The sequence below is a fragment of the Dermacentor variabilis genome, chromosome 9 (genome assembly GCF_050947875.1).
Source record: "Dermacentor variabilis isolate Ectoservices chromosome 9, ASM5094787v1, whole genome shotgun sequence".
In the NCBI taxonomy this organism is placed as follows: domain Eukaryota; kingdom Metazoa; phylum Arthropoda; class Arachnida; order Ixodida; family Ixodidae; genus Dermacentor; species Dermacentor variabilis.
In genome coordinates this window covers 75,657,739-75,800,907 of record NC_134576.1, presented here as the reverse complement: position 1 = coordinate 75,800,907, position 143,169 = coordinate 75,657,739, and the positions used below count along the sequence as shown (strand labels likewise).

The following is a 143,169-nucleotide window of genomic DNA, read 5'->3' as shown; positions in this document are numbered from 1 at the left end:
TTGAATAGTTATTAACTTGTTTAATTAGCCCACATCTGTTGTGGTCAAAGAGTTTAGTCTTATATTTTGTTACGAGCATGCTATTTTGTCATTAGTATACTGCTTTGTCTGCCTTTGTTTGTTATAGCATAGCTTTTTAATGTAGGCTGTCAGCTTTTTTTGTCAGTTTAACCTCTGTCGCGGTGTTTAGCTGCGTTAGTGAGCTGCAAACATGTAATTTGACGTAGGTTCTGCCTCTCTCTTTGGACCCTCAGGCAGTATCATGGGGCCTATGACCGCTTCTCGCCTGTGGGACCCCGACGTCTGCGGTTGAACAAAATAAAGGTTCGACTAGACTTTTAGTTCGCCAGAATAGCAGCTTGGGCGCGTTGGTTTTCCATCCTGGTGTTAACAGCGCAAAACGTAGACGGGACGCGACACGAGAAGACGACACCACAAGCGCTGACTTTCAACAACGTTTATTTGTTTTCCTGTTGTTAACAGCGCGAAACGTATAAACGTTGTTGAAAGTCAGCGCTTGTGGTGTCGTTTTCTCGTCTCGTGTCCCGTCTACGTTTTGCGTTGTTAACACCATGATGACTAGACTTGACATTCTTGCTTTTGATGTAAAAAGGGAGGTCAGAACTGTAGCGGAGGGTCCGTTATGTTTGCACTCGTGGGTATAGCTTAGAACTGCTAAGGCAGCCCTGCGCTCCAAGTTTCGTGCCGTTGTTTTAAAGGATGTTGACGATCACGATATTGCGGACACCAATTTATAGCGAGTGTGAATGCACGCGCCTATGCCCTACAAGTTCAGAGGCCGAGCTGCACGCAGAAGCAAGAAGTCCGAATTTTCTGCATGGCTTGGAAATGTGACCAGTGTCCCGCCTCTCGAAATGGCTTGCCCTGTAGTATGGGACGGGCTGTGAAATGACGTCATTAACCATTTTACTGCATAATACTGCGTTGTTAAAAGCTACAACTTCTTGTTCAGGTACATCGAATGCTCAGGTACAAGGAACAGTACACAGCCGGCGGTTGTTAAAATTTGGAGGGAATTAAGGTTAGGAGATGTGCTTTCATTGCGGCCCGGGTTCAATAATTTTTCGCCATCTTTGCTTACATGCCTGTCACGTTACAAACGGGATAAACATAAAACGCAAGATAATTACGGGATAGTAGGGACATGTTATGAAGACGTACCTCCAAGAAAGCGGTATTTGCGCCAACACTAACATATTTTAGGTTAAGACGCTTTAAAATAAGAAGCCGAACAATCCCTGTCCCAGCATTCCCATATAGGGCCCACATCACCTTTCAAGAAACTCGCTTTATGGTGGCAGCTTTTTTTTTTTTGCTTGGGTGATATTGTAAGACACTCTGCGCGAGCCAGGCTGGCAGACAATAAAGGGTAAGCTGAACTCCGCGTCACACAAAGCAGGTAACGCCGCCGAAGCTACGCAAGTAGTGCGAGCATAACGGTATCAATCAGCGCGTTTCGCAATGCAGTTGGTTTTGTATCTGCGACGCCTTGTAAGAAGTAACTATTTCATACATTGCAACTACAACTTGGGGACGTGAGGTTACTTTGAATCAAGTATTACTTGTGCACAGTTGTGCTTCCAGTGTGCTACGTATACTGCATTTTGGTCGCGAGCGCAAGCTGTGCGTTGTGGCCGCTGTGTGGCGCTCTGCTCATTCGGTACAGTAAACAGGTTCAGATCTGTGACGATTTACATGCAATCATTACGCTGTATTTTGCGGGATCGAATTACATAACTTAGTGTTTCATCGAATTACATGACGCATACAGAATGCTTACTCTATCCCCATCATCGACGAAGTGGAAGAAAAAAAAAAAGCTGCAGAGAGAGGTTCACTGTCCTCTCCCTCTCTTGGATAAAGCAAGTGGCACACCAGGAAGTTGGTCAAGATAAAAAAAGTCATAACGCAACTGAGTGCAAGTGGGAAGTATAGTTATTAGTTCCAGTGAAACAGAAACATTGCATCTGCAGGGGAAACAACGTACACCTTTAAAATATATTCCTAAGGATCAAACTGACGAAAATACAAAGCCAATAAAAAGAAACAGTGCCAGTGGAAAATAGGTTGTTTATAGGAGCTCCGTACACAAAGTGATGAAGTATATAACGCATGCAGTCCGTACATTCTTAATTCAAAAAGAAATTAGAACCCATGATAACGGAGTACATATATAAATAATCTGAGGCAGCAATTGAAGTGGGAGGCAAGGCTTCAAGGCAACCAGTTGGCAAGCTCTCCCAAGTAACAAAGGACCTAATAAAGAAACGACAAAGAACGAAAGTTTCCAACTCAAGAGATACGATGGAATTAGCGGAGCGGTAAGACTGATAAACAAGGTGAAAATAAGTTATATTAGAAATTATAACGTGAGAAAGACTGAAGAAGTCGTAAGAAATGGATGCAGCCTGAAATCAGTGAGAAGGAAACTTGGCCCAGGACAAACTAAGATGTATGCACTAAAAGATAAGCATGGTAATATCATCAGCAACTTCGAAGGTATAGTAAAAGCAGCGGAAAAATGTTGTACTGACCTGTACAGTACCCATAAGACTCAGGACAACTTCATTCGAAACAGTAATGAACAGGATACAGAAACCCCTCCAATAACTAGCGATGAGGTCAGAAGGCCCTTGCAAGACATGAAACGAGGAAGATCGGCAGGAGAAGATAGAATAACAGTCAATTTAATCAAATATGGAGGAGACATAATGCTTAGAAAACTGACCACTCTCTATGCGAAGTGTCTATCGACTGCAAGGGTCCCAGAAAACTGGAAGAATGCAAACATTATACTAATCCACAAAAAAGGAAGACGTTAAAGAATTGAAAAACTATAGGCCCATTAGCTTACTCCCAGTATTATATAAAATATTCACGAAGATAATCCCCAATAGAATAAGGGCAACACTGCACTTTAGTCAACCAAATGAACAGGCAGGTTTCAGGAAGGGATACTCTACTATGGATCACATCCATGCCATCAATCAGGTAATCGCGAAATCCGCAGAGTATAATCAGCCTCTCTATATGGCTTTCACAGATTAAGAAAAGGCATTTGATTCAATAGAGGTACCAGCAGTCATAGAGGCATTATGTAATTAAGGAGTACAGACAGCTTACATAAATATCCCGGAAAATATTCATAGAGATTCCGCAGCTACCTTAATTCTCCACAAGTAGAAAGATACCTATAAAGAAAAGGGTCAGACATGAAGGCACAATCTTTCCAATGCTATTCACTGCGTGCTCAGAAGAATTATTCAAGCTATTAAACTGGGAAGGCTTAGGAGTAAGGATCGACAGCTAATATCTCAGCAACCTTCGGTTTGCCGATGACATTGTTCAATTCAGCGAAAATGAAGACGACTCACAACAAATGATTGAGGACCTTAACAGAGAGAGTGTAAGAGTGGTGTTGAATATTGTTACGTAGGAAGACACCGACGAAAAGCTATTTACAAGTATATTTACAAGGCTACAAGGCAATACGCTGCGCTTGGCCAAGAGGCAACAGCCCGCGCTAGCTTCTAATCGTCGTCGTCGTCTTCACACTGCTCGCCTTTCGTGATCGCACATATTGTGCCGTAGCACCACCCCCGGCGGCAAAAGCGCCGTCCCGGAGCGACTAAAGATCGGACTCGGAAGCAGTGTAGTAGGCCTTGAGCCTACTGACGTGTACGACATCACTAGATGCCAGAGGAGAGGACGAGGTTGAACCCACAGGAGCAATTTCGTAAGTCACAGGCGTCACCTGGCGCAGCACGCGGTAGGGCCCTGTGTATCGCGAAAGGAGCTTCTCGGTAAGTCCGACGTGACGAGTGGGCGACCACAGGAGCACGAGCGCCCCAGGCGAAAACTGTACGTCACGATGGCGGGCGTTGTACTGGCACTGCTGAGTGGTTAGTGAGGCCGTCAGTCGAGCACGGGCAAGCTGGCGTGCATGGTCGGCGAGGGCGATGGCGTCGCGCGCATATTCGCTTGTTGAGACCGCAGCAGGAGGAAGTGCCGTGTCTAAGGGCAAGGTAGGTTCGCGACCGTACAGTAGATAAAAGGGAGAAAATCCAGCGGTGTCGTGCCGGGAAGAATTGTACGCAAATGTTACGTAAGGAAGGGCAATGTCCCAGTCGTGGTGGTCCGTGGAAACGTACTTGGCCAGCATATCGGTAAGAGTACGGTTTAACCGCTCTGTCAGGCCATTGGTTTGAGGATGGTATGAGGTAGTCAGTTTGTGTTGAATGGAGCAGGAACGCACAATGTCAGCGATAACTTTCGAGAGAAAGTTTCGACCACGGTCAGTAAGGAGCTGTCGCGGGGCGCCATGAAGCAAGATAATGTCACGCAAGAGAAAGTCCGCGACGTCAGTGGCGCAACTGGTAGGGAGAGCCCGAGTGATAGCGTATCGGGTGGCGTAATCAGTCGCGACGGCTACCCATTTGTTCCCAGAGGATGACGTGGGAAAGGGACCGAGGAGGTCTAATCCAACACGAAAGAACGGTTCCACGGGGATGGTGATCGGCTGGAGATGACCGGCAGGTAGCACCTGAGGTGTTTTCCGACGCTGGCAGGGATCACAGGCAGCAACATAGCGTCGAACGGAGCGAGCGAGACCAGGCCAATAGAAGCGGCGGCGGACGCGGTCGTACGTGCGGGTTACCCCAAGATGTCCTGCAGTGGGTGCGTCATGCATCTCAAAGAGCACAGTCTGTCGTAGCTGTTTGGGCACGACAAGAAGAAGGTCAGAGCCGTCAGGGAGGAAGTTCCTTCGATACAGAATGCCGCCCTGGAGGACATATCGGCGAACGGATGCGTCGGTAGGTGTAGAGCGCAGACGCTCGATAAGTGCTCGCAGCGATAGGTCTCGGTACTGCTCATCGGCGATGTTAGCGAAGGCAGACACAGAGAAAATGCCGTTGGCGCTACTACTGTCGGCGTCGTCAGGCTCGTCGACCGGGTAGCGAGACAGGCAGTCAGCGTCCTTGTGTAGTCGGCCAGATTTATAGGTGACAGTATACGAATATTCTTGGAGGCGTAAGGCCCAGCGACCAAGTCTTCCTGTAGGATCTTTCAGTGAGCATAACCAGCAAAGCGCGTGATGGTCGGTGACAACGGAAAAGGATCGGCCATATAAGTATGGGCGGAATTTCGCAACCGCCCAAACTAGGGCCAGACACTCACGCTCAGTGACGGAATAGTTGCGCTCCGCGGGTGAGAGGAGCCTGCTGGCGTAAGCGATAACCCGGTCGTGGCCACGCTGGCGTGGCGCCAGTACCGCGCCAATTCCGTGACCGCTGGCATCAGTACGGACTTCGGTAGGCGCAGAAGGATCGAAATGGGCCAGAACCGGAGGCGTTGTGAGAATGTCGATTAGATGTGAGAATGCAGAGGCCTCGTTATCGCCCCACTGGAAAGGGGCGTCCTTTTTCAAAAGCTCGGTTAGTGGTCGTGCTATGGCGGCGAAATTTCTCACGAAACGGCGGAAGTACGAACAAAGGCCGATGAAGCTGCGCACATCCTTGACACACTTCGGAACAGGGAAGTGCGCAACAGCATGGATCTTGCCTGGGTCCGGTTGCACTCCGTTCGCGTCAACGAGATGTCCAAGGACGGTAATCTGGCGACGGCCGAATTGGCACTTGGATGCGTTGAGTTGCAGACCGGCTCGACGAATTCAAAACGTCCAGGACTGCTGAGAGGCGCTCGAGGTGCGTAGCGAACGTTGGGGAGAACACGATGACGTCGTCCAGGTAGCACAGGCACGTGGACCATTTGAATCCGTGAAGAAGGGAGTCCATCATGCGTTCAAAAGTGGCAGGGGCGTTACATAGACCGAACGGCATCACTTTGAATTGATAAAGACCGTCGGGTGTGACAAAAGCAGTCTTCTCGCGGTCGAGATCGTCCACGGCAATCTGCCAGTAGCCGGAGCGAAGGTCAATAAAGGAGAAATAGCGAGCACCGTGGAGGCAGTCAAGGGCGTCATCAATACGAGGTAGGGGATACACGTCCTTTTTGGTAACCCGATTAAGGTGCCGATAATCCACGCAAAAGCGCCATGAGCCATCCTTCTTTTTGACCAGTACTACAGGTGACGCCCATGGACTATATGATGGTTTAATAATGTTCTTGGCAAGCATTTTGCGAACTTCTGCGTGAATAACTTGACGCTCAGCTGGTGACACTCGATACGGGCGGCGATGAATAGGAGGGGCATCGCCGGTATTAATGCGATGTTTGACAGCTGTAGTTTGGGCCAAAGGACGACCGTTAAAGTCAAAAATATCGTGGTAGGAAAACAGAACGCGGTAGAGTTCACGAGCGTGCTCGGACGGCAAGTCGGGGGCAATCATTTTCTGGAAGTCGGCGATGGTACAATTTGCCGACTGCGATGGTAGAGGAGTATCGGATGAAGTGTCGTCAACTGCAATGGATGCTACTGAGTGATCTTCGAAGGAGCAAAGGTGGGCCAGAGACATCCCACGTGGCAGCACTTGTGTCGTCAAGCCAAAGTTGAGCACTGGCAGGCAGACGCAATTCTCCGTAACAGATAAAACTGTATGAGGTACTGTGATCCCGTGTGTAAGGAGGACGTCTTGCATAGGAGCCGCGATGTAGTGACCGTCGGGGACTGGTGGGGATGACACTAGGTCAACGTAGGTCAGTGCCGAAGGTGGCAAGCGAACGAAGTCGGCGGAACTGAGGCGACTGGGTTGAGGTTCAGCAGGATCGAGAACAGGCAGGTCAAGGCGGAGAGTACTGGCGGAACAATCGATGAGAGCAGAATGTGCGGAGAGGGAGTCTAAGCCGAGGATGATGTCGTGGGGACAGTGGGCGATGACTGTGAATAGCACGATTGTGGAGCGATCGGCGAAGGAGACGCGGGCGGTACACATACCAATAACGGGGGCTGTTCCGCCATCGGCGACACGGACAACAGGCGTCGTGGCGGGCGTGATAAGTTTCTTGAGCCGGTTACGAAGGTCAGCGCTCATTACGGACAAATGCGCCCCAGTGTCTATGAGTGCAGACACAGAAACACCGTCGACTTGCACGTCAAGAAGGTTCAGATGAGTGGGCAACGTCAGGAGAGGATTTGGCGGTGTAGGGAGCAATGCAGCGTCACCTCGAGGCGCTGCATCGTCTAGTTTTCCGGCTGGGAGCGGCGTCCGAAGGGAGTCGGCGAATAGGAGCGACGGGGCTGGGGAGAGCGAGATTGTCGTCGTTGGGGTGAAGGCGAACGAGAATAGGGGCGGCTCGTTGCAGGAGAATCAGTGGCGGCATTATCGGAGCGTGCGGCATAGGGACGAGAAGGGCCACCTGGGGAGCGAGAGTAGGCAGTGTAAGTAGACCGGATCGGGGAACTCCAGCGACTGCGACAGTGCCGAGAAATGTGCCCGATTCGATGGCAGTAGAAACAAATGGGCTTTTCGTCAGCAGTGCGCCATTCAGATGGGTTGCGGAAACGTGGTGGGTAAGAAGACGCGGGACGGGGCGGAATGGAAGAAGCCGGGCGGGTATCAGGGCGATGGGCCGAGCAGATGGTGTGAAGACCCATGTTTTCGAACTCCTGACGGACAACTGCCTGGATCAGTGAGACCTTGACTGCAGACGTGTTAGTGGGAATGGAGTCGAAGGCAGCCGGATAGGCGGCCTCGATCTCACGCCGGACGATCCTGGTAACATCAGCAGTGGTGTTGGGACGAGGAGCGTCGGCACAGGAAGATGTCGCTGGGGTGTTGGGCAGACGGGCAAACTTCTGGTCAATACGTCGGCTTTTGGCGAGTTCCAGGCGGCGGTACTCTTTTATAACAGCATCCACCGTCGCTACGTTGTTGCACACGAGCAAGTTGAAGGCGTCATCGGCAATGCCTTTGAGGATGTGGGAAACCTTGTCTGACTCAGTCATGTGGGTGTCAACTTTGCGGCATAGAGCCAAGACGTCCTGAATGTACGTGACATAGGGCTCTGTGGACGTCTGCACACGGCCGGAAAGCGCCTTCTGCGCGGCAAGTTGGTGACCGTAGGGGTTGCCGAACAAGTCTCGAAGCTGTGTCTTAAGGGAATCCCAACTGGTGAGCTCATCTTCGTGCGTGCGATACCAAACTCTAGGTGTGCCACCGAGGTAAAAGACTACGTTGGCGAGCATAATAGTAGGGTCCCACCGGTTATTGCGGCTGACGTGTTCATACAGGCTGATCTAGTCATCGACGTCTTCCCCATCTTTGCCTGAGAATACGCCAGGATCACGGGGAGCGGGGAGAGTGATGTAGGTCGTCGAAGTGGCAGCAGGTGTCGGAGCCGGCGGAGTCGGGTTGTCGTCGCCGGGAGCCATGAAGGAAGGCTCGACGTACCGTCCACTGCGAAGCTCCGTGACGAGGTACATGGAACGTCCACCTCCACCAGATATGTTACGTAGGAAGACACCGACGAAAAGCTATTTACAAGTATATTTACAAGGCTACAAGGCAATACGCTGCGCTTGGCCAAGAGGCAACAGCCCGCGCTAGCTTCTAATCGTCGTCGTCGTCTTCACACTGCTCGCCTTTCGTGATCGCACATATTGTGCCGTAGCAATATTAATATGCAGAAGACAAAGATAATGATGAATAGCCGTGCAAGGGAACAAGAGTTCAAGATCGCTAGTCAGCCTCTAGACTCTGTGAAGGAGTACGTTTACCTAGGTCAACTAATTACCGGGAACCCCTATCATGAGAAGGAAATTCATAGAAGAACAAAAATGGGTTGGATCACACACGGCAGACATTTTCATCTCCTAACTGGAAGCTTACCATTAACATTAAAAAGGAAGATGCATAATCAGTGCATTTTACCGGTGCTGACATATGGGGCAGAGACTTGGAGACTGACAAAGAAGCTTGAGAACAAGTTAAGGACCCCAAAAAGAGCGATGGAACGACGAATGCTAGCCATAATCTTGCGGGACGGAAAGAGAGTGGTTTGGATCAGAGAGCAAACGGGTATAGCCGATATTCTAAGTGACATTAAGAGGAAAAAATCGCGCTGGGTACGTCATGTAATGCGTAGGTTAGATATCCGATGGACCATTAGGGCTACAGAACGGGTACCAAGAGAAGGGAAGCGCAGTAGAGGAAGGCAGTAGACTAGGTGGGGCGATGAAATGAGGAAATTCGCGGGTGCTAGCTGGAATCGGTTGGCGCAGGATAGGGGTAATTGGAGACCGCAGGGAGAGGCCTTCGTCCTGCAGTGGACATAAAATAGGCTCACGATGATGATGATATAACTAATAAGATTAGGGCATTCCCGATTCGTACTCACAACTAAAATTATTCAGATATTTATCAGGAGTTTACCTAAATGGACACATACCTTAATTATGCTTTGCCATTTCAGGCGTCAAAAAGAAGGCGCAAAGGCCGTCAGCAGCATTGAAGCAGGCAGCGTTGTTGCTACTATATGAAGTCCACGATGGCCGCCCCGATGTTTACACCGATGGGTCGGTCATGCACTCCAGTTCAACAGCTGCAGTATTTGTCCCAGATAAATTTACAATGATAAAATTCAGAACATCGCACTTGACATCAAGGACGGCTGTTGAACTTGCAGCTCTGCGTGCAGCAACTCAATTTATCAATCGGGAAACGCCACAGAAATGGTCCATCTTCAGCGATTCCAAGGCTGCCTTCTAGAATTTGCTCTCTGCATAACGCCGTGGACCTCACCAATGACTAAATTGTCGCGGACACACAGGAAATTTACCATCAGACATTTGAGAAAGGACATGACATCGTATTCCAATGGTTGCCAAGTCATTGTGGTCTCCTTGGAAACGAGCAAGCAGTCGCAGCCGCTTGATCTTCACATGACAGGTGCGACTGTGTGGCTATCCCGCTGTCACTAGCAGACGCAGCGAGAAAGCTCTGTGCGCTTGCTCGCCAGCTTACATTGGCCCAATGAAATTTGGCAGACTTCTATAAAAACTAGCGCCTTTGATCCCTGGATCCTGATCTGAAGCTCCGCCTTCCACGTGACCATCCACGATGGCAGGTAACTCTCATGTGTCGTCTACGGCTTGGTGTAGCCTCTACTAATGCGTGCGCCTACCTCGTCGTAATGGCCACAAAGTCTAAAATGGGAAGTCTGTGGGCGCAAAGAGACAATAGCGGGCGTTTCGCGTGCTTGCGGTCGTTTCAGCGCACAAAGAAAAGTGCTCAGCACCACGCTCGACAAGGCTGACAACCGTCTTCTCACGGAAGCCAGAATTTTTGGATCCTGGTGCCAGCCGACGTCGGCCCGAACTGCTCTAAACAGAGCTAGTGGGCTTTTTAAAAGAAACGGGACTGTTCGAAAAAGAATAATCCGTGCGAACTGATGCTTTCTTCTTTTTTATGTTCTCTCGCTTTCTCATCTTTTCTGCCCTTGCCCCGTTCCCCTGTGCAGAGTAGCCAACCGGACACTTAATCTGCATAACCTCTCCGCCATTTATCTCTTGCTTATTTTTTCTCTCTCCCTATACCTTTCTTTCATGGGCTTTTACCTTTCACATGTGACGAACCACATTGGGGTGGCGAATGCGAGCAAGGAGAAAAGTCTCCCTATAGCCATCGTACCACTGCCTGTCTGTTGCCTGGCACCACGGTTCGTCCTGGCAGTTGTGACTCGACTCGGCTGAGGAGCAGCGAGGGAAGGTTTTGTTTGAGAGGAAGAGGAGGAGAAGAGAAACTGAGCGCCGTGCTGTGTGCGTCGGCGTTAGTCGGACGGCCTAACTTTGCGGAAACGCTCTCCGACGCTTTAGATAAAGACCGCCGAGAAACGCACACCCTTCCGTCTTTTTTTTTTTATTCACGAAACACGGGAGCAGTTGTGCTGACTTCAACCGTCGGGGGAGGCGTTAGTTTGATTTGTGGCTGCGCTCCCGGCGATTCCGTTGCGGAAGTTCGAGCGTTGTCAGTCGAGCTAGGCCGAAAGGTGACTTCGGCAAAGACCGCAGGACCAACGCAATGTCGGATGACGTGACACTCGTTTGAGTTGGCGTGGCAGCCGCAGTAGTGGTTGACGCGAGCAAGGCCTCGACGCCTGTATAGCTGCTTGCACGCAAGGTTGCTGCGCGACTGGCCGCTCGAGGCACTTTGCGTGCATTCGCGGGCTTCTTTCACGCTCGGAGAAACAATTTCATGTAGAGCGTATTGAACAACAGAAAGCTGTTTCGGGAGTTTTTTCATGCTGCTCTGCAATTTCTTCATTGGCACTTTTCATCCAACTATAATATTTGAGAAGTTGATTAATGAATTGCGACTTATTATGTAATTAGGTATAATGAAAAAAAAATAATCCGAGTATCTCCAAGCGATGGCATACAACGTTACATTGGTTCTGTCCAGCTACGTGGTATTCGCACATTTTTCAAACTCTGGCTAAAGTTAGCTGGCACACTCTGTATAAGCATTATAGAACCGTTGTGCCACAGTGCCACTCACTCATTTGGAGGGATTGGCCACAAAGTTGTCTATTCGGGTGCGTAGCCAATGGGACGTGCCTAGAGGCCCATGATAAACAGCCAAGGTTACCGTCTACTAGGCGAGGAGACGGTGATCAACGCCAAACGTCGGGGAAGAGACAAAAGAGAGTTTTAGCCCAGCGGGTTTACGGCCAGCGGAGCGGAGCGGGCGAGCGGAGACACGACTGCGCATGCGCACAACGCTGAGGCGGCCAGCGGTTTTACGGAGCAGCGTTTACGGCCGCTGGAAAGCACTCCCCAGCGGAGGGTACACGCAGCGCGCGAGCGTGCGTAAGCGCGCGCGGGCGTGTATGGGAAATGCAAGATGGCAGCCGCGAACATGAACGCCGGCAGTTCTGCATCGATGACGGCGACTGCGGCGCTGACCCGTACATTAGTACTCAGTATATTATTAACAAATAATGTACTAAGAACATGTAATATATCTTTATTCAACATTTCTTGCATTATAAAAGCAAGCGTAATTCAAATTCATTTCTCAGTAACTCCTATTCGGACCACTAGGTGGGGAAGCAGAGCGCCCCGCTCTCTCCGCTCGAGCGGGTGAGTGATCCGCCGGGCTAAAATTCTTTTTTCGCGAGCCGCTCCGCTGGCGCAACGGTGGAGACCGCGAGCGGAGCGAAACGTAAACCCGCTGAGCTAAAACTCTCTAATGAAAGCTTCGCTTTAATATTGTACCGCTGACGTCAGTTACCCTTTCTTTAAATGTGTCCCGCTTGATGGTGGGGTGAGCTTCGCGAAGCGACATGTACCGTCCTAATTAAGATGAAGGTTTAGCTCGAGAGCTCTTGTCTAAATAAAAGGGAAAAGAGAAACCGTTTCTCTCCGAAACCACTGTAGCTATATTGATGAGATATGTTGTACTTGAAGAAAGAAAAGCTTAAAATCTACCGACTGTCAGAAGCGGATTGTTCATTTAGACCTTCAGCTTTCTTAAGAAATTGTTAGGAATTGCAAGATTTCAAGAAACCTAGAAATTTTCCAACTCCTTAAGTACGCAATGAAATAAGATATCACAATTCTGTAAGCTGGTGTCTGCAGTAATACTTCTAAAGTGAGCAAAGATTGATGTGTTATAGGCCACGCGGGAATACAGCACTAATTCTTGCGTAGGAATTTTGCAATACCCTCGTAAAGATTGTAACAATTTCGCGTAAGCTTTAAATTATCATATCAAACTTGCCCGCTCTGTATAACAAATTATGCTTACAGAACTGCGACATCTATTTCTGATGCAGAGTTACGGATTTGTATCCTTCGTGCCTCAATTTTTCTGAATCTGACCAAATTTCGGGAATTCTCATAAAACACTTGATCTCCTAAATAAAGCAAGTGTTTCCTATCGTCGCTAGAATTTAGCTTTTTCTCTCAAATGCAATAAGCTTAACTGAAATCAGTCCTGCGGTTGTCTCAAGAAAGAATTTCTGCGTTTTACATGCAGTCAAAAAGGCGGCGTCGGAGCTAGCCCCATGCTAAAGCTTCCTCTTAGAGGCCAATTGCAATGAAAGTTTTGACCACGTGAAAGAGCCTAGTTTATGATAGCGCACATATAACGGTATCTCCATGCAAAATTTGACGCTTGAAACACGAGTGGCAGCGTCACGAAAATCTTGCGCAATAATAGCTGTTTGTGATACCGAAACAAGCTGTGGGACCGGGCTAACTGGTAATTTAGGATGTGCACAGCGCGATAGCGGGCAAAGGACAGATACCGAAGCTTAAAAAAAAAAATTACCGCTCGCCGCAAGTGACGCATAACCTAGAGCGCGCGGCTCTTCGGCATGGCCTCCGAGTAAGGCGATGCCCGCGGTGCGCAAAGTCTCGGAGGCTGCCTGCTGTGATTTGCGTCACCGCGACAGCAACCAGGCACACGCGTGGTCCACTTAGGTGCATTTTAACAGGAAAACTGCGCAATTACCAGCTCTGATGCTTTGCCAAGATCGCCTTTAGTGGTGCACGCGACTAACTTGTAAGAAAATAAGCCAGAAGAAATTTTGTTGGAGTTGGCCTTTAAGGGCCACGCGCAAAACAGAGGCTGTGGGTGGCGTGGAGTACGAGTTTATATCAAAGTGAATGAAAAACTACACAGATGGCGAGTGTCATGAAAGAAAATTACGGGAGAAAGAATGAAAACTAGAATAGGAAGCTGCTATCACAACAACAGCTGGTGCACATCTTGTGGGGACTCGCACACGTTTTTATTTTTGCAAAATGCATATTTTTCGTCTGTGTTGCCAATTAATTGGAAATGCTGCACTGTATATATTTGCTACTCCGTACCGATGTCATTGTTTCATTGATTTTTACTGATAACTTTAATTTGGAAGTGTCGTCAGTCTTCCCCATTTCTCCTTCCCCAAACACACATACACTCTGTAAAGCCATCATTTGACGATCTGTGGTATATGCGATAAAATAAATAAATAAACAGTTCAGAAAGGAAATATCGCTGGCTTTGAATAGCTCCATGTTAGCCTTATGACTCCACTGTAGAGCAGTTTTCAACCTTGGTGTTGCACAGAAGTGCGCAATTTGACGGTATCACCAATGGACGCGCAAACTGCACCGCATAGTATTACGCGGCGTAACAAGCTACTATGGCAAAAATCATATTCCAAAAGAAACGGCGTATGCGAAAATAGGAATAATAACATGCTACAAGTCGCCAAAGCGACAACATCGGCTTTCGTCAAAAAAGAAAAAAAGGTACGTCTACATGACAGGCAACTTATTACCTTGCCGAGAATACCATGCACCGCGACTTGGGAGCGACAGCGCGTCTGTCACGTGTCGCATAAGAGAGACACCCATTCTGTCACGTGACTTTGGGTCATGACTCCTCCCGCTAGGGAACCAGGGGCTACTTGAGCGGTCCCGCCATGTACTTTGCTCTCTCTCTTCTCTTCTCAATCCTTCACCATCTTCTTAATAATCGTTCAAGTTTTGCAACGCTACATCGTCATTTCTGGCCGGTCGGCTGGTCTCATAATGCCCTTGGCACACCATGGTCGGACACCTACCATTTGCTAAGGCCGTACGGCAAGCCACGAGGAAGAAGTGCCCACCCGTTGTAACAACGCACCACTTATAACTTATAATACAGAAGAAAAAAAAACTTAGATAACCAGTACCTAACGTGTGCGTTTGGAGAAAGCACATGTTTAAACATGGAACATGATAATAATAACTACTGTGTAATGTGTATCATGCTTTCTTCTGGAGCTCTTAACGTGTTCCTTGCACGTAAGTGTGGAGCTAGACAAAAATAGCAGCATATTGTTTTGCTGGGTTCCAGTATTTCATTTGTACAGGACGTGACAATGGAATTGTTTGGAAGGAAACCATTTTAAGTGATAGTGGAGGTCACGGCGCCTCTAATTGTGATCGAGATGGATGGCTGCATCAAGTTCAGCTTTGACACTAACTGCTGCGCTAATAAAATTGTGGGGTACTTCGGACTGCTGGAACAAATGGGCACTGTCACTAGGCTAGATGTCAAAGCACTATACAATACTGAAAATCTCGCAGTGTTTGAAAATTACTGTGAATATAGCCTATCTCAAAAGGGCATGTGTGCGATTAGAATATATCTTACGCCTACCTTCCTAGATATACTTGAATGCAACTCAGTCCTCTACTTCTACTTCTGCAGGTATAAATATTACGGGATTTTTTTCTTTGTTGAGACGATATATATATAGGCGTAGCTAATATTCAAAATCAGCTGCAGGCTGATACAATAATTTCGTGACAACCATCAGCGATAAAGCAAAGTGGCCTCTCTTCGGTGGAGTCCAGTTGGCATACGGAAATGCATAAAAGAGGGCAGGTGGCATAGACGATTTCTCCGGTTGGCCTGGCTGTTTGATGTGCACCATAGAGAGAGCGTTATCTCCTGTGCAAACACTCGAAGTCTGCTAGCTTCGTCGGACCGTGAAAGTGGTATAACCTCTTCCTGTGTGTCTTCCTGGTTGGCTAGGGGTGGCATTCACGAAATCTTACTCATTCCGCATTGGAATGGCCGACAACGCTCTCTGCAATGCCTGTCTTTGCGAGGAGACGCTAGAACCCATTCTGTGAGACTGTCCTGAATATAATGTTCAGCGACAGTCTCTGGCGTCCGTGCTAGCACACTTTGACAATAGAACATTCTCACTTGAAACGATTTTCACATGTCGCCAACAGAAGGCACCGCAGCTGAAGGCGACGAAGGGACTACGCATGTTTTTGAAAGAGACGGGATTGGACAAGCGGCTATGACAGTGATGTCACGTACTACGCAAGAGGGATGGACTCTAACTGAGAATGTGTGTTCTGTGTTATGTACTCTCTCTCTTTCCCTTCCCCATCTTTCATCCCCCCTATCCCACTCCCATATGTAGGATAGCAAAGCGGTTGAGCTAAACTGGTTAACATCCCTGCCTTTCGTTTTCCACTTTTTCCTTCCTTCCTTCCTTCCTTCCTTCCTTCCTTCAGTGACAACCCATCTACGATCATTGCCTACGTGTTAAGAGAGCATTTTCACAGCCCTATTACCTAGGTTACAGCCCAATAAACAAAGCAAGACGGTGGGTTAGTTTAGATTAGTCGCTTTTGCAGTGAAACGCACCACGCGCCTTTCGAGACCGATTATAACTCCCAATAAGAGAGTCGTGCACGTCACCACATCCGACCGCAGGGAGCGTGTCGGTGTCTCCGCTTGACTTAGTCGATTTTGCAGCCAAATCCCATGCGCGTATTTTGCAAACATACTAACCATCCAACGCACAAAACCGCGCATGAGCCTCGATGTCGTGACAGCACAATGGCGACGGCGCTCTTCCGCTCTACTCTCTCACGTACTCCGCACCCTATTCTCAACTCTTGGCGTGGTGCTGATGGTAGTTTCTCGCTTTCCAAGCCGCAACTCCCCGGGTTAAATCTTTGTGTAAAGGCTAGATTTGCTTAGTTATCTTTACACGACCATTGTATAGAGACTACAAAGAAAGACGAAAGTGTGGTAAGGCAGCCAGGGATACTTCTCGCATTTAGTGAAGATCTCAAACAACTCCAACATTACAAGCTGGGCCCATATTGCACGCCAGTAGGGGACTTCGCCAACGAGTCATGTCAGCTAATTAAAGTGCTCCGCATAAAGCATAATCGCGCAACTGCATTCCAAGCCCTCGACCTGTGTACACTAGATGATAGCTTAGTCGACAGCCGCAGAAAAATCACAGTGCAACGTCAGGCCTACGGCCTCAATAAAGGAACATCACGATTCTGAGACTGGATGAAAAACGTAATAAAAAGAAGATGTCGGTTCAGTTTCCTTGCCTGGACAATTCGTGTGTTTCTAGCGCCTCAAATTCTCCCTATACATAAAAGCACTCTCTATAAATTCACCTTAAAATTTTCAAAAAGTATATATTTATACACCCGAGAACAGATTTTAAGCAAATCTACATCGAAGGCGGACATTTGATATGCTGGGATAGCTGGGGAAGCGTTTAAGTCACATTCCAAAAAAATAATCGGTTGAGATAGAAAAAAAAAAGAATTGCAAGTCACCGAGTGTTATGCTTTCTTTCCTTTGTTTCTGGACACGTGGTACAAGAGCTTTTCCTTCCGCGAAAAGGACGCACCGCAGTGCACGCAGGAAAATGGACGCTCTCCCATGGGACTGCGCACGTGCCGCTTCAGGTGGCCGCTGTCGACGAACGCGTCCGAGCTCTGCTGGTACTGGTAGGGCCGCTCGCCCGTGTGACTGTGCACGTGTCGCCTGAGGCTGAAACTGTCCGCGAACGCGCCCAAACACATGTGGCCCTTGAAGGGGCGCTCACCCGTGTGCGTCCCTCAGGTGCCTGAGGTTGGAACTGTCCGCGAACGCGCCCAAACACATGTGGCCCTTGAAGGGGCGCTCACAAGTGTGCGTCCCTCAGGTGCCTGAGGTTGGAACTGTTCGCGAACGCGCCCAAACACATGTGGCCCTTGAAGGGGCGCTCACCCGTGTGACTGTGCACGTGTCGCCTGAGGCTGGAACTGCCCGCGAACGCGCCCAAACACATGTGGCCCTTGAAGGGGCGCTCACCCGTGTGCGTCCCTCAGGTGCCTGAGGTTCGAACTGTCCGCGAACGCACCCAAACACATGTGGCACTTGAAGGGGCGCTCACCCGTGTGCGTCCCTCAGGTGCCTGAGGTTGGAACTGTTCGCGAACGCGCCCAAACACATGTGGCCCTTGAAGGGGCGCTCACCCGTGTGACTGTGCACGTGTCGCCTGAGGCTGGAACTGCCCGCGAACGCGCCCAAACACATGTGGCCCTTGAAGGGGCGCTCACCCGTGTGCGTCCCTCAGGTGCCTGAGGTTGGAACTGTCCGCGAACGCGCCCAAACACATGTGGCCCTTGAAGGGGCGCTCACCCGTGTGCGTCCCTCAGGTGCCTGAGGTTGGAACTGTTCGCGAACGCGCCCAAACACATGTGGCCCTTGAAGGGGCGCTCACCCGTGTGACTGTGCACGTGTCGCCTGAGGCTGGAACTGCCCGCGAACGCGCCCAAACACATGTGGCCCTTGAAGGGGCGCTCACCCGTGTGCGTCCCTCAGGTGCCTGAGGTTGGAACTGTCCGCGAACGCACCCAAACACATGTGGCACTTGAAGGGGCGCTCACCCGTGTGCGTCCCTCAGGTGCCTGAGGTTGGAACTGTTCGCGAACGCGCCCAAACACATGTGGCCCTTGAAGGGGCGCTCACCCGTGTGACTGTGCACGTGTCGCCTGAGGCTGGAACTGCCCGCGAACGCGCCCAAACACATGTGGCCCTTGAAGGGGCGCTCACCCGTGTGCGTCCCTCAAGTGCCTGAGGTTGGAACTGCCCGCGAACGCGCCCAAACACATGTGGCCCTTGAAGGGGCGCTCACCCGTGTGCGTCCCTCAGGTGCCTGAGGTTGGAACTGTCCGCGAACGCGCCCAAACACATGTGGCCCTTGAAGGGGCGCTCACCCGTGTGACTGTGCACGTGTCGCCTGAGGCTGGAACTGCCCGCGAACGCGCCCAAACACATGTGGCCCTTGAAGGGGCGCTCACCCGTGTGCGTCCCTCAGGTGCCTGAGGTTGGAACTGTCCGCGAACGCACCCAAACACATGTGGCACTTGAAGGGGCGCTCACCCGTGTGCGTCCCTCAGGTGCCTGAGGTTGTAACTGTTCGCGAACGCGCCCAAACACATGTGGCCCTTGAAGGGGCGCTCACCCGTGTGACTGTGCACGTGTCGCCTGAGGCTGGAACTGCCCGCGAACGCGCCCAAACACATGTGGCCCTTGAAGGGGCGCTCACCCGTGTGCGTCCCTCAAGTGCCTGAGGTTGGAACTGCCCGCGAACGCGCCCAAACACATGTGGCCCTTGAAGGGGCGCTCACCCGTGTGCGTCCCTCAGGTGCCTGAGGTTGTAACTGTTCGCGAACGCGCCCAAACACATGTGGCCCTTGAAGGGGCGCTCACCCGTGTGACTGTGCACGTGTCGCCTGAGGCTGGAACTGCCCGCGAACGCGCCCAAACACATGTGGCCCTTGAAGGGGCGCTCACCCGTGTGCGTCCCTCAAGTGCCTGAGGTTGGAACTGTCCGCGAACGCACCCAAACACATGTGGCACTTGAAGGGGCGCTCACCCGTGTGCGTCCCTCAGGTGCCTGAGGTTGGAACTGTCCGCGAACGCACCCAAACACATGTGGCCCTTGAAGGGGCGCTCACCCGTGTGCGTCCCTCAGGTGCCTGAGGTTGGAACTGTCCACGAACGCACCCAAACACATGTGGCACTTGAAGGGGCGTTCACCCGTGTGTGTCCGCAGGTGCCTGAGGTTGGAACTGTTCGCGAACGCGTCCAAACACATGTGGCCCTTGAAGGGGCGCTCACCCGTGTGCGTCCCTCAGGTGCCTGAGGTTGGAACTGTCCACGAACGCGCCCAAACACATGTGGCCCTTGAAGGGGCGCTCACCCGTGTTCGTCCCTCAAGTGCCTGAGGTTGGAACTGTCCGCGAACGCACCCAAACTCATGTGGCAGTTGAAGGGGCGCTCACCCGTGTGCGTCCCTCAGGTTCCTGAGGTTGGAACTGTCCGCGAACGCGCCCAAACACATGTGGCCCTTGAAGGGGCGCTCACCCATGTGCGTCCCTCAGGTGCCTGAGGTTGGAACTGTCCGCGAACGCACCCAAACCCATGTGGCACTTGAAGGGGCGCTCACCCGTGTGCGTCCCTCAGGTGCCTCAGGTTGGAACTGTTCGCGAACGCACCCAAACATATGTGGCACTTGAAGGGGCGTTCACCCGTGTGTGTCCGCAGGTGCCTGAGGTTGGAACTGTTCGCGAACGCGCCCAAACACATGTGGCCTTTGAAAGGGCGCTCACCCGTGAGCGTCCCTCAGGTGCCTGAGGTTGGAACTGTTCGCGAACGCGCCCAAACACATGTGGCCTTTGAAAGGGCGCTCACCCGTGAGCGTCCCTCAGGTGCCTGAGGTTGGAACTGTTCGCGAACGCGCCCAAACACATGTGGCCTTTGAAAGGGCGCTCACCCGTGAGCGTCCCTCAGGTGCCTGAGGTTGGAACTGTCCGCGAACGCGCCCAAACACATGTGGACTTGAAAGGGCGCTCACACGTGTGACTGTGCACGTGTCGCCTGAGGCTGGAACTGTCCGCGAACGCGCCCAAACACATGTGGCCCTTGAAGGGGCGCTCACCCGTGTGCGTCCCTCAGGTGCCTGAGGTTGGAACTGTTCGCGAACGCACCCAAACACATGTGGCACTTGAAGGGGCGTTCACCCGTGTGCGTCCGCAGGTGCCTGAGGTTGGAACTGTTCGCGAACGCGCCCAAACACATGTGGCCCTTGAAGGGGCGCTAGCCCGTGTACGTCCGCAGGTGCCTGAGGTTGGAACTGTTCGCGAACGCGCCCAAACACATGTGGCACTTGGAGGGGCTCTCACCCGTGTACGTTCGCAGGTGCCTGAGGTTGGAGCTGTCCGCGAACGCGCCCAAACACAAGTGGCCCTTGAAGGGGCGCTCACCCGTGTACGTCCGCAGGTGCCTCGTCATGTCCTTCTTGTCGCAGGACTTGTAAGTGCACAGCCGGCACTAATGGAGCCGCCCGTGTACGGACACGAGCGAGTGATATCGCTCCAGGGACGCCGACGTCAAGGAACCTGCAAAGTCCCGGGGAACCACAAGAAGGCGACGCGACCAAGGCGTCAAACATGTGATGGAACTAAAGTGCTGCACCTGGCAACCAATAAAGGATTTTCATTCGTGTAGGCGAAAATAGGTGAAGGACAACCCAACCCACGTATTACTGTCCTGGCAACAGTGCACTGATGCAGTAGATGTCTCGCTCAAGTTCCGTCTTCCATATAAATAAATAACTGTACTTGATGCAAACTCCTGTAGCCAATACATAGATGTCTGATGTTGCATTCAGTTATGATGTTATGCTAAATAGCCAAGTTATGTTGTACACATAGTGCTGTATTACACGATCACCTAATAAACTATTAAGTTTTTTTTCTGCAGAAAGATTCATACAATGCGGTTCAACAAGTACATCAGCTGATGTTAGAATATAACACCCATGTGAAACAAGATATGAATATGAACGAAAGAAAGGAAATAAAGAAAGTGACAAACACGAAAATAACAAAAACACAGCATTTGTAGCGGTTAGTTGCCTCTATATTTGCTCGTGGAGGAGAATAATGCCACATTTCTTTGCATTAAAATTTTTTTCTTCCTATTAGTATTGTAAATATTTTCTATGATACTTTTCCATTGTTTCAGCAAAAGCAATATTAGTATAGATAGTATTGAAGCTTGCTTATCCACCAATAAGTGTTTTTGTCACTCACGCCACCACACACAAGAAAAACCTATTGAAGAGATTTCGGAAGACAGGCATAATTTCATGCTTTATATTTCATTCTCTGTAAATAGATTACAGTTGTTCTTTCTTTACTCAGACGCTTACATTTCAGTCTGCAATCAAAACTGACTGTTTTCACGATTTTAATGGAATGACAGGACAGAAAAAATTGCTATTGCTCAGGTTCCAGAGAAGAACAAGGCTGGCAATAAGTGAATAAATAGTGATAGCACCGTCACGATGGTCAATCAATCTAATATGAAACTGCAGTGTCATCTAGAAAACAAAAACAAATTGACGCTTTCCGAGAGGAATCTGGTGATCTGGATTCCTGGAAAAGACCGAGGCATACGACTTCTTGAACGCTTTGTTAGAAGAACATATGTAAAAGCACAAAGACCACTGTTAACATCAGCGAAAACACTAACACACCCACACAAGCTTTTTCTCCTTTGTGCCGAAAATGATATTCAGGCTAAGAACACAGTGCTAAACTAACCAAGATATGATCTGGTAGATCTATTACAAATAGTTATTCACTGACTCATGTCGAACTTGCTTCATAAAACTGAGACAACTTTTTAAAACAAGAAATCATCGTTGCTGTAAGCATAGTTTCTTTACACCCTGAGTTTTTGTCACTTTGGCTCCTCTTTTAAATGAATGTTCCCATACTCCTTTCAGCATTCCTTCAATGCGTCAAAGTGTGATCAGCGAGTACTGGTGCAGGGTCAGTCACTGAACATGAATTCTATTAAACACATCTCTCACACCTTAATTGAAGAAAAAATGGTCCTCAAACAGGAGTAAACTGCTGCCGTAGAGCTTATAGACTAGACATAAACACTCATAAGCGTAAGTGTCGTCCAAATTTAGTTCGGTTATGACTTTCATGATCTTCGTATTCGTAAAGGACTGAAGAACAAAGCCAAATTGCTATATTCGGATGCACCAGACTACCGTACCAGGCATTACTTTACTTTTCTGTGTATTACTTTTCCACCTAATGCTTGTTGATGGATGCTCTGCATGCATTAAAAATACGTTTTTTCTGTGGTTTGAGAATAACGTAACGCGATCCAGAATATGTCCAAATTTCTACAGGTATTTATGTCACTATGTTGGAAACAATAGGACATACCTTTAATCAAGCTAGCGTTAAGGTATGCATGTTTAAACACCAAGAGTCGATGGCGATGCACACCAGTTCACATTAATCGCAACGTGGGCACAGCATACTTCATTGGTGCTTGCCTTACCAAAACGCATGCACTATAATTCCGTTCATCACTACCCAATCATGTTCTTGTAATGGCTGGCGCACATGCAATGGTCATAGGTTGTCCAGAATACCCAAGCTGTGCTCTATAACGTTTATAATAACGGGGGGCAAACATTCAAAATTTCGAGTAGGAATCGAACAGCCACTTCTATTTCAACGCTATCCCATTCAGGAATTCGGTATTCAAATTTGTGAAATGGCCGTTTCTTTTTTTCAAATCTATAAGGAATATAAACACTCATTGCAGCATCAAGGGAGACAGAACGAGGTGGGTGAGGACAGCTCCATATGAATATGCTGCAAGAGAGCTGCGGTCGTTCCGCATAGACACTACTTTCTGAGTGAACGTACATAGCAGATAACTTCGGCTGATTAATTTCCAGTCATTCAATAAGAATGCCTCGCTTTAGCGTATATACGAATTTGTGCCAAGTTATTATTTGGACAGTCTCCCAATGTTTGCATTCAGACTTCAAAACAATGTGTGGCAGTACAGCATCGCCCTTCTCTCTTTCAATGAACAGAAAACTGCACATGAATCTGGTAACATGTCGCTCCCTTGTTTCGTTACTGGCATTGCCATGGTACCCCATGTAAGTGAAACCTGTTGTTTATTGTTTAGATCTTGAGTAGCCTGCGTTGTGCCTGGAAATGTAACGATTGACTGGATAATGACGGATGCAATTAATCAGTGCTTTAGTGCGCCATTACTGTGCTTAGCGGACTGCCGATTACGTATATAGATTGGGTTAGATAGAGCGGCTATGTAACGGCATTCACGCTACATAGTTGCCAACTGTTTTTGGATACTTCGCAAGACATAGCAATAGAGACACTACATTTACTCTCCTGAGGAGCAAAAATAGCCCAAGAGCTGTTTACAGTTCAAACAGCAAAGTCTGGAAACTGCCTTGGTGGTATGCGATCTCGCAAAGTCTATACCACCAGTTAGGATTTATACAAGCGAACCGGGACCACTTGCAGGCATGGCTGCAGTCCTTGAGGAGCCACTGTCCAGACAAGGTGACGGTGATAGCACATCCACTGTACTTTCTTTCCGGAGGAGTCTCTTGAACATTTGACGCATTAAAAAAAGAACTGCAGTTGCGCACAATATTTGTGTTGCGTCGGGTAGCTTTTATTTTGATCCGTGGACACCGATGATAGCGTAGGGTATGGGGACGTATAACGAAGTGGGCGTATTACGTTGTTGTTGTTGGCATACGCTTACCAATGCGGAACTTAGTGCTTGTGTCAGTTTTCTTCTGGAGTTCAGATAAGTGCGTGTTCCGGTAGTCTGTCTTCCCAGTAGCTAGAGGGGAATAGTGCGGGTTAATATTCTGGATAGCTGGATTGTGGATTAAACTATTTGAAATCTGAGTCCAAATCTCGGAAGTGGTCGTCAGCGTGCAAAAGATATCGCACGGTGTCACAAGAGAACCTAAAGTAAAACACCTGTACGCATTAAGCGGTGCTTCTCTCACAGTAGCATGGAAATAAGCATAAGTTTAAAGATACTATAATAAAAAAAACATGCGTAATATAATTTGTCCTGATGTCACACTGATGCCCATCCTCGCATCTTGAACTCTTTCAAGAAAGTTGATAACTATAATCTCAAAGCCGGCCAAATGTACTTCATGTTACATATGAGAGATGTGCATAACATTGTGGGGTGAATTAAGAAGCGACCAGAAACAGAACACTCCTTCTAAGATATAAGAATCTTGGAACTGCAACATTATCAGGTGTAGAAATTCCAAAGCAGATCTTGACCAGGTAGATCAGCAGATTTAGAAAGGCTGTGTCATGTGGGTTGCAGGAAAAGCTTTAGACGAAACTGAACAGTCTAGTTTAATATAACCTCAATCAAGTTTATCACTTTCAATGCATAGCTTGCCAAGTTGTCCAATCACTTTTCACAATTTTTCGAACTGGGTGGCTCTCATGATATCTGCACCCACGAGTTGGAACACGTAATCGGGCTGTGAAGAGCCATGTCACAAGGCAACATTCTGTGTGGCCTGGGCTGGAGCATTCATTGGGACGCTTAACACTTGTCAGAAAGAATAATTGCCATTCTAACGTCGCTGCCCTGTTGGGTCACCGAAAAGGAATATTTTATTCAAAACTTATGTTCGTATTCCGGCTCTTTTTGTTAGTTCAACTTGACCCGTCTCTGCAGAGATGTATTTAATTAGAGCCTGATGTACAAACCGTACTTTTTTAGTCAATATCAAATTTTAAAACTTTCATTGGACATGATATTCTGCGTGTATCAGGCTGTTGTAAAGAAACTGTGCCAATTATTAGAAGTTCTGTATTCGTCTGATAAACCAAGATAATCAGGTTACACCGATTTTGTCTGTCGTGATGTCACTTTAGCAGTTCTGTCTTTTCTTTTTCTGAATTAAGTGATTGGTACACAGTGACGGTTAGCTTGCTTGAAAGCGAAAAAAAATTGCTGCCTTCTGTTGAAGGAACGATCACAAAAAATCTTAAGTTCAGGTAAGCAATGCACATGTAAAAAATAAATGTCCTCAAGTCTACTACCACATGCATTTCTTTGTAATTTATATATTGCACAGTGTTACGAAACAACATTCAACAAATTGTTAATGTGCAGGTAGATGTTCCCAAGAAATTATGCAGCTGACAAAGCTCACTAATAAAATGCCAACCTGACGTTCTCGAACATGACCCAAGATTATGGAGCATGATAAGACGGCCTTTATTCAGAATGCGCAGACACTTCTCGTTTGGCAATCTGCCAGAGGATACACGTATATCTCACCTAAGTTGTTCATCGACTGAGTAATACTTTACTTACTGAACCTGGATGACACTTACTGAATGCGGTAACATTATCGCACATGTATCCGTGTAGTTTGAGCGCCACAGCACACTTACTCGTAACCTAAAGCTACAGACTCACCAACATACGCGAAACTACAGTACAGTGTATGACATTAAAAAATCACAGGCTTTCGCGGCCCACGCAGCACAATCATAGCGTAAGCTGCAGGAGCGCCTCCATGGGAGCTCCACCTTCGGCAGCACGCACTGGAGGGTTCTTAGCCTTGACCCGTGGTCAAGGGTAAGACACGGGTCCCTTGACCCGTGGTCGACCCGCACTCCTAGAGCATGTGCTCTAAAGTGGAAGCCTGACTTGACCCGTGGTACGATACGATGCTGCTGTTGCTGCGGATGATGATCATTTATTTGCGCTCTCTTTGAGGATGCAAATAAAAAGGTGGCTGCAAATCCTTTTTGAGAATTTGCAGCCACCTAGCCTGCTTGAGATGACCAGGTCCCGCCACATGCAACTGCTACAAGTCGGGACACTTGGTGCAGTACAATGTGACTGCAATGCAAGATTTGCACGTATCGACGCTAGGCGGCGCGCAGGTCAAGTTGTAACAAGTAGCACGATATGATGCTAATTATGATGATTTATTAAAACCCTCTTTGAAATGGACCGGTGAGAAGCAGTCACCTAACCTGCTTGATTTATTCAGGTATTCTGTACATGTTTCTAGTCCCAGCGTTTTTGTATACATCTCTTTAATCTTCTTTTTGTCTTCAAACCTTCTCTATCTACCTTGTACTGCTCCCTACGAACAGCTACATGGCGTGCCACTTGGTGTAATAATATGCAACTGCAATGCAAAGTGCGCACATATCGACGCTGCGCTGGGCGCATCTCACATCGCGTCAGAAGTGGTACGATGCGAGGCAAATGATGATGATGATGATGATGATGATGATGATGGTGATTATGATTTATTGGCCTCTCCTTCGAAACAGCGCAGTGACAAACTGTTACCCAGCCTGCTTGATTGAATAAGGTATGCCATGCATGTGTTTCATGTTATAATTTTTTATACAGCTCCTTAGTCTTTTTCTTCCTCAAAGCTTCTCTATCTACCTCGTACCACTAGGTGTGCAACTGCTACATGGCGTGCCACCTGGTGTAATATTATGCGACTGCAACGCAACGTGCGTACGTATCGACGCTACGCGGCGTGCATCTCACATCGGGTGTCTCCTCGCGCGCTAGGGCGCGTGTAAAAAGCCTTTTTACGCTACAAGCTAACATGCGCTGGCGTAGCTCAGTGGCAGAGTAGCTGACTCCCGCGCAACGGGCATGGGTTCGATCCCGGCGGAAAGGGGGGATTTTCTTTTCACATTCGTGGGGACAGCTGCGACGGAGACCGGCGGTGGCACTAACGGGCACCATCGACAACCGAAACGGGTTTACAAGATGGGCTTACAAGACACGTTAGGCAAGTTCTCATAGAAAGATCGCTCTTACACAGGCTCGATTCTAAGTGTAAGATGCGAGAATATGCGCTAATATCGCACGTAACCACCAACAATGGAGGGTTCTACATATGTATATTGGTAAGATAGCTTATGGCAAGGATAAGCACAGTACGCAAAATAGCTCGTATGTGAGCGTTTTCCTCACTGCTGCGACAGCCCCAGCGGGGTGCAGGTATGTATATATACATTAATAAATAAACAAACTGCAAAGCAAAGAGAAAATAGAATGCAGAAAGGGCCTTATGTTCCGGTCGTGTGCGCCATGCTTACATATACTGCAAACGACAAGCTTGTGCAAGTCTTCACATTTAATATATTTACCTGAATCTGGGCTAACATGCTTTCCTTGAAAAATGTACCAATATTAAGCGCGTTGGATAACACAGCGTTGATGATGTGCATCAAATATTGCACACTGCCTAGACTCGTTGACACGAACTCACAACAACGCACAATCGAGCTGCTACAGTGGTAGCAATAGTTAAAGAAGGGTCTGGTGGTAACATGGCTGCAATGGCGAAGAATCCTGATACGCAGGCTGCAGCGATGATGCCTACGGCAGCGTGCTTTTACGCAGGACGAGCCCTGCTAGGCGTTTCGACTCTGGCTGCGGCTTCGGCTGTCACCTTTGCTAACGCTGCGCAGGTCGCCGTGGAGGCCTGATGGGCATGCACTTGGGCTCTTTGAAGTCACCTCATTGCTTGGACACGTTTCTGAAGCCGCGAAATCCCTGGTTGAATCTACGTGAAGAGTGCAGTTGGCGGCTTTTACACATGCCAAAACGCTAACACCTGCAACAACTTTAGCGTTCTGCTACGTCCTTGTTGGAGAGAGCGGACACGGGACAAACCGAGTCGAGAGCAGAAGTGGAACTACTTGACCCTGGTAATGCAGTCTCTTGATTGCTTTATTTAATTTCCGGAAGTCTAACAACAATCGGACGCTGCCCGACTTTTTTGTTGATGGCAATCGCATAGATCCTGTTGCGTTTCGCCTGCGACACGTGGTTTTGCCGGCGCGACTGCGGCGGGGCGGCAGACATTTTGGCCCGATCGTCGTCGCCGCAACGCTCCCCGCCAGGTGTTTCCAGGCGCGACTGCGGCGATGCGACCGCAAAGGATCACCCTCTCATTACAGTCATTGTGCCCGACCGGCAGCGCTACGACAGTGTGCTACGACATTGTGCTACGACAGCGCTACGACAGTGTGCTACGACAGTGTGCTACGACATTGTGCTACGACATTGTACGTTCACGTGCTCGTCTATTGAGGGGTTCCTTCTTGCCCTCAACTGCGAGAGTATAAAGACAGCTGCCCCCGGACGCCAAAAGGAGGGCTCCGATTTCTTCTGTTGAGTAAAGTGCTCTCCCGTCTCTCTACTTCGGTCAACCTGACCGCCAACTCTTTGCGATGTTAAAATAAACAAGTTGTTTTGTTGTTACCAGTCGACTCATGCTTTGCCGGGACCTTCGGATGCTTCCAGTTGTACCCCAGGCCGCCAGGCCAACGCTACCCTTGGGGCTTGCGACCCAGGTACAACCACGGGCGTCAGCGCCGAGTTCCCAACAGATCGTACCAGCGGTGCGATTCAAAACATCTGGTGGCAGCGGTGGGATCGCCTCCGACTTCAAACAACTGTCTGCCAGCGGTGAGATCGCGACAACGGAGGCCAGCAGCGAAGAGATGCAGTTGACTGTATGCTGAGCAGCTCAACGACGATCCGGGAGCAGTGCAACGAGCCCTGTGTGACGACTGGTTGCCTGCAGCGGAACGACTGCGCGGAATTCCTGCCTGCGAGGTTTGGTGAGTGCGGGACTTTCTTCTTCTGAGCTTTGCCAGGCTTTTGTTAGTGTCAGAAACAGAGCTGGTAATTGTGGTTGTCGTTGCTGCCGGGTTAGTTTGCGGCAAGACAATAGTAAGCAGTAGAGAAAGCAGCATTCAGAGCAGCCATGGATTTGAAGTCGTTGCGCAAACCGAAATTGTTGGAGCTTGCAAGAGAGTTGGGTCTGGATGTCTCGGACAAACTCAGAAAACCAGAACTGCTAAAGGCTATTCTTGAGTTAGAGGCTGAGGATGACGAGCTGTCGGAATGCCTTGAGACTATTGAGGAGAGGTCAAAAAGACAGGAGCGCGAACTTAAAGAGCAAAAAGAGAGACAGGAGCGCGAACTTAAAGAACAGAAAGAAAAAGAAGAGCGTGAACGTAAAGAACAGAAAGAGCGAGAGCAACAAGAGAAAAAAGAAGAGCGCGAACACGCTTTGGAAATGAAGCGTCTCGAGGTAGAGATGGAACGCGCTCGTAAGGGAAGTCAGGCACACGGTGCAGGAGAACGAGTATTGTTCAAAATGACTGACCTGATGCGGCCGTTTAAGCTTGGAGAGGACATTGGTTTGTTCCTGGTTAACTTTGAGCGAACGTGCGAGAAGCAGGGGTTCTCTCGGGAAACGTGGCCACAGCGCTTGCTCACTTTGTTACTCGGCGAGGCGGCCGACGTAGTCGCTCGCTTGGATAGAGAGGAGGCAGAGGATTTCGACAAAGTAAAATCGAGTCTGCTAAAAAAGTACCGGCTGTCTGCGGAGGCGTTCCGTCGGAAGTTTCGGGAAAATGAGAAAGGCAGAAGTGAGTCATATACAGAGTTTGCGTATAGGCTTATGTCGAACCTGCAGGAGTGGCTCAAAGAAGAGAAAGCGTTTGGTGACCACGATAAAGTTCTGCAGTGCTTCGGGCTAGAACAGTTTTATAGTCGGTTACCGGAGAACGTGCGATACTGGGTCTTGGATAGGCCAGACGTTTGTACGGTGGCTAAAGCCGCTGAGCTAGCCGAGGAGTTTGTGACGCGTCGGGCTCGCGGAGCTAAGGACGGTCAAAAGGGTGAATTTGGCTTGAAGTTTGAGAGGCCGAAGTTCACACCCATGAGATTAAAGGGGGACACGCGTAGTGAAGATGCGAGTGAAAGCAGTCCGACCAAACGTAAAGAGACGGCGGCAGCCAAACGCAGAAAGCGGTTCGAGATGAGGCGAGCGCGCGTTTGTTATACGTGCCAGAAGCCGGGTGACTTTTCGGCGCAGTGTCCGGAAACAACACCAAAAGTTGTGTTTTTTTCAATAGGCAGCCCTGACGAGAACATGAAGCTTCTCGAGCCTTACATGCGAGACCTCCTCGTGAACGGGAAAGAGTGCCGAGTGCTTCGCGATTCCGCAGCTACGATGGATGTAGTTCACCCGTCTTACGTAGAACCCCATATGTTCACGGGCGAGTGCGCATGGATCAAGCAAGCCGTGGAAGCTCATAGCGTGTGTCTACCAGTAGCAAAGGTGCTTATTGAAGGACCTTTCGGAGCGCTTGAGACGGAGGCGGCAGTGTCATCTATGCTGCCACCCCAGTACCCGTACCTATTTTCAAACAGGTCCGATCACCTCCTGCGCGAGAAGGGGCTTTTGTTTGGTGAAGCTAGTGTTCAGGCCTTAACCAGATCGAAGGTTCGGGAGCTCGCTGCAAAGGCGGTAGTTGCGGGGCCGACGTTATCAAACAACGAAAAAGGGTCAGAGGCGCAGCAAGCTGATATTCAGAGCACGCCCGAACTGAATAAACTTGAGTCTGTAACGTTAAAGGCACCAGATACTGGAGAGGAAAATCCCGATGCGGGAAAGTTAGAAGAGCTATCTACTGATTTGCTCATCGCGCCTACGTCAGACGGACTTGATAGGTTGCTAAAAGTCAGCCGGTCGGCTTTGATAGCCGAGCAAAAGAAGGATGGTAGCCTAGAAAACATACGCTGCAATGTCAAAGAAGGTATCGCCAGGAAAACTGCGCGTTTTGTGGAAAGAGGTGGAGTCCTGTACCGGAAGTATCTAGACCGCAGAGGAGTGGAGTTCGATCAGCTGATCGTGCCTCAATGCTATCGTCAAGATCTGTTGCGCTTGTCACACGGGGGTTCGTGGTCCGGACACCTAGGAGTTAAGAAAACTAAGGACCGTCTCTTGCAAGAGTACTATTGGCCAGGGTGTTTTCGGGACGCAGACCATTTCGTGAGGACATGTGACACTTGTCAGCGGGTGGGCAAACCAGGGGACAAATCAAGGGCGCCGTTGAAATTGGTACCTATCATAACGGAGCCTTTTAGACGGCTCGTTATTGATACAGTGGGACCTCTGCCGGTAACAGCCACGGGGTACAGACACATTTTGACTGTGATCTGCCCAGCGACAAAGTTCCCTGAAGCAGTGCCGCTTAAAGAACTCAGCTCAGTTGAGATAGTTAATGCACTACTGTCCATATTTGCGCGAGTTGGTTTCCCTGCGGAAATCCAATCAGATCAGGGCACAGTGTTTACTAGCGCTTTGACGACAACTTTTCTCGAAAGGTGTGGGGTAAAGCTGTTACACAGCTCAGTGTACCACCCACAGTCGAATTCCGTTGAGAAGCTCCACTCCGTCATGAAGCGCGTGTTGAGAGCATTGTGTTTTGAACATCGAACTGACTGGGAGCTGTGTCTGCCTGGGGTGATGTTTGCTTTAAGGACCGCGCCGCATGCAGCTACGGGGTTTTCGCCAGCTGAACTGGTGTACGGTCGCTCGCTTCGGTCTCCGCTTCGCATGCTTCGAGAATCATGGGAAGGCAGGGGCGACGACCCAGTCGTGGTGGAGTACGTACTTAAGCTCCTCGAACGCTTAAGAAGGGCACAGGAGTTGTCAGGTGAAGCAATGACAAAGGCCCAGCAGAGGGCCAAGGTTTATTATGATCGGACAGCCAGGGCCCGTCGTTTTGAGGTGGGCGATGAGGTCATGATATTGCGCACATCGCTAAACAACAAACTAGACGTGCAGTGGGAGGGCCCAGCACGAATTGTTCAGAAACTGTCGGACGTTAACTACGTGGTAAGTCTGCCAGGAAAGCGGAAAGCACAGCAAGTTTACCACTGTAATCTGCTCAAACCTTATAGACAAAGGGAAGCAGTGGTGTGCATGATGGTAAACGTTCCTGAAGAGCTTCCGGGACTAGGCTCAGTGACGAACAGGGAAGACACCGGTCAAGTCATTAGTGACCTTATCAGTAAAGCACCGCTGTCGCCCGAGCAGAAAACCGAACTACACCAGCTATTACAAGAGTTTCAAGGTCTGTTCTCTGAGAGGCCTGGTAGGACTTCTGTCCTTACTCATGACATAGAACTTACCTCCCCAGAGCCAGTACGATCCAAGGCGTATCGGGTGTCACCCCGCCAGAGCGATATTATGGAGGCTGAGGTAAAGAAAATGCTACAGCTCGGTGTTATTGAGGCAGGTGAGAGTGATTATACCTCCCCTTTGATTTTAGTTGAGGTACCGGGCAAGGAACCTCGTCCTTGCGTCGACTACCGCAGGCTTAATTCCATCACTAAGGATCAAATTTATCCGATCCCTAACATCGAGGAGCGCCTTGAGAAAGTTAGTAGCGCTCAGTTTATTTCCACCCTAGATCTTGTCAGGGGTTATTGGCAGGTCCCACTTACTGAAGAGGCTAGTAGGTATGCGGCGTTCATTTCACCAATGGGAACATTCCGTCCTAAAGTGTTGAGTTTTGGTTTGAAGAACGCGCCATACTGTTTTTCAAGCCTCATGGATAAAGTGTTGCGGGGACAGCAAGAATTCGCTTTACCGTATCTAGACGACGTAGCGATATTCTCCGCATCCTGGTCTGAGCATATGGCACACTTGCGGGCAGTGCTAACCCGCCTGCGCGAAGCGGGCTTGACAGTAAAGGCTCCTAAGTGCCAGTTAGCACAGGCCGAGGTTGTCTACCTCGGTCACGTGATTGGTCAGGGTCGTCGCCGCCCCTCTGAAAGAAAAGTGGCCGCTGTGCGAGACTTTCCGCAACCGCGCACCAAGACCGATATTCGGTCGTTCTTGGGTGTCGCCGGCTACTATCAGAGGTACATCCCTAGGTACTCTGATATCGCGGCTCCCCTGACGGATGCTCTAAGAAAGACAGAGCCTCAAACAGTCGTCTGGGACGAGACAAAGGAAAGAGCTTTTAGCGCCCTAAAGAGTGCCCTAACAAACCAGCCTGTGCTACGATCGCCAGACTATTCAAAAGGGTTCGTTGTTCAGTGCGATGCTAGTGAGCGAGGCATGGGCGTTGTACTGTGCCAACGGGAAAATGGAGAAGTAGAACACCCCGTCCTGTATGCTAGTCGTAAGCTGACCAGTCGTGAGCAGGCGTATAGCGCCACCGAGAAAGAGTGTGCGTGTCTCGTGTGGGCCGTTCAGAAATTGTCATGCTATCTAGCCGGCTCGAGGTTTATCATTGAGACGGATCACTGCCCTCTCCAATGGCTGCAGACCATCTCTCCCAAAAATGGCCGCCTCCTGCGCTGGAGCCTCGCTTTACAACAATATTCCTTTGAGGTGCGTTACAAAAAGGGGAGTCTCAACGGTAACGCCGATGGCTTAAGTCGAAGCCCCTAACGTGGGAATCAGCCTCAAAATTGTTGGTTACTGATGTTTTTCTTCCTGAGGCAGGATTTTTTTTAACATATTGCTTTTGTTTAGTGTTTCAAAGTGATGATATGCTTTCTAGTGCAATTTTCCAATTTGTGGACGCGTTCTGAGTGATGCTAGACTACTGTAAGGAACTAGGCAGTGGTATAAAAAGGGGAAAGAGCCTGGCAGGACTTAGTGAGGGTTGTGCCGTGCTTGCTGACTGAGCGGTTGAGTTTCAGCGTAGTTCTAACGCTTGCCGGGAACGAGAACAAAAATGTGAACTCTCCCGAAGTCACTTTGCAGTGTCCCGTGCGAACCTGAACGAGAGAACGAGGCCTTCTCTGTGCGCTGCGCTCAAGAAACGTCGAGGGACGCCCGACTTCGGTTATGAGCATCATCGAGCGACATCCCTCCGGACAGCGGATGCAGTCCCCTGTCCATCGGGATCTCCTTTCCCCGGCGGGGCGGTCTGTTGCGTTTCGCCTGCGACACGTGGTTTTGCCGGCGCGACTGCGGCGGGGCGGCAGACATTTTGGCCCGATCGTCGTCGCCGCAACGCTCCCCGCCAGGTGTTTCCAGGCGCGACTGCGGCGATGCGACCGCAAAGGATCACCCTCTCATTACAGTCATTGTGCCCGACCGGCAGCGCTACGACAGTGTGCTACGACATTGTGCTACGACAGCGCTACGACAGTGTGCTACGACAGTGTGCTACGACATTGTGCTACGACATTGTGCTACGACAGCGCTACGACATTGTACGTTCACGTGCTCGTCTATTGAGGGGTTCCTTCTTGCCCTCAACTGCGAGAGTATAAAGACAGCTGCCCCCGGACGCCAAAAGGAGGGCTCCGATTTCTTCTGTTGAGTAAAGTGCTCTCCCGTCTCTCTACTTCGGTCAACCTGACCGCCAACTCTTTGCGATGTTAAAATAAACAAGTTGTTTTGTTGTTACCAGTCGACTCATGCTTTGCCGGGACCTTCGGATGCTTCCAGTTGTACCCCAGGCCGCCAGGCCAACGCTACCCTTGGGGCTTGCGACCCAGGTACAACCACGGGCGTCAGCGCCGAGTTCCCAACAGATCGTACCAGCGGTGCGATTCAAAACAATCCACTCGGAAGGCTCTGCGACTTCCGTGCTGATTCCACTAGGTCCCATTCGTTGTGGTTCTGCCTTTACTTCGTGCTCGAATGTTCTGGGTAGACGGCGTGGATGCGACACCGTGGAAGCTGCTCCTTCCTTCAGTTGTATGGAATATATCCTAGGCAGGTTCTCGATGTCTTCAAATATATCAGGACAGTAGTCGAGTGCGTCTTGAAGCCATTGCGTTCCTGTGCACGCAGCTGTACAGTTGTTCGCTGCGGCCTAATTCTCGTGATGAAAGCCGAATTTTGCATGCATTGGCACTCAAAATCAGTTTCAGAGGCTTGCTAACGATGGGCTTATAAGGTGAACTGGTCTCCTTTAGTTAAGCGCCGGGACTTGCATTCAGCGTCGATGGGAAGCGTTCGGCCCTTATACTTAGCTACTCGTGCCGTTGTTGTCTTGAATGTAGAGTGCGATGGCCATATGCTGGTGTAATCCTTGGGCTTTCTATTTACGCAGGAGCCGGTATCCATCTTGAAGCCGACGTTTGGTTCAGTTACGCTGATTGGTTCTATCTAGTCAGAGTTTTTGCTTAATCTGTGGAGCTCTAGACCCTCCAGGAAAAAAAAAACATTGAGGAGCCATTACACTCTGCGAAAGCGGATGGCCAGCGAAGCTGTTGCACATCACGCAGGGTTATACAAGGACACATGTATTAATTTTCATCATATGGAGTTGGTACCGACGATAGCTTTGTGATTACTGTGATATACACTTATCAGTTCGGCTACAACCTTAGACAGATTCTTGGCCAAAGTTAAATCTATACATGGCTATTGTTGAGCAGTTCAGTGACTTGGATTAGTAAGACACAGAATGAGTGAACCAGTTCTTGTTTGGTTTTGAAATGTCCTCATTGAAGTATCCGACGGTGGGCACAAGGGTAATGTCATCACGACTAACGCATACAAAGTTCGTGGTGATGAACTAGACGACATCACACTTCGCTGTTCCTGGAGATATATACACAATGGATATCACAATTCCGTCTTTCACTTGTACGGCACAGACATCCCCACAGTCGGTGGCATTATCCTCTTGCAAGTGGAGGGCTTAAATTATGAGGTTTTACGTGCCAAAACCACTTTCTGATTATGAGGCAGGCCGTAGCGGGGGTCTCCTGAAATTTGGACTAACTGGCGTTCTTTAACGCTCACCTACATCTAAGTACGCGGGTGCTTTCCCATTTTACCCCCATCGAAATGCAGCCGCCGTGGCCGGGATTCAATCCCGTGACCTCGTGCTTAGCAGCCCAACACCACAGCCACTAAGCTACCACGGCGGCTGCAAGTCAAGGGTGTACGGTTGCACATAAATTTTGTCCTTTGCTATATCCAGTGTGTATATATCACCAGGCACACCCAGGTGCCATATCGAGAAGTTCATGGCCACATCCTTTGCATGGGTTAGCCGTGATGACAATACCCCTGATTATGGTTCGAGACTTCAATGTGGATATTTCCAAACCAGCCAAGAAATAGTTTGCCCAGTTTGAGCTAGAAGAGTTGGGTTTGAAGTACCGCGCTAATCCAAGTCACTCAACTACTAAACAACGGTAGCTTATACATTTAACTTTGGCCAAGTATCTAAGGTTGTAACCAAACCAATCAGTGTATATCAGAGTAATGACAAAGATATCGTCATTACCATTATATGAAAATGAATACATGTTCCCTCGTTTAACCCTGTGTAATATGTTAGAGCTTCGCCGGTCATACACCTTAACAGAGTGGAATGGCTCTTCAATTTTTTTCCACAGTGCGAACTTCTTTCTTGCGCTTTCAGCTGTGGGTTCATTTGCGGGTTCCTCAATGTTGGTGCTTGTTGTGAGCCTCTTCTGAGTTCCTTCTGCTTTTGTGTGGCTTGCACTTCAAGCTTCGGCTCTTAAGGCTCTCTTACGTGCTTTTTTTAAAAATAAATTTCCGCTACCTCACACGCAGTTATTATTTTGTCAAGGCTCAGGTCCCGTTAGCGAAAAAGTCACCCTCGTAGTGCTGTGTCTCTTATTCCTACAAAGGTGCGGTCACGAACGAGTCGGTCTTTCTTTTTTCTCCTGATAATGTCGGTTTTTGTGATGGCCTCCGAAGGGCTTTTACAAATCTGTGGAATGTGCGTTTTTTCTTTGTGCTTCATTGTGTTGACGAGCAGACGCCTGTACTGCGTTTTGTATGGCTTGTAGAGGGCGTCCAGGAGTTCTAGGAGGTAGGTAACTCGATCCGTCGGCCGCTCGCCGTCGGAGGTTGAGGGACAAATGTGGAGGCGACGCGGCGGCCGCGAGTTCCGAAAACAATGAAGAGTAGGGACTATGGCGTGGCTGCAGGCTTGGTGGCGTATTCACGCGCTTGTTCGTAGACGGTGTACGGTTCTCTCCAGTCTTCCCAGGCTCAGTGCGGGCTGACGCCTGGCTCGAAGTGCGTCGGTGGTCGCAGGAATGCGTTGGCCATAGTTGCAGGGGTGGTTCCGATTACCCGGACACCGTGTTATCTGACGTTGTTGGAGCTAGTTGGAAACGGGACGAAACGAGTCGAAAGCAGACGTGGCACGGTGTTGGCTCAGAATGTACAGACTGAGAACGCATAGATAGCAGGATAAGAGGTAGCGATAATGCTTTTGCGCGAATATGTGACATTCGGGTACCAGACAAAGCAGGCAACTTCCCTCAGCTGCTGCGATTTTTTTATCTCTTGTGAAGAGTGCAATATGTGCCATTACAACATACACGCTCCTGAAAAATGCACTCACATATACTTTATCAATACGAACTTGTTAGATAGTCAATATCAACTTACGCATCTATATAATGTACCTGGATATTCTTTCATAGTTCATAATCTTCTCTTGAAGGCGCCATTACATCAAATTTTCGAGTTTGAATTGCGCAAGCGCACGTTAAACCATATGTTTCCCACAGCGAGCTCGCAGAATTAGAGCGCATTCAGTGCGGCGAAAAATTTCTATTTGAGATTATCTGTTGTCACAGTTGAACTGCACAGAGCCTGGCATCACTTATTGGTAATGAAATGAATTGTACCTCCAGCAAAGGCTCCCTGGCGTAACGCAAATGAATCTTAAAGGCCACGCTTTTCTGTACTGCAAGCTCCCAGGGGCATTGCATGAGCCAGAAATACGTCATGGTTGCCATGCGTTTTGTTTTCACATGGGCGTCTTCGTGGTCAGCCCGAGATGTCATTCTCTTCGTTGTGCTGGTTTTTTTGTCGCACGAGTGCAAAAATTCGGGCACAATTCAACGGGGATGCCCTTGCGGCGCTGTTCGGTGCCAGAGCTTGCGGAGCGCGACGTCCGACGTGATTTAGGGCGGTTTTAAAGCAGTCAACAGAGTGGTGGCCCCACATTTGCGCATGTCTCCATGCCAAAATATCAGTCGCTTTCAGTTATATGGGTTCAAAAATCGATTTCAAATGGAATTTCGAGTTAACGTGTCTTTTGTGCGTATAACTACATTGGCCCCCTTACTCTCAGTTGCAATTATAAATTGATCACAGTTGGACGACTACGTCATGCCCCTTTTATGCGCTGTCTGCGAGAGCCATCGCAGCACGGGTCATCGAGTTATCACACTGATCGCTACTGCAATTAGCAGGCGCCCAAACGCCAGTAGATGACAGGATGCTGAAACACATGGAACACTGGCGCTTGAAAACAAGCCCTAATCTTCCAGTGTCATCTTTCACCACGCATTCAATTAAAGAATGGTGCAGTTATACAAGAAGAACACATTTCAGAGACTATCATGCAGTTTCATTAGCAGCAAATAAGTTCCAGCACTTTAAATGAAATAAAAAAAAATCACCCTTTCAACATGCATATGAATTGTTTTGGTTAAATGGCAAGCAACGAGTGCTTTACCGATATACTAGTTATAGCGCTACATAAAACGTATGCTGTAAACAGACGTCGTGCGTGATCTCGGTGTGCTGTGGAATCTGCAATGCAGCCCCGCTGTGGTATGCTGCCTGATAAATTCACATGTGTACGCTGCAGTAAACCTGAGAGAAACATGGCGTTCTGAGCAATTCATGCGAACTACGTGACATGACCACAGCTCCACGACACCTTGTTCTCCAGTCCGCACGTCTGTACATTTCGGGAGCTGCTTCGAGCTAGAGGCAACACCTACTACACCATTTCAACAGCGCATACCAGTTATACTTGGTATAACTCCACTACACATCATTGATACGGCTTCCCAAGAGTTCCGGTGCCCAGTTTCCCAGGTTATTGCCCCGGTGCGCAAATGTCAACGACTGTTATGAGGCTTGCTTACCATCTACCATAAGCCTGATACTGGACCTTTTAAGCTCGAGAAAAAAAAACTCTGCGTAAGCTATGCATTTCAGCTTGTGAACAGCTTGACAACATTACAGCTACCACAACCTGTAATGGTTGTGGTAGCTATATTACGCACTATATTAGCACAAGTCTGTGCTAATATAGTGCGTAATATTGGAGCGTTGCTGTATTAATAAATACAAAGTTATTAATAAATCATAAGTACTTGAAACAGAAAGCCGAATGGTATCAAAAGTGAACTATGCTACTGACGTGGTGATAGGTTTGCAGGAAAAACTTGAAATTTGGCGTATACACTACTGACCACTTGTTTGAATTGTGAGTTTGTTTACTTCGCTAACTTCTTATATTATGTGTATCTCAAAGAAACTTATTTCCGCAGTCAACAGCACATTTTGAACCCAACCCACATTTCGGCTGGCGTGGCTATGAAGTGGCATGTAGGCACTGTTTAAGACGTTCTCATAGGTGGTGGAATCAGACTTCTTCTAGGTAATATTACACCAAGCTCTACGGTTCAGGGAGCCGTCAACCTCTAGATACAGTTTCGAAATCACCTACTGCCATAAAAAGTCGTTGAATTGGTTGATCTCCAAAAGAACTGCGCGTACCCGACTTTTGGGGTTTCTTCCTTGTGTGACGGCACATGCGGCGCAAGCAATTTTTCCTCAGCGAAAAGGAGACACCGCAGTACGCGCAGAAAAAGGTATTTTTGCGCTGTGTGGATGCGCACATGCTGTTTGAGGGTCTAACACTGAGTGAATGCGCCCGGCGGTCGCCTGTGTGTGTGTGAACAGGTTTTGCACACACACACACACACACACACACACACACACACACACACACACACACACACACACACACACACACACACACACACACACACACACACACACACACACACACACACACACACACACACACACACACACACACACACACACACACACACACACACACACACACACACACACACACACACACACACACACACACACACACACACACACACACACACACACACACACACACACACACACATTTGCGTGGCATCTATATCTCTCTTTGAACTTTTTTCCCTTCATTAAAGCTCTGTCATTATATTGCGCTGTAACCTGTGCCTGTAACGACTCCGGTTCTATCAACCTTTTCCGCGCTTTTATTGCGATCAGTATTCTCGGGGCACTTTACGCACTTTCCAGGGGTGTCCGCCTGCCTGGCCGCGTGCCAGGAAGCGTGGACTATCTTACGTGCCTATTACTGCCGTGGAAAGACGGCAATGACGCAATACATGCCTCACACAAGTCCCTTACTCTCAATACATAAACAACAATCTTGAAGGAACTTACGAACTCCTGCTGGCAATACGTAGACGTCAGACTTTAGGCCTGCCTGTCTTCCTGCCTGCCTGATGTCTCTAACCGTTTTCCACGCAACTTGGATCACTGGGTAGCGCGTGATAAGATGTGTAAAGCATCGGGCTCCTGCGCTGCGGGAACGTATACGAAACCAGTCGCCAGCCGAACACGGGTGATGGGTGTGCGATATTGAATATTGCCGACTGCGTAGGTGTCATTCTTTTATGACCCTCTTTCATCCTCAGTTGGGTCGTTGGGTATGCGTAAGTGTGTGTGCGCCACACACTTCAATGAATTTCTTTGACGTTAAATGTACAACCGGGTATGTGCCGCTCTTCAACGGATGTTTTGACGCCTATTAGGGCAACTGGGCATGCGCACAACGTATGACAAAAATATGTCAAAATCCTTTCAAAGGTAGTCGGGGCTGGGCCGAATACAACCCGCGCGTCATATATATGAAGACAATTTTGTCTGAATGTATATTCACGCACGCGCAGACCTCGTGGAGGCGCCGCTAAATGACACAGCGCGTCCAGAGGTAAGCGTGGCATAGGAGCCTGGCTGCATACTCGGGCAATACGATGCGTCGCCACGTTGCTTCAATACTAATCGCATTATAACGTCGGCATTCATCATCCGAAACTTCTCTTTCACCAATACTCTAAACGCCTTTTGCTTATTTCCGCCGCTGGCCAGTTGATTGCTTCAGTTCCGCTTTGAATCCCGGTGCTTCTCACAATGTGGACCTTCCCTGTACGTTTCACTGGGTCTCGGTATCTTGGTGTCTCACTATAACTGTACTGTGTCGTTTCCGAACTTTTGCTGCACGAGACACGTGCCTCGTGCCATTGCTAATATTTGCTCCGGTATGCTTTTATTTTCAGGCAGCAAGCCCTGACATCACGAGGCACCGTCCTATGTGTTATCGTAGAGATGTTCCCTCCTGACTCGATGAAACTCAAACCTGGCCATCAAAAAGGATTGGCGCACTTGTGGGCAAAATACTTGAGAAGCATTGACTACCTAACCAGACTGTTACTGCCGTGACAACACTGCACTGACGCACCAAATGCCACACACGACTCCTGATCTTTCAATACATCGACAAACATTGCTTGGTGTATTTGTTGGGGTATTGGTGACATGAATAGGCTTCTGTTTAACGCCTGAAGCCACGCTACACTTCGCACATGTTTTCAGCTGTCGCACTAAAACGTAATGTAATTATTAGTATTTCTGTATTATCAAACAAGTAATTGGGGCTCCATGCATAATTACTGAGTTGACAGCTATCCATTCTTGCTATAAACGACAAAAATATTGTGGTATAGTCTTAAAAACAACTAACTAACGTCAGCACAAACACTGACAAGCAACTTTATCATCATTGTTTTGATGGCAAATCCACAGTGGATATGGTAACTTTCTAAAGTGAAAGGTCATTTCGCATACAGACAAACATCACAACATAAAACCCCCTTTCTGAAGCTGGCAGCATTTAAACATCACAAGTTGGAACGTTAGAGTCAGGCTTTATATATATATATATATATATATATATATATATATATATATATATATATATAGCTAAGCTAGAAAGCTAGAGTTTTCCCACCAATGAATGCAAGCATAGCTCATTTTCGAATATGCCAGAAAACTCAGTAAGAACTCTATTTAATAAGGTTATAAAATGCATCACACTTAACTTTGAGTCGCAGATGACGCTCAAGCAGCAGTTTCTCAGACGGTCTGCTACTGTTTTGATAGAGTGACAGCACATTAGATCATATCAGCTGATGAAGGTAGCACGAATGACTACTTGAATTAGAATAGCAAAATAATGGCACATTGGCTATTATAGCCTCATTAGGCACTGGCTTATGTCAAGAAAGTAGTTTAATTTTCAGTTTGCTATAATCCATTCAGTTTATTTCAGCAATTACGCTAAACGGGCATTTCTGGTAACAAAACCTATTCTCGCTTTCCTTGTCTGATGATGTAGCGCTCTTACGTTTCAAAAGGTAGCCTGGTGCACATATGTGCCAGCTGCGCGTACTTACACCGCTTCCGAAGGTTCAGTTCTAGCGAAGGCCATAATGTTCCCCATGATGTTAAGCTGAACGTCGATATTTCCTTTTCTAGCGCTACCAATATAATCACCGAGGAGCTCAACGCGTTAGGGACTTAGAGTCCCAATAATTATTAATATTAGAGCCGCCGTGTGTCCTATGCACAGCAAATTAGGCGTTGAGGCACTCTGCATGTGCAATATGCAGTTACCTTCACGAGTTTGCATTTATTGGTCGTTACAACGAAGCGCGGAAGGCGGCACTACGATAACAGCGTTGTTCCTTGTCGCTTAGGTCATCGGCGTAGCGGCGATCACGTCACTTTGATGACGTGGGCGGAAGGATGGCGTGGACGCTGTAGACATGGAGGGGCGTGGCCGTGTGCACGACGTGCTTGTTCCGGATTGCCGAATGACAAAACGAAAAAAACAAAAGACGTACTGCGTCGCACATCCAAAGCGGGACGTGAAGTATACTGCGACGCGCGTCAGGCGAGCCGCAACCGAAGCGATAAGGTAGCAATGCTCGCGGATCTCGAGACCTTGGACTTTGGGCGCGCGCGAAAGCGCCGCCTGTGGGCCGCGCCTGCTCGCATTGCTCCCGACAGTCCCGCGCAGGAGAGGTGCGACATTTTGAGGCTCCCCGGAGTTCGGCCCTTAGGTACGCACCCGCAGACGAAACGAACAGAATGGCGTCAACGCGCAGCTTTGCGCGAAAAGAAGCGGCGACGTTCGTCACCGTGGCGTGGATCCTCGTCGGCTCCTTGTCGTCTGCTTCGGGGCAAGGTTAGTGTCGCGGAGGTGCGAAGCGCGCAGATAAACTCATGCCCGCTTTTGACGGTAAACGCTTACAACGCGGGACACGCTTTGATCGGATCGCAGCGCTGCCATCGTGTACCGTGCAAAAAAAGGTCTTTATTCTGTACCGAAATTTCGTCCGAAATTCTCTCGGTGCGGTTCGCTCTCGTCGGGGCTTACGACAGAACACGCTGTCGCTAAGTCGCAGTTGAACTTGTTGCAGTGTCGGGAAGGTGAAATCACCCAATTGAAGCCTGCCGTTGCTGTATGTACGAGGCGTTTCTTTTTCTGCCGAACAACTTGTTTTCAAAACTTTTTGTGCGCGAACAAACAGGGACAAAGAAGAGGAGCAACACAAGGACGAGCGCTTCTTAAACAAAAATAATCGCTCGTCCTTGTGTTGCTCCTTTTCTTTGTCCCTGTTTGTTTGCGCACAAGAAGCAAAAAAAGAAAAATGAATCTGTTCCAACTAGGCCGACTCGCAGTTATGCTTCAGTTCATTTGTTTTCAAGGAAACTGTCATACGGGCCCCTGCCATTCTTGGGCAAATTCTACGTGGCTAGGTGGACATTAGCACTTAAATATCAGGACGATACCTTCGCTAATTATTAAAAATGTGCTAATTTACTCTTTAATTACTCATTTTAGGACACATGCAATTACGTAATTGCAGGTGAAGAGTAGCGAAGTCACGTCTGCTTAGCAAAAATCATAAGAATAGTAGCAATTTATCACGCATCCATCCCCAAAACCTGCCAAAAGATGCCCTGGCGCTCCAGCTAAGATCTCCCCGAACAGCTGCTGAAGTCACACTTTTGAGAAACTTTTGAGAAACTGGAACATGAACTGGAACAGTATGCTTCGTAGCACATATGGTCGCGTATGTCGGAAGTGATGCTAGTCTTAGGATTGCTGCTAAGCAGACGCGACTTCACTGCTTCACGGCTTCAGTTCCGCATTAACGTCTGCCATAAAGTTAGTAATCAAAGTTAATCAACATATTTTAGATAATAAAAAGTACAGCTTAATTTCTTTTTTCACTATCAACGTCCGCCTACACACGTAGCCTATCAGCGAGAACGGCAGGTACCTAGGTACCTAGGTACCTAGATTTCTTAAATGTTTCGCATGAAAAGAAACACCTGGTATATTCTGTACATGCACGCTAATCTGTAGTGTCAAGTTGAATTTCTTCATGCCTTTATTATATGATGTTTAAAGATAAACAACGGCAATATTCGCGCAGGCTGTTTACCTTATTTTTCGTAAAGTCCGGAGGCAGCGCAGGGGTCTCATCGTTGTCGGCGAGGAAGCCGTGCTCGCCGGCGCGTTTCGAGGAATTGCGGTGAGGTGGGGGGGCACAGCTGTGCTCCATATTTTGCGTCACATCGGGCCTAAATCATGTCAAGTGCCCACGGTCCACCTTGAAACTGTGTGGCAGTGAGTCGCCGCTCTCATTAAAGCGAATCTTTCGCTGCCTATTCCTTCGACTTCGCTGCTGCTGCCGCTGCTGCCTCGGCGAATAGCTCTTGCTGAATGCGTGGGTTATATTGAAACTAATGTCGTCATCACGCTATCGTCACCGTACCATTGTCATTAATGCGGGCTTCTAGCTACTGTCTAGAACAACTGCTTGCGAACAGACACCGGGCATGGTGCGAATCAAAGCAACCTGTCGTGGCAGGTGATGCACGTGAGTGCGAACATGAGCTTCAGCACCAACAAGGCGTTGTAGTCATGCCGTTGTTGTCATTCAATCGTGATCAGTACATCGTCATCATGTCGTTGTCGTCACTGCGTCGCCGCCACAGAGTCGCCGTCATGCCGTCGTGGTCTATCGATCGCCATCAATTCTGTCGTACTGATTCCACTGTCGTCACGCCTTTGTGGTCATTCCACCTCCGTCATCCCGTCGTCATTATGCCGTTGTTGATACACCACCGTCCTCATACAGTCACAGTCATTCTATAGCACCGTCACACTATTGTCGTCACACCGTCGGCATTTTTCCAGTATCGGCATCACGTTGTCGTCGCGCCCCCGTAGTCACACCATCGTCGGCACTTCTGCGTCGTCTTCGAACGGCCGTTATGCCACCGTCGTCGTCACGTCGTCGTCTTGCCATTGTCATCACTGCATCGTCGTCATGCGGTCGTCGTCGTCCGTCGTGGTCGTTTCGTTGTACATAGTGATTTTGTCGTTGTGACCCCCACTACCACCACGCCGTCATCAGCATCCTGTCATCTTCATACAGTCGCCTTCATTCCAGTACCGTTATATCGTTGGCGTCATATCGTTCTAATGATTTTATCATTGCTATCCTTTTGTCGTCAAGCAGCCTGTATTATGCGGTTTTGCGTGGCAAAACCACGATTTGATTATGAGGCACGCCGTAGTGGAGGGCACTACGGAATATTTCGGACCACCAAGGGTTCTTTAACGTGCGCCTAAAATCTGAGTGCACGGGCGTTTCCACGTTTCGTCCCCATCGAAGTGCTGCCGCCGTGGCCGGGATTCGATCCCGCGACCTCGTGCTTCGCAGTCCAACACCGTAGCCACAAAGCAACCGCGACGGGTTTCATTACGCAGTCGTTCTCATTCCAACTCCGTAATCTCTTTCGTCACACCGTCAACGTGAGGCCGTCGGCATCAATCCAGCATCGTCATCGCGTTGGCAATACGCCGTCGTCGTTGCTCCAGTGTCCTCATCCCTAGGTCATCGTGCCACCGTTGACACATCGTGGTCGTCATTCCGTTGTCAGCATGTTTTCGCGACCGTTTCAACATCTGCACTGCTTCGTCGTCATACAGTCATCTTCATGCTGTCGCACTCATTCCGTTCGTCGTCATTCCTTTGCCATGCATGCATGGCATGCGCATGATCGAGTGCGACAACTTCATATTGATCGAGGGGGTTCCCAGTGACAGCTTGTGCAACTGGGTCGTGTGGTTTTCAAACGATCACCAAGCAAGGAACAGCGTTCTTCACAACGCGATGTTCTTCATACCACAGTACACGGGAATCTGCTGATATTTCATTATTTCTTTTTTCAGATACAGATCGATGCGCACCGGGCTCCGTGAAGAACTGCTACCTGAGCTATAAAGAAGCGCTGTGGTGGGATGAATTGAGGCCTAACCAAGAGGGCGAGTATGACGAAGAGAATTACAAGATTGGTTGCAGGTATTGTGAAAAATTTGCGTATACTGTGTCAAGGACGCAACCGCAAGTGTGGTTCATGAACCGTCTTGGCATGCATAGGCTGTATGGACATTAGGCTACAGAAACGGCGTAACGAAATTCACACGTTACATTTATTCAGGTATTAGAAAGCTTACGTGCTTAACTTATAATACAACTTGTGGAGGTTCTACAGCCTAAGCTTGAACTCATGCTCGCTCCGTATTACGCCGTGGTGAAATGGGGTGAGCGGGAATTGGCATCCGTTTGTCTTGCTGCCCGAGTCTTTTCACGCCATTTCTGGACCTTGCGTGTCGACCGAGTGGACACGATGACCGAGCAAGCGTGAAATTTCTGCAAAAAATTGCATACTTGTATGCCCTACAACGCCTGATGATCGCAGGTTTAAGTTTGATAGATTATACCTACTATTGCTGAGTACGCGATAACAACCTTTTGGTTCGACAAACATACTGCCCAGCTATGCCCTTCTGAACGCCGAGCAAGAAGCTAAATCTAGCTGCGATTGCGTAATGTGTGACGCGGCAAGAGAGTCATCTGTGCGCGCTATGTGTGCATGATCGATTAATGGTTTCTTTGCTCTATACAACAGTGCTAAACTAAGACGTGTGGGTAATAACGTTGCAAACATTTAGGTGATGCTACTATAACATGCTTTCGTTACATCGGGTTTGAACAAATGACCCCTCCTCACAAGGCCTTTAGACAGTTGTTCCAAAACCATCCGTTCACGGCCTAGTTGGCACATTGTTGCTGAAAACCGAGTTTGTGCAGTGTTAATGGACAGACCATAAATGAAGGCAAACGACGTCCGTCAGCACCCGTCTGTGTCATCTGTGTTCCTTTATATCCTTTTAATTGGCGCCACGCATACTCAGCCTTTATACAAACAAGACAAGACAAAACAAGAACGGACGGACAGACAGACAGACAGACAGACAGACAGACAGACAGACAGACAGACAGACAAGACAAAACAAGAACGGACAGACAGACAGACAGACAGACAGACAGACAGACAGACAGACAGACAGACAGACAGACGGACGGACGGACGGACGGACGGACGGACGGACGGACGGACGGACGGACGGACGGACGGACAGGCGGACAGACGGACGGACGGACGGACGGACGGACTTTGTGCTGATGTAACAAAAGGAATAATGCTAGATGCTACGCAAATGACGAAGCAAGTATTTCTTCACTGGCAGCTCAAACTATAGGCTGCAGTAGAAAGAATGGGGAAGCTTCAGAAATAGCAGCTTGAAAGCGCTGTTTTCCGATAGCCTAATGATATGAGGAGCAAAAGTGCGAATTCTGTATGTGGTGGTTCGGTATAGCTCTTGGTTGTAGACTGACGAATTTCTTATTTCACGTTTTCAATCAATCAATCAATCAATCAATCAATCAATCAATCAATCAATCAATCAATCAATCAATCAATCAATCAATCAATCAATCAACCGATCAATCAACCGATCGATCAATTGATCAATCAACCGATCGATCAATTGATCAATCAATCAGTCGGTCGGTTGGTCGGTCGGTCTTTGTTGTGAATTTTATTGTAATGAGGGGAAATTTTTTAAACACTGACTGCACAACAAGCTGCGCTGCGGAAGCTATGCTCTAAACGCGTGTCACTTATAATAGCCTTGCCATTTTCACGTTGCAGCCGCATCAATGAAAAATTCCTGTGCCACAAAGACCTTGCTGATTGCCCCGAAGCAATGAACGGTGACTACAGGATCCAGGAGAGAGGTTACGAGGCAATGCGTAACATTATCTGTGATAACGCACTCAGAGGTAGGTCCATGGGAATTGGCAGCACAAGAAAAAAAAAAACCCTTTGCAGTTGTACGAAAATCCATGCAACTCATGCACAAACACAGCAAGGCTTCTTAGTAGAGTTCTCACACTTTTTGGAAGTCCTACTGTTTCGCACTACCCCAAAACCTACCCAAGGTTACGCAAACACTTGAATATGCAGGGTATCCGAACTATCATGCACAAATACTTAAAATTATGCGAATGCCACCTAGCTGGACAGAAATCAAGCTAATGTTGTTGGCCGTCGCTTGGAGATACTTAGATTATTTTTTACATTCCGCCTAATTACAGAATTAGTATTAGTTAATTAATCCACTTTATAAATATTATTATTAGACGAAACGTGCCAATGAGAAAATTTTAGAGCAACATAAAAAAAACAACTCCCGACAGAGCTTTCGGTTGGTCAATACGCGTTACGTAGAAACGTTTTTCCGAGCATGAAAAAAGCCCGCGAATACACGGTTGCCTCGCGCGGCAATCTTGCGTGTATTTTTTTTACGTGTTTTCGCTCTGCGCCGTCGGCCATTTTAGAGCGCAGCTCGTAGGGCCCATTCTTGCGGTGAGCATCGGCACTGTCCCTCGTAACCGAGCGAACGAGCCCAGCGAAGGATGAAAGCGAACGCAGAGAGCGGCGGTGAATTAGAGGCGGGGATAGCGAAGAGAGCGCGAGGAAGAAAGCGGAGGAGGGGGGTACGGCGAAAGCGTGAGAAGAAAAGCGTAGTGCCGCGCAAGACAGGCTTTGCGGCGATGATGGCTACGACATGGCGCCGGAGTGGCGCACGCCGTCTGCATGGAAGCAAAGCGCTGCATGAGTGGAAGTCTGTCTGCGGCAGCTGCTGTGAATCGCGTCCACGCGTCACCCACGCGCCGCCTCTCGCGTTCGGCCGATTATTGAGGCAGTCGCGCCACACTCGCTACGTTTGCAACGTGCCGCATGTGACAGATTCTCCACGCCAGCCAGTATATCGCGAAATATTCGTATACAGCTGCGCTCAAATTTCGCGTTAGGGAGTATCGTGATCGTCGGTGAATTTTTTTAGGTACCATCTTTCGGTCACGCCGACGGTTTTTCGCGTGATGTGGCATGTGATGGTTTTCACAATAATAATGTTACACTGCGTGTCATCATTATAAGAATCACGTGAAGTTAGCGACTTCTGCCGGTAAGGGCTAAGTTGACGGTACAAATATCCACCTTAATTTTTTCTGGCTTAGAGTAAACGTCTAACGTAGGAGCTAAGCATAGTAGTTACCGCAGTCCCCATCGCACCACTTTATAGATATACTATGAGGCAATTACCACGGAGAGTACTAAAGCAACTGGTAAACGTTCATGGAAGCACGTGCACAGAGAAAAAAGAATGTATGCGCAGTCGTGCGTGAAAAAAAGTAGTTGAGACATGTCGGCAAACTATCGCAGAAACAGCATCTAGTCACCAGAGAACGCCGAAAATTTAGACTTCAGCAAAGCCAAAGAATCATTTGGAAGACGATCGATTATAAGCCGTACTATAATAATACGCTAAACCCTTCATAATGAACTCAGTAAAGACTGCAGCTCCAACTCGAAAAGCGGTTCACTTTTGTGATGAGACGAAGCAGGAGTTCGAAAACACACGTTCTTTTTCATGTCGCAGCCCTGGAGGAACAAATAACGCAGTTGCTCAATTCGCACCGGAGCTTGAGATGACTCAGGCATATCCGTGCACTTGAGAATCCGCGTTGTTTTTGTTGTTCTGGTCATTGTTCTGTTGTTCTTACTCTTCTTGTTGTTGTGTACATAGGCAAAGCGTATTACGGTTTGCCACGCGCCAACTTTATTCCCTCCCCGCCATTCAACGACTCGCAGAATTTCACAAGGCCTTCCAGTGTAGGGACGAGGAGAAGCTGGAAGCCTGCGCGAGAACGATGCGGCCGGCTTCCGATCCACAGGATGCTGGCACGCCACCCCCCGAGGTAGCATACTGCAGGTGAGTTTCGCCACAGCGCGCGCCATCTTTGACACCTCCACAATCGCAGGCCGTTTCGGTGCCTTCACTTCGAGCTCAGGTATGCAGCTACGGCGTAGATGAGAAAAAGACGTTTAAAATCGGAGATCGCGAGAGAGAGAAAGAGAGAGAGAGAGAAATAAGAAAGGCGTAGAGGTTAACCGCCTTATGAAATGTGGTTGGCTACCCTCCTGTAGACTTAAGAGAGGGGCAGCTAGAAAGATAAGATGAAAATAGGGGAGAGGTAACGACACACAGAGCTCGTGCACGCGGTCACAGTGAGGTATCACAATTGCGGCCAATTAACGTTGCATTGTCCAAACACAGTTCCACATCAAAGAAAATTAGGTAGACTTGTTTTTTATTCCTCGCCATGATCAGAGTGCAATTGTAAAGAAAAAAAAGAAACTCAACTAATTGTTATTTGAGCAGGAACTTACTTGTACCGTGATTAATTAATTAGCATTTGGCGTGCTAATCTAGCCACTACTGAAAGCTCGCTCGAGCGTATCAAACGCAACTATAGTCTTTGTGCTAATTTGCCAGTTTTTAAATAAGAATTTTCAGGTCTAATACTCAGCTTAGCAACACTAATGTGCTGGGCATTAGTACTAGGTTACTAGGGGGCTCCGAATTAACTTTGACCACGGGGTCCTTAACGTGCACCTGAACGTAAGCACACGAGCTTTGCATTTCGCCCACTCCGAATTACGGCCACCGCGGACACGACCGAACCCGCGAACTTTAGCTGCGCAGCGCAACGCCATGGCCACTGGACTACCTCTGAGGGTGGTTAAGGCTAACGCCGTTCGCACAGATTCCTACACGAGAATCGCAACAATTCCTTCATCGCACGGCGCTGCGACGGCTTAGCGGAGGCATTCCAAAAATGGCTTGTTCTGACAACGGTACGTTATCAACGCGTGCTATCGTAGTCGCGAGATATCCTCTTTGTATACGCTGAACAAGAAGAGAGCCACTTGGCGAGGTAGATCGGGTGAAGTAGTTTGTTCGGGTCCTTGGCTAAATACGGCAGCCACGAGAGAGTTCGTCCTTGTTGGCGAGACATTTCGGAAGGGATGGAGCGCAAGATAACCACACGGTCTATAGCAAGCGTGGCATGTATATTAATAACTTCTTTCCATGCGTTTAATTAATCTGTTCTTTCCAAAACGGCAGGGCTCGTCTCAGTTTATACAACAATACTGTAACAAGGAAGGCGATACATGGCGAAATCTGCACCCGAGCTGAGGTGCGCCTTCAACGTCTTCCTTTCGCTGCGTCCTCGGGCGCGTGCTTGGATAACTGTCCCGTGACACAAGCTTGGGGCGGCAGGAGCACCGTCCCGGTGCTGTTCAAGGACACGAGAGGCCAGAAACAGAGTAACCACGGCTAAGGTTCGCGGACGTATTACGGTTTTAGCAGTACAACGTGCACAATTTCACATTGCGGGCGTCGAGTCGACGATGTTGTGGGTCGGAGAAGAGAGAGAGAGAGAGAGAGAGAAGGGAAGACGGAAAGGCAGGGAGGTTAACTAGACTGAGTCCAGTTTGCTACCCTACACGTGGGGAGGGGAATGGGGAGTGAAAGAGGAAGAGAGAGAACTTAAGTGTAGGACGTCTATAGTCGGTCACACAAGTCTGTTGCCCTCAGGTAGCGAAAAAGCGCTCGAACGGCTTTCTGGGCCAATGAACTGTGAGGCCAGGCTCCCAAGATCTTCGCTTCCGTAAATGGCCTGTCATCCAGTCTATTTAAGGCACACTGGAGAGTCTCACGTTGATTATCGAAGCGAGAACAGTGGCACAGAAGGTGACTGATGGTCTCTTCACACTTGCACTTAGCGCACATTGGTGAATCCGCCATTCCAATACGGTAGCTGTAGGAGTTGGTGAATGCTACTCCTACCCACAGCCGACACAGCAGTGTTGCGTCACGTCGTGCAAGGTTCGCTGGTAATGTAAGTTTCAGTGATGGGTCGAGGCTGTGTAAACGACACTTAGAGTTCTGTGGTGTATGCCAGCAACCTAACGTGATTGCACGAGCGAGACTGCGAAGCTCTCTTGCAGCGTCGACTCTGGATAAAGGTATAAGGAGTGTCGGTGAGCCAGCCTGGGCACGTCGGGCAGCGTCATCGGCGAGGTGATTACCAACGATGCCACAGTGTCCCGGCAGCCACTGAAATATGATATCATGTCCTCTTTCAGATGCGCAATGGCAGGTTTCGTTGATTTGTGACACCAGCTGTTCATAATTGCCACGTCGTAAACTTCGCAAGCTCTGGAGGGCCGCTTTCGAGTCACAAAATATTGCCCATTTGTTGGGCGGTTCTTTTTCAATGTATTCGACAGCAGCGCGAAGAGCGGCCAGTTCAGAACCTGTAGATGTCGTTACGTGTGAAGTCTTGAACTTGATGACGACCGATTGGGATGGTAGAACAACGGCGCCCGTAGAATTTTCCGAGACGGAACCATCCGTGTAAACATGAATTCGGTTAGCGTATGAACAATGCAGAAGTTCCAATGTGATCTGCTTGAGAGCCGCGGTGGTCAGGCTAGCTTTCTTCACTATTCCTGGAACAGCGAGGTACACAGGAGGCTTCTTCAAGCACCACATAGGGGATGGCGTTCTTGTTGCGGGTGAGTGCCTCAAAGACAAAGAGTGCCGGTTAGCCGCAATTGATCTGGAGAACGCTGCCTTGGGTCTTTTCGCAGGCAAGTGAGCGAGATGGTGGTCAGAGACTCTGGAAATATGGCGAACATGCGCCCGGAGTGCGTCGATATCTATATAGGTCCTTATTGGGTTGTCTCTCGCGGTGGCAATTGTTGCCACGGTTGAAGCATTTCGAGGTAGCCCCAGACATGTTCGAAGGGCTTGGCCTTGAATGCTCTGTAGGACATGGATGTTAGTTTTGTTAGCATTGGACAGCACCGGTGTGCTGTATCGCAAGTATCCTAGGAAGAGCGTCCTGTATAGTTGAAGCATAGATGCCACGGATGTGCCCCACGTTTTTCCGGCAAGAAACCTTAGTACATGGGAGATAGAAGTAAGCCTCTTCTTCAAGTATGAGATGTAGGGGCTCCATGAAAGGTCTCTGTCTATAATAACGCCTAGGAATCGGTGAGTTTTTGCGTAGGAAATTGGTTGGTGGTCAATAGAAATGGGGTACCAGGTCATGGGCTTGTGGGTAAAGGCGACTAAGGCGCACTTCTCGGTCGAAATGCTGAGGCCTTGCGCACTCAGGTACGATGATGTTAGGGTCGCTGCTTTTTGGAGCCGTGCACGCACCTGGAGACGTGTAACTGCCGAGGCCCATATGCATATGTCGTCAGCATATATTGAAAGGTTTACTGTATGTGGTAGAACGTCGGCAAGGCCAAGGATTGCAAGGTTGAACAAAGTGAGGCTAAGAACCCCACCCTGAGGGACGCCACGGTACGTGTAATGGTCAGCAGTTCGGCCATCTGCACTGTGCACAAAGAAGGATCTTTTGAATAGATAGCTCCGAATCCACCGAAACATGCGTCCACCAATTCCGTTATTTTCCAGGGCATCAAGGATTGCTTCATGCGTTACATTATCATAAGCGCTTTTCACGTCGAGGAATAGTGCAACCGATATACGCTTGTGGTGTTTTTCTTGTTGTACAGACGTGACTAGGTCGATGACGTTGTCAATAGAGGAACGGCCTCTTCTAAAACCAGCCATGGCATCGGGGTATACGTTGTGGCGCTCAAGATACCGTTCTAGGCGGGTAAGAATCATTCTTTCCATGACCTTCCCAACACAGCTGGACAGCGCAATGGGTCGGTAGGACGCTAGGTCAAGTGGCGACTTTCCAGGCTTCAGGAGTGGTACCAAGCGGCTGGACTTCCACCGCTCAGGAACGACGCCATCATTCCATGACTGGTTATAACATTCCAGTAGTCTGCTTCGGCCATCTTCACCTAGGTGGCATAAAGCAGCGTAGGTGATGCCGTCTGGTCCTGGCGACGATGAGCGCCTGCAGGAGGCCAAAGCAGCGTCCAATTCCTCAAGTGAGAAGGACACATTCAATTCTGGGAAGCGTGTCGCAGGAACCTCACCCAGAATTTCGCTACTGATGGTGACCACACTGCCCGCAATTTTCACACAGAAGTCTTCGGCTATATCTACCTGTGAGCGGCCTTGATAGAGGGCTAGGGCTGAGAATGGGTGTCGTTGCTGTGGCGACGAGCCAAGGCCGCGCACCGTCCTCCATATGATAGACAGCGGCTTGCGGGGGTCAAGTGATTCGCAGAACGTCTTCCACCGTTGCTCCTCCAGCCTGTCCATACGACGTTGGATTTTCTTCTGTATACGTCGAGCGACTCTAAGGTCATGAATTGACTTCGTGCGCCTGTATCGCCTCTCGGCTCTTCTGCGAATCGTTCGAAGTCGCTCAAGTTCCATGTCAAAATCCGTACGTTTTTTAGCGGATGTAAATGTGTACTTAGACGATTCCAGTACACTTGTAATAAGGTTCTCAATGATGCCGGTAAATCCTTGTTTGCATGCCTCTTCCACCTTTGTCTTATACGTTGACCACCTTATATATGCTTATCGGGAAGTACAGGAGGAGAAGTTTCCAAATCCAGTGATACTTAAGTAGGTGGGAATATGGTCACTACCATGAGTCTCGATGTCAGAGAACCATCGAACATTTTGACCAAGTTGCCGTGACACCAAGGTCAAGTCTAAGCAACTGCTGTAGTTCGAACCACGCAAGTACGTCGGACTGCCATCGTTCATAATGCTAAGTTCATGGTCGGAAGCAAATTCCACAAGTTTCCGGCCCCTGGAATCTATTCTGGAGCTTCCCCAAGCCAAGTGATGAGCATTAAAGTCTCCCGTGATTATCCAGGGTCCGGTAGTCGCCGTCAGGATGTCTCGCAATCGGTCGCCGTCGAACCGACTATATGGGGATATGTAGGCGCCGATAAGGGTGAAGGCCACTTTATTCTTTGTAATACGGAGACACACGTATTGGTTTCCATCATGAGGCTGCACCGAGTGGGGAATGTAAGTCAGTTCTGTACGGATGTAAACAATTACTTTGCTGGATTCCCCGCACGTCGACGCCATAAAGGCTTCGTATCCAGAGAGTCTTAGCGCTTTGGACACGTTCGGTTCACATATTACCACTACAGGAAATCGGTGCGTGAAAACGTATTGGCGGAAACATGAAATCCGTGATTTAAGTCCTCTGGCATTCCACTGGAAAATCGTCGCGCTACGCACTTCATCACGGAATGAAGGCAGTGGAAGAGCCATTGAGCTTATGCAAGATTTTCAAGCACTGGGCTCAGGGCATCCAACACTTGCACTGCGCTTCGAGCTGTTGGCGTATTCGAGTTGCCCACAAGCGTGCGAATGGCATTTATCAAAGACTTGAGCATTGTTACAATTCGGCGGTCATGCTCTGTCAGCTCATCTGGATGAGGGGTGGAACATTGTGGTGCCTTTCCTTGTTGGGGTTTTTCCAAAGGGCTTATCCTTGGCAGTGGTGGCCATTCCTCATCCACGGCATTCTTTTGAGATGCTCCGTTATCCATACACGGTTTGGAAACGTTCTGCACCGAGGTTGGAGCAGATTCAACAGCAAGAGGCTGTGCGGCACGCGTATTCTTTGTGCGGAGAGCAGAATACCTTGATGAGCGTCTGCGACGAGAACGACGTCGCCTGACGTCAGCAGCTGCTTCACGATGAGTCGACCGGTCCCTCACCATTTTTCTCAAGATGGAGAGTTCTCGCTTAACTCTAGGACATTCCTTTGATGAGGCATCGTGGGGCCCTTGACAGTTCGGACACTTATAAGTTTTTGCCTGGCAGTTGCCTGCAGAGTGTTGCGCTGCACAGCGGGAACATATAGCAGACTTTCCACAGACGGCGCTCACGTGGCCGAATTTCTGACAATTTCTACACTGAAGCGGCTTGGGAACAAAGGGCCGGACAGCATGTCGAAAATGACCTACCTTCACATGCGATGGAAGGCGGTCACCTTTAAAGACAATTTTCACGCATCTGGAAGTTCCGAGACGGGCCACCTGTATTATCTGGGTCCCATGATTGGCAGGCTTTATCAAAAGTGGTAAATCCTCGCCTGAGATGGCCGCATCAATGTCATATATGACGGCTGTAGTAGTCTCCTTTCCCATCGGGATGATGGTACGGACGTTCATGCCACCGAGAACAGTGACGGCTCGCAGAGAATCTAACGCCGACGCTTGGGCGACGTTTACCGCGACTATATTCTTCCGAGGGTTGACTCGTACGTCCTCAATGCCATTTGGCAACAGTCTCTCGAGTTCAACCGATGCAACTTGCCTGTTGAGGAACCTCATGTTGTCGGAGGGTAGCACAGGTAAGAAAAGAATGGTGTACTTCGGCGAACTCTGCGGAGTCCTCATAGTAGATGTGTCCACAGAGGCCCTAAGCATCCGCCGCTTTGCTTTCTGACTCAGGACAGTCACGTAGTCGTCGTCGGAGCTGTCGTCGCTCTCGGTCGAGTCTATCAGGGTAGCCTCGCTGTCGCTCGAGAGGCTGTTCCGCTTCCTTGAGGCTGCCGACGCGGGCGCCGCTACGTCAGGTGGGAGTGCGGGTGGCTCCACTTCCATTCCCGTCGGGCAGGGAACAGCGTTCCCCGGAAGAAAGCGAGAATTACCACAAAATACTGGTGACGGAAAACAAACACTCAGCAATAGAATCACTTCTTCGTCTTCGCAGGTATACAAGGTCGGTGACTTGTCGAAAAACACCGTAAGGGCCTTTGTAAGACGACAGAAGCTTTTTCCGAGCGCCCGACTCGGCGCGTTGGAGTACAGAGGAGAAGGAGGGAATCGGGGCGGAAAGTGGTTGAGCGTCGATTCCTGTCGTATAAAGCTTTCTGTCTTGCTTATGATGTGACTCATGGCTGGCGAGCAAGCTGACGGGCATGGTCGGCTCGAGAAATGGCGTCGTGGGCCTGCTCAGTGGTGGTAGGCTATCACAAGGCGGCAGGGTATCCATGGGCAAACCTGAATCACGGCCGAACAACAAATAAAAGGGAGAGAAACCGGTGACATCATGGCATGACGAATTGTAGGCGAACGTCACGAATGGAAGTTTATCGTCCCAAGCGAGGTGATGCGAGGATTCGTCCATCGACAACATGTCTGTGAGCGTGCGGTTTAAGCGTTCTGTTAGGCTGTTAGTCTGAGGATGATAGGCTGTAATGAGCCTACATGTGTCGGTTTGCGCACGATGTAAAAATGTCGGCGATTACTTTTGAGAGGAACTGCGGGTCGCTGCTCGTAAGAAGCTGTTTATAGGGGTGCCGTGATGAAGCATAACATCGGGCAACAAAAAGTTGGCGACATCAGTTGCAAAGCTTGTAGGGAGGGCGCGCGTGATCGCGTACCGTGTGGCATAATCAGTTGCGACCGCGACCCATTTGTTCCCAGAGCAAGACACTGGGAAAGGGCCAAGCATGTCGACGCCGACGCGAGAGAGAGGCGCATACGAGATGTCCAGGGGTTGAAACGGATCACTAGGGGAAAGGGTGGGCTTCGTTCGACGTTGGCGGAGCTCGCACGCAGAAACGTACTGGCGCACAGACCGATACATGCCGGGCCAGTAAAATTGCTGGCGTGAGCGGTCGTACGCACCAGAAACGCCGAGGTGGCCCGCCATATGTACGTAATGAAGTTGAGCAATCACGGTAGGCCGCAGATGTTCCGGAATATCAAGCAGGAGCCCGGGTCCGTCAGGAAACATACTGCGACGGCAGAGTATTCCGTCCCGGAGTAAAAACATGTGGAGGGCCGCATATGAAGGCGAAGACTTGAGCCGTGAAATAAGTTGTTTCAGTGCGACATCACACCTTTGTCCATCTCCAATGTGATTGAGGTGCGAGATCTGCAAGAGACGAGCTGATTTAGCGTCGCTGGTTTCACAGTCGGGTGAGCCCTCCGGGTGAAGGGATAGACAGTCGACATCCTGATGCAGTCAACCAGAATTATACACAACGAAATAGAAGTGCTCTTGCAGCCGCAAAGCCCAGCGTCCGAGGCGGCCAGTTGGATTTTTCAGGGATGAAAGCCAGCACACTGCATGGTTGTCAGTGGCAACAGAGAGCTGTCGGCCGTAGAGGTAGGGCCGAAATTTTGCGACGGCCCAGACAAGAGCGAGACACTCCCTCTTGGTGATGGAGTACTTCTGCTAGGAGCTCGAAAGAAGACGGCAGGCGTGCGGTATCACTCGGTCATGTCCATGATGCTGTTGCGCCAAAACAGCACTTATGCCATGACCACTTTCATCGGTGTGGACCTCCGTAGGGGCTGTGTCATCAAAGCGAGCTAGAATACGGAGGGGGAACGTAAGCAGTGCGATCAGCGTGGTGAAAGCTGAAGCTTGTGATGACCCCAGGAGAAATGCACGTCTTTCTTATGGAGGTCGCTAAGGGGCCGGGCGATGCTTGCAAAATCTTTCACAACACGACGAAAATACGTAACAAATTGCGAACAGTATGGATGAAGTAGACAATGAAGCCAATGAACGCATACGGAAAATAATTCTTAAGGATAATTTAAAGGCAAAAATAATGTAGTAAAAGAACATGGAAAGTGGACGAAAAGGCAGTCTTCCGCAGTGTGGAGCCAAGGATGATAGGTGGGAGGCAGCATAGAGTGTCTTGCTGTAACACCTAGAGGGAAATCTTGCGCTGCTGCGCTGTTGGATAAATGGGGATGCCGGGAAATGGTGGCTTCGAATTGGTTTCGTTCTCGGAGAGCCAGGATACCTTGAAGACCCGCCTGGCTAGCCCCGTTCCGTCTGTCACAATGTTTAATTTCATACTAAAACCAACCCGTAAAAAGCTGGATTAAGCTTACCATTATATAAAAGCAGCCTTTATTCAATCATGAGGACTTGTGCTTGTATGCACAATTAAATGAAATGTGTCGGCGGGTTGCTAAATTTGGAGGACGGACGACTAGGTATACACGCTCGCTATACGACACTTTGTCGTCTTTATTCGCTTTTCTTCGCAGAATGATGCACTGCAGGGAATTAAACTTCACTGAAAGCTGTAAAACAGATAAATGAAAACCTTTTATGAAGAATTTATTTTAAGAATGCACTATTTGTGCAGCCATAACCAAGTTTTAGGCGAAGCTTTGCTCAACACAATTCAAAACAAGCCTCGCCCGCCCATACTACCGTTCCTGTGACGGATTAGAGCCCGTTAGGAAATTCGCATAGACGGTAGCGCCAGATTTCCACCTAGGTAATATTGTGGGAAGCTTTGTGGGAGGCCGGGTCTAGAGCCAGCGAGTAGGCGCAATGTAGCGAAACCGAAATAGGTGAAACGCATATCCCCATGACATCGCATGTTTGCGGACGGGTGGGTCAAAATTGATGTTAGTTTCACGATATACCTGCTAAGTGGACAACCATTCTTGGGCGAGGCTAGCTTCAACACCGCAGCTGCTGTAACGTGTCTCCCCTCAAAGAATTAATGAAGAACTTACGCATATCTCTGCTTCGTCTGTCTTCGAGAGTTAAAGGTCAAGTAATAGATTAGGGCTTATTGGGTGCAGAAAACTTTATTTCAGCCGTGAAAAGAACAGAGCCCGAACAAAAGCGTGAGAAGAACACAGCCTGAAGTGTAAAGGTACCACTTTTCCTAACATGAAGTACAGTTGCAAGCTGATAATGTGTTACTGTAATGTAGTATGAAGTAAATTCGATTTGTTTTTCAATCCACGTACACCTGGAAGAAACTTGTAGTGTTTATTCTCAGAGATATAGCCCATCCACGAACAAAACATGGGCAGCAAGAAACAAGTCATTCGTTGCCAGGTGCACTTATTTGACAACGTGATGCAGACATAGTGCTTCTTACTAACACGGGTATCATAGAATAATTTGTAAAAGCTCCGTGTGATATACACCATATTACATTAATGTTTACGTTAAGTATACGTTCACATATACCCGTATTCGCAAGAGTTCTTACGCTACCCGCCGCGGTTGCTTAGTGGCTATGGTGTTGGGCTGCTGAACACGAGGTCGCGGGATCGAATCCCGGCCATGGCGGCCGCATTTCGATGGGGGCGAAAACACTCGTGTACTTAGATTTAGGTGCACGTTAAAGAACCCGGGGTGGTCTAAATTTCCGGAGTGTATCATAATCGGCGTGTCTCATAATCAGAAAGTGGTTTTGGCATGTAAAACCCCATAATTCAATTTTTAATTTAAGAGTTCTTACGCTAGGACTGTACCTAAGAGGGCATGCCGACCAATAGTGATGGTGGACATATTACCGAAGGTAGTCGGTGAATGGCAAATAACCTTTACGATCGAAAAGCTTTATGGATACGCCCGTAGTCCTTACTCGGACATACGCTTAAGGCTAGTCAAGGTGCCAATTTGCATCAATCTTTCTAAATTTGTTTTCAGCCTGCACCACATCGAGGTAGCCTGCTTCGAGCAGACATTCAACTCCTCGTGCCCGCTGCCGATGAAGACTGCCAGGGTTGCGATGATGAGAGTTGTGGACGCCCTAGCCCTACTCGGTGGCTGCATTTCGTCTGCACATGCAGTTGTGGCTTCTAGTGGATCTCTTGCGCTCCTGGTTGCCTCCGTCATTCTGAGTTGGCCGAGAACTTGACCAGAGAACGGAAAAACAGAAATCGAGCCAACTCCAATACGGCCCCCACCGCAGCCTCGTTTTAGATGCCGCGGACATTTTACTGCCTCTCCAGGGAGCCTGAGGCCGTGGTTTGATGACGGACACGTAGGGTAACATCAACAATTTGCGACGTAGTTTCACTCCTTAGCTGCATCCATTTGGGTGAAGACACTGCGGCCCGAATGCCATCGGATGTCACCTTGCTTGTAAATAAAAACGCACAGAGAAACGTTGCTCTATCACACCTACGTCTCGTCATCTTTTACCTCCCTGCAACCTTTTTATCATTCTGGTGCTGTGTTACTACTGGAGCTACTTAAGCATCTTGGTTCACAACTTTGAGAGGCTAAATATTAATAAGGAACTCCTTTTCCTATGGAAGACAAATCAGTAGCAAGACATTGATATATATGTTTTGTGTATAATTTCGCGTGTCATATATATGAGCAACATCTTTTATAGCGTCATGAATTGAAGCAATAAAACGTACGTCACTGTGCTCTCTATCATACATATAAAATAATAAAAGTTGTCGGCTATGAGATAAACACACAGGTCAGTGGATAAATTAGTTTTTTGCTAGCTACGCGTTTCCATTTACGCACAATGAAAGTACGTCTAAATCCGGACGCGTGAGTAGGTAGAGATACTAGCTGTATACGATCCTGTTACGCCCCGTATGGCTAAGAACAAGTTCTCGTTAAGAAATCGGAGAAGCACAAGGCCGAAGGCGACAGCCATTTAAAGGGTCAATAAAGAAAGTATTAAGTCGAGCAAAATTGAATTACATCGAGAGCCCGTAGGGCCCCAGGCAAGGTTCTTCCAAGCGGGTGAAGATCTTGGTCTGTTACAAGGAACATGTGAAGGGCGCGGCTCTCCATGATTTTTTCCATGCGTGCAGCTGTGTGTTTGGCTGTGTAGCAGACCCGCTACCGCGAGGATACCATAGCTGCACCTGCGGGAAGTCATTCCTCGTCGCTCCCCGCCTTCCCAAAGGATCTCTCAGAGAAGGATGATGCAGGCTCATTTTTAATGCGTTAGCATTCTTAAGATACTTCATGCACTTTCCAGGGAATACGATGTATGTATGTATGTATGTATGTATGTATGTATGTATGTATGTATGTATGTATGTATGTATGTATGTATGTACGCATGCATGTATGTACGCATGCATGTATGTATGTATGTATGTATGTATGTATGTATGTATGTATGTATGTATGTATGTATGTATGTATGTATGTATGTATGTATGTATGTATGTATGTATGTATGTATGTATGTATGTATGTATGTATGTATGTATGTATGTATGTATGTATGTATGTATGTAACCGTTTTACCACCTAGTTGGGTCACTGCATAGTTCGTGCCTACTTGGGTCACTGGGTGGTTCGTGCTCAAACGGGTGCTCATCAGGCAGCTGTACTGAGGTAACAGGGTTTGAAAATCACCATCGGACCAACTTGGGCGACTGAGAATGCGGCAATGCGCATATACGCGTCACTCTACAACGAACTTTTTTCACGCGCCGACATAAGTCACGGTAATATGCGGGGTTCGATAAGTATCGCTGTATGAAGGAACACATTGAAGCCGACTTTGAGCAGTGGGTATTTGCCACTCGGTCTTATGAAGATATATTGTTTTCTTTTTTAGTACAAGAGCCAGATACGGCCAAGAAGCGCCATGTACGTGGTGATGAGTTTCATTGAGTCGTTTATGAAATGTGGAAATGAACTGCGAACTGTGGATGTAGTATGGCTGTTACGGGGCCTAAAATCAGTTGCTGCAACTTGCGCCAAATATGTCAGTATTAGAACAATGACAATGACTGCACGTTTAGGCTATGACCATAAATGTTTCGTTTGAAGGAATGATGTAAAACACGTCGATGACAATGGGACTAGCGCCTCAAGAGTGCTATTGTACCCAGGGGCTGGCAGGAGTGCTCTACAAAATTGCTGTCGCAGCAGCAACGCCTCGAGCAAGAGGGCATGCTACCAATGCCTTGGTCTGATAATTAGCAATTTACCAACATCACTTAAGGAATCTCAAAACTACGTTATTCTCAAAGAGCGGTTGTATTCCGAGGAACATCGCAGGATGAAGGGGAATGGATTGTCTGTGTGTTGGGACAAAGTACTTTTTCATTTGACGTTCTAATTCCCGACACTCCAACAATATGTGAAGGGTCGTCAGCGTCTCGCCAGATCAATCACAGACAGGAGATGCATCACCGGTCAACAGGTAATCGTGAGTGCCATAAGTGTGCCCTATCCTGAGATTGCAGAAAATAATCTCAGTTCATCGCATTTTCGTTATAAGGGGCCAATTTCCTAAGTTTCGCTTAATAAAGTAGTTTATTATGAAGTTCAATGTCCCACGTGTGTTGCCAATAGCTCATATGTTTCTTCCACAAGAAAGGTATAAAACCTGTGACATGTACCGCTATGGTAGAATTGCTCAGTTTTGTTTTTATGAATGTGGCAATATGGTCGGCAAGCGTATTACTCTCGATGTTTCTTTGTCCCGGCACACAGCATATGACGACGTGCTGGTCAGACATATATGTTGTGCACAGGATTGATTAAAGTTCATTGAGCATAGGATCCCTCCGTTTATAGGCTGTCATCAGGGATCTTGCAATGCTTAAAAAGTCTTGAAACATAACGGCTTTTTGTAGCTTTGTTTTCTTAATATACTGGAAAGTTCACATTACTGCGTAGGCCTCTGCAGTGAAAGTATTTGTTTCCGGCTGCAGGACTTCGACTCCGAAAACGATATGCCAACGGCTACATACACGACAGTATGAGACTTAGATGCGTCAGTGTAAAATTCTGGTCAAGAATATTTTGAGTGAAGTTCGAGGAAAAGCATTCGAATATTTCCGTCTGGAGCATGTGTTCTAACGTGTATAAGCGGTGTGTCACATTCTATGATCGACCAGTGCCACGGCGGCAACAGCTTCACCGGGGCAATTAAATGATGATCGAGGAGTGGCACCCCCATTTCTTTGCTGAGCTCCCTTACATGCAGTGAAAGGGGTTTTCTCGCGGCAGGTTTGTTCTGGCAAAGCACTGTACATGATGTATCGCTTGTGTTGAAATATCAAGGATGTGCACGGTTTCCGTTCACATTTAGAAAAATGCGTACAACTGCAGTAGGATCTCAGCAGATGCAGAGACCACTGATTAAATTAAATCAGTGGTCTCGGCCTCTGCTGATTAAATTAAATGATTAAACTCTACGTAGAGGCTTGGTGTCGGACTTGTCCTGAAGGCGCCGGTCGCGAGGTGAATGCCTAAATGATGAAGAGGGTCGAGCATTTTTGGGGCATTTTGTGGAACTGACTGATAAACTATGAAGCCATATTCTAGGCGTGTACATACGAGGCTCCTGTACAAGTTCATAAGGTACTTCTTGTCACTGCCTCAGGTCGTGTGTGACATAACTTTTAGTAAATTCGTAGCTTTTAGGCATTTCCTTCTTTTATGTACCTTATGCGGGGGATAAACATTAGCGTGGAGCCTAGTATTACACCCAAGAATTTGCGCTCACTCGCCACCAATCGACGTTTTTTTTATTGAGCTCTATGCATGGTTGTGGAATCAAACCCATGGTGCTGGGTCGGCGGTGATCAAACCCGTCTTCTTCGAGAAAAGAATGCATATACGTTTTGTAGCATTTATTCTAAATCCATTTTCGTCCGCCCATTGAGAAACCTTGTTTAGACCGATCTGGACTTGTCGTTCGAAGTTTGCAAGGTTACAAGACTTAAAACTGATCTTGACGTCGTCTACACAAACTGCATAAACTGAGTAAAACATTGTATGCGGCATTGCTGAGCGCAAAGAATTCATTTTCATCATAAATAGCGTGCAGCTAAGCACTCCACGTTGAGGAGCGCCAGTCTCCTGGATGAACGGTCCAGACAGAACAGTGTCAACGTACTCTCACACGGAATGTGCGTTTGGACGTGTAGCTCCCGATTGTGTTTAACATGTTTCCCCGCATACCCACTGAAGAGAGATCCTGTAAAATTCCATATTGCCAGGTAATGTCGTAGGCTTTTTTCGAGTCTAAAAATATTGACAAGAAGAATTGTTTGTGTGTAAACGCATCTCTTATAATAGCATGCGTACGAGGCGATTTGTCGTTGACCTATCTTCCCTGAAACCGCACTGGTACGGGTCTAATAATTTATTGGTTTCTAAATAGTGAATTAGGCGCCGCTTTATCATCTTTTCGAAGCGCTTGGACATAAAACTAGTTAGTGCGGTCTTTCTGTAGCTATTGGCCAAGGATGGTTCGTTTCCCTCCTTAAGGATGCGATTTATAACTGCTTCCCTCCAAGAGGACGGAGCGCACCCTGCTTCCCATCTTACATTAAACAATGAGAGGAGCGTGATGAGTATCCATGTGTTTCATCATTTCATACGAGACGCGATCAGGTCCTGGCGCTGACTGGTTACAGGAGATCAATGCAGTGTGTAGAGTTCAGCCATACTGAGAAAACTGTTGCACCCCTCAGTGGGCCTGTATTTGCGTTCGAGTGGCTCTCCTTCTATTCGGTCTTGATATCTTAAGAATGTTTGTGAGTAGGGCGCAGAACTAGATACACGTTCAAAGTGGGCCCCACGAGAATTCGCTTGATCTTCTATGCAGTTATTGCCTTGGCAATTTACTAATGCCATCGAGTGTGTCTGCCGTCCCTTTATACTCCCCCCCCCCCCATATCGCAAACTTTTTCTCATCTGTCTATGAGTTATTGCGTGTTGGGCACTTCTCCCAGCTTTCCCTTTTCGCCAGTCGGCGCGTTCTTCTTCCCTGCTACTTAGTGTGCGTGAAGTTAATGAAATTTTCTAAAGTTGGAGACTCTCGTAAAAGTCCCCTAGCTTTCTTTTGATTTTTACTCGCCTTCGTGCATTGCCCGTTCTATCATGGGACGTGTCGCTTATTAGAAGATCCATTTGTTTTCGGGACGGAATTTGAAGCAGCATCAATAAGGAAATCTGTGCAGTACGCCACTGCGTCATCAATACTGAAGGCTGCGATGTCATCCCGCTTGAAAAGTGTACGTTCTAGAAAACTTGCGCAGTCGGCCGTATCTAGTTTCCCTCTGGGTATATGCGGAATATATTCCACCTGTTTCACGCGGTTTAATACTATTGAAAAGTGATCACTTCCGTAGGGATTTTTGAGCAGCCCTCATTCTAAATGCGGCATCATAGCTGCGGAGGCTATCGTTAAGTCTATAGAATGAGTTATGTGTGGTGCTGCAGAAGGCGGGAGCCTCCTTATTCAAGAGAACCGCACCAAAACTCAAAAGAAAGTTTCCAATTACACGACCTCCTGCGTCGCAGCGTGGATCGCCCCAGAGAGTGTTATTAGCATTTAGGTCTACTGTCAATACGTATTGCTCGGGAGCTGATCTATTAGTTTCTCAATCTCTCTAAGCTCCAGATGGAAGTCAGGTGCGATACAGAGCGAGCAGACGGTCACAAGCCTGCCAAACACTATAGCTCTAACGGCTACTGCCTCTAACTTTGCTTGTTTAGGTGTAAGTGTCGGCAAGAAACAGACCTCTGTGCTATGATTGCCACACACCACTAGATGCGGCAAGGCCATCCTCGCTGGCTTTCCGGAAAATGTAACATTGTTTCATAAAATTTGTTTGGAAGCATTTTAGATGCGTTTCCTCCACGCAGGAGAACCTTGGCTGAAATTTGTAAAGGAGTTTTTTAATGTCGTCTAAATTATGCATAAGCCCTCTGATATTCCACTGGATTATTTCGGTATGCATTTTCATAAGAAATAAAGAAAGTTGTCTGCGTACTGAAAAGGAAATGTTAGGTGTGACGTTGAGATATAAGGAGAGAGTGGTGTGGTTCAGAGAGCAAACGGGGGTAGCCGATATTCTAGCTGACATTAGGAGAAAACAATTGAGCCGAGCAGGCCATGTAATGCGTCGGGTAGATAACCGGTGGACCATCAGAGTTACAGAATGGGTGCCAAGGGAAGAGAAGCGCCGTCGAGGACGGCAGGAAATAAGGTGGGGCGGTGATGAAACGCAAATTTGCAGGCGTAAGTTGGAGTCAGTTAGCACAAGACAGGGGTAATTTGAGATCGCAGGCATAGGCCTTTGTCTTGCAATCGACATAAATATAGGCTGATGATAATGATTAGAAACTGTCGTACTGATTGCAGGTGATGCACAAAACACGTTGATATTCCTGCGCAGCCGTATCCGCAAAACGTGATGCCACGGCCCGAAGCCCTGTTGGGCCGCTTCAAGCGCTCCAACGGAGCAAGACATTCTGCGACCACACCTAACGGTAGCCGAAAGAACAATCCCACTAGACCACGCAGGAGGCGGGGTTTACTGATACCACTGGGCTTCCGTTGACAAACCGCAGTTGAAAAAAAAATATTAAGCCGTGAAGTGTGCATGCTCCCTCGATTGCACTGATTTTAATCTCTTGTTTGAACAGCTCCTACACAGTGATAAACATTTCGTTTTATACGGAACTTTGCCTATGCTTTCTTTTGTTTTGTTCACAGTTATCGTTGTCCAGAAGCTTGTCATTAAACTTCCGACGCGTGTGACTGAACGACAGCCCTTTGCACTTTGCTCCTAAGGAAAAGAAACAACGACTGTAACAGAACGAAACATGTTTTATGTTGTAATACAGGCACAACGGCAGTATATTAGCAGAAACGTATACTCTGTCCAGCCATGCATGGTTTGAGTGCGTTGGACATGAGTGAACTATGACCATCTTCCGCCAGGTATACAATGTGACCGATATGTTCGAGACAGTGACTCTGAACTATTGTGCTTAATTTTGTGCCGCTATTGTCGCGCACTAGTTCGTTCGTTTCACTATAGACAGTAGCACAGACGCAGTTAAAATCACCAAGAAATATAATAATTCTTTCACAACCTAAAAAGAATACGTCGCTTTAAAAAAAAGAGAAGCTCAGCATTCGGTTTCTCTGTTAGGCCCGGACAAACAACTGGCCCGCCACTTCGAAGCAGAGATGGAAAAATCACAGAAAAGTAACGGCCCAATTTTACATACAGTCACGTTTTCTATACTACTATTCCCTTTGAGTTACGTAATAACAAGGTACTGCTGCCGGACGACCAAACCGCATGACGCAGATATTTAATGGCGCGGAGTAAATGGTTTTACCATGTGGCCTGCCTGAGCCTGGTTTTTGGCTTTCATTTCTTGAATTGCTATGGTGTCGCGAAAAAAAGGGCTTATGTGATACTGCCGACGACTAGAAGAAAGGCCTCGCACGTTTAGCGCGCCTATGCACATGGGGTGCGTCAAGCCTTACTGCCGTTTATGAAGGTGATCAAGCATATTGTTAGGCACTCACCTCTTTCTGTGAGAGACTCAAAAATTCACAGGTAAGCTGGTCCTTTTGCAATTGCCACGGCCGAACACAGCATGAGTATCTTAGCGACAAGGCACTGGGGTTCAAACCCCTCAGCTTGCCTTCGCTGTTGATGCCGCACTGTTGATGCGCTGGGAGAAAAAAAAACGAAAGAAGGTAAGGTTTCATCGAGCTTTTAACTCGGACGGCTGTATTCAGAGTCCAGAGCGCTAACCATTACATTATGAAACCACATACTTCCGACGCCGGGAATCGAACCCAAGCCTCCTGGGTAAAAGCCAGGTATACTAACCACTAGACCACGCCGGAGTTGAGACACGGTCAAGCACCGCGGCTGTCGCTCCTTAAGCACTCTTGGTGAACTGCGAGAACCAAAAGAAAAAAAAAGAGGTCTCACCGAGATTTGAACTCGGATTGCTGGATTCAGAGTCCAGAGGGCTAACCGTTACACCATGAGACCGCACACTTCCGACGCCGGGAATTGAACCCGGGCCTCCTGGGTAAAAGCCAGGTATCCTAACCACTAGACCTTTTTTTTCTTTATTGCCAGTCCTCGACATATCACAACTCAAATTCCTAAATGATATAAACAAAGACCAAAGAAGCAGAAAGGAATGAATACACAAACGGAACAAAGAACAGTAATATTTACATTCGTTGCCGTCCGCTACTGTGGCACGGCGTTGTCGGATTAAAATTCCTTTAGTGCTGTCAGGGGTTCAACCCTTGACAGCCACTCAGGAACAGGCTGTTGCAACTTCTGCACTTCGACATACCGTTGCATGCATTCACAAAAGTATAGACGCGCCGGTCGGGCATTCGGGTCACAATGGTAACCCGCCATTCTTGCGCGCCATAAACAGTGGAGGCCCGTAAGCATGATCAGGTCTTACGGGAAACGTTCGTCGTCATATACTGGCAGAAACCTGATTCCGTGGGGATCTATAGGTAGCTACTTTTTTAGAGTCCTTTGTAACACGTCCCAAAAAAAAAAAGACCCCTTCCCAACAGTGGATGAAGACATGATCTAGGCTTTCTGTTTTTTTACATATAAGGCAGTGGGTTCCCCATGGCATGTAGAACCCACGTTGTTCAAGAAAGATTTTAACAGGTAGAGTACCGGTGTGTAATTTAAAGAAGAACGATTTAGTGGCTGGTTGAACTGGCATCTTCTTCACCCTTTTCAATACATCTAGGCCTGGGCCTCCACTGTACGGGGCTCTGTACATGAGTACCAGCAAAACACTGTCAGATAAATCATGATATAACTTTTTCCGTTTTACACTCCACAAATATGCACTAGAAAAACGAACACGCAAAAAGGAAACACTCTGAATTATTTCCCTAAAGAAACCACGAACTGGTCCTGGCATTGTTTCGGTGCCTACAACGAATTCGGGAAGTGATCTTGACAACCTCATTTGGATAACGGTGCGTAGAAAAGGGTCATTTGTGTCTCGAAAAAAGAACCTGTTTACTAGTTGACGGAAGAAGAGGTGTGCCAACCCCAGACCACCATCCTTCACGCGCCAGAAGAGATTATCTCGGCTACATCGCTCCCAGCTCGATGCCCACACGAAAACAGCGAACACGCGGTGCAGTTTCTGCACATTAATCCGAGAGCACTGTAGGACCTGCATTACGTACCAGATCTTTGTTACGAGAAACATGTTGCACGCTGTTGCTTTCGCGAACATTGACAGGTGACCGGCGTTCCATCGGTCGGCTTTTTCTTTTATTTCTTTTGTTCGCTCCTTCCAGTACTCGCTACTGTCCTTGTAGGCATCAAGGGGCGCGCCAAGGTACTTAACTGGCGTCGTGACTCAGGTGACGTTCGAAAAGTGGTCTGGTGTGGACGCCCATCCCCCGTGCCAAAACCCCAAACATTTCTGCCAGTTCACGAAGCTATTAGTGGCATTACCAAACTGTCTGACGATACTCACAGCGTTCAATACACTTTGCGTATCTTTACAACATACAGCCACATCGTCAGCGTATGCCAATAACTTCACCTCTGCTGCTTGGAAGCAAAATCCTTTAATGTATTCATTTTCAATGATGGCCTGACATAGCGTTTCTATGTAAACACAAAACAGGAGTGGGCTAAGTGGACAACCCTGGCGAACGGAGCGCTTCACGTTAATGGGGGCCCCCAGCATTTGATTAACTATAAGTCTCGTATAGCAACAAAGAAGGCGCGCCCTATATTCTTCATATCAGTTACTACCGCCCCGTTATATTCGATGGCCTCAATCTGTTTGCGTCTGGAGTGCTTTTTTTCTAATCCCAGTGCTCTTTTCGAAGGCATTTCCCCGCATGCTAGTCTTTCTGCTCTCGCACGCACGAGCGCGCCTCGATAACGCTCTTCATCGAAAACCTCGAGCTTTTTCTTATAGCACGCATATCTTCTTGATAAGCGCCGGGTTGCATGCATTCGAGCGTCACAAATTTTTCCAGTAATGTTTTTAAATCTTTTTCTCTTGCCTTCTCTTCATGTCGTAGTACGCTGCTTCTTTCAATTCCCTTGATTTTAATAGTTTGTTTCAACAGCTCCCATTCCTCGCCCAACTTCATAGAACTGTCTTTTCCAAAAGAATTCAGAGCATTCACTACCGTTTCGTTAAAAGTATCATCCCGTAGAAGCTCAGCATTCATTTTCCACAGTTCCCAGACGAATTCTTTTCGTTCTTTCTTGCGGCCCACCCTGCATTTTACCAGGCAGTGGTCAGAAAAGGATACGGCAGTAACTGCATAGCACTGGCATTTTTTTACTGATTGATATGATAGGTAGATATGGTCTAATCGTGCATGACTCATTCCCTGGAAGTGGGTGTACCTCACTTCTCCGTCAGCCCCGAAACACTGAGCGATATCCTCTAATTCAAACTCGTGTATGATCTGCGCCATGATATCGCTGCTTTTGTCGTAAATTTCGCGTCGCGTAGACCTATCCTCGATGTTCAATACACAATTGAAGTCTCCAACACAGGCTATCGTTTTGTGCACAGAGAAGTGGTGCTTCAAGTTCAAAAAGAAATTTACCCTTTCTTGCACTGTATTAGGCACATAAATGCACAGCACGCGCCATTCGACATCGCAATAGCTGAAATAACAAACGACAAGTCGACCGGAAGAGCACGAGAAGTAACCGTCTATAACCAGGCCTGGAAGCTTCCTCACGAACAAGACACACCCCGCCGAAGTCCCTAAGGCGTGGCTCACTACCGTATAGTAGTTGTACGTGAACCTTTGCACCATGCTCCCGGTCTCATCCTCGCCGTCTACCTTGGTTTCTTGCACTGCTAAAACGTCGAGGTCGTGGTCCACTAGCAGTCTATACACCTGACTCTGTTTCCTTTTGGCGGCCAGACCTCGAACGTTTAGCGTGCCGAGGCTAAGCGACGGGTTGGTAGCCATTACTGATTTAAACGGGAGGGGAGAAGGCCCGGAGCATGGTGCTCACCTTAACGTCTAGCTGACCGCTAGACGCCTCCGTGGCCATCCGGTGGCCGTCGTCCGAGTTCGTCTTTGGTCGGCTTCGGGGTGAGACTACGGTCAGCCTCCAGGTTAGGCTTAGGCTTGAGGGTGGAGCGCCTGCCGGGTAGCGTCTTAGCCGGCGGCGCTTCGGAGTCACCGCTGGCCTTTCCGTCGACTTTCTCCTCCTGCTGCAGGGACCTCTACACCGGTGCCGAGACGCTTTCGACGCGGGCGCTAGCAGGGGTCGCGTTGTCGTTTTCCGCTGCCTCCGTAGTATCAGTAGCCGGCTGGCGGCTCTCATTTTCTTTCTGGGCCACCCTGACACTGATTAGTGCGGTTTCTGGCTCGTCGGGAGGAGGGACATTATTCGTTCCTCCTTTAGTCGGCGTCGTCGTCCAGCTCGCTTCTACCACCGCATTGCCGCTTCCAGCTCCCTTGGCCGCTTCCTCGGCCTCGGTCACGTCCATCATGTGGTCTGATATCAACGGCTCGCTCTCCGCCGACCCCGCGGCTACTGCGTATGAACGTACACAGTCCGTGTCGCTGTGACCGAAAAGCCTGCACCGGGAGCAACGGGGAACCTTACATTCTCGACGAACGTGACCAGAGCCCCGGCAGCGCAGGCACTGCATGGGGCGACCTGGGGCTACGACCAGCGCAAGCTCGCCGGCGACGCGGATCTGGTGGGGCAGGTCGTCGACATTCAGTCCAGCCTTCAGCTGCAGCAGCACAGCTCGGGTCGTCGAGCCCTTGTCGGAAACGCCATCCACTCGCCAGCGCTCCCGGGTTACTTCCGTGACTTTGCCAAAGGAAGCCAGCGCAGTCTTTACGTCTTCATCATCCACACCATGAAGAAGCCAGTGAAGACGAAGCTTCACCTGCTTTTCTTTAGGGTCGATGACCAGGCAGCTCGCCCCTTGACCTGAAGCTCCTTCAGTGCAGCCAGCTATTGGGCCGCCTCGGCTGTCTTCATCGTCACCGCCCATACGTGGTTGATTTGGTACGCTCCAAGGGCGACGACGCCAGAGAGCATACCAAGAGCTTGAAGCGCGTCCCGAAAATCCTCTACGCGAAACGGGCGAACACGAGTGTCGCCGTGCAAAAAAACAGTGTTTAACAGGATGCGTCCTGTAGGTAGCCGAGGCAAAATAATCTGGTAATCCTTATCGTCCGATGTCAAAAGCCTGTTGCCGCGGCTAACAGCTGCATAAGCCGCTCCACTGGAGCTCATGATCCCGCGATCCGTTCAGCTCGGGAGCCGGAAGCAGAATGTCCACGCCGGATTCGAGTCACGGCCAAGCCGCGCGGCTGCCGCTCACTGAGCACTGTAGGTGAACTAGGAGAAGCAAAAGCGAAAAAGAAGGTCTCACCGAGATTTGAACTCGGATTGCTGGATTCAGAGTCCAGAGTGCTAACCGTTACACCATGAGACCGCACACTTCCGACGCCGGGAATCGAACCCGGGCCTCCTGGGTGAAAGCCAGGTATCCTAACCACTAGACCACGCCTGATTCGAGACACGGTCAAGCAGAGCGGCTGCCGCTCACCGAGCACTGTAGGTGAACTGGGAGAAGCAAAAGCGAAAAAGAAGGTCTCACCGAGATTTGAACTCAGATTGCTGGATTCAGAGTCCAGAGTGCTAACCGTTACACCATGAGACCGCACACTTCCGACGCCGGGAATTGAACCCGGGCCTCCTGGGTGAAAGCCAGGTATCGTAACCACTAGACCACGCCAGATTCGAGTCACGGTCAAGCAGCGCGGCTGCCGCTCACCGAGCACTGTAGGTGAACTGTGAGAAGCAAAAGCGAAAAAAAGGTCTCACCGAGATTTGAACTCGGATTGCTGGATTCAGAGTCCAGAGTGCTAACCGTTACACCATGAGACCGCAAACTTCCGACGCCGGGAATTGAACCCGGGCCTTCTGGGTGAAAGCCAGGTATCCTAACCACTAGACCACGCCAGATTCGAGTCACGGCCAAGCCGCGCGGCTGCCGCTCACTGAGCACTGTAGGTGAACTAGGAGAAGCAAAAGCGAAAAAAAAAGGTCTCACCGAGATTTGAACTCGGATTGCTGGATTCAGAGTCCAGAGTGCTAACCGTTACACCATGAGACCGCACACTTCCGACGCCGGGAATCGAACCCGGGCCTCCTGGGTGAAAGCCAGGTATCCTAACCACTAGACCACGCCAGATTCGAGTCACGGTCAAGCAGCGCGGCTGCCGCTCACCGAGCACTGTAGGTGAACTGGGAGAAGCAAAAGTGAAAAAGAAGGTCTCACCGAGATTTGAACTCGGATTGCTGGATTCAGAGTCCAGAGTGCTAACCGTTACACCATGAGACCGCACACTTCCGACGCCGGGAATCGAACCCGGGCCTCCTGGGTGAAAGCCAGGTATCGTAACCACTAGACTACGCCAGATTCGAGTCACGGTCAAGCAGCGCGGCTGCCGCTCACCCAGCACTGTAGGTGAACTGGGAGAAGCAAAAGCGAAAAAAAAGGTCTCACCGAGATTTGAACTCGGATTGCTGGATTCAGAGTCCAGAGTGCTAACCGTTACACCATGAGACCGCACACTGCCGACGCCGGGAATCGAACCCGGGCCTCCTGGGTGAAAGCCAGGTATCCTAACCACTAGACCACGCCGGATTCGAGTCACGGTCAAGCAGCGCGGCTGACGCTCACCGAGCACTGTAGGTGAACTGGGAGAAGCAAAAGCGAAAAAGGTCTCACCGAGATTTGAACTCGGATTGCTGGATTCAGAGTGCTAACCGTTACACCATGAGACCGCACACTTCCGACGCCGGGAATCGAACCCGGGCCTCCTGGTTGAAAGTCAGGTATCCTAACCACTAGACCACGCCGGTTTTTTTTTTTTATTACCCGCCGTGGTTGCTGAGTGGCTATGGTGTTGGACTGCTGAGCACGAGGTCGCGGGATCGCATCCCGGCCACGGCGGCCGCATTTCGATGGGGGCGAAAACACCCGTGTGCTTAGATTTAGGTGCACGTTAAAGAACCCCTGGTGGTCAAAATTTTCGGAGTCCTCCACTACGGCGTGCCTCATAATCAGAAACTGGTTTTGGCACGTAAAACCCCAAATATTATTATTTTTTGTTTATTGCCGGATTTCTCCTCGTACAATGGACAGGAATTCTTGCTGGAATTCGACATACATACACTGAGACTCGACATACAAAATGAGACTCGTACTTTGTCTCGTGTTGTTAGGTTAGTACGGCTCTTGGGTTAGCAACTGACCAAAAACAGGTAGCCATTCTGGAGGATCGGAAAGTGTCCTGTAGACGTCGCGGACGTACATAATAGCGTCTCTGAAGTACACTTTTGACGGTTGTGATTTAACATTCTCGTGTCTTACATCCATTCGCGTCTTCCAAACACTGTGCATTGTCAACAACATCAGGAGATCACACGGCACTTCCCCTGTCTGATCAAACGGCAGAAATCGAATCCCGTGAGGTGTAAGTGGAAGTTGCTTTTTGAGTGTCCTTTGTAAAATGTCCCACAGAAAAACAGAGTCTGAACAGTCTAAAAATACGTGCTCGGTGGTTTCGGGCTTATTGCATATTGTACAGTTAGTACTCCAAGGGACAAAAATACCTTTTTCTTTAAGCCAGGGTTTTACAGGGAGCGCGCCGGTGTGAAGAAAGAAGAAAAACGTCTTGGTCGACACTCTAACAGGCATCTTTTTAACGCGACTCAAAACATTACGCTCTCGTCCTAGTACATATAAGGAACAATAGATCGGCACAGGACACATCACATCAAGCAAGTCTCTGTACAATTTTTTCTTTGTTACAGCCGAGAGATATTCAGTCGAAAAGTGACTTTTCAAGAAACGAAAAGCATCAACGACTTCTTTCATAAACCCTTTCAATGGAACATGATTAGTAGAATACGATGGCACTATGTATTCGGGTAATGCCTGGCTCAAAAACACTTGACAAGTACTCTGCAGGAAGGCATCGTTCTGTTGCCTCAAGAAAAAGAACCGTGTAACAACTTGTTTAAGAAATAAATGCGATAAGCCCAGCCCTCCGTTTTTAACCAACTGAAATAAGTTCAGACGACTAGTACGCTCCCAGTTCGACCCCCAAATAAAGACAGCAAACAGTCTGTGTAACTTTTGCACAGACATCCTTGTCATGCAAAGCACTTGCATCATATAGAAAACTTTTGTTACGATGAACATATTACACACAGTTGCACGTGTAAAGATTGAGAAATCGCGTCCGCCCCGTTTTGTTGTTTGGGATTTAATCCGGTCAATTTCACCCGCCCATTGGTCTTTGTTTCCGCGATAGTGTTCCAAAGGAATGCCAAGGTATTTGCCCGGCGTATCAGTAAACCTTATACCTTCGAATTGAGTCGGCCTCTCGTCGCATTCACCGTGCGAGAATCCTAGGCATTTTTGCCAACTAATGGCGCTTCCAGTTAGGCTGCAAAATGTTTTTGCTTCCTTAATGGCACTTTCGATGCTTTTTTGAGTTCGGCAAAAGATTGCGATGTCGTCTGCGTACGAGAGGACTTTAATTTCGTGCGTTAAGAAGCGATAGCCGCATATCGTTTTGTTGTTCAGAATTTTTTAAACAGAACGGTTCAAGATATATGGCGAATAGCAGGCTTGAGGCTGGGCATCCTTGGCGCACACTAGACCTTACTGGGATTCCTTCGCTAAGCTTTTTGTTAATGATAAGCTTAGTAGTACAGTTATTATATGCCATTTTCACGCCTTCACTTATTACGCTGCCTACGTTAACTTGTTCTAGCACTGCGGACAGTATGCCGTGTGCGACTTTGTCGAAAGCTTTCTCTAGATCTAGTTGAAGCATTGCTATCTTTCCGGAAAAAGCGTCGCAACCTTCTAGTATGCTTCTGGTGGTATGTATGTTTGTGAATATGCTTCTTCCTTTAATCCCGCATGTTTGATGTGGGCCAACTATAGCTGTAAAAACTGACTGGAGTCTTCTTGCTACTACTTTCATAAAGATCTTATAATCTACATTTGTCAAACTTATGGGCCGATAAGACTCTACTGACTGCAATTTGGAGAGCTCATCGGTTTTAGGAATTAGAACTACGTGACTTAGTTTGAACGGTGGAGGCATTTGTTTACTATCGTAGGCTTTTGCTATAACATGGTATAGTATTTCTGCTACTTCATTCTTAAAAACTTTATAGAACGCTGATCCCAGGCCGTCTGGCCTAGGCGTCTTTCCTTTGCTCAAATCTTCAATTCGCTTGTTTGATTTCGTCTCTAGTAATTTGTCTTTCAAGCTCTAGTTTAATATCCTCGTCAAGCCTTGGCATTTGCTTAACATATTCGTTTATAAATATATCATTTACTTGCACTTCGTTGCCAAGCAAACTACGGTATCGTTCTGCAAATGCTGTTTCAATGACGTTCTTATCTGTCGAGACTTCGTTTTGGTAGCGAATTTCATTTATTTCGTTTTTTGTTGCATATCTTTTTTCTTCACCAATCGCCCTCTTAGTTGGTCTTTCGCCTAACCAAAGCCTCTCTGAACGCGCTCTAATAACAGCGCCTTTATATTTTTCTTCTTCCATCTGTTCCATCTGTCTTTTGACTTCACTTTTAACCCTTATAAAAATTTCTAGCAACATTTTTTAGACACTCTTTAGACTTTTGTTACTAGAACCTACCAACAGTCAATTGAAATCCTACCAGCTGTCTTTATACATCCTAACAACGCTCTAGTAACATCCTAGAAACAATTGGCCACCAACTTCCAATAGAAACATGTTCATAGGATGTCTTTAAACTTCCTACCAATTTCCTATGAACATTTGTCTTTATACACCCTAGTAACATACTTTCAAAAGAGAAATGTTCATATATATTCTGTTAACTTCCTACCAATCCCCTATTAACAAGCTTTCTTTATACACCATATTAACATTCTTTCAAAAGAAAAATTTTCATATATTTTCTGTTGACTTCCTACCAATCCCTATTAACAAGCTTTCTTTATACACCGTATTAACATTCTTCCAATTGAACAATGTTTGTAAACGTTCTGCCAACTTCCTACCAATCACATATTAACATTTGTCTTTAAACACCCCAGTAACATCCTATCAAGAATTGGATGCCATCAAGAATTGGCTACCGTACTTCAATTGAAGCATGTTCATAGATGGTCTGTAAACATTCTACTAACCACCAACCAACACAAGTCCTTAGGCTCTTTAGTAACACTCTGGCAATATTTTACTTCCATGTACTTGTGTACTTGCTACTGACGTCTTATTATCCCCCTAGTAACATTTGTCCCACATACGACCTAGTAGCATGGTGTAAAAATTTGTCAGTATGCGTGAACATGTTGGTAAAAGGCAGTATGAAACCTAGAACATGGAAACATGAAACGTGAACATGGAAAACAAATGCAAGTTTGCACTGAAAGAATTTTATTCACACAAAAATATTTACACAGAATTGTGAGAGAAGTAGTAGAGAAATTAATAAAAATAATAAATGAATAATGACTTAGTTGATTGCGGCATGGCAGCTGTCGCATAGTCTCTAGCAAGCATCGATTATAATGTATTTTTTAGATTCAGAACTGATGTCTGAGAATGTTTGCAGAATGAACCAACCCTGCACAGAAACAAGATGGTCAGTGTTAACATCATGTTCAGGTTAGCATATCACATACACAGAACAGCTTTTTAACAGGGTTCACATGAATCCTAAAATTGTAACAGTCATCCCTGTTTACTTGCAGAGGAGATGTCAAGGATGAGGAACATTTCGAATGCATATCCTTTGCTGCGTTGTATTTACTACGTGTTATTAAAATTAGGAAAGTGTCCAAAATGTTTTCTCTACCAATTATCTGCATAATGAGTTACTCACTCAAAAAGTTAATTGCATGGTTTATTCGTGGTGAAATTTGTAGCGCGCACATCAGACACGGACGCAGAGACGGTGGACACGCGAGCGCTTACTCACAGCTGGTTATTTTTGGAAGGACTGAACGTAACAGCGCCAGCTAGCTGCACCGAGCATGTGCAAAACGTGTCATCCATATTTATATAAGGAGATTACAGAGCCTGAAGCAGTATTCAAGAATACAAATGCTTTGTCAGTGATAGCAACCAATGGCTGACTGACGCATATTTAAGCACGCCTTATTATATGGAACGCTCCTGTAATTTGACGTGATCGTTTATTTTTACTCGAAAACAAAATATCAGTGTCAAAAAATACCGGTTCACAATGACATTGGTTGCAATGGTTAAACAAGCGCGAATGATTTTCTTTCACATTCGCACTTGTCTAACCAGTGCAACCTATGGCATTGTGAACCGGTTCGTTGAAACATGTAATTGTGAACCGTGAAACTATGCGCTCAATATTTTACTATCTCTCACTAAGTGCAGCCAGAGTAGGAAAGAGCAAAGAATGATTTTATTATCAGACAATATTTAACACATTAAATCATTGCGAACGCTGTGAAAACGAAGTATTCGCACGCTTCTTGTTTATAGCAACTTCAAGCGAACCGCATGACGCGGGGCAGCTGGAAAATGTAAGACAATCGTTCTTAAAACATTTCACGTCGTTACAGTTCGCGCTATAATAACCTGCCAAAATGCGGCGTAAGAAACAGAAATAAAATAACATCAAAATAATATGCTTATGAAAAATGATGGAAAAGAACATACCTTTTATTAGAGTTTGGAGATAGAGAAAACTTCGGCGCATAGCAGTCTTGAGGAACAGCTGTTCGCTATTTGCGCAGTTTAAAACACGGACAGTGCCAATATTAAATCACTTCACACGACACTGCATCGCAGCTGGCAGAGAAGTTCCAGAAACGCTCACATCATGGAACGAAGAAAGCACCGTGGGCTTCGCAAACACCTTGCTGGTTGGCTTGCATCGATCAATTAGCCACAACACAGCATAAGAATAAGTAGAAGCAAAAACAGCTAGATTGCTGCTACAATACGCCACGAAACACCTACATCGCTCGACCGTACCATGCCGGCGTCGCAAAGAAACTGATGGCGATTGCGATGGTCTCCCTCATTGCCTCGACTCGGCCAACTGTCAAATTTCTGCGCATGCGCGGGAGAGGCATGTGACATTCTTTCCATCCACCTGCTTCGCCTTGACCACCGCGGAACTAAAGCCCCTCTTTAAGCCGAAACATGCCCCCCCCCCCCTCCCCCACTACCTTGCGATGGTTGACTCACACCTAGACATTCTTCGCCTTTCGGTGAAAGCTGTGGCCGGCCTTTTTGTACGCACCCCTTTTTGGGAACTGCACCTAGAGGGAGGAATGTCCCTCGTGGCCGAGGTTGAAAAAAAAAAAAAAAAAACTGACCGGACAGCCGGCTCGATTTTGTTGGGCATTTAGGGGCTGCATAGTTTTATCTTTCGAGACAATTATTGTTCTGAAAACCAACTTTTTTCTCGAAATGTAATAAACATAGTAAAATAAAATCATATTGGGTATATTATGTGTTTATTCTATTTTGCGCAAGAGCATCCTTTAGCACTTGCTGCTTTCGAAGACAAAACTTTGCTCTCTGGCGCCCAACGGTGAAGCACATTGTAGTACTATTTTTATAGTCAAATACATGTCCAAAGCGTGGCGGCTATGACGTTAGCAGTTTTCAGACGCCCGAAGCACGGCAAAAGCATGGCCTTTAATATCCTGGCTCTTGGCATACGGAATGCCATTATTACAGATGTCATGATGACCCCTTGTCGGAGCTCAAAATTTTGTCGCCGTGTTGTGAAGCAAGATCACTGAATAATAAGAGTGCATAATTATTTCTTTTCAATCTGTTTTCACACACAGCAAGCTACTATCGCCATAAAGCACATCAACTGACATAGTTACTTTGCCTTCACTTTGGTGCAATGCCCTATTTCCTTTAATGTGCAGAGGCCGTCGGTAGGAGGCAGGGACGAAAGCGTGCGAATGGGAACGCGTAGAAAGCTACATTTTTTATACAGTAAGGGTAATTTAATTATTTTTTTCACAGAAAGGTGTTACTTGCACAAAGTTCAGCTTTTCTTTCTATTCGACCTGTGCGCTTCTCAGGTCAATACTCGCTCTCACTCAGCAGCAGCTGTATTTTGCAGCCTTTTGGACATATGAGCGGCAACGTTCCAGCGCCGTGTTATGCTGAGTCTTTTTCTTCTTTTTAACAAATATCGTGACGCTACTATGCTGACACGTTCCAGCTTAGGGCGTACACTTTATATCGCAGAATGCACTGACCTGATTATTTCGTTGCAGAGCTAATTGGTGGCATTGCAATAGCAGTGCGTGGTAAGGGCAAATTTACGCTCGAGCCCCACGCCACGCCACCCGCCTGCCCGCACGCATGTGGTCGGGTAAAAATTTGCACATTTCGTAGACTGGTACACACAATTCGGTTTACACTGCATGTGCGAGCCCAGTGAATGCCAAAATTTGTGAACCAGTGGGCGAAATGTACAGTTTTTGGCACGACCGCACGCGTCACGGCTCAAGCATAAATCGGCCTTTAATTAACCAGCCCCAAGGTCGGGATAAAGATCTGGAACTGGTGCGTGGCCTGCATAGTAGTCCGCTATCACACCGGTCAGGTGGTGTAACGCAAGCATTTTTTCTCGGAGTGTGCTCACGTTACCGCACGCTCACGTAGTCCAGTAGAACCTTTAAAAATATTAGTTCTAACAGTTTACGAACATATTTCTTTAAACAATTTAGTAGCACTCCGTCAACAATTGGCTACCGACTTGGATTGGGACTATTATTTAAAACGAAGAGCTTGACTCCTGAGTATGTCATATATCGGCTTTAATGTGTGTTAGAAAAATTTATCAAAAACTTTCAAGTTACTTCCCATTCTAAATATTTTTCGGCAAACAGTACGAGCTGTGGACGTACTGAGGATACATGTCCTTCAAACAAAAAAAAATATAGTTCGGTGATGTATAGTAAAACATTCTTTACACAAAAGTAAGGAGCCTTTTTTCGCAGTACTAAAGTGGTTATAGAGACAAAAGCTAGAAAAATACATGTTGATGGGGACCTTAAAATATTCTGCCACTAGAGTAAGAATGAAGTCTTTTACGGTGTATTAAAAATATTCTTTATACAAAAGTAAGAAGGAAGTCTATTAACGGTGTATTTAAAACATTCTTTATACAAAAGTAAGAAGGAAGTCTGTTAACTGTGTATTGAAAATATTCTTTATACAAAAGTAAGAAGGAAGTCTTTTAACGGTGTATTTAAAACATTATTTATACAAAAGTAAGAAGGAAGTCTTTTAACGGTGTATTTAAAACATTCTTTATACAAAAGTCAGAAGAAAGTCTTTTAACGGTGTATTTAAAACATTCTTTATACAAAAGTCAGAAGAAAGTCTGTTAACGGTGTATTGAAAATATTCTTTATACTAAAGTAAGAAGGAAGTCTTTTGACTGTGTATGAACAAATGTTACTAGAATGTAAATGTAAATAGACTGTCAATAAAGTAAATAGAAAGTTGGTAGGAGTTCTAAAGAATGTTAACGTTCATTTTTATAAGGGAAACAAACCCGGTATTGTAGTCTCGGCGTTCAAAAGGAAATCAAGTGTGCACTGTAGTTCTTTTTCCGTTTGTTTTTATTTATGTCGTAGTATGCATGATCTGTCTATTGCACTTAGTTTAACTTCGCACTTGAATTGTTCCCAAGCTTCGATGAAATTTGTGTGACTCGTGGACACTATTTCCAATTTCTCGCGTACTATTTGGACAAATGTGTCATCGGTTAAGAGCTGTTCATTTAATTTCCACAGTTCCCAGTTGAATGCAAAGACTTTGCGCTTTCTACCTATTTCAAACATTACGAAGCTATGATCACTATAACTAACATGTTTCAAGGCATAGTTACAGCACATAGACATAACATCCGAAGAGATATAAACGCGATCTAATCGTGCGTGGCTTTCGCCCTGAAAGTGGGTGAATTGCACTTGATCTCCACGGAATATGTCCCCTACATCGACAAGGCCACATTCATCCACCAACGCCTTAAGCTGTAGGGCACTTTTGTCCCGTACTGGTTCATTCTTAACTGAGTCTTCGGGCATGCAAATACAATTAAAATCGCCAAGCAAAATGAGTTGCCTGTCACACTTTAGAAAGCCAGCGACACAATAAAAAAAGAACTTTTCTTTCTGAAATTTGGTTCGGCGCGTACACACATAATTCGCCATTGTACTTGGTTTAAATAAAAGTCGCACAATGCTAACCGTCCGTCATCGGAGGTGATAACACCCTCTTCAACGATTCCAATACCTCGTTTCAGAAAGATAGCACAACCGCCAGACTTTCCAACGGCATGGCAAACACAAACGTGGAAATCTAATGCGTAAGTTTGGACCATGCGGTCCGCCTGCTCCTCGCTGTCTATTTTTGACTCCTGTAAGGCTAGAATATCGATAGTATTTTCTTTCAGCAGACGTCTTAACTGCACTTGCCGCTTTCTTGCTGTGAGACCGCGCACATTCAGCGTGCCTATTCTTAATGCCGACAAGGACGTTGAATTCACAGAAAGCGACAGGTCAAGCGGACCGCTGGGTGATTGTGCCGAATTGACGGGACGCACACTTACACTGTTATATCACACTAATTCTGAGTGCTTCGTCATGGATGGCGAAGTAGAGGCGTTTTCCTTGTCGGTAGGCATGGCGACGTTTCGTGCTGCGCGTCCCGCTCCAGTCTAGCGGTAAAGTCGTCCCTCGGACAGCGCACTCCGCTAACGCGAAGGCCCTGTCGGTGTAGTCCTCCTGTCTGGAGGCACGTTGGGCTTCACCTTCAGGGGAGCCCTACGGTGGGACCCTGCCTTTGGGGGCGGTTCACCGGCGTTGACCTTCTCTCGGTTGTCGTCTTCGATGGTATTTTCCCGTGGTCTCTTTGAGACAGCGACGCCAGGGTTGGTTTTTCCTCCCGAGTTGATGCTCTCCATTGCGGTTCCGCTCTCTTCCGTCTCGTCTGTCTAGCTAACGGCAGCACAGTTGGTAGGAGTTTTCGCGGCCTCTGAAGTATTCCGAGGCTCGTCGTTCTTTCCATTTTGAGTGACCGCAGCTTTCATAGGTCCCTTGTTTTCGGATGGGACAGAAGGCGTGGCACCCGACGTTGTCGGCTTCTCGCCTCCACTGACGGTCTTCTCCGCGTCGACTTGGTCCATGAGGTGCTCATCGACGGTGTCGCTTCGCCCAGTTCCGGTCACACTGGCGTAGCTACGCTCGCATTGACTCTCGTCGTGGCCATAGCGACGACAGAGCTTGCAACGCGGAACTCCGCACTCGCGCCGTATGTGACCGGTGCCATGGCACCGAAGGCAGAGCGGGGGTCTGCCTGGGACGTGCACGAGTGCGTGGTCTTCCCCGACGCGAAGTGGATGAGGCAGGTCTTCCACGGTAACGCCTACCTTCAGCCGTAGGGACACCAGGCGCCTGTGGGAGCCTTTGTCGTTGCAGCCTGCAACGCGCCACTTTTCCCTCGAAATTTCGCTGACCTTGCCAAAAGGAGCCAAGGCGCCTTTGACTTCGTCGTCCGGAGTCGTATGTAGAAGCCAATACGGCTTCATCCTGACGTCTTGATTTCGAGGGTCTATCACCATGCATCGGTGGTCCTTTACGCTGAAGGTTGGAGCAGACAAAATCTTTTGTTTGTCCTTTTCGTCCTTGAAAGTGATGGCCCAGACGTGGTTCATCTGATAGGCACCGAGGGCCTCCACTTCTGGCATCAGCTGCAGATAGTGAAGTGCCTCACGGAAATGCTCGACACGGTAGGGCCTCGCCTTCACGTCTCCGTGCAAAAAAACGGTCGTTGTAACTGTCGATCCTGTAGGTAGTTCCGGCAAAATAACCTGGTAGTCATCCTTCGGTGTGTCGTTCAACCTGAGACCGCGGCCCTGCTGGGCCGCCGTAACCGCCCCTTCGGGCAAAACATCCCGCGACCGTTCACTGCGGTGTCCGGAAGTGGAATCTAGACCACGCCGGATTCGAGACACGGTCAAGCAGCGCGGCTGCCGCTCACCGAGCACTGTAGGTGAACTGGGAGAAGCAAAAGCGAAAAAGGTCTCACCGAGATTTGAACTCGGATTGCTGGATTCAGAGTCCAGAGTGCTAACCGTTACACCATGAGACCGCACACTTCCGACGCCGGGAATCGAACCCGGGCCACCTGATTGAAAGCCAGGTATCCTAACCACTAGACCACGCCGGATTCGAGTCACGGTCAAGCAGCGCGGCTGCCGCTCACCGAGCACTGTAGGTGAACTGGGATAAGCAAAAGCGAAAAAGGTCTCACCGAGATTTGAACTCGGATTGCTGGATTCAGAGTCCAGAGTGCTAACCGTTACACCATGAGACCGCACACTTCCGATGCCGGGAATCGAACCCGGGCCTCCTGGGTGAAAGCCAGGTATCCTAACCACTAGACCACGCCGGATACGAGTCACGGCCAAGCCGCGCGGCTGCCACTCACCGAGCACTGTAGGTGAACTGGGAGAAGCAAAAGCGAAAAAGGTCTCACCGAGATTTGAACTCGGATTGCTGGATTCAGAGTCCAGAGTGCTAACCGTTACACCATGAGACCGCACACTTCCGACGCCGGGAATCGAACCCGGGCCTCCTGGGTGAAATCCAGGTATCCTAAATTTTTCTTTATTTATTGCCGGTCTTCGACACAGTATACGACAAAAGTACACAAAATATATAGTGCGCCAGAAGGCACAAGTGGCCTAACGGCCACTGAGGCCTGGCGTTGTCATCTTTGAAATTCCCAGAGCTCTACCAAAGGCTCCAGCCTTGACAGCCACTCAGGAACATCTGTTTGCACTTTCAAAGTCTCCAGGAATCTGTGTACGCCTTCGCGAAAATACATACGTGTTGGTCGAGCGTCCGGATTACAAAAATAGCCAGCCGTTCGGGAGCGCCATATACTGTGGAGGCCCATCACCATAATCTGGTCAAAAGGACCGCCATCCTCATTATCGGTTGACAGGTACCTGACCCCGTGAGAGTCTAGAGGTAATTCTTTTTTAATGGTTCTTTGGAGCACGTCCCAGAAAAATACCCCTTGCCAGCAATGAAGAAAAACCTGGTCTATTGTCTCAAGCTGCTTGCATATAAGGCAGTGGGAACCCCATGGTAGAAATAAACCCCTTTCCTCTAGAAAGGACTTAACAGTTAAAGTTCCAGTGTGTAACTTGAAAAAGAAATATTTGGCTCCCGGCGACACCTGCATTTTTTAAACTCTATTTAAGACATTGCCACCTGGGCCTCCAGAGTGTATGGTCCTGTACAAGGGCACTGGAAACAGCGCGTCACAAACATCCCTGTACAATGTTTTTCTTTTAACGCTACTCTAATACTGCATCGAAAAACGTACGCTCAGAAATTTGACACTTTGAATAATTTCTCTAAAGAAATCACAAACACTTCTTGAAATACATTGCGTTGTAATAACATACTCAGGCAAAACTTGCCCGAGTCTTTGTTCACACACGGTGCGCAGGAATGGGTCTCTAACATCACGAAAAAATAAAAACCTGTTTACAATCTGTCGCACAAACAAATTTCCCAGTCCTAAACCACCGGCCTTCACCTGCCGAAACAAGTTTGTGCGGCTGCACCTCTCCCATGTGGACGCCCAAACAAAGACAGCAAATAAACGATGCAGCTTCTGCACGTTTACTCGGGAACAATGTAGCACTTGCATTGCATTCCACAACTTACTAATAAAAAAAAGATCGCACGCCGTAGCTCTTGCGAAGACAGATAAATGAGCGCTTGTCCATCTGTCCGCTTTTTCTCGCGTCTCTTTCAGCTGCGCTCGCCAGTACGGATCAGTGTCTCTATAAAATTCCAGCGGCACCCCCAAGTACTTCGGAGGCATTGTCACCCAAGCCACGTTGGCAAAAGTGTCTGGGGTTGAAGGCCACCCTCCGTGCCAAAATCCAAGGCACTTATCCCAATTCACCCGACTTCCGGTTACCTCACTGAAGCACCGCACTCTTTCAACTGTTTTACTAACACTTTCCTTGTCCCTACAAAGAACTGCAACATCGTTTGCATACGCAAGCAATTTCACTTCGGTTGCTTGTAGTCTAAATCCATGCATTTAATAGCTTTGTATTATGTTCAGACACAGTGCTTCAATATATGTATCAAACAACAGAGGGCTGAGGGGGCAACCTTGGCGCACCGAACGTCGTACGTTAATAGGGGCCCCCAGCAACTTATTAACAAGTAGCCTCATAGTGCAGGTACGGTACGCCAAGCTCACTCCCTCCCGGATGACCGAACCTATATTGATGTAGTCCAGGATGCAAAACAAAATACAATGTGGCACACAATCCAAAGGCCTTTTCCAAATCTAATTGTAGTAGTGCGACACGTGCATATGTGGCGTCACAGCATTCAAGTACACACCTCGCCTTGTGAATGTTGTAAACGATGCAACGGCCTTTGATCCCACACGTTTGATGAGGGCCAACTATTTCGCCTATAACACTCTGTAATCTGCTGGCAAGGACCTTCATGTAGATTTTGTAGTCTACGTTTGTCAGAGCGATAGGTGTGTATGACGATACCTGCTTAAGTTTATCTGCTTTGTCGGTTTTCGGAATAAGTACAGTATGTGACGTTCCAAGCGACACAGGTAAAGCATTTATTTCATATGCCTCATTGAATACCGCAGTCAGCGATGGAGCTAGTTGTTGCTTGAAAGTTTTGTAGAACGCTGCACTCAAGCCATCAGGCCCAGGCGATTTACCAGGGTTTAAATTATATATTGCACGCTCTACTTCCTGCTCGCTAATGGCCGTTTCCAGTCTTGCTTTTCGTTCCTCGTCTAGTCGTGGCATCGCCCGCAGATACGATTCTTTAAACCGGTCCAATTCGACATAACGCAAATCGAATAATGCCTGGTAATACTCAAAGAAAGCTTGCCCGATTTCTCTATTATCTGCTGCGGTGCGACCCGCCCATTGTACCTCAGTGACATGGTTCCTTCTTGCGTGCGCTTTTTCCATCCCTAGCGCCCGTTCTGTGGGCGTCTCCGCCACGGCTAGATGTTCAGCACTCGAGCGCACAAGCGCTCCACGATAGCGTTCTTCATTAATTTCTAGTTTTTGTTTTATTTTCCTAACGTCGTCAATCTATAATCCCGGTGCCTTGCACTCCAGAGCTAATAATTTTTCTAGCATAGACTTTAACTGCGTTTTATTTAGTTTTTCTTGGCACCGTATGCAGCTCGCCCTTTCAATTCCTTTTATTTTGATCTGCTGCTCGTACAGTTCCCATTCCTGGCCCAATTCATGTATTCCCCCTTCAGTGACTTTACGAATTTCTTCCTCCGCTCCCTCAGCGAATTCTTGATCATTGAGCAGTTTGTTGTTTAACTTCCAAAGATCCCACTGAAAACAGCTGCTTCGCTTTTCTGCACCAATGAAACATTGAACCATGCAGTGATCCGAGAAGGGCGCGGGCACTACGTCATAGCCATGACACTTTGGGACCAAACATGCACACACAAATTCTGTCGAGTCGGGCGTGGCTGGTACCTTGGAAATGAGTGTACTTAACTGGACACCTGCTCACCAGGCATTCTCCCACGTCCTCTAAAGCAAATTCATCAACTAATCGAATAAGAACGGCAGTAATACTATCCCTGAAAGTACGCGCACTAGTTTTGTCATCGGCGCTCAGAACACAATTGAAGTCACCCAACAGAATGAGCTGCCTTTCCGTGTTCAGGCGTTGCTTAATAAATTCAAAAAAGACAGTCCTCTCGTCAACTGCGGTGGGTGCATATATACAGACAGCGCGCCATTCAGTAGCACAAAAAACGAAATCACAGACAACTCCTCCTCCTGAAGGAAGTGAAACATGCGACTGAATAACTAGACCAGGCAGTTTTTTGACAAACATGACACACTCGGCAGAAGTACCAATTGCGTGACTGACAACGGCGTAAAACCTAGACGTGAAACGCTGCACCACGCTCTCAGTTTCTTCTTCCCCTTCGACCTTTGTTTCTTGTAGACCAAGCATATCGATATCTTGGTCAGTTAGAAGGCGCAGCACATGAATCTGCTTTTTCTTTGTGGCTAAGCCTCGCACATTTAGACTGGCAACTTTAAGCGTGAGTACAGAAGCCATTTTGCTGCGGTGATAAGAGGCCGAGAGCATGGTGCTTACCTTTCGCGTCCAGCACATCGCTAGACGCTTTTGTTGGTGCCGGGGTCACCTGTTTGGCCAGGTGGGCCTAGCTGCAAGGCCTGCTTTTCGGCGACTCTCGTTTCCGACCTTACATTTGGCTTTGTTTTGAAGAGTGGTCGTCTCCCTTGTGTCGTTTTCATCGGTGGCTCCTCGCTGCTAGCGGCCGCCGCCTGGTACTTTTCGTTTCCGCGTTCGGTTTACGTGCGTTTCGCTGTGCCGGTGACACTCAACGCCCGGTCGCCGCTCTTGTCGAGGGGCTCCTGGCTGTTCCCTGGTTCAGATACGTCCGACTCTGGTGCTCCCTCTGCACCAGTCGCCCTTCCGTCTTCTTTTCCTTCGCATCCTATCGTTGCCATTTCCTTGCTTTGTTTGGTAATCGTTTCTTTTCCTTCTCCCTCAGTCACCGAAGACTTTGCAGTCGCTGCAGGCTTCTCGCATTCCCCGGCTCCTTTTGCAGCTGCTTCCGCTTCGTCAACGACCATGATGTGGTCCGCCGAATCTACCGCCGACACAGTTCCTGTAGCCACTGCGTACGTCCGTACGCACTCCTCCTCACCGTGGCCGAAACGTCTGCATTTCGAACACCTTGGTATCTTGCATTCTCGGCGTACGTGGCCCGTGCCGCGGCAGCGCAAGCACTGCATCGGCCGTCCAGGCACGACTGCGAGGGCCAGCTCTCCTGCAACTCTTATCTGATGCGGAAGGTCCTCGATCTTCATACCAGGCTTCATCTTTAGGAGCACGGTTCTCGTGGTTGAACCCTTTTCGTGGACGCCTTGAACACGCCAGCGCTCACGAGTCACTTCAGTGACTTTCCCAAACGAGCAAGCGCCGTCCGAATGTCGTCGTGGGTCACGCCATGAAATTTCCAATGGAGTCGAAGCTTCGCCTGTTGGTCCTCTGGGTCCAGGACAAGGCACCGGTGCCCCTTGACGTTCAGCTCCTTGAAGGTGAGAAGCCGCTTCGTCGCTTCCGCGCTGCCTAAAGTCACCGCCCAGACGTGGTTGATTTGGTACGCCCCCAAAGCCACCACGTCAGGGAGCGTACCGGTCTTAGTCAGCGCGTCTCGGAAATCTTCGACTCTAAACGGTCGCGCTCGTGGGCCTCCGTGCATAAAAACCGTGTTCAAAAAACACGTCCGGTGGGCAGAGTTGGCAAAATAATCTGATACTCGCTATCTTGAACTTCTTCAGGCCTGTTTCCGCGGCCACAGAAGGTCGAAATCGCCGCTCCGCTGGAGCTCATGATTCGCCGTCCGTCACGCTCGGTGGCCGGAAGTAGAATCCACTAGACCACATCGGATTCGAGACACGGTCAAGCCGCATGTCGGCCGCTCACTAAACACTGTTGGTGAACTGGGAGAAGCAAAAGGAAAAAAGAAGGTCTCACCGAGATTTGAACTCTGATTGCTGGATTCGGAGTGCTAACCGTTACACCATGAGACCACACATTTCCGACGCCGGCAATCGAACCCGGGCCTCCTGGGTGAAAGCCAGGTATCCTAACCACTAGACCACGCCGGCTTCGAGACACGCTCAAGCCGCGTGGCTGCCGCTCACTAAGCACTGTATAGGTGAACTGGGAGAAGCAAAAGCAAAAAAGGTCTCACCGAGATTTGAACTCGGATTGCTGGATTCAGAGTCCAGAGAGCTAACCGTTACACCATGAGACCGCACTCTTCCGACGCCGTGAATCGAACCCGGGCCTCCTTTGTGAAAGCCAGGTATCCTTACCACGCCGGATTCGAGACATGGTCAAGCAGCGCGGCTGCCGCTCACTGAGCACTGTAGGTGAACTGGGAGAAGCAAAAGCAAAAAAGAAGGTTTCCCCGAGATTTGAACTCGGATTGCTGGATTCAGAGTCAAGAGTACTAACCGTTACACCATGAGACCGCACACTTCCAATGCCAGGAATCGAACCCGGGCCTCCCGGGTGAAAGCCAGGTATCCTAACCACTAGACCACGCCGGATTTTCCCCCCTTTATTTCCTCCTAACTGAAATGCCATGTGACATACATTGCTAAAAAAGAGAGCCAGCGTAGCTTATGCCGACTCGCTGACAATTAAATCGCTTGAATTTAGCCAAGTCATCCAATAGCGGCAACCACTCAGGCGGTTCTTTCAGCACTTTATACACTTCACGCATGTAGACGACGCTTGCAATAAAGTGTTCTCGGACAGAACGGACATTCACATCAGCGTGACCATACCGACATTCTTGTGGACTATATACTGTGGAGGCTCGGCAGCATTGTAAGGTCATATGGAACATCGTTATTGCCTGTATCTAAGTATCTGATACCCCGTGGGGTTTTTTGGTAATGCTTTTTTTAATGTTTGTTGTAAGATGTCCATATAAAAAGGGATCCCAACAGTCGATGAAGACGTGATCAACAGTCTCTGGTTTTTTTACACATTATACAATTGGTGGTCCGCGGCACAAATATTCCTTTGTCGGCCTGCCAAATCTTTACGGGCAGGGTATTTGTGTGGAGTTTAAGGAAGAATGATATTACCGATTGTTTCACGGGCATTCTTTATACCCTTTTGAGGACATCATCGCCTGAACCTCCATAGTATGCTATCCTATACATTGGAACTGGCATTAATGAGTATATCATATCACGATACAGTTTCATTCTTTTGACTGAACTTAAGTATCCTAGCGAGAAACGAACGCTAAGCGTACGGAAAGGTGACACTACTTGCCGAAGGAAACCTTTAACTGGACGGGATTCAACATTTGTACATGAAACAAGGAAGTCAGGTAAAAGATTACTTAATCGCACTTTTACCATGGTGCGCAAAAATGCATCACTCTGGTTCCGCAAGAACATAAACCGCGATACAATCTGGCGTACAGATAGGTGTGACAGTCCAAGACCACCGCTGCGAACTGATCTGAACAGATTAGAGCGGCTGCAGCGTTCCCAAGTTGAGCTCCAAATGAACACAGCGAACACTTGATGCAGCTTCTGTACATTCACTCTCGACATGAATAGCACTTGTACTATGTACCATATTTTAGCAACCAGAAAAATGTTGCACACAGTGGAGCGCGTGAACATTGACAGATTGCACCCTTGCCATGCCAGCGCTTTTTCCTTCGCCGTCTGTGTTTCCTGTTCCCAGAACTGAGTACTGTCTTTGTAATGCTCAAGCGGCACGCCAAGATATTTCACAGGCATGGTTACCCACTGTATGTTTGCGAAAGTGCGCGGTGTGCTTTGCCACGCGCCATGCCAAAACCCAATGCACTTGTCCCAGTTTATGGCACTACCTGTTTTTTACCAATAGATTTTCGCCACAGTTGCCACTTTGCTGACACTGTCATAGTCATCGCAAAACACTGCTAGATCATCTGCGCAGGAAAACACTTTCACCTCACTCTGCTGTAATTTGAAAACTCTTATTTTCTCGTTCTCTCCAATAGCTAGGCAAAAGGGCTCCAGGTATAATGTGAAAAGCAATGACGAAATTGGGCACCCTTGTTTCAGAGATGAGCAAACATTGACACTTCTCGTGATACTCTTGTTGATAATCACCCGTGTGCTGCAGTCTGTGTAGACCATTTTTAAACCATCTATAATCACTGATCCTATGTTCGTGTATTCTAAACTCTCGAAGAGGATATCATGAGACACACGGTCAAATGCCTTCTACAGGTCTAGCTGCAACATTGCAACTTTACCCTCGAAAACATCGACGCATTCTAGAACGCTCATGAGGACGTGTACATTGGTGGTTATTGTGCGCCCTTTAATCCCACACATTTGTTGGGCTCCAACTAAAAGTTTAATTACGCTCTGTAGCTTTTTTGCCAGTATTTTCATAAAAAGGTTATAGTCAGTGTTCGCTAAGCGAATGGGGCGGTACGATGCAACAGAGAAGCGCTTTACTGGATCGCCAGATTTCGGTATCAGGACCATCTGAGCTGTTCGGAAAGACGCGGGTATTCGGTTGTTTTTGTAGGACTGCACTAAAAATTTTCTCATAATATTGCTATTTCTGCTTTAAAAGTTTTGTAGAAAGCTGCGCTTAAACCACCCGGCCCAGGTGCCTTTCTTGAGCCTAGTTCTTCTATAGCAGCTTCAACTTCGCGCACAGTTATAGACGCTTCGAGGCCTTTTTTAAGGTTTTCTTCCAATCGTGGCATTAAGTGTAGGAAGTGGCTTATGAAACCACCCAGATCAGATTTCCCCCTTGCTGAACAGGTCTCCATAGTGTTCAACAAAGGAGTGTTCAATGATCATGCGGTCAGTCGTCACTTCGTCGTTGTAGCTTATCTGCTTCATGTCACTGCGGCGAGCGTAAGCTTTCTCGTCACTAAGCGCGCGTTTATTGGGTGTTTCCCGTTGCCACAATCTTTCTGCACGGGATCTTATCATGCCACCGCGATACATCTCTGTGTCGATGATTTCTAACTGGCTTTTAACTTTCTTGATTTCCTTCATGACTTGGCCAGGCTCCGTGCTTTCTGCATTAAGCTGAAAGTCGAGTTTACTCCTCAGGGCTTTTTCTTTCCGTTTTTCTTCTTGTCTCAGTTTAGTTGCTCTTTCTATAGCACTCATCTTCAATTCATTTTTAAAATCTTCCCACATGGTGACTACACATATCTCTTCAGCTACAATCAATCGTCCGAGTTTTTCTTTAATGTCATTTACAAAACAGTCATCGTTGAGTAGCTTATCGTTAAATTTCCACAAATCCCACGAGAAGTTTGTTTTTCGTTCGTTTGTTCCTATTGTGAAGGCAACCAAACTGTGGTCACTAAAAGAGATTTGCTTGTTCTCGTACGTTTTACATAATGGCACCAGTTCCAGTGCTACATAAGCTCTATCCAGCCTAGCATGGCTAAGTCCTTGAAGATGAGTAAACCGCGGAACACTGTGATCGTACAACACATAGCCGACGTCTTCCAGGTTGTATTCACTGACAAGATTGTTCAATAGCAATGTGCTACGATCATTCATCGGCAATTTTTTCGCGCGATCCTCCGGAAAACAAACACAATTGAAATCGCCAAGCAAAACCAAAAGCTTATCGGTTTTTAAGTAATCCTCAATTCGTTCCAAAAAAGACTGTATCTCGTTCTCTCTATTAGGGGCGTAAATACATATAACTCGCCATAAAATTTCGCTCACGGTAAAATCGACAACAACCAGGCGTCCCGTTTCACACACTGTAACTGCTTCTACACTTGCATTTAGGCTATTGAGCAAAAAAAAAATATATAGCGCAGCCCCCCGATGTGCCGGCCGCATGACAGATGCATACATTGTAACGCGGAACGAATGGTTGCACCATGCGATCCGTTTGCTCTTGACTCGCTATCTTGGTTTTCTGAACGGCGATCATATCAAGGTCGTTTTCCAGAAAGATACGACTCAACTGATATTGCCGCCGCCTTGTGCTTAGTCCTCGGACGTTTAGCGTGCCAATACGAATCGCGGTGTTAATTGCGGCCTCCACTATGAGCAAGAACAATCCGGTCGCATAGCGCTTACCTTGAGAGACCCATGCACTATGCATAAAGTGGTGTCCTCTATTCTGTAGTGCTTGGCTGCGCCAGTAAAACTGGCGGTATCACACGTAGTAGCCATAGCTAGGTTGCACTACCCAAAACGAAGCCGCTACGCAGTCGGCGCCGTCTCGGGTCTGCGCTCGACTTGGACGTTGGGTCTCGGCTTGAAAGGCGTACGTCGCAGCTGAGCCGCGTTTGTGGGTGGTTCGCTGCATGTCGTTGCTCCAGAGGTTCCGGTTACGCCGATCGTTTCCTCGTGTGCCCGCTTCGCAGGCACGTTAGTGGCTGCTGACATGTCGACGTCAGTCGTAGCAGACGCCTCGGCACACGTAGTGGCAGGCGCCGGCTTCGAGTAGGCGTCCCTCTGTTCTGCCGCGGAACTCTGGTTATCAGGCGCACCATTTTCAGTCTTTTTCTGAATATCAGCCTCGTCGTTGGTTTTCTTGTCTGGACACAGGTTTTTAGGGTGAAGAGACTGCTTCTGTGTGACCGCGTTGCCAATCTTCTCGCTCTTAACCGGAGAAATATCTTCAACTTCAGCCTCGTCCATGAGGTGTTCAGATATTTCTTCTCTTCTCGCTGGTCCTGCGACGACGGCGTATGTCTTGACGCACTGAGAACGTTCATGGCCGAAGCGTCAGCAGACCTCGCAGCGTGGAACTTGGCAGTCCCGACGAATATGACCGGTTGTATGGCACCGCAGGCAAAGAGAGGCACGGCCCGGAATGACGGCAAGGACGAGCTCCCCTGCTATGCGTAGCTGGTGCGGAATATCGTCGACTGTAGTACTACCTGCCTTAAGCTGCAGTGTCACTGACCGCGTCGTTGAGCCCTTGTCCAAAATTCCTTGAACACGCCACCGTTCTTTCGCTGCATCCGTAACTGTTTCGTATGGGGCAAGAGCTTGTCTGATGTCTTCATCTGACACGTTTGGCAGCATCCAGTGTAACTTCATGCGCACGCCTTGGTTGGTGGGGTCAACGACAATACAGCGCCGTTCATTGACACTCAGGCTTCGGATAACAAGCAATTTCCTAGTGGCTTCTGTCGTCTTCATCAAGACCGCCCACACGTGATTTATCTGATACGCGCCCAAAGCAACTACTTCGGGGAGCAGTTCTAGATGAACCAGAGCGTCACGGAAATCCTCAACCTTGTACGGTCTCCCACGGATGTCCGCGTGTAAAAAAAAAACAGCATTAAGGACGATTCGTCCGGTAGGGTTCGTGCGGCAAAAGCACCTTGATAATCCTTGTCTTCAAAAACAGCATTCCTGTTACCGCGGCCGTTCGCGACCGCCAACGCCGCTCCGTCGGAGCACATGATAACACGTCCGTTCACTACGGTGCCCGGAAGTGGAATGACTAGACCACGCCGGATTCGAGACACACCCGCCGTGGTTGCTCAGCGGCTATAGTGTTGGGCTGCTGAGCACGAGGTCGCGGGATCGAATCCCGACCAGAGCGGCCGCATTTCGATGGTGGCGAAAACATTCGTGTACTTATATTTAGGTGCACGTTAAACAACCCCAGGTGGTCGGAATTTCCGGAGTCTTACACTACGGCGTGCCTCATAATCAAGAAGTGGTTTTGGCACGTAAAACCCCATATTTTAATTCGAGACACGGTCAAGCAGCGCGGGTGTCGCTCACTAGGCACTGTCGGTGAACCAGTGGGAGAAGCAAAAGAAAAAAAAAGGACTCACCAATATTTGAACTCGGATTTCTGGATTCAGAGTCCTAACCGTTACACCATGAGACCGCACACTTCCGACGCCAGGAATCGAACCCGAGCCTCCTGGGTGAAAGCCAGGTATCCGAACCACTAGACCACGCCTTTTTTTTCTTTATTGCCAGTCCTCGACATATCACCACAACACACTTTCCTTAAATGATATACACAAAGATGAAAGAAAAAGAAATAATGAATGCAAAACCCGAACAAGAAACAGTAATGTACGCATTCGTTGCCGTCCGCTACTGTGGCATGACATTGTCGTATTAAAATTCCTGGAGTGCTGTCAGGGGTTCAACCATGTACAGCCACTCAGGAACAGGCTGTTGCAATTTCTGCACTTCTACATATTGCTGCATACATTCCTTCGTCATCATTTACTGCCAGAAACCTGATTCTGTGTGAATCTATCGCTAACTCCTTTTTTAAGGACCTTTGCAACCCGTCCCAAGACCCGCCGTGGTTCCTCAGTGGCTATGGTGTTGGGCTGCTGAGCACGAGGTCGCGGGATCGAATCCCGGCCACGGCGGCCGCATTTCGATGGGGGCGAAATGCGAAAACACCCGTGTGCTTAGATTTAGGTGCACGTTAAAGAACCCCAGGTGGTCAAAATTTCCGGAGTCCTCCACTACGGCGTGCCTCATAATCAGAAAGTGGTTTGGCACGTAAAACCCCAAATATTATTATTATTAACCCGTCCCAAAAAAAGAACCCCTCCCAACAGTGGATGAAGACATGTTCTATGCTTTCCTGTTTTTTACAAATAAGGCAGTGGGTTCCCCATGGCATGTATCACCCACGCTGTTCCAGGAAGATTTTGACAGGTAAGGTACCGGTATGTAATTTAAAGAAGAACGATTTGGTGGCTGGTTGAACTGGCATCATCTTTACCCTTTTCAATACGTCTAGGCCTGGGCCTCCGCTGTACACGGCTCTGTGCATGGGTACAAGCAAAACACTGTCACACAAATCACGGTATAACTTTTTCCGTTTTGCACTCCACAAATATTCACTTGAAAAACGAACACGCAAAAAAGAAACACTATCAACTCTTTCCCGAAAGAAACCACGGACAGATCCTGGCATTATTTCGGTACCCACTACAAATTCGGAAAGTGCTCTTGACAGCCTCATTTGAATCACGGTGCGCAGAAATGCACCATTTGTATCTCGAAAGAAGAAGAACCTGTTCACCAGTTGAGGCAAGAACAGGTGCGCCAACCCCAGACCGCCATCCTTCACACGTCGGAAGAGATTATCTCGGCTGCATCGCTCCCAACTCGATGACCACACGAAAACAGCGAACACGCGGTGCAGCTGCCCATTAATCCGGTAGCACTGTAGGACCTGCATTACGTACCAGATCTTTGTCACGAGAAACATGTTGCACGCTGTAGCTCTCGCGAATATTGACAAGTGACAGGCGTTCCATCGGTAGGCTTTTCCTTTTAGTTCTTTTGTCCGCTCCTTCCAGTACTCGCTACTGTCCTTGTAGGCATCAAGGGGTGCGCTAAGGTACTTAACTGGCGTCTTGACCCAGGTTACGTTCGAAAAGTGGTCTGGTGTGGACGCTCATCTTCCATGCCGAAACCCGAAACATTTCTGCCAGTTAACGAAGCTGTTAGTGACATTACTAAACTTTCTGACGATACCAACGGTACTCAATACACTTTGCTTATCTTTACAGCACACAAACACATCGTCAGCATATGCCAATAGCTTCACCTCTGATGATTGAAGACAAAAGCCATTAATATATTCATTTTCGATGATGACCTGACATAGCGTTTCTATGTAGACACAAAACAGGAGTGGACTGAGTGGACAACCCTGGCAAACGGGGCGCTTCACGTTAGGGGGGGGGGCCCAACGTCTGATTAATTATAAGTCTGGTAAAGCAGCTCCGGTACGCCATGGTCACCTACTCAGTCATTATGTGGCCTAAGTTAACGTGTTCAAGAATGGTAAGCAATATCTCGTGAGAAACACAATCAAATGCTTTCTCCAAGTCTAGCTGGAGGATCGCTACTGCATCGCACATGGCGTCGCAACACTTCAGCACACACCTCATCGTGTGGATGTTAGTGAAAATGGTTCTTCCACGAATACCACACGTCCGGTGTGGGCCGACTGCTTCCTGAATAACTGACTGGACCCGTCGTGCCAACACCTTAATCACTATTTTGTAGACGCAGTTAGTAAGCGCTATGGGTCTGTAGGAGGAAAGTTGCTTGAGCTTTTCGGTCTCTTCTGTTTTCGGTATTAATACTGTATGGGACTGGCCAAAGGATGGTGGAAGTATTTTCAGTTCGTATGCTTCATTGAAAACGTCGGTTAAGATAGGAGCTAGGTGGCCTTTATACGATTTGTACCAAGCGGCACAAAGACCGTCAGGTCCTGGCGACTTGCCAGTATTCAGGTCTTCGATGGCCTTCATCACTTCATGTTCTGTTAGTGATCGTTCTAAATTTATTTAACTTCGCTCGACAGCTGTGGTATTCCTTGCAAAAATCTTGAAATCGTGCATGTTGACAGGCCTGTATGCAAAAAGTTTTATGTAATGCTCAAAGAAAGCACACCCCGTATTATTGTTATCCGTTAATACCACCCCTTCATATTCGATAGCCTCAATCTGCTTACGTCTCGAGTGCTTTTTTTCTAGTCTCATTGCTCTTTTCGTGCACGTTTCCCCGCATGATAGCCTTTCTGCTGTCGCGCGCACGAGCGCACCTCGGAAGCGCTCTTCGTCGAACACCTCGAGCTTCTTAATAGCGCGCATATCTTCTTGATAGGCACCCGGTTGCATGCATTCGAGCTTCGCAAATTTTTTCAATAATGATTTTAAATCCTTTTCTCTGGCCTTTGAGTATCTCCAAGCGACGGCAAACATTACACACAAGTGCACATAGTTCAGTTTATATACTTTTCTCTGCAAAAAAAGAAACAAGCGAGAGAGTGCAAACAAAAATGTGAATACAAACTTACGAGTGTACCGACAGTGGCATAAAAATAGTTTATGACCACAAGCACGTGTAAATTTAGTGGCGTCATGAATACCAACACCTGCGTTGGCTCACGTCAAAGTCAATGAAGACAACCGTCAAGACAAAATTTCTCGAAAATACGTTGGTGATATAGCAGGAGTGAAAATTTGCGAGTGCATACAGTGGCGTTATGAACAAAACAAACGAAGGAAAGCAAATCAGGTAGGCAGTTTGTGAATAGCCTACACGTCAGCAGGCGCACATTCAGTCGTGTCCACGACAGGATGTGCACCTGTACTGCGACCATAGCCTATCGTCAATTGTAAAAGTCAAAAGTTACCTGTACTGTGACCAAAGCCATAGCCAATGGAATGTAGGCAGGGGTGACAGGTGACGGGTCGCATTTGCCAGGAGAATTATTCTTTTGTCCTTCACTGCAACTTTTGTGCTACCTTGAAGACGGCCAATACACCCACACCTGGTTGTTTCGGACAACTGCACTGTGACCTGCATTGACCTCCGAGTTGAACGAGCTGCGTTCCATTGATGTCTTTGCACAAGTGGTATACCTTGTGTCTGCGGGCAGGCTGCTTTTTTATATACAAAGTGTATCCGTGTTTGAAGAGCAAAACAAAATATAAATGGAAAATTATGTCACAAGGTGAACTAATAAGGATGAGAGCAGGGCGCGAAGAATTTCTAATAAATGATGCGGAAACATACATAGCATTTCATAAACGTTCTATATAATAGGTCATATATAACCGTTTAGGAAATGCATTAGGCAAGCAGGAAAACCCTTCAATGGTGCATCAAATCGTTATTGAGGCCGTGCAATTAAATGCAAAATTAAAAGAAAAAATAGGGAAACATGGCAGCTTCAAATGTGCGTCCGCACCCCCCCCCCCCCATTTTGATATCAAACCAACAAAAAGTGATTGGAATACATGTATATATAAAATAATAATGCTACCGGTCAAGACGCCATCGCTCTTCTCACTGCGTGAAGTCGGGGAAATAGGGCTCGCTCATTGTTTCCTGGTCATCCTATCGTTCAATAGGAGTCTTGTAGAATAGGGCAAGCACAGTACTATGCAAAAACCCGTCGCACCTCACCGCGTAAGTAAAGCAAGTTTGAAGATATCGCGGTGAGAAATCCGAAAATAGAAGGACACGAGGGCAAGTTTTGTGTGCACTTCAAAAGCGCTTCCACAGCCGCCTGTCAACGAAACTGGGCACCCAGCAAAATTTCTGAAATCTCACGTTATCTGCAATTCTCCTTGGTGCAATTGCGCAATAGGCTAAACTGCTGGCTAGCTCTCATGCACTCATAATGTACCGTGCGCCACCCTTCTTTTGTTTCATTTTTTTTCTACCAGCGGCCACAATTGAGTTAGCTCTCGTTGGACAGCATCGATGGCGGGGTTGCAAACACGTGCGTTTGAAGGAATGTCGGTAGGCGGGGCGACTAGACTAAGTCAAACACTGAAATCTGGAGAAAGAATCCATCCGCGTTTTGCAGGATTCCTAATGCTCAGGGGCACCACATTTGACAATTGTTGGAACTTACGTGAAAAAGCTCGGTAGTTTTTTGCACAGATGGTGCCAGGTGCCAAAAACGCCAGCGTGATTTATTACTTATTGGAAATCCTTTGCTTCAAGCACTGCTTTGTAAAACTAGTGAGTGCTAGTAAATACAAGGCATCGAATGGAGCTCTAATAATGTGCAATGCTCGTGTGAATGAGCGTGTACACGAACAAGACTGTCAATTTTCACGAAGATGACCGGCAGAAAAGTTGGTTATATCCGCAGCACCCTTGTAGATTACTCAATCAACATAACACAATTTTCTCTTTATAGAATTGCCGAGAAGGGCTTGCTGCTTGATCAAATTGCAGAGTTCCAAGATGATTAGCTTTACCTCTTCTTCAGTAAGGCGTGACCAAGTAGAGGCATAAATGCCAATAATTCATGAACTATTTATCACGACACAAAACGACCTCGCATAAATGATAAGTGCATCTGTAGCGTAAAAAAAAACAAAAGTTGGTTACTCTGCATTGAAAAGGGAAAATTATATTCATTCATAAACTTTTATGTTTTTGCCAATATATAATAATGGATATACAAAGTTTATTTGCCTTACACGCAATATGTTTTAAGGAAACCGTGTATCACCTTTCATTTGAAGGCACAGCAAACTTTTCTTTGTTACGCTGAATACTTTTGCAGGAAACGCAGTACGACGGTGGCTAGTACAGCAGAAACACCGTTTTTTGCTCGCACTCTTCGAGTGCCGTCAGGAAACGCTTCAGCTTAGGTGATAATACTATGTGTCATTGGAAAGCGCAGAAAGCACCCTTTCTAATGAAATATAATTCATATCTGTCTAACAAGCACGGAAAGCGCAGCGCGACCGCAAACGCTAACGAAAATGCGAACCGCCGCCGTGAATCCACACTGCTCGACACCTCGAAGGTGGCGCAGCGTCAAACACTTTGGTACCCGTCGCGCTAGCTGTGTGACTATGGTGTTGCTTCAGGTTGCGGTACCGACCGCATCAGCCACATTTCGACGTATATCAAATGCAAGACCAAAGATGAGTGTTGCAAACAATTTCTACCCTTCGCTATGGCGAAACTTCATATTTCTTTACGATCATTGTAATTTTCGTTTAGGTGAACTGCTTACATCATTATAGAGAAGTAGATTTTATCGAAGAGACAGAATCTAATCTAAATAAAGTAATATGCGTGTCGTCACAATCGCGTATTGCCTCTAATAACGTGGCATAACGTGTACCATGCCCTATAGAAAACTCGCGTTATGCACAAGTGCAAGCCGTCGCCGGCGACCTGAACAGACGTGCAATCATCACTCAAGCCGAGAAAATTCAAAAGAAAACTTTTCTTTATTGTCGGACTGCCGCAGAAACTTTGAAGGCTGCTTAAGAGGCGTTTATTGTAGCCGAACGAACTTCTAGCTGTAGCAGCCGTTCTCATCCGCCATGTGCCGGATCAACCAGTCGTCCATCCTGCGCAGAGTACAAAGTGCTGAACGGTCTTGGACACCGCGATGTCGTCTCTTCCGCAGCGAGTACAGCTCGTGGGCTTGAAACGGCATTCGTATAGGCAGTGGCCCTCCAGATCTTGGAGTTCGACCTTAAACCGGCAGCCAAGCAATCCGTTGACACAGTACACCAATTTGGTATAGACATCCGGCGGGCAGGTCGCATCCCCCAGGGCAGTATCTGAGAACGGGACACCATCCTTGGGACACAGGCCGCTGTCGTTGGCGGTATTCCAGCACATCAAACACACGGCGTGGCCGCAGCGAAGCTGCCTGATCTTGGCAGGGAGAGCACAGCAGATGGCGCATACGCAAGATGCGGGCAAAGGCTCCAAGAATGAGATGCGTCGCATGTCCAAGAAGGGGCACTCGGTAAATCCTTGCAGAACGTAGGTGATAGGGGAGGGGTGCCCTTTGCACGCGTAGGGAATCTTGAAAGGCGGCGAAGGTTCGCTTCCGCGATGGATGTCGTCATGGTCCACAGCAGTTTTCTTTTCCGGGCATCGCGCAGAAAGATTCGCCGATGCTGCTTCAGTCGCCAATTCTTCAGTCATCTGGAAGTCTTTATCCTCGAGGACGACGTCGTCGTTGGTCGTCTGGATGCGGTTATGGGAGGCGTCAGAAGTCTGCGAAAGAGGCCGTCGAAGCTTCCTTCTGTGCGGGTTGCCGCCATCTCTGACTGCTGTTTCTTCCTCCGAGGAAGGCGAAGTGCTACTCACCGAGGCATCACGAGTCGAACCTTCAGAAGTCTGGTGCTCGTACTCACTTTCGACGACGACCTCGTCGTGGTTGAGCCTTGAATGTGATAGCCCCATGGCTAGGTTTCTGCTTCAACGTCGACGTGGATGCGCTGCGCTACAGTGGCCCGTCTCGGCAGGTCAGAAGCTGCTGGTTGTCACCGTCGTGGCTTCGAAGAGATGAGTCGCGATTCCGGGCGTGGGAGCGTGCACCGATGAAATTATAGCGCAAACAGTGCAGCTGAACTGGCTTTGAAACCACTGCGTGCTTGAAATGCCTCTCGAGAGGGTTGCGCTGTCTTTTAAAGCCTCCCAAGGTGCTCTGCGCCGCCACTCTGAGGAGTAGAGGAATGAGGAGGAAAGGGGAGGAGGCAGCGATGGGTTGTCGTTGATTGGCTTTCACGACGTGCGAAGGGAGGTCCAAAAGTGGTCACGTGGTTGTGCGTGTATGTGCGCGAGTACCACAAATGGCGAAAGAGAGAGGGGAGAGGGTGAAGAGAAACACTCGGGAAATCCGTGAATGTGTGCAAGAAAGAAAAGCACGTGTGACACACTCTGAATACCCCTCTGTTTTTAGTTTTTTTTTCTTAACTATCTTATCCCTTCTCAGAATAAAAAAAATATATACAGATTTTTCTTTTTTTCCCCGAACCGAAAAGACATCCCAACTCGCGCAATATTTGCTGCGTTGGGTCGTGAGCTCCCGGAGGCCTACACAGCGCCGTAATCTCGGGTGGCTAAACAATTGTCTTATGGCGTGCGCGTCAGCCTTTATTTAGCAAAAGGGGAAACACCAGGCTACAACCCTGAAACCACAAAGCTCACGCTGTTTCCGGAAACATTTTACGGGAAATAAAATGGCGAGCGTGTGTACGCGAGTTTCCTGACCCGTTCAGCCTTTAAGTCATTAGCTTTAGGTAATTATGTTTGCGCAGTAAGTTCGCGAGTTGTATTTCACTTTGTCTCCTTGGTAAAACAATTTAATCAATGTAAATATATGACAAAAAAGGGGCGAATGGTGGCGTGTCACTATCACGTGCCTTTTTTGCCGGTAGACGCTGCAATGAGTTGGTTTGCATTTACACAAGTTGGTACTAGTGTTCTTGCTGTCCTCTATTCCTTCTACGTTTATGAAGTATAATTTTAATGCCATAATTAGCAGGCAAACTTATGTCTAATACTTTATTACAGGGTCTCTTTTTTATGGAGTTGTGGACCTGCCTACGTTCCCAACTGCTGTTTAATCACTCTCTCTGATTGTACCGTATTCAGTTTCACTAAGACAATACCAAATCAGCAATAACAATTAACCAGACGAAAATGTTGCAAGCAGCTGACACATCAGAAAAAAAAATTTTAAAAACGGAAGTATACATTAGGCTTTCATAGCGTCACTAAAAAAATCAACAAAGGCTTGGTTCACAATAACCACGTGTTCCTTGCACTTCGCTTGGGCTGATGAAATGTCTACTTAGAAAAGTATTCCACACGGTCATCCCAATTGATAGACGAAGATTGTAAATTAAGATATGTTCACCATGTAATACCTGGCCTTCTGCCGGCACAATTATGCGTCCAAGGCATAAAGACTGCAGATTTTCGTGCTTCCCAATTTCAATAGCAACAAAATTGAATTCGGATGTTTATCGCGAAACTGCAGAGCAGTTTAAAATCACAGACTATGCCGTCTCTTCAATGAAAGTTTTTTAGTGCGCATGACATCTTCGATCATCGCAGGAATGATCAAAGACTGAATTTATATCTCCCAGCTGCTCCGGTGACTTTTCAATCACTTTCAGTTATTCCTTTTTGTTACGGAATCATGTTTCCCCCTCTATGGTATTCTTTCTTGCATTCAATTAGGCCGTTTATAAAAGAGATCACAATTACGTGGCCTTGCACTGAATCACACCTAATTCCAGCCAATCTGTTTATTTCGAACACTTTCATCAAGTATTTCATTGCCTGCAATTAATACCTACGCTTGAAAAGGTTGGCGAGATATATTTCGCTTGAGAACTCGAATTACAAATTTATTTCTCGGCGGTGAGTGTTAGTGCACTGGCTATGTTCTACTTATTACAGATAGGTTAATCATACACGCCTCCTAAATCTGATGATCGTATGGAGCAGTTGGACCAGTAAGGGAGTGCTAAGGCTGTAGTTGACCCAGGAACTTTGATCTACGTATGGGAATCTTAGATAAGGTTTCTCCTGTTTGTCTGAAATTTTAAACAAGATGCCTTGTTCAGTTTGCCAAAGGTATCTTGGACGCATTGTAGAAGACCCTGGGTTCATGAACAAACCACGTGGCCAGAGCGTACGTCGTTGGAAACGACCGCACCAAGATACGACTGATCCTTCCCAGCGATAGATCTACAGCCACAGTTTGTTCTTTATCAACTTCTCTCAAGGCAGTTTCTGATGGCGCATCAAGAGGTCTCAGAGATATATTAACCAGGCCTACTCGTTATAATTGTGTGGTTACTATTACAAACACATTCAAGAGCTCCCATCTAAATATTTGTACCTGCTTGTTCCAGTGTATTGTACTTTTGGATGAGATACGGCTGTATATATTTGCTTTATTCAGTTATGTGGCCATATTTTCTACCTCCTGGAGACCTAAAGTTCGCATGTATAATGTAAATATTTTTACTTCATTGTTGAATGTAAAATTTACATTCTACAGCTACAGCTGTGTGGTTGACATAGCGAATGATTCCCCGGTTTAATAATAACAGAAATTTCAGTATTGGTTTGTCTAGTGGTATCGGCTCATAGCGCCTGTTTTTTGGTACTGTCAATATGTTGTTTTTACTTTTTCCTGATATATTTCTTCTATTCTACAACTGCTTGGAACGAGGCTGCTGCAAACCGCGACACTGAATAATTTATTTTATTTAAATGTATATTTCTTTGTATTTTGTCACAAGCCGTCTTCTCATTTACCATCATACCCAGTTCCTTCCTTTATTTTCTCTGTAACAAAAATTCTGTAACTTCTTGGTATATGGTATGTTCGTTCCCCTTTTTTTTTATTTCATGGAGATACGTGGATGCATTCTCTTTCCAACCAGTTTTCAGCTGTACTTTTCACGGAACGCCGATTGCTGGAATTCAGTATCCTTGCCCAGGTTGCGGTCACTTACAATGTGGCTCTCATTTACGCAGAAATTCACGGCTGGCTCACAGTGCCGAGTTAACAGTGGAATTCAAACCTGCAAGGCACTTGAAGTTCGTCAGCATTGCCCCTTCTGTGGCCGTTTCTCACTGCCAATCTACAGAATTCCAGAGAGATTTTCTGAATAGTTCCTACTTTCCTTGCAAAGCAGGCACACTGGATGGGCGTAAACTACCAATACCTGTATGTTTCTTGGTATTTTAGGTTATCTCTACTGCTAATGAAAGAAAAGAAACACCATGATAGGGTAAACTGTGTGTGCCGATGCAGGAAACGGATGCCAAGTGACTGAGAGGCGCCGTGCCTATTCGCCACGCTTGTCCGTCGGGTTCGTGCGACGGGATTATGCGCCAGTGCAAATACGATTTTCTTTTGTCCTACGTCCCCCCCATCTTCGCCACGGTTTGGTTTTAAAGCGAAGATTTCTTTCCCTCTCCAACTTTTCTGCTGCATGCTCCTGCATTCTTGCACGCAGCTGGGGGGAGGGGGAGAGGGGGGTTCAGAGCGTGCATATATAAGAAAAGAACGTGGAAGAGAGGTGAGGCGACGCGGGAAACTCGTTTGGACATGTCTATCGCGTCCCACGTGCACAATGCTTTTTGAAGATCTGTGGGTGTCGTCACATTAGCCTTTTGACAGCTTTAATTATTCGTGACCCCCCGCAAAGGCACTGCAGAACCTGCAGCGCTTACCGTTCTAATAACGTGCGAACCTCATGGAGTGGTAAATAGAGTGGTAAAGATAGGGCAAGGAGATGAGGCAGAGAATCGGTAGAAGCGGCGTAATCGCGAAATCAGTGCACAACAGCCTCAGCACTCTTCGCTCGCAGTTACCCTATGGGGCGGATGGTTGGGAGAAGGAAGACGCTACCTTAAGGAAATAAACGTGAGGAAACGCCACTGCAATAGACACAGACATGAAAACAGTTGCAGAAGAACTGAAGGAATTATGCATTTCTGCAATTTCTAACAAAAAAAAGAACATGCAAATTAGTCAACTGGACAAATGATCGACGGCTTGCAAAATCCCATTAAATAACCGCAGGTTCTATGCAACACTAAGCAAGCGCTCACACGTCAAATCAAGATTTCCGTGCTATGCGGCTATAGCCTTGCTCGACGTCGCGCGTTCGATCCCCACCGTGGCAGCCGATTTCGACTGCAGCGACATACAATAGCGGTCGGGCACTTACGTTTAGATGCACGTTAAAAAACAGCTCGGTACGAAAATTAATCCGGAGTCCGCCTCCACGGCGTTCCTAATAATCCGATTGTGGTTTTGTCACGCAGAGCCCCGCCATTCTTCCACCATTTCTGCTGCCGTGCGATGCGCCATGTGAAGCAATGACAGTGCTCAACCATCTAATAGGTTATAAACAATGATGCAGAACCATGCCTTAAGCAAACACGTCTCGGTGTATGTTCATTGCACTACGCAGACAAACAGCAGGAATGCACGCAAGGTAACATTTGCCACCAACTCACTGCTCCCGTATTGCAGTAAACGCTGAAGAAATTAGTGAATCGCAGTCAGTATTGCCGCTGTTTATCGCCACTCAAACTAAACAACACAGAAAGATTCCCAAGCCCAGCATATAGGAATTGATTTTTACATGGATTCCCACAATGCGTGGGATCCACATAATTGTACTCCTTATTCTTCTGCAGCTGACAAGGCCCGCTAACATGAAGCAAGAAAGAGGTTGGCCTTGTCATGTAGGGCATGAGAACGCCTGCGAGACGCCATGCCCAGGTCTTCTCTGCCCGTTCGTGCTTGAGCACGCACGCCGAACGTTTCTGTACGTTTTTCTTGGAGCACATAGCTCACCCTTAACGATGTATTATACATATGTTATTGTTTCACATCATCTCGTCTTCCTTGCGGTACCCTCTCCGGTGGTCAATCTTGTTCGGTCTCTAAGCAAACGCTGTTGCAAGTCGCAGAAACCCCGTCCCCATAGCCACTGGATGTACCAGCTCGTAATGGTTGGTGGCAGCCTTAGCAGCCAGAACTCCCATTGTTCACCCTTTCGGTCAGAACTCCAACCTTCTCTTTGACCCTGCCGATTTGAATTCTGGTGCGGATTCTCTTCCCTACTTCCTTTATTTGTGTGCTTTGGCGCTAGTTGCTGTACAACACGTTCAGGCTTATTATCTACTTTCTCCCCCTTGGAGGGTGGGCATGAGTGGGATACGCGCCCTTAAAGACGCTGTTAAAGATAACAGGTGCTGCCCTGACGAAGACTTGCCCCGTGATCGAAACTTTGGCTCCAGCGACATTCCTTGTTCCTTTAGTGCTCGTCACCTCAACTGAACTTTTTGTTTTGTTCAGGCTGAGAGTCAGAGCACAAGGTTTTTTGTCTGGTACTATAAAACATTTGTGAATAAGGGACACTGAAGCCTCATTTCGGCAACAAAATGTGTCCTCGGCAGTGGACAAGAAGGGGCCCTTTTGTACAGACCATGATAGCTCAGTGGCTTATGGTGTCTATAGCAGTTATGCTGGAAGTCTTGGGTTCGCACCCACATTGACCCTCGTGTACCGTGCATCATGGATACGTGAAAAAATCCCGAGTTAAAATTATTATTGAGTCCTACTACGACATGGGACCGTTTTTTGATCGTGGTTTTGGCAGAGGCACCTCGAGAATTGTAGTTATTGTCGTTTTGTCAAAACGTTGCTCATTTCTTGACGTTGCGAAATGTTTCGCCATTGCTGTTTATTTTTCGTAAGAAAATTTTGTATTGTTTGAGCTAAGCACTTCGATCTTCAGAAAGGTTCTCGCATATACGAAGCCACCTGGGACAAAGAAATAATGAATGCGTCCGGGCGTATTACGGGCCAAAACCACGATTACATTGGGAAGTACGGCGTAGTGGGGGTCTTCGGAATATTTCTGACCTCCAGCGTATCTTTAACGTGACTCTTGTGTACGGGACACGGGCGCTAAGCGACCGCGGCAGGTGTGGGTCAATGAGAAAGGAGCAAAGAGTAGTGCGCCATACTGAGACGACATTTCACTGAGAGATGACTGCGCTGCTTGGTGCCACACGGGAAATGTCTGCGTTGGAACACAACGGAAACGTGCTTATTATTTTTTTTTTCATGGAGCGCCGTTTCCTTGAAGGATGTCTCATCGAGTTTGCAATATTTCTTCATTTTTTGTTTATTATTAACGTCATAACTAATTTTCGATTAGAATACTTATTCGCGGTTATTCTTTTAGATTGTCACGTGTAGGTGACGTAAGAACACAGTAGCAATACTGTGAAAGACAAAACTTTTATTGCGCGAACCTGTCCCCACAAGAACAGGCTACGCTTATAGCACAACGATAGCGGCGAACCGGTCGGCGATCGTCGATAATTGTCCATCAGCGGTTCCAGCGCGTCCGCTTTTATACATCCGTCGTCGAATGTTCCAGAGTAATCGCTAGGACCCGCGTGCCTTCTACAAAGTTCTACATTATTCACGTCGCGCACACATGCGATCAGATTACGCAAGGCTTGGTCACAGACAGCGGATGGAAGCATCGATAACATTCCAGAAACTTTCGATACATGCAGGCGCGTCTTGCGCTGTACCTTAACATTTGTTAGGTGGGGAAACGTGTCGCGCGATAAATACAAACAAGTACACGTGTGAATATATAGATCCAAAGCATCAGTGGCTGTGTGTATGACTGAACAGAAGGCGAATATTTGCATTCTCGATACCAGAGATTCTTTTAATGAATAAGAATGGCAGAGAATTCTCATGCCGCCTCGAAGGTTTTCTGGGATGTTGTCCTAATCCGCGCAGCAATCGATGACATGGGTGACAACTCCCACGTAACTATGAACTTCGAAGCTGCAATGCGCTTGGAGGTGGTTAGCGTACCGCTTCTGTAAGTGGTTCAAGCGCCACAACAAAAGCAGAAGAGAAACAGCTAGAGAAACTACTTTGGCTGCAATGGATACGACAACTTAATATATTTGACGTAACCAATGAAACGTGACTTTTGGCAATTCCCTGCGGTATATATTATTTCTCATGAAGTGCAAAATCGATGCAATTTTCATATAGTGTTCCACTGTGCATCACTACCTGGAATTAGTACCGCAGAGCTCTCATAACGCGAAGCATTTCATAGCTAACTTCAGGCGTTTTGAGTGTGCCTAAGCAAGGTGGCCTTTTTCCATAAAAAAGTTGCGGTCGTAAGGAGCTTGTCGTCATTACATACAAGGTCTACGACGAGACGTAAATGCATTTCAGCAGGTTTGGTTACTCTCAAAAGACTAATTAACAAAAATTCTTAATTAGGTTTCGGTGTATATTTTGCGGGCAGCTCTTTATGTGAAAAACGCAGGCAGAATGGTTTTGAGCACTCGTCGGCGTATCGAAGCATGCGGACAAAGCCCTTGCAATGCTTGTCATCAGTACTTGCAGTGCATGGGCGCCGAAATAGAGATGTCATGAACAGCTGAAATTTCGATCTGTACGGCCTACCGACGAAGCGGCAGCACTCGCGGACAGGAAATCACGTGATAAAGCCGGGATTGCCTCGACGTGCCTAATGACCTCTAGCCGGCAATGGTGCGGGATTGTTTCTGATTCCTTCGCCCATGTGCGTTTAGCCTTTTGGTTCACTGTTGGCGTGGGAAAGGCTTTGAGAGAAACTTGAGAAGCATAGTATTTATAGCATCTAGTACAGATAAACACACAACAATTGCAGCTGCGTTCTTTGCACCTCCTTGTGTACCACTTACCTCAAATATGTGTTCCGCAATTATGATATTACAGAGAAATCCTTCCCGTTTCCTGTGCACCCACCACCTAAAGCACTTACTTGTCAGATTCATGAAGAATTCGACAAGCGAACATGTGAAGCAAGGAATGCAACCCAAAGAATACTGCTTGCGTGTCACTGTATTCGCTGCAGCTAAAAACAGGAGCGAAAGAAGACATTATGATTTAACCAATAAGTGTCACTCAATCACATGATGAATATGCGTACGTGCGCACAAAAAGAAATGTTTATTACAGTGAACTCCCACTTGAGTGAACTTGAAGGGACCGAAGAAAATAGTTCACTTAACTGAAAGTTCACTAAGCTGAATATTCACTAGACCAACATAAGACATGACATACAGAGTCGAAAGTTTGAAGTGCAATTCATGGAGCAAAAGACATGGCATCCATAGTGTTAGAAATGTGTGAAATGGAATTTGTCCATATTTGGCACGCGAATTGCCGTTGTTACTTAAAACTGGAAACTCAACGGAGCCGATTAAAAACACCCCACGTGGGTCGTTTGTGTGCATATGCGGAACCGACGAGACTGGAGAGAAAGAGACGACGACCGTGCCACGACTATCCGGTCGGACAAAAACACACACCACGTGGTTTGTGGTGTGACACATCGCCGCTTTGCCCTGGCAGCGTTGTAAGCGCCAGAGATGTTACTTTGTTCATGGCCTTCAAGATTACATGCTTGCTCGTTTTGTGCGGGCGATGTCGGAGGCCACGCCTTGTTGCCGTTCCTTTTCCGCGCCGCCGCTTTGTCCCAGGGGCGCTGTAGCGCCAGCAACGTTACATTACCGCTGGAGAGGTAGATTGATAAGGGTGGGCATCGGTTGCGCCTGCAGTGAAGGGCGCAAAACTCCGTTGAACTGATCGTAAAAATGAGCCTTAGTGCGTTGAGTGAGTTCGTTATACTGAAGTATTCACTGTTCCGAAATTCGTTTAAGTGAAACATTTTTGCATAGAATCTATACGAAAACTGCCGGGGATTTTTAAAAAGTTCGTTATTCTGAAATATTCGATAAACCGACGTTCGTACAACTGAGAATTTACTGGTGAACTCTCACTCGTTCATAGAAGAACGGCATCGCAAAAAAAAAAAAAAAATGGCACGAAACTCAGCTGGATCGGCTGCCATGCAGCGCAACACGCAGATTGCAATCACTGCAGTAATTTTTCGAGGATACGATGATGACCCGAAAAAGAAAGTGGGCAATGTGGGTGTTAGAGCATTATGCGAGGGCTATTATTACGCGGTAAATACGCTATATCTTTTTTACGAGAAGACCACCTACTGGAAATCAAGTGTTTAAAAACTTCCCTGGGCGTCAGAGCACGTGACATTCGGTTTGGTGCGCCCGGCTTGGAATGCTACAGGTCACGCAGCCATCAGCACTTTTCTCTGCAGTTTGGGGAAATAAATGCTCGCTCATCGTTTGCTGTTAATCCTATCTTTCAACGGGCGTCGTGTACACTAAGGCAAGTACAGTACTCTACCACAGCCATAGCACTTCAGCCCGTGGGGAAAACAAGTTTCCAGATATCGTCGTATGAGCCTGGGAACTAGGAGGACTGGAAGGCCAGTTCTGTGGGCACTTCCAAAACATTTGCAGAGTTAATTTTGAACAAAACCAGGCACCAATGACATTTCTGGAATCTTTATCTGCAGTAATCCTGGGCACAATGGCACAATAGCCCAACTAGCTGACTAGCTGCCATGTAGCCATGATGCGCCGTACAGTGCATTGCCCATTTTTTATATCTTTCCTTCTTTCTTTCTTTGTGTTCCAACAGCCACAATTGAGTGAGCTGCCTTAGGACCACGTTGAAGGCCTGGTTGCAGGCACGTGTGCTTGAAGCAGCGTAGGGCTGGCGTAACGACGAGACTAAGGCAAACACTCAAATCTGGAGAATGAATCCATCCGCGTTTTGCCGGTTTCGTAATGTTTAGTGGCGTTACATCTCAAAAATGTTGGAATTGACGTGAAAGAGCTTGATATCTTTTTGTCCAGATGGCGTCACCAAAAAAAAAAAACTCCGGTGACATATATTATTTAAAGTTAATCTATTTGCTCAAGCACTGCTTAGTAAAACTAGTAAGTGCTAGTAATTACAAGACATCGTATGGATCCACTAATGTGCAAGACTCGTTGTGATTTAGCATGCATATGAAAAAGAAGGAGAATTTGCAGAGAGCGGACGAGCAGAAAGACTTGTTAAATTTAAATTCGCAGCTGCCTTGTAGATACCTTAATCAAGATAAATTAATTTGCTCTTCATAGAATTATAGAGAAGGGCTTGCTGCTTGGTCATTGAAAATTGCAAAGTTTCAGCTTGAATAGTTTTCCCTCGCCTTCGGTGATGCCTGATCAAGTATAGCAATAAATGCCAATACCTCAACAATTATTCGCTAGAACACAATTCAACTTCGCATAAGTAATAAGTGCACATGTAACCTAGATAAGCACTCAATTTTGTTGTTCTGCGTTCAAAAGGGAAAAATAACTTCATTCATAAACTTTTGTCTCGCCCATACTCATTCGGTCCTATTAAATTTCTGTTTCCTTTACACAGAATAATGATAACCTTGTATAAACTTTCATTTAAATGCACTACAATCTTCATTTTGTTATGCCGAATACTTTTACCGGAAATGCTGTACGAAGATAGCAAAGTAAGAACGCCGTTTTTGTCACACACTATGTTGAACTCTGTCACGTAACGCTTCAGGCAAGGCGATAATAGTAGCGTTCAATAGAAAGCGCCGAAAATCGGGGCTAGCTTTCTAATGAAATATAATTAACTTCCGTCCAATGAGCGCAGAAAGCACAGTGCTTTCGCAATTAACTGTGAAACGCGTGATGCCGAAGAGGGACTAAGGCAAAAGTGCAGACGACACCTCGAAGGCGCATGCACATCACATCGACACTTTTGTGCCCGTCGTGGCGCCCGTCGCATCGACTACATGTCGACGTATATCGAACTCAACACTAAAGCTGTCCCTCGCAAACAATTTCTACACTTCACTATGGCGAAAGTGGCATTTTTTAACCGTTAATGTAATTTCGTTGAGATTAATTCCGTGCTTCATTATACCGAAGTAGATTTTATTGAACAAACATATTGTAATCTAAATAAACTAATATGCGTGCAGTCACACTAGCTTATTGTATCTAATAACCTGGGTTAATGTGTACCATGTCGTATAGCAAGCCACGCCATGTTCAAGTGCAAGCCGTCGCCGGCGACCTGAACACATGTGCAATCATCACTCAAGCCGAGTAAATTCAAAAGAACATTTTCTTTATTGTTGGACTGCCACAGAAATCTTTAAGGCTGTTTCAAAGGCGCTGACAGTAGCCGAACAAACTTGCAGCTGTGGTCGCCGTTCTTATGCTTCATATGTGGGATCAGACCATCCTGCACGGAGTAGAAAATGTAGATCGGTCTTGCACCCTGGCATGTCTTTCCAGCAGAGAGGACGGGTCATGGGGTTGAAATGGCATTCGTATAGGCAGTGGGCCTCCAGATCTTGCAGTTGGACCTTACACCGGCAGCCATGCACTCCGTAGACACAGTACACCAATTTTGTGGAAAAACTCGGTGGGCAGGTCGCATCACCCAGAGCAGGATCGGAGAACGGGACACCATCCTTGGGACAGAGGCCACTGCGGAACATCCTTAGATCACCGTTGTCCTGGTGCGGTCTGTCGGCGCTGTCGTAGGCGGTATACCAGCACACCAAGCACACGGCGTGGCCGCAGGGAAGCTGCCTGGTCCTGGCAGGAAGAGCGCAGCAGATGGCGCAAACGCAAGATGCGGGCAAAGGCTTCAAGAATGAGATGCGTCGCATGTCCAAGAAGGGGCACTCTGAGAATCCTTGCAGAACATACGTAATCGGTGAGGGGTTCTCGTTGCACGCGTAGGGAATCTTGAAAGTGGGCGAAGGTTCGCATCCGCCTTCGGTGTCGTCATGATGTACAGCAGTTTTCTTTTCAGGGAATTCAGCATAACGGTTCGCCGATGCTGCTTCAGTCGTCTGGAGGTCTTTACTTCCGAGGACGACGTCATCGTTGGACGTCTGTACCTGATTGTGGGAGGCGTCGGAAGACTTCGAAAGAGGCCGTCGAAGCCTCCTTCTCCGCGGATTGCCACCATCTTTGACAGCTGTTTCTGTCTCCGAAGAATGCGAAGAGCTATTCACCGAGGCTCCAAGAGTCACAGCTTCAGAAGTCGGGTGCTCGTACTCACTTGCGACGATGATCTTGTCGTGCTTGCGCCTTGACTTTGATCGCACCATGACTGGGTTTGTGCTTCAACGTCGACGTGGCTGCGATCGGCTTCAGTCGCTCGTCTGGGCAGGTCAGAAGCTGCTGGCTGTCACCGTCGTGGCTTCGAAGAGATGCGTTGCGATTCAGGGCCTCGAAGCGTGTACCGATGAAATTATAGCGCAACCAGTGCAGCTGAACTGGCTTTGAAACCACTGCGTCCTTCAACTGGCTCTCGAGAGGGTTGCACTGTCTTTTAAAGCCTCCAATGTGCTCTCCGCCTCTACTTTCTGAGAAGTAGCAGGAATGAGGAGGAAAGGGGAGGAGGCAGCGATGGGTTGTCGTTGATTGGCTTTCACAACGTGCGAAGGGTGTCCAAAAGTGGTCACGTGGTTGTGGGTTTATGTTACGTGGGTTTATGTACGCGAGTAACAGAAATGGCGAAAGGGAGAGGATGAAGAGCAACACTCTGGAAATTCTTGAATGTTTGCAGGAAAGAAAAGCACGTGTGACACATTCTGTAGCCCTCTATATTTAGTTTTTTGTTAACGCTCTTATCTCCTCTCAGAATAAAACTGAAATACACAGTTCTTTTTTTCAATTTTGCCTGAACTGAAAACGCATCACAACACGCACGATATTTGCTGCGGTGGTTGCTCCTACTGGTTTACGTAGCACAGCAATCTCGGGTGCTTAAACAACCGCCTTGGCGAGTGCCCTTCAGCCTTGATTATTATTCGCTATGCCAACCACACAACTGTAGCTGTAAAATGTGAATTTTACCTTCAATGATGAAATAAAAAAAATTACATTATACAGTCAATATTTGGGTCTCCAGGAGGTATAAAATAAGGCCACATCACTGAATAAAGCAAATATACACAGCCGTACCTCATCCACAAGTCCAATACACTCGAACTAACAGGTGCATATATCTAGATGGGAGCTCTTGAATGTGTTTCTAATACCAATCACACAATTATAACCAGTAGCCCTGGTTATTACATCTGTGAGACCTCTTGATGCGCTTACAGAAATTGCCTTGGGAGAAGTTTATAAAGAAAAAAACTGTGGCTGTAGGTCTATCACTAGGGTTGTAACCCGGTGAAAACACCGGGTTACAACCCTGATGCCACAAAGCTCATGCTATTTCCGGAAACCTTTTGCAGGAAATAATATTGCGAGCGTATGTGTCAGAGTTTCCTGACATGTTCAGTCTTTAAGTGATTGGCTTTATATCATGATGTTTGCGCGCTAAGTTCATGAGTTGTGTTTGACTTTCTCTTCTTGGGAAAACAATTTCATCAATGAAGATATAAGACAAAAAAAAAGGGATGGGTGTGGTCACGTTGTCACTGACACGTGCCTTTTTGTCGGTACACACTGTAATGACTGGGTTGGCATTTTTACACGTTGGTACTAGAGTCCCTTTTGTCATTTCTTCATTCTACGTTCATGAAGTATAATGTTTACGCCATAATTAGCATGCAAACTTAGGCCTAACGCTTTATTACAGGGTCTCTTTGTGGAGTTGTTGTTGACCTCCTTACGTTTCCAACTGCTGGTTATTCACGCTGTCTGATTCAACCATAATGAATTTCCCTAAGTCAATACTAAAGGGGAAGTCACAAACAGAAGAAAATGTTGCAAGCAGCTGACACACTCGAAAAATAAAATAGAAATAAACATTAGGATATGATGGTGGCGTTAAAAAATTTCACTAAAGCGTTCTCTTCAAGATGACCACGTGTTGCTTGCACTTCGCTTCGGCTGACGAAATGCCTGCTTAAAAAATATTTCACATGGTCATCTCAATCGAGAGAGCATGTTCGGAAATTCAGATATATTCGGCTTGTAATAACCTATTGTTTGCCGCTTTAAGGATGCGTCATAGGCGTAAAGACTGTGCATATTTGAGTGCTTCTCAATTACAATAGTAACAAAATTGATATCAGGTGTTCGTCGAGAAACTGGAGGGCAATTTAAGATCACGGACCAAGCCTTGTCTTCAATATAGGGTTTCAAATACGCGAGCCATCATGGATCCTCGCAGGAATGATCGAAGATTGAATTTCTCTCTCCCACAGGCTACAGCGCTGACCTTTCAATGTTTTTATCACGGAGTAATGTTTTCCCACCTATATTGTAGTAATTTTTTGTATTCAGTTAGGCCGTTTATATAAGAGATTGCAATTATGTGACCTTGCACAGAATCACGCCTAACTTGCAGCCAATCTGTTTCTTTCGACCTGTTTCATTTCCTGCAATTAAACGCCTACACTTGAAAAAGTTGGCAAGATATATGTTCTTCGAGAACTCAAATTATGAATTTAGTTCTCGGCGGTGAGTTTAATCGCACTGGGTATGCTCTAACTAATTACAGACAGATTAATTTTACGCGCCTATTAAATCTGATGAGCCTCTGGAGCACTAGCATTGGTTACTGGGAAGGCTTTAGATGACCCTGGAACTTTGAATTACGCATGTGCATCTTCGATAAGGTGTCTCCTGTTTATCAGAAATCTTAAACAAGATGCCTCATTCAGTTTGCCAAATGTATCGTGGACGCATTGTAGAAGCGCCTGAGTGCATGAACAAACCACGTGGCTAGAGCCTCGTCGTTGGAAACGACCGCACCAAGATGCGACTTATCCTTCCTAGTGATAGACCTACAGCCACAGTTTTTTTCTTTATAAACTTCTCTCAAGGCAATTTCTGTAAGCGCATCAAGAGGTCTCACAGATGTAATAACCAGGGCTACTGGTTATAATTGTGTGATTGGTATTAGAAACACATTCAAGAGCTCCCATCTAGATATATGTACCTGTTAGTTCGAGTGTATTGGACTTGTGGATGAGGTACGGCTGTGTATATTTGCTTTATTGAGTGATGTGGCCTTATTCTATACCCCCTGGAGACCCAAAGATTGACTGTATAGTGTAATTTTTTTTATTTCATCGTTGAAGGTAAAATTTACATTTTACAGCTGCAGTTGTGTGGTTGGCATAGCGAATAACATCCCCGGTTTACCTATAACAGAATTTTCAGCATCGCTTTCTGCATGGAAGGTGGCTCAAAGCGCCAGTTATTTATTTTGAGAATATGTCGTTTTTACATTTTCTTATTATATTTCTCCTGTTTTACACCTGCTTAGACCAGGGCTGTTGTAAACACCGACACTGAACCTTTTCTTTTACATATAAATATATATATATATATATATATATATATATATGATATCTTTGTATTTTACCTCAAGCCCTGTATTCTCATTTACCATCATACCCAGTTTATCCTTCCTTCATTTATTCTTTACCACAAATTCTCTACCTTTTTGGTATACGGTACGTTCCTTCACTTGTTTTTTCATTTCGTGGAAATACGTGGATGTATTCTCTTTCCAACCAGTTTTCAGCTGTACTTTTCACGGAACACCGATGGCTGGAACTCAGTTTCCGTGCCCAGGTGGCGGTCCGCAACAATGCGGCCCTTATTCAGGCAGAAATCGACGGCTGACTGACAACGCCAGCGTAACAATGGACTTAAAACCCTGGAGGGCACTTGAAGATTGTCAGCATTGAAGCTACTGTGGCCGGTCCTCACTGACAATCCAAAGAATTCCAGAGATTTTCTGAATTGCTCGTACTTTCCTTGCAAATCTGGAAGACTGGAGGGGTCGCACCTACCTATACTATACGTGTAAGTTCTTTGGTATTTTCTGTTATCTCTACAACTTAAAAAAAAAAGAGGACGTGTTATGGTTCACTGTGTGCGGCGATGAAGGAAGCAAATGCCAAGTGACTGAGAGACGACGTGCCTAATCGTCACGCTCGTCAACATGAAGAGACTTGTCCGTCGGGTTCGTGCGACTCGATTATGCGCCTTAGCAGATACTACTTTCTTTTGTCCTACGTTCACCCCATGTTCGCCACGGTGTGGTTTTAACGCGAAGATTTCTTTTCCTCTCCCTCCAACTTTTCTACTGCATGCTCCTGCCTTCTTGCAGGAAACTGAGGCGGGGGGGGGGGGGAGTTCAGAGCATGAATATATATATGAAAATAACGTTGAAGAAAAGAAAGGCGACGCGGGAAACTAGTTTCCCGCGTCGCTGCACGTGGGATTTCCATCGCGTCCCACGTGCACAATGCTCTTCGGAGATCTGTGGGCGTCCTCACATTAGCCTTTTGACAGCTTTAATTATCCGTGACCCCCCGTGAAGGCACTGCAGAAATTGCTAGGCTTACCGTTCTAATAACGTGCAAGTCCCAAGTAGGGGTAAAGAGTGGGCAAGGAGATGGCGCAGAAAATTGGTAGAAGCGGCGCAATCGCGAAAGCGGTGAAAACAGCATCGGCACCCTTCGCTTGCAGTTAACATATATTGAGGAAGGTTAGGACAGGGAAAACCCTACCTTAGGAAAATGAAGGTAAGGAAACGGTACTACAACAAACACGGCAACAGTTGACCAAGAACTGAAGGATCCGTATTATACGTTTCTGCAATATTTAACGAAAAACCATGCGAATTCCTCGCGTGGACAAATGTCACAGGGCGTTAAGATGCAAAACCACATTTATTCACCGTAGGTTCTATGCAACACTACGGAAACGGTCGCACATCAAACTTGTGTGCTATGCGGCTGTAGCATTGCTCGACGTCGCGGGTTCGATCCCCACAGTGGCGGCCGGTTTCGACTTGAGCGAGATGCAATACCGGTCGGGCACTTAGATTATGGTGCACGTTAAAAAACAACAGGGAATCAAATTAATCTGCAGTCCGCCACCACGGCGTGCCTCATAAGTCGATTTTGGTTTTGGCATGCATAGAGCCCAGTAATTCTTCCGCCAATTCTGCTGACATGCGATGCGCCATGTGTAGGAATGACAATGCTCAACCATCTCATAGGTTATAAACAATGGGGCAGAACGACGCCTAAAGCAAACACGTCTTGCTGTGTGATCAGGTGACTGCGGTGGGTGTGGGTCAAAGGAAGGAGCAAACAGTAGTACGCCATACTGAGACGATAATACTTCCCGCAGAGATGTCTGGGCCGTTTGGTGTCATGCGCGATATCTCTACTTTGCAACGCTACGGAAACGCGCTTATTTCATTTCATGGACCGCTGTTTCGTTGAAGGATGTCTGATCGAGTTTTCACCACTTCTTCAATTATCTTGTATTGTAAACGTCATAACTATCCTTCAATTAGAGTATTCACTTACCGCTCCTTATATTTCATAAATCCAAAGCATCATTGGCTGGGTCTATTGCTAAACAAAAGGCGAATGTTGGCATTCTCGATACGAGACATTCTTTGAATGACCAAGAATGGCCGAGAATTCTCATGCCACCATGCAGCTTTTTATCGATGTGGCGCTAATTCGCGCAGCAATCGGTGACTGCTGGCAACTTCGACGTAACAATGGACTTCAAAGTGTTGTAAGGCACTCGCAGGTTGTAAGCGTTGCAGTTTCTGTAAATGTTCTAAGCGGTGTGCTAAAACAAGGTGGCATTTTTTGGCAAGGTGGCTAGTGTGCCTAAACAAGGTGCCATACAAGGTGGCAGTTTGACCAACAAAGGAGCATTCGTCGCTGGCACCCCTGCTGATCCATCATAACAAGATCAGTTCTACGAAACCATCGAAACCCTCCCTGGAATGACTGTGCCATTTTTGTACCTGTTGACGAGAAGCAGAGCGACATTCAATGCACTGCAACTTTACTGTTTTTTTTTGTCCTTGCGCGTCCTGCACACAACGCAAGGCCTGGCACAACCGTGAGATATTACCAGCGTACATAGATTGCTCGGAAACTCGTTCACGGTCTAGCTTTCGCTTTTGCACACTCGCAATTACGACAAGTGGGGTGAAATGGGCTCGTTGGTTCATCTTGAATGGCATTAGCTCAGCGGGTGGTAAAGACGAGTAGAAGAAAGCAGGCCAAACCTGTTAGGTAATAGATAGATGTGCAAAAGTACACAAAGTTTTCTTTTTCGCACAGCACTATTTTCCGTTGGCCGGTGTCACATTGTGAATTGTGGCATTTTCGTTTTCTTTTTAGGAGCAGTGTATAGCAAAGAATTTCTGCTGTCGTTAGCGCTAGAACCTATATCTCCAAACAGCCTCACATCAAAAGGTACCCCAAGTCTCCCTCAGCTTCACTGCTTAGACGTGTTCTCGAAGAGGTCTTTCGAGTTAGCCTTCTTCAATTTACTTTCTCATAAAGAGCGTCGAGATTTTCAAGCACAAGGAAAAGTAAATACAAGAGCGTACACGTGGTGAAAATCTACGTGCTGTGACATGTTAAAAAATAATGCGTCAGATGCGCTTGTTTTAAATTATATTTCTATAAGCTCACTCCTAAAAGGCTTAGTCGACAAAAGCGTTGCAGTGACCACGTGGTCTCATATGTGAAACTATTTGTTTTGGGAAGGGGGGTGCGTGTCTGTTATTGTCCATAAACTGGCAAATTGTTTTCAGTTTCCGATTGTCGATCCAGTTCTCAATTTATTCGCCCCTTTTGCTGCGATCTGCCAGCCTCCTGGTTACCTCAGGTGATAGAGCGACCACCCCGAATCGCGTTTGTTCCGGGTTCCAATCCCGGACCGGGACGAATTTATCCTCGTCTGCGAAGCGTCCTTTCTGCGAAACCCGCAGGTGTTTCCTTTGTAACTTTACGCTACATTCGGGCCAATTAAGGTTTCCCTTTATGGACACTTCCTGATTTGCCATAAAGAGTGTCTATGGTGACTATGACCTTCGCTTCAAGAAATCATGGTTTCGCAGCAATACCATATTTCTATATAAGCTATTAGATCAAATTAAGGCGAGAATTTGAAACATTATCGCGTTAGAAAGCTCTATAGAGGTCACGTAAAATGTACCAGCGTATAATCACAATTTCCTGTGGCTTGTTAAGGGCCCTTTAAGGTGCAGGCATCCCGGCCGCCATCTTGCGCGTAGCTAAGATTCTCCCTCCACGCACTGTCACTCAGCCATGTTTAGAATAATGAGACAGGTAGGCAAGGTACAACTTCCAGAAGTTCTTGGAAGCATCAACCAGCCTGCAGACGAGGTAAGCTAGAGACATTTACAGCAATGGTAGGAAAGAAAGCAGGAAAGGAATTGATTCGACCGGATCTGTTACAGTCATAGGCAGCGGTACAAGGTAGACAGAGGCGTTTTCAGAAAGAAAAAAATAATATTGAGGAGACATATACAAATCTGCTAGATTGAAAAAAAAAAAGACACGTTTAGCTCATATGAACAAATCTGGGCGGATAGGCGACTATTCGTCACCATGCCATTTCAAAGGACATGCCAATAAATAATCATAAAAAAGGGAAAATATCTGCTTTTTGCCGTAGCAGCGCGATGTGGTCTTTCCCTGTTGGGCCAGGTGATCTGCTGTAATTGGCAAAAATGTCTCCCCCCCCTCTCTCCCCTTTTTTTCAGAACGACCGGTGCATAGCACCATTGTCATTTTGCTGCTGCGCGTAGTGGCCTTCGCACTGCTGATACTTTCAACCAGGGCTCGGCCTAACCATTCTCTCTGCAAACTCTTCCGTGCTGCTGGTTCGTCGCTGCCCCTTTTGACTCGACCGTCGCGTGACTTCGGGCCACTGGTTCTTCGAAATCCCTCTCGGTCTCACATGACCCGCAGAATGCAGTGCTTACTATTTTGCCGGAATACAACACCGTGAATAATGAGACAGATTGACACTGACAGGGAAGGAATCTTGAGCGATGTTCACTGTCAACCTGGTTTCTTGTGTTTCCTGGTTACGATTACTTTTTTTTTAGATTTCTGGAATGTACGCACCTGCCGAACGATAGATTGAACGGCAATGCTTCATACTTAGGATCGGTATGGATTTTATATCTTTGTGCCTGTAATAATGGGTTGTATTTCTTTATTTATCTATATAGATATATAGATACAACAAGAGGAAATGAAAGATATTACTCCTTACCGCAGTAACTGCCTAGCGCAGTCTGCTGACACATAAACAGCGGTCATCAATGGAGGAGGAGAGAGGACAGGGCTAAAAGGAAAGAAATGCAAGAACCGAGGGGATAGTTTGCTTATTGAATACAGTTTGCTCGATGATGACGATTTATGCATATTACAGCCGCAATGGCGACAAATGACCAAATAGCGCCAAGCAAATGGTAATATATGGATTTGAATTATTTGTGGTAGAAGGTGGCAAATGGCGAGGTCGTACATCAAAATTGTGAATGGTAGAACCTGGCTCGGAGAGGCCTAAAAATATGTACTTTTAAGGTGCGAAAAATTGGCAGGTAATAAAATAATGACAATGATTTCTGGGGTATCCTATGAACACATATGTTGTATTACCAAGGAATGATGTACTAAACGTGGGAATAGCTGTAGCACTCTTCTTTCACCAATCAGCCCTTGAACATGAGAGATGGTAGGCACGTGGTTAACAAAAGTGCTATCCTGGCAGCCTTCTCTAGTTAGAGAATGCACTGCGCATACCATGGTGTGATAACGTGCCATGAATGTACGAACATCTTTTAAAACGTTGAAACTAGCTTACTGTCGTTGGTTGGTTCAACGCCGAAAAATATTGCCGGTTGGAGGGGACTGTGTTGTCTGTATGCCGCGGAAACTTCTACTTCCCGACAATCTAAAGAGAAGTGAGGGACCGTTAATGTATCGTCACATTTATCGCATACAGGAAGATCATCAAGAGTAAATGGGTGCCAGTGAGTGTCATACGTGTCGCCTATCTTAAGAGGGCAGAGAATAACCTCAGTTTATTGTATTTTTGTTGATGAGGGTAAATTTGCTACGTTTGCTGAATAACGTGACGTTTGTAAATGTTTCGCGGCCCCACATGCGTTGCCAATGGCCCCTTAGTGCCCGCGATTTGATGTACAGAGAAAATCGCTGAGAGACATCTTGTCAATATTAGTCGTTGGACCATTAACTGAAAAGGTTCTGTTGGGACCTCCTCCTGATTCTCGTCATCAGCCTGATAATCTTAAGGCTCTCACCAAAATTTTGTATGAGAGCGGACCGGAGAAAAGACTGAAGAGTCTTTGAACGTGCAAGATTTTCACCACCGTCTTCATACTCATAATCAACGTCTTCTGTATTCTTTCCGTCTACACCCTTTCCCCTTCCCCCAATGCCGAGTTGCAGGTCCGAACATTGATTCAGGCCGACCGCTCAGCTTTTCTGTCATAATAAATACCTCTCTCTCCCTCTCCCGATCTTTACGTATGTACACATACGTAGCAAAGATTTTATGGAATAAATACTTGTTGTTGCCACTAATGCAGCTATATGGTCGGCGAGTATATTGATATTGCCCTCATGCCTATGTGGCCAGGTAGCCAGCATATTATATGTTGATGAGATGCATACAAAGCGCTGAGGAGTGTATGAAGTTCAGTAAATGCAGGGCTTTTGTTCTTCTTGCAGCGAAATAATGGCTTTGGCGATGCCGAATGAATCTGTGAATATTATTGCCTTTTTGTTGTTTTATTTCCTCGAAGTAATTTACAGCCAACAATCGCGCGTAGGCTTCCGCCGTAAGTATGCTTTTTTCCGGGTGCAAACAGCCGGATTCCGAGAAGGATGGAACGACGGCAGCGTAAGAAATGCTGGCGTGTGACTCTGAAGCTTCACTGTAAACTTCAGTGCATGAGTTCTCTTACTGAAGAGCTAGGAAGTGTGATTTGTAAGTCTCTTTCTTAGGCGTTTTCTGTAACCTCTATAAAATACGTGTCACACGCCCTGAGCTGCCACAACAACGGTGGTACTTGCATGGCTGGAGCCATGAGAGGGTTTTCAAGAACTTCCATTGCTTCGATGAGGTTCATTGCACGCAGTGAAAAGGGTTCTGTCACAGTTGCACGATTAGGGAAAAGTGTTGCATAAGTCATATCGTTTACTGTTTGGTTAAAAGCATCTTGACTAGTTTAATGTGTTTTCAGACAATATAGGAATTGGACAACGATCTTTGCAGATGGAGCGACCACTCATTGGATTGTACATGAAGACTTCGGACCGGGCTAGTTCTGAAAGCTCCTATGGACATTCGTATGCCTAAATGATGAACAGAATCAAGCATGTTTGAGGCCCCCGGTGTACCAGACTGGTACAACGCCTCTCCGCAGTCTAAACTCGATCGTTTAGGACTTTTATAGGGATTCATTAAGCATATCCTGTCAGTGCCCCAATTTATGTGCAAGGTAATTTTCAGTGTGTTCATAGCTTTCAGGCAGTTCGCCTTGACGTATTTCATGTGGGGGATGAAGCTTAGCTTTGAAGCAAGTATGACGCCAAAGAAGTTATGTTTTTTGTTCACAGGAATGTACTGTCCTTGTAGTTCGATAGTAAGATCAGGGAGCAGTCCTCTCTTTTTTGAAAAAAAAAGAAGAGCATCTTTTACATGGATTACTGATGAACGCATTTTCCTCTGCTCATTCGGATACTTTCTTCATCCCAAGCTGAACTTGCCTCTCGCAGACTTCAAGGCTGTAGGATTTAAGACCTAGTTGTAAGTCACTACGTAAAAGTAATGGAATATAGCTGGAGGTAGGGAATAACAGAGCGTGTTCATCTTCACAATAAACAACGTACAGCCGAGGACGCCTCCGAGAGGTACCGCCAGTTTCCTGCGTAAATGAAGGCGACAACGCGTTGCCTACGTTTATTCAGGAACGACGTTTCGTGAGGGCAAGCAGTGGACACGTGACGACACACGCCGCGGTTCTCACTCACGTTTGGCTGACGTCCTGGAGCCTGGAGGGCAGTAATGCAAGCTGACTTTCGAAGGAAACACGATAGGCACGTTAGCGACATATGTTTACTTACAGTGGACAAGTGAAAAAAAAAAAGGAAGCAGTATAGTAGACAATGGGTAATCAACAACCTAGCGCAACGAGAATTTTTGATTTTCTATTGCCTACTGGCGGTCGCATTTTCTCACATCACAGTGCACGTCGAGCGCGATCCAACAGCCGACTTCGCCATTCTTATGGAATGTTACACGATGTGCTCCTTTTTCTCTCTACCGAGGCCTTCGCCTTTCTTCGGTGGTTCTCGTGCTGTATGCTCCCATAAATAATGAGTGCGCACGTTTTTTGATGGAACTGCTTCAGAGTTATTATTCCTAGATTAGTATTAGATACGACAGCTATTGCGCTGTAATAGAAAACACAGCATATAACATAGCAACAAATGCGAACACCATTGCACTTTCAATTATACCTTTCATGTGTCAGAGTTTCACCTGCTTTCTCAGCCTTACACGAATCCGTTTTGGTTTATTCATTATTTACCTCCCCAGATATTGCGTAGGAAGAATGGCTTGGAGCACAGTCTATTTATTATTAATAATTCGCCTAATAGTTCTTATTGACCACTTTGGCGCTCTTTCTGTTTTCTTGTTCCTGAGGTATTTTTGCTCCACGTGGGATTAGTCATGCACTAGCTCGCGAACTTAGCAATCTGCCAACACCGCGTCTGACCTCGTGGTTAGAAAGCGCTTGAAAACGCTTGCTTGCTGCAGCTACATGGTTTCTCTCGTCGATGGTTGAAAAACATTTCTTCACCATTGCATTTTACCAGAGTCCTTCCATATTTTTTTTTTGGTAAAACATGGAAGCACTCTGATTTTACTTTTCACTCTGCCACATATCGAGGGAAACCTTTTTGCTAAAACTAATAAGTTGTTTACCACGCAAGGCTGTTTTTCAAGGAAAAGGTCGCGTCGACAGAATAGTATGTCTCTGCTTCGTACGCGGTCTCCCTTGACAACAATGGTAGAAGGGGAGCGTAATGGCCTTCGGAGAATTACTAAGAAAAATTCCATCCGTCACAGTGCATCTCCAGCCGACATCTGAACACAAAGAAGTAATGTATTGTTGCCATTCAACAGCCCTTACCACCACCCAAGTTTTGCAGAGTAGAGGGGTGGGCAGTTCGGGTCTGGATATGGTAAAGGGTCAGCTACGTTGAATGGGAAAAATGCTTCATTCTGCTAGTATGTGGTCGAAAATATTTTCGTCACAATATACCCTTCCCGCACGGGTGCAAAGACTATACCAGTGGCAAAACTAATTAACAATAACTTTACTCTCCGCTCTTACATACGTGTTAAACAGCTTGAATGGCGAAACTTTCGCCGTTCACACGGTTGAACACTTCTGTAAAAGCGGATTAAAATGTAATTGCCAAATAAGCAAATAAATGAAGCAAGTAAGCTTTGAACAGCATGTGCGCATCATCGTAGCTGTCGAGCGGGTTTATGCGGTAGCGGAAGAAACGTTCGGACCCCAGTGACGCTTTTGGATCCTGCGTCCCAGCGCGGGGTATTAAACCGGAAACTTGCCTCCGGTTAACTTGCCCGCTTTTACGCTCTCTCTCTCTCTCTTGGAGTGATATATAGAGTGTACAAAACATCGCCCCTATTACAAACGCTTTTCCGGGCTCTGCAATTGGTTCCGGCGCGTGCAGTCAACGAAAACATGGCCTTCGAGATCAGCTTCTGTTGTCCAGAGAGAGCCCTCGGTGGGACGAGGATTGGCACACCACTTTTTCTTAAGGTGTTTGGTAAAAAAAAAAACGTTCCCGGAAAAAATTCCGCGCAAATAATGTCCCCGGAAAGTATTTCCCCGGAAAAAATATTTTGGAAGGAGTATCCCCATCTCCGATATAGGAAAAAACATCGCCAGACGGGTGCCCTGAAATGTTGCTGTTACCTTCAATTCCCCATTTTTTTATTTCTCATAGCAAAAATATATACTGAAAATTCCCGCAAATATTGCAGTTTGCAGAAAGCAAATGTGCAAGAAGTGTATCTATATATTATTTCCGCTGCGCTAAAGACGAGGACAACACGAGAACACGACGTGGCGAAATGATGACAGACCAACTTGCCCTACCTTGCCCCATATCTTTATATGTTTCACGTCGGATACAATGTCAGATACATAGCGTATGTCACATACAATGTCACCTAGCTATCACGCAACAGACAGATGCGGGCTGCCCATAAACAAAAATAAGGCGGCGGTAAAAGAGTGGCTCAAGGCAAGTGCGTCTCTGGGTAGTTCGGCCCTTCAACCGAGACACCGGAAGCAGTGCTTCATGGTGTGCTTTTACATGACATGACCTGCACTACGTGGCTGTGATGTCCCCTAGTACTGAAAGATATTTCATGCTTACATTTATTCTCGAGGCCACGAAAGTGTCCATTGGTAGGCACATGTCTTGTCCGATGTGAGATGCATGTCAAACAACCCAAGATGGCCGAAAATTATCTGCAGTCTTCCATTACGGCGCCCCTCATACCCTGAGTCGCTTTAGGACATTAAACCCCCATAAGCCTAAGCTAAGTGTACAATAAAGAGTGCAGTTCTTTGTCAAGTGAGTTCGCACAGAATTCGCTCCTTAGGTTAAGCGCTCACTTGGGCACTTTTTTTCCTGGATAGCGATTACTGGGGTCACGTATATGCCGGCGACGTATCTTCCCGGGACGCATATTCCGGGGACGCTTTTTTTCTACACCCGTTCTTAAGTGATTCGCTTTAAGATGCTTTCAGTTTTACGAGATTTCGCGTAAGTGTAGCACTGTACGCCATTCTTGCATTCTGGCCCAGCAGGCTGTCCTGGCATAGTGCGAGGAACGCTGTCGTTCGTACGAGGGACGTTCTGAAAATCATTTATTTTCACCCGAAAACTTCTGTGCAAAAAAATTAATTACACCGTGGCATCAAGAACTATACCCTTTGCACGACTTTTCCACATAAGCATCCATGAATTTAAAACATTTGTCGTAGTTTGCAATCAGTTTAAAATAACTTCTCTGGTAAAACTTAGTGTCTTGCGTTGGAAGGAATTGTCGCACGGACTGCTCCACATCAGCATTGTTTTGGAAGTGACGTCCCCAGACTTCGGCTTTCGATGTACGGAACAGGTGCCCGTTCTTACCGGGTAACAGCGTCTGTTTGCGTCTCTTCGCGACGCAAACACGCACTTCCATTGGCGACCATGCTGTCAACACACGTCCATCTGCCATCGTGATTTGTACTCGAATAACCTCGGGCACGCAGGTCTGCTACTACCATGGCTAGGTCAGCTGGTATACTCCCTAGGTAAACGGTAATTGCCTCACGACCGCCAATTTCTCCCCTGGTTCTTGGCAGGACAAGCTCAGAGAAAAAAAACAAAGAAAAATAAACCCTGCTTTTATGGCAACGGCTTTGTTGATGCGCGATGGGGAAACGCCAACCCGCTCGTCGTCTGCTATGCGCTCGACGAACACACGACTTTCGCTGCAGGCGCCAACGGAAACCAACACCGCTTGCATTATTCTTTTTTAATATTTTCCTCTTCCAGGTATTGTTTTCAACACCCTTTGGCTTCTAGTTTTATTTTCTTACTCACAACATATGTGCAACGCATCTGTATTAAAACTTATCTTTTTCTATTCAAGTTAAGCGGGCCTGCATGCCATGCCACGCGACTGTTTTGTTTCGGCAAAACAGAAGTATAGGCAGAAAAACGTGGTTTATTCACTGTTTATCGGAGCAACCTATCTCACAGCAAGGCATTAAATACACAATACAATTATGTAGAGCTGAGTATCTCATTAGTGAGTACAAACGCGCGCATTTTGTACTACAATCATAGATACATAAGACAGCTTCCTACAATTTCTCGTAGACACAAAATTGCTACAGAGGCCATGTTTGTTTGAAGTGCACAACGCAACTTTACCAAAGCAATTTTGGTCGCAACAGTTATTTGTGAATAAAAAAAAATTATCAACAGCAGCAGATCCACATTTTTTGCATACGAGTAACAAACACTCCTTTTTTTATTACATAGAACTGCTATACTTGCTAGTCCAAACAGCATGCTATACCTAGCCAATTTTCTGCACAGCTCTCGTTGTCCTAATGTGCCGATAAATATTCAGCAAATCATATTAAAAATGTCTCTAGATTTTTTTCCCCTATAGGGTTTTGTTTCGCAATAGAACGTGTAAGACCACTAGAGCTTCATTCGAATCATAACATTGCGAAGAAGGTACCAATACGGAATTACTCGCAAGCACACGGAAGATGTTTCTTAAAATTTGTAATTCACTTCGTTTATTCTATCGTCATCTAGGCATAAATGGCCCACTTCCAAGGCATTAACAACAATTAGGCCTATGTTTTTATGGGGGGGGGGCGCAGTAAATGCAGAAGAAGCATGTGTCGATCGCCGGATAATCGTCAGTGTAGAAGTTGGGCAGGGACAGAGTGAGGCACAAAGGTATCATTGAAGGCGTAGCTTCGGGACATGGAGAATATAAAAGCAAGTTGGCTATTTTAAATGTGTCAGGATAGCAGGACCCATTGTGTTTGAATGGTTGTGTTTCGAATGGATGTGTTTTGAATGGTAATAATAATAATATTTGGGGTTTTACGTGCCAAAACTACTTTCTGATTATGAGGCACGCCGTAGTGGAGGACTCCGGAAATTTTGACCACCTGGGGTTCTTTAACGTGCACCTAACTCTAAGCACACGGGTGTTTTTCGCATTTCGCCCCCATCGAAATGCGGCCGCCGTGGCCGGGATTCGATCCCGCGACCTCGTGCTCAGCAGCCCAACACCATAGCCACTGAGCAACCACGGCGGGTGTGTTTTGAATGGTTTTCAAGACCTTCCTCTAACACGCTGAATGTACAGTACACACTTCCTTTAACGTAGCCTATAGGCTCGTAAAAGGGTTAACAGCGCTCACGAACGGCGACAGAGAGAAGACCAGGATACAGCGCACTGTCGCCAGCCGTGCGCGTTGTTAACCTTAACAGACGCTTTATCAACTAGTCCACCAAGCCATCCTATAGGCTCAGTTACGAGCGACCTCTTTGAAGCCTAGGACATATGTTAGAGCTATGTTACGAGCTTCATCATTGGCTGGAGGTCATCCGTCATAAGAATTTACATGTCGACACAATAAGGAGTCGAAACCATTTCTATAACACTCGTTTCAGGCACATGCATGCTTTCTTTACTTATTAAGATTAAACGTGACTTTGCCAAAACGAGACCCCCACCCCTCCCAGTTTTGCTACATTAATGAAACCACTGAAGCCAAGAGTGCTGAGCAGCATTAGTTCTTGCACAACTTTACTGAAGTAAGCTCAAGAAGATTCCAGCATCCCAAGATCCATATACATGGTAGATATATCTGATAATCTTTGAAGAGGAGGGTGCAGGCGTGATAGCAATGACTGTCTGCAGAAAGAATACGCTGTACGATATTTACGCAAATATTGAAATACGCCGAAATAGTTTCTAAGGATAGGCTAATGAGGAGACCACCCTAGGAGCCATCACAATTAAAAAAGAATGAAATATGAATAATAAAAATTCTATTAATTTTCAAGCTATCGGAGCTTTCTGCTTGCAGCGGATTTTCTATTACGCTGTTTTTCGAGGCCCAGTTTGATGTCACTTATGTGCAGCTTAAGCTACGCACAGCAGAACTACTGCAGCAGATCTATGCGACGCTTATGAGAGCAAAATATTTTATAGTGCAATTCTGTTTAGCCCATCTTTCAGTACAGTTGACAAACCGCAAAACAGCGCGACCGCTCCGACGTGCTCCAGAGAATATTTCTCCGTGTCCTTCCCTTCCTCTTGCGATAATGGAGCGTCACCTGGCACATAATACATCAACTTCTCTGCTGCTTCCTTCGGGGCTGCTCTTTAACTTCGCTGACTTGCGATACCTTTGTGTATCGTCTCTCGGTCGGTCGATGACGCCCGCTGTATCTGGTGAGTATATTTCCCGCTTTTGACCTTGCTGCGGTAGTACAGCGCATGCAACGCATCATCATAGCAGCGCATCATCAGAACATCTTGTCAGGCTAGTTGGCGAATTTTCGCCGACGTTGCACGTTCTGTCAAGGGACACTACACACAGGCACAAAGGACAGGCGCAGCGCCCTGTCTATGTTTGAGAGTCATGTTCCACTGTGAAGAGAATTCCATTGACAACACATGCGCGCCATATGACATTCCTTTTTTTTTTATTGATATGATATAAGGAGATGTTGGCGCGCAATTTAAGGCGCCGGCTACTCCTTATCTCTTGGGTGGTTCCGTCATACATCATTGAGGGTTCTACATGTCTCCACACTTATGTAGTCGAAAGTCTCTTGGGTGGTTCCGTCATACATCATTGAGGGTTCTACATGTCTCCACACTTATGTAGTCGAAAGTCTCAAAAGTACATACGATACTGTCACCTAATAGCACATTTTCTAATCAGCGGGTCAGCGGGTACATACAATACAATATACATGGCAAATGTCTCCACACTTATGTAGTCGAAAGTCTCAAAAGTACAAACGATACCGTCGCCTAATAACACATTGTCAAGTCAGCGGGTGGTATATACATCGTGTAAATATATTAGCACATACAGTCACAACAAAGCAGTCAACATAACATAATTCCCAAACAGATGGATAGATAGAGTGACATTCAAATGAACAGAACAATGAAAGCACTAATAACGTCCAACGATGCCGCTGTCTTCAAAAAAAGTCTTTAGTGCTTTTAAAGCGCTCTTCTGCAAGGCCGTTGTTGGCCAAGGGCCCAAAAGTTTCCTTAAACTGAAAGGTCTGCGGTCTAATTTACTTAGCGCTGATTTAAGTCGGCATCTTGGTGTGTCGTGATGTGGGCAATCTAGAAGGAGGTGATATATATCTTCATCTACAAATCCACAATCACATTCGGGGGTTTCCGCTCGGCCAATTCTGTGTAAGAAATGCTTTGTGTAGGCAGTGCCTAGCCTTAATCGATGAATAAGCGTTTCCATAGTTCTATCTAATGACAATGAAAATTTGAATTCAATAAATGGATCAATATGATATAAGTCAGAGCTCTTAGAATTCTGGTCAAACCAAGTGTTTCTAGACATGTTGAAAGACGTTGTCCTTATAATGCAGCGTAATTCATTTTTTGATATTGGGAGCGGAGCCGTATCATCTTTCAGGTGCGCTTGTCGTGCTGCTTCATCGGCTGCTGTGTTGCCAGGAATGTTGCAATGCCCTGGTATCCACTGGAATGCTATTGCATGTTTCGCTTCGCTTGCCTTTGTGAGGTTTTTAAGTGTTTCATATATGATACTGTCGCTGAATGTTTTCCCCTTTGTGCTGCAGAGTGATGTTAGAGCCGCCTGTGAATCGCTGAAAATTACCCAATTTTGCGCTTCTGTGACTGACAATATAAATTTTACCGCACATAGGATTGCGAACAGTTCAGCCGTTGTGGACGAAGTCGCACGAGATAACTTAAATGATTCTTGTTTGTTGAGGTGCGGTATAATGAATGATGAAGTTGAAGAGGTTGCTGTACTGGAGCCGTCTGTATAGACGTGTGTGTATCCTGAATACCGCATATATATCTGGTATAGTGCTAGTTGTTGAGCAGCTTGAATGAACATGTCTCTTTTGCTGAATATTCCTTCTACTGACAATTCGATTTTTGGAACTGTAAGCAGCCATGGAGGATATTCAATTTCTGAGTTCCAAAATTCATTTCCTGGCAATATGTGAAGATTTTTTTTGAATTTCGATATGAACATAACTTCTATCTCGTTTCATTATGTCTAGAGCCAATGGGTGGTTTTTATGCTGGGTTTGAAGACGGAAATAATGCCGGCATGTTTCTGTAGTTCGCATAACTGGAAATGGTGATTGGCGAGCCTCAGCTATTACAAGAGAACTCGAAGTCGCTCGTGGAACTCCTAGACATAGGCGTAGTCCTCTAGCTAAAAGTCTTTGAAGTCTCTCTTCTGACGTGTGGGAAAGTCCGTGTAAGATGGGCGCGGAATATGCAATTTTTTGTCGTATTAATGCATTGTAAACAGTCAGCATGGACGATACTGATCCGCCCCATGATGTGCCTGCAAGTCTGCGAAGTACAGTCACTGTGGCATTGACCTCGTTTTCGAGTTTTTTTAAGTGGGGTGCCCAGGATAGCTGCCTATCAAGTATTATGCCAAGAAATCGATGCTGCGTGACAATCATTAGAGGGTGTCCTTCCAGATTAAGAGTGAAATTTTTTAACTGCCTCCGAGTGAAGGGCAATACAGCAGTCTTTGCGTGTGATAGTACCATTCCTCTTTCTCTCAAAAATTGGTTGATGATATTTATGCCGTCTTGCAATGCCATCTGGAGTAGTTGAGCATTAGATCCAGATGTCCAAATACACACATCATCTGCATACAGAGAAAACTTTAACTGTGATGGCAGTCTTCGCGTTAAATCAGCCATGACGCAGTTAAAAAGGAAGGGGCTGAGTACGCTTCCCTGTGGCACTCCCTGTTTGACAATATGTTCAGCACTCTTTCCTTCACCCGTCTGAACAAATATTTTGCGACCTGATAAAAATTCAGAAATCCATCGCAAGGACCTGCCAGACAGACCAAGTTCCAACATGCTTAGCAGAACATGAACGTGACTAACGGTGTCAAATGCCCTCTTGATGTCTAGGAATACTGCTATAGTCATGTTTCCACGTGCACGCTCGTGCTCCACACAGGTAACTATATCTAATATTGCATCCATTGTGCATCTATGTTTTCTAAAACCTACTAAGTAGTTGGACAACACCTTCGTTTCATTACACCACCATTGAAGTCGCGCGTCAATCATCTTCTCCATTACTTTGCATAAACAACTTGTCAAACTAACGGCGCGGAAGGATTCAAGGCACAAGGGCGTCTTACCAGGTTTTAAAATTGGTATGATTCGAGCGACTTTCCAAGAGTCAGGTACAGTTTCCTCTATCCATAAGTTATTATAGATGTCTAAGAGCGCATTTGTACCTGTCGGTCCGAGGTTTCTTAGCATATTGTACGTAATGCCGTCCGGCCCAGCAGCGGACTTTTGGCGACATGATGCAATTGCACATTGGAGCTCCCTTAATGTGAAAGTGTGATCTAATTGAGGATGTTGGGCCCAGTAGCAAGCAGTAATTTTTCGCTTAGCCAACTCTACTGAAATATCAAATTCCGCACATTGTGACGTAAAAGCAGATCTGGAAATAAGCTCACAAAATTCATGTGCAACTATTATTTCACACGTGTCCCGAGCTACAGCGAGAGCACGAAATGGGAAGCTTTGTGTTACAGGTCCGCTTAAAGAACGAATTACAAGAAAAATTCGTGGGACAGCCGTGTGAGGAGACAGCGTGCCGCAGAAATCACGCCAGCGCCGTTTGCCTAAGCTTGCCATTCGTCTGCGCATTACAATGTGTATTTTCTGAGCATTTCTGTATGCTTCTAAACTTCCGCTCCGTCGGTAAGCTCTTTCGGATCGGCGTCGGATGGCTCTTAGGTGTTCATATTCTCCGTCAACTGCAGCATAATCTTTTGGTATTGGGACCTTCTTTGTGCATATGTTCATATTATCCTGCAAAAATTCTGTAAATTTTTCCACTGTTGCATGTTGGTTAATTTGATCCGTTAGGCGGTACCGAAAAGCTTGCCAGTTGGTTAGTCTGCTGTAACGCCTGATATCATAGTGCATGCTAGGGTGGTTAACAAGGATGGGAAAATGATCACTTCCGCGCGTTTCCATATCTGTTGTCCATCCCACACCATTCACTAGATCATGTGAACACAGGGTAACATCTATGCAGCTTGAGTAATTATATCCACGAAGGAATGTTGGCGACCCATCGTTTAAAACAGTCAAGTTGCATTTATCTATGGCGCACTCGATAACATTACCCCGTGCATCACAATGATCACTGCCCCAGATGATGTTGTGTGCGTTGAAGTCGCCACATATAAATACATTAGAATGAGCTATTTTGAAGATATCCACTAGCGCTTCAACTGAAATCCGGTTTGAAGGTTGTAGATATAGATTAATCACTGTTATACAGAGCTTGCCAAAGGATACTTTACATGCGATGAATTCCGGGAAGTCTGAATCACTGGACTGAATTTGATAAGATGGTAGGTCCTTTCTGACGCACAGGAGCACTCTGCTAACAGCACCTTGACGAGAAGTCTTATATATCACATAATTCGAGAGGCGAAAGTCGTCAGTGATTCCCGCCTCTTGAATGCAAAGTATTGGGAAGTTGTATTGTACAAGCAGTTTACGAAAGTCAGCGCACTTTCTTCGAAGACTGTTGGCATTCCACTGAAATATGGAGACATTTTTGTAGCGGTTATTCATGTAGTGCCTGCCGCAGTTTCGGCCCGGATGGTTGACACAACAGTGCTTCGAGAGGCAACAAGGCTTTTACTTCTGGTAGGTTGTTTGCTTCTGGCAAAGCAGATAGGATTGCCTTAAGAGCTGCGAAAAACATTGGCAAAATCAGTTGTGTCCCCGATGCTGTGGTATGTTCGCTATTAGCTGGTGTTACTTCTGCAGTAGATGCGTAAGGTCGCTGAGAGAAATGTGTGCGAGTACAGGAGCTTTCTTGTGTATTACTTTCTGCCTGTTGTCCTCTGGGTTTCCGTAGCACTGATGCATAAGACTGGGCGCTTGACTCTGATCCTCTTGATTGGTCTCTTGATTGAACTGTTGGTTGTTCTCTAGAGGAGGAATATCTTGTTGGTGCTCTTGGCTGTGGTGGTTCCGGTGCCCGCTGAGGTGGGTGATCTGGCACTGGATGAACGATCTCGAGGTTTGGTGCGGGTTCATTGCGTCGCGGTTGTCTTCCATGAATTAGTTCATGTCGACGCATTTGTGCCGCTGCTTTTTTCTGTGGACAGCCTGAGAAGGAGGCGGCATGGTTCCCCGCACAGTTTGCACATTTAGGTTGAAGAAGTGACTTGCACTCCTTGTGGTCATGGTCTTCTGAGCAAATTTTGCATCGACGTGTTCTACGGCAGGTTTTCGCCATGTGCCCAAATCTCTGACAATTATAGCAGCGAAGTGCGGGTCCTAGGTATTCCTCGACAGGGTGACTGGTGAAACCCAAGTAAATTCTTCCAGGAATAGGGCGGTCGTCTCTGAAAGTCAGGATTACCGTGTGAAGTGAATATGACTTCACTGCTCCATCTTCTTGGCGGGAATACCTTATCTGTCTGCGTGCCGATATAACTCCTGCGTCTTTCAAGAAGTCTAGGAGTTGATCGTCTGTGTACTGCAGAGGCACGTGTTTTACTTTCCCAACGTTTCGCGTGTACGACTCTGGGATGAATGGCTTGACTTCCAGGCCGCCTACACTTGAGAGCATCAAAAGGCGTTTCGCCGATGCTAAGGAAGCAACGCTGACACTGAAACTTCCATCTCTGGTCGTCCTGAAAGACTGTACTTTTTCTTTGGCAGCAGAAACTATTTCGGCAGACACTCGGTTTGGATTTACTTGCCAAAAAGTAGTACCTTCACTTGTGGGGCGAAAGACAACCGGAATGCCTTCGGCTCGCTTTTTCTTATACGTGACCACAGTAAATGGTGCATCTTCACCCATCTCTTCTTCATCACTTAGCTCATAAGTCGATGTTCTATCATCGTACTTGCCGTCTTCTAGGCGAGGTTTCTTGGTTTCGGCTTCACCATCCGCAATCATTCCTGAATTCGCTGAAGTTGATTCTGAGTTGGGGAGAACCAAACGTGCCGGCTTTATGAAGCTTTGTGACGCTTGCAAGGCTCCAGGCTTTTCATTACGGCCCGTAGCGTCATTCATATGGCTTGTTACGTTTGGACGAGCATAAGGCTCGTGTCGATGTTCTCGGCTTCCGACCACCGTAGCGGCAGGGTAATAGTCAGGTCTTCAAAAAAGAAATGTCGTTCCTGTAAGGCGCCTGGCTCGTTGAATCTTCACCCGATGTCTTGTTAATCAATCGTCGTCAAACATAACCGTAACTATCCAAAAAACCAGAAAACTCAGAGTACCACATAAAAACAGCGACCGAACAGATACACTTCTTCTTCTTCTTTCCCATGACATTCCTTCATGTTTATGGAAGCACGACATGAAAAGCCCCTTCCTTATTAGATTTGTACTGCAAGTGACACAAAAAAAAGTCACAAAAAAGCTGAACTCTTCTCTTGAAAAAGTTATTTAAATCCATGCAGGTTACTTCTGATTATGTTCGGTTGCAGGATTTCAAGTAGAAATCTGCCTCCAAAAATTAGTAAGCAAAGTTCCAATTTTACTGCTGCTGTATATTCACGTAACATGTTCACTATTGCTGGTTTCTCATTAGTTCGCTGAGAATACTAGGCATCAGTTCTTAGAGATAGTTTTCTTGATCAATGAAAGTTTTGATTCATCTTCTCAAGGATTAGGTAATTGAGAGTTTTGCTTACTCCGGCTTGATTTTTCTGCAAAATACCCGCAAGAGCAAAACTTCCGATAGTTTAAAGTTGCTGGGCAACTGGCCATTGGATTTTTCGCTGCGGTACAATTTATGCTATAAAGCGGCAAGCGAAGCTTAGGCTAAAGGCGGCAGCGAGGGGCAAGAACTGGCTTTTGCCGTGTCGTATGCTGTAGTGCCGACCGTGGCGCAACATTTTACGAAAGTGAATACGCTCATTCTCAGCGAAAAATGTTCAGCTTCTTAGTTTAGCCTATTATTGGGAACATCGCGCCCCACAGACGAGCAAGCGATAACGAGAAACTGACAAGTGCGCGGTTTCTTGGCGCATGCGGAGCAAATTTCGCTGCGTAACGTCACAGGGCACCCGGCGCCCTAGCAGCCGACGAGGAAAAGACAGCGCTCTCCGTGCTCGTGGCCCTTCCGCCGTGCCCTGTCAAGTGGTTTCTGTACGAAAATAATTCCCCACAGAAGTACAGATTCGCAAACAATAGTAACTTCTTTTTCTTACCTTCATCGATCACGGACGATTCTTCCACTACAACAGTCGGCGTAGTCCCTTCCTCTCAAGCGGTCCGAGCAGAGGCCGTAGCCATTGTACATCTGCTGCCATGTGAGCCCCGGTAGGGCTCCCCATTTCGCGTCATTTCGCCATGTGTCACATCTAAAAAATTGTACAAAATACCCCGTGGTCATGATTAAAGAACACTTAAAAGCGAAACCAAAGTTGAGAGTAAGGAGAAGTGACGTTAAAAATTCTGCCGTTTAGGCACTGGTTGAAAAGTGAAGCGATCCTGCGTTGACACAAAGGTAACTCGAACTTCATGTAATTCATCACGGAAACGGTGACTGCTGCGCAATTAAACTTCTTTTTTTTTGCTTGTGCCGTGTTCATGACCATTTAAAGGTGGTAATGTAATAACAAAAGAATTGCTCAACGGAATGCTCTCCAACGTAACCAGTTTGTGCAGCAAGCGTTCAAATACCTCAAGCAAATATAAATTGCAACTTTTAAACTCGTGGAAAAAATGATGAGCAACCGCTATCATATACCAAAGAGAAATTTCCGTCTGCGCGTCATTTAGCATCAATCGGCCAAGCGTATATATAGCTTCAGTTTCTCACAACACCGCGGAACAATGCGCCGCGCCAAACCAAAAAAAGATATTCACTTGAAAACAAGCGCGGAAGATCTGTCGTTTCGTCCTATAGCTGTATTGAGAAGCACAGCGCTTGTTTCTTCATAACGCCTGCAGAAAAAAGTGTGCTTACCTTTCGTCCCCAGGGAAACGGAAAACTTTTCGCCCTTGCGTCGCTCCCCGAGCTGCCACATGGCACAGCCGCACAGCGAGCCTTGTATTCTTGCCTCAGTTTTTCCGACATTGTCGGAACATTCGCACGTACAGAAAAAGTTTTAAACGGCAGGGCAAACGAAAAAACGCGCGCGCGCATAGACGGCGACAGAAGCAGACGAAGAGAATGGCAGCCGAAGCGATAAGAGCGAAAGTGCCGCCTGTTGGCGCAACAACTGAAGCGACCAAATAAAGGCATAAAAAAATGGCCAGAAGCACACTTCATTTCTACACATAACTGCATCACTTCACTCTGTTGGTGTGTAGTTTGAAGAGATAGATCCACATATCCAAGAGTGATTGAATTTTCCTTTGACGACCAGTGTCGTGGCGACACTTTATTTCCAATACCTAAACTAGAGTGCACTAGAGCGCGTCCGCTTCGGCGCTCTGCGCATGCGTCGTTCCTCCTCCGCCGACGCTCCTTCCGCCGTTGAACCAGCAACGGGCGTGGATTCTTGTGGCAATTGTTTCACCTGGTGTAGCATCTTCTCTTTAAAAAAAATGACGAAACTTGCTTTCGGAACGTCCCTAGCAGAAGCCGAATCGTGCCGTGCTATACTATGCGTGAAATTTCGCAACAGTGAAAGCATCTTAGGCTGCAACGACAAACGAGGGCGACGAAAATAAAGATGCGCAGCCAGTGGTGCGCGCACAACATGACCGATAAAAACTTTTGGGATGACTCGGACGCCGCGTCCTGGGGCGCCGTTCCTACACAAGGAGGGTTCCATGTCCACCTAACTGTCCATTTCGGGCGCCGTTGATTGGCTGAAGCTGTACGAGCGATAAGAAAATAGGTGTCACAGGCCAGCCAATCAGCACTTCAGCCGAAATGGACAGTCTATTACATAGACACTTACGGAATTATCCCCCCCCACCTTCTCTTTCAAAAAGAAGAAGCTCAGGCAGGCCTTTGCAAGTGTAGGACCACCCATAGTATATCTTCGCGTGGGAAAAAATTCTGAAGTTGGTGAGGTAACAGGCTTTATTATGACTTGGCTGTCACCCATCCAGTGAGCATGAGCCCCAGGGCGTCGAAGATCAAGGCGCGGGGAGCTTCGAGACAGCTGCACCTCCGCAGGCGATGGCGTCGCAGAGAAACATGTTGGACACGGCCGCGCAGTATTTCGTGAATAGTGGGTTCTCCTGTTCGTACTGGTGCTTGCACTCCTTGACGCCTTCGTTGACGCAGTTGAGAGAACCCTGGGAGAACCTACGGATCACCTCGTTGGACGGGGCTCCAAGGTTTTCAAGTTCACAAACCTCTCACCCATGCTGGTCCGATACTTTTTCGTCGGATCGAAAAGTTCATATTACGTGTATCCTAAGGACAAAGAAAATAGATGGGGAAATAAATAAAAGAAATCAACACTATAGTTGGTGACCCTCCAATGTTTTCTACTGCCAACTAAATGTGTTGCAAGAAACACGTGGTTCTTCTAAATTCGCAATCCTATTCATATGAAATACGGCCGCAAATTGCTTGGACAGCACTTGCACGTTTGCCAACCTGTCCACATACGATGTGCCTTAGGCAGAATTATCCATCAATACAACGTTGTGACCTATCTGAGCGTGATGATTGTATTGTATTGTATTGTATTGTATCGTATTGTATTGTATTGGGTTTTATGGCGCATAAGCAACTCAGGCTATCATGCGCCAAACACATGGTATAATTTATTTCAGAACTTGGGTATCCTCAGCGAAGGTCCATGTCCGGACAAGGACGTTGAGGAGCCCAACAAATCAAATGAAGACCTCAGCCTTCGTCTCAGGACTGAGAAAATGGGTGAGGTGCATCATAAGATGCGTGAAAAAACTTGGTAAAAATTTTTAGAATCAGTAGTTCTGTGATATACTATATTTCGTTTAGGATCGCTGCGTCTTTCAAAAAACTAAAAACAGATGAAGTTCCTACAAGTGGGTTATGTCCTAAAAGTAGACTGGGATGGAAGGGAATGCGTTCATTCTAAAATACAGTAAAATATTTTTTCCTTAGCCGTTCGAGTTGTGTGCACGAGAATAAAATGTGATTTACAGTGAGTTCATCTCCACATTTCTCACATAAGGGTTTGTCTTGTTTTGTCAGTAGAAAGTTATGTGTTAGGTGTGTGTGTCCGATGCGCAGGCGGCATAAAATTACTTCTATAAAACGTTCCTGGTGCCTGCATGATCTTCATTCTCCTAGAATAGGTTTTAGTAAATGTAGTTTGTTATTTTCTTCGCTATGCCATGTACACTGCCATTTTTCTTTAAGCTTGTTTTGTACTAACTCCATGCAATCTGCATAGGGTATATTTACAGTACTGACATCCTTATGGCAGGCTTGAGCGGCGCACGCGTCAGCTCTCTCGTTGCCTGTAATTCCATGATGGCTTGGTATCCAACAAAGCTTAATTTCGCGTCCTTGTGTTTGAGCAGTAATTATGTTATGGATTATATTTCCTATTAAAGGTTCCCTTACGTTTCTGGCTTTCAGTGCTTTGATAGCACTCAGCGAGTCCGTGTAGATAATGCTGTTTTGAATGTTCATCTCGACCATTTTTGATACAGCCACCGAAATGGCATGACATTCGGCCGTTTGTTTAGCAATAGACCCAGCCAATGATGCTTCGGAGTTATGAAAATAAGGAGCCGTAAGTGAATACTCAATTGAAGAATAGTTATGACGCTTACAATCAAAAATAATTGAAAAGTGGTGCAAACTCGATCAGACATCCTTCAACGAAACAGCGGTCCATGAAAAAAAATATGCATGTTTCCGTTGCGTTCCAAAGTAGAGATTTCGCGCATGACACCAAATGGACCAGTCATCTCTACGGGAAGTAATATCGTCTCAGTATGGACCACTACTGCTTGCTCCTTCCTTTCACCCACAACCACCACGGTCACATGATCACACAGCGAGACGTGCTTGCTTAGGGCGTGGTTCTGCCCCATTGTTTATAACCTATGAGATGGTTGAGCATTGTCATTCCTACACATAGCGCATCGCATGTCAGCAGAATTGGTGGAAGAATTATGGGGCTCTACGTGCCAAATCCAAAATCGAATTATGAGACACGCCGTGGTGGCGGAGTGCAGATTAATTTGATTCCCTGCTGTTTTTTAACGTGTAGCACAATCTGAGTGCCCGACCGGTATTGCATCTCGCTCAAGTCGAAACCGGCCGCCACTGT

General features: G+C 47.0%; 1 protein-coding gene and 23 non-coding genes across 24 annotated transcripts; 1 reads left to right on the top strand and 23 right to left on the bottom strand.

The window, feature by feature from the left end:
• Positions 1-42,895: 42,895 nt before the first annotated feature.
• On the top strand, positions 42,896-61,103 carry LOC142556985 (uncharacterized). Its single transcript, XM_075668478.1, has 5 exons — positions 42,896-43,132; positions 46,199-46,328; positions 48,025-48,155; positions 50,032-50,152; positions 60,626-61,103. The coding sequence occupies exons 1-5, from the start codon at positions 43,036-43,038 to the stop codon at positions 60,834-60,836; spliced, it is 690 nt and encodes a 229-aa protein (XP_075524593.1). The 5' UTR covers positions 42,896-43,035; the 3' UTR covers positions 60,837-61,103.
• A 7,404-nt stretch (positions 61,104-68,507) lies between these two features.
• Positions 68,508-68,579, bottom strand: TRNAK-UUU (transfer RNA lysine (anticodon UUU)). The gene has a single exon. It is a non-coding gene; the product is annotated as a tRNA-Lys (tRNA).
• Positions 68,580-68,658: 79 nt separating this feature from the next.
• TRNAQ-CUG (transfer RNA glutamine (anticodon CUG)) lies at positions 68,659-68,730 on the bottom strand. The gene has a single exon. It is a non-coding gene; the product is annotated as a tRNA-Gln (tRNA).
• A 4,378-nt stretch (positions 68,731-73,108) lies between these two features.
• Positions 73,109-73,180, bottom strand: TRNAQ-CUG (transfer RNA glutamine (anticodon CUG)). Its single transcript has one exon. It is a non-coding gene; the product is annotated as a tRNA-Gln (tRNA).
• A 6-nt stretch (positions 73,181-73,186) lies between these two features.
• On the bottom strand, positions 73,187-73,258 carry TRNAE-UUC (transfer RNA glutamic acid (anticodon UUC)). Its single transcript has one exon. It is a non-coding gene; the product is annotated as a tRNA-Glu (tRNA).
• Positions 73,259-73,336: 78 nt separating this feature from the next.
• Positions 73,337-73,408, bottom strand: TRNAQ-CUG (transfer RNA glutamine (anticodon CUG)). The gene has a single exon. It is a non-coding gene; the product is annotated as a tRNA-Gln (tRNA).
• Positions 73,409-73,414: 6 nt separating this feature from the next.
• Positions 73,415-73,486, bottom strand: TRNAE-UUC (transfer RNA glutamic acid (anticodon UUC)). Its single transcript has one exon. It is a non-coding gene; the product is annotated as a tRNA-Glu (tRNA).
• Positions 73,487-73,563: 77 nt separating this feature from the next.
• Positions 73,564-73,635, bottom strand: TRNAQ-CUG (transfer RNA glutamine (anticodon CUG)). The gene has a single exon. It is a non-coding gene; the product is annotated as a tRNA-Gln (tRNA).
• A 6-nt stretch (positions 73,636-73,641) lies between these two features.
• TRNAE-UUC (transfer RNA glutamic acid (anticodon UUC)) lies at positions 73,642-73,713 on the bottom strand. The gene has a single exon. It is a non-coding gene; the product is annotated as a tRNA-Glu (tRNA).
• Positions 73,714-73,792: 79 nt separating this feature from the next.
• On the bottom strand, positions 73,793-73,864 carry TRNAQ-CUG (transfer RNA glutamine (anticodon CUG)). Its single transcript has one exon. It is a non-coding gene; the product is annotated as a tRNA-Gln (tRNA).
• Positions 73,865-73,870: 6 nt separating this feature from the next.
• Positions 73,871-73,942, bottom strand: TRNAE-UUC (transfer RNA glutamic acid (anticodon UUC)). Its single transcript has one exon. It is a non-coding gene; the product is annotated as a tRNA-Glu (tRNA).
• A 78-nt stretch (positions 73,943-74,020) lies between these two features.
• Positions 74,021-74,092, bottom strand: TRNAQ-CUG (transfer RNA glutamine (anticodon CUG)). Its single transcript has one exon. It is a non-coding gene; the product is annotated as a tRNA-Gln (tRNA).
• A 6-nt stretch (positions 74,093-74,098) lies between these two features.
• On the bottom strand, positions 74,099-74,170 carry TRNAE-UUC (transfer RNA glutamic acid (anticodon UUC)). The gene has a single exon. It is a non-coding gene; the product is annotated as a tRNA-Glu (tRNA).
• A 78-nt stretch (positions 74,171-74,248) lies between these two features.
• Positions 74,249-74,320, bottom strand: TRNAQ-CUG (transfer RNA glutamine (anticodon CUG)). The gene has a single exon. It is a non-coding gene; the product is annotated as a tRNA-Gln (tRNA).
• Positions 74,321-74,326: 6 nt separating this feature from the next.
• Positions 74,327-74,398, bottom strand: TRNAE-UUC (transfer RNA glutamic acid (anticodon UUC)). Its single transcript has one exon. It is a non-coding gene; the product is annotated as a tRNA-Glu (tRNA).
• A 146-nt stretch (positions 74,399-74,544) lies between these two features.
• TRNAE-UUC (transfer RNA glutamic acid (anticodon UUC)) lies at positions 74,545-74,616 on the bottom strand. Its single transcript has one exon. It is a non-coding gene; the product is annotated as a tRNA-Glu (tRNA).
• Positions 74,617-84,867: 10,251 nt separating this feature from the next.
• TRNAQ-CUG (transfer RNA glutamine (anticodon CUG)) lies at positions 84,868-84,939 on the bottom strand. Its single transcript has one exon. It is a non-coding gene; the product is annotated as a tRNA-Gln (tRNA).
• Positions 84,940-84,945: 6 nt separating this feature from the next.
• Positions 84,946-85,017, bottom strand: TRNAE-UUC (transfer RNA glutamic acid (anticodon UUC)). Its single transcript has one exon. It is a non-coding gene; the product is annotated as a tRNA-Glu (tRNA).
• A 75-nt stretch (positions 85,018-85,092) lies between these two features.
• TRNAQ-CUG (transfer RNA glutamine (anticodon CUG)) lies at positions 85,093-85,164 on the bottom strand. The gene has a single exon. It is a non-coding gene; the product is annotated as a tRNA-Gln (tRNA).
• A 6-nt stretch (positions 85,165-85,170) lies between these two features.
• On the bottom strand, positions 85,171-85,242 carry TRNAE-UUC (transfer RNA glutamic acid (anticodon UUC)). Its single transcript has one exon. It is a non-coding gene; the product is annotated as a tRNA-Glu (tRNA).
• Positions 85,243-85,317: 75 nt separating this feature from the next.
• Positions 85,318-85,389, bottom strand: TRNAQ-CUG (transfer RNA glutamine (anticodon CUG)). The gene has a single exon. It is a non-coding gene; the product is annotated as a tRNA-Gln (tRNA).
• A 5,080-nt stretch (positions 85,390-90,469) lies between these two features.
• On the bottom strand, positions 90,470-90,541 carry TRNAE-UUC (transfer RNA glutamic acid (anticodon UUC)). The gene has a single exon. It is a non-coding gene; the product is annotated as a tRNA-Glu (tRNA).
• Positions 90,542-90,618: 77 nt separating this feature from the next.
• On the bottom strand, positions 90,619-90,690 carry TRNAQ-CUG (transfer RNA glutamine (anticodon CUG)). Its single transcript has one exon. It is a non-coding gene; the product is annotated as a tRNA-Gln (tRNA).
• Positions 90,691-90,916: 226 nt separating this feature from the next.
• Positions 90,917-90,988, bottom strand: TRNAE-UUC (transfer RNA glutamic acid (anticodon UUC)). Its single transcript has one exon. It is a non-coding gene; the product is annotated as a tRNA-Glu (tRNA).
• Between the last annotated feature and the right edge of the window lie 52,181 nt (positions 90,989-143,169).

Coding starts and splice junctions, on each gene's coding strand:
- LOC142556985 (XM_075668478.1), top strand. CDS start 43,036: ATGGCGTCAACGCGCAGCTTTGCGCGAAAAGAAGCGGCGACGTTCGTC. Junction 48,156..50,031: donor CTGTGATAACGCACTCAGAG/GTAGGTCCATGG, acceptor AACGACTCGCAG/AATTTCACAAGGCCTTCCAG. Junction 50,153..60,625: donor CCCGAGGTAGCATACTGCAG/GTGAGTTTCGCC, acceptor ATTTGTTTTCAG/CCTGCACCACATCGAGGTAG.